General features: G+C 38.6%; 5 protein-coding genes across 6 annotated transcripts in view; 1 reads left to right on the forward strand and 4 right to left on the reverse strand.

Annotated features, from left to right (window-relative positions):
- Positions 1-408: 408 nt before the first annotated feature.
- On the reverse strand, positions 409-7834 carry LOC311289783 (solute carrier organic anion transporter family member 1C1-like). The gene is made up of 13 exons (XM_084408029.1): positions 7799-7834; positions 7477-7609; positions 6983-7089; positions 6739-6891; positions 6533-6631; positions 4139-4342; positions 3599-3763; positions 3311-3506; positions 2997-3162; positions 2724-2908; positions 2532-2596; positions 754-871; positions 409-679 (listed from the first exon to the last, which is right to left on the reverse strand). Exons 1-13 carry the CDS (start codon positions 7800-7802, stop codon positions 508-510), a joined length of 1767 nt encoding a protein of 588 aa, XP_084264155.1. The 5' UTR covers positions 7803-7834; the 3' UTR covers positions 409-507.
- Positions 7835-12090: 4256 nt separating this feature from the next.
- slco1e1 (solute carrier organic anion transporter family, member 1E1) lies at positions 12091-28966 on the reverse strand. 2 transcript variants are annotated; one of them, XM_084408314.1, is made up of 16 exons: positions 28902-28966; positions 28672-28752; positions 23236-23344; positions 22943-23084; positions 21436-21568; positions 21196-21323; positions 20497-20643; positions 18891-18989; positions 18571-18801; positions 18166-18330; positions 16867-17062; positions 16119-16284; positions 15787-15971; positions 12991-13055; positions 12709-12826; positions 12091-12516 (listed from the first exon to the last, which is right to left on the reverse strand). In XM_084408314.1, the coding sequence occupies exons 3-16, from the start codon at positions 23338-23340 to the stop codon at positions 12288-12290; spliced, it is 2109 nt and encodes a 702-aa protein (XP_084264440.1). In that variant the 5' UTR covers positions 23341-23344; positions 28672-28752; positions 28902-28966; the 3' UTR covers positions 12091-12287. The 2 variants fall into 2 exon arrangements, with proteins under 2 accessions (XP_084264440.1, XP_084264439.1); XM_084408313.1 differs by having other exon boundaries at positions 28672-28755; positions 28902-28945.
- A 5627-nt stretch (positions 28967-34593) lies between these two features.
- On the reverse strand, positions 34594-59004 carry slco1d1 (solute carrier organic anion transporter family, member 1D1). The gene is made up of 15 exons (XM_084408316.1): positions 58705-59004; positions 57312-57368; positions 51818-51959; positions 49660-49792; positions 49367-49491; positions 48708-48854; positions 48258-48356; positions 46990-47250; positions 46721-46885; positions 42738-42933; positions 42194-42359; positions 40238-40422; positions 39670-39734; positions 39465-39582; positions 34594-35443 (listed from the first exon to the last, which is right to left on the reverse strand). The coding sequence occupies exons 2-15, from the start codon at positions 57360-57362 to the stop codon at positions 35224-35226; spliced, it is 2073 nt and encodes a 690-aa protein (XP_084264442.1). The 5' UTR covers positions 57363-57368; positions 58705-59004; the 3' UTR covers positions 34594-35223.
- Positions 59005-62946: 3942 nt separating this feature from the next.
- On the reverse strand, positions 62947-94183 carry LOC311289784 (uncharacterized protein; the record flags this gene model as incomplete). The annotated part of the gene is made up of 36 exons (XM_084408030.1): positions 62947-63829; positions 64454-64562; positions 64733-64772; positions 64890-64997; positions 65137-65174; positions 65302-65452; positions 65558-65589; positions 66562-66671; positions 66901-66970; positions 69507-69685; positions 69821-70037; positions 70301-70487; positions 75545-75783; positions 75936-76145; positions 76340-76591; positions 76760-78504; positions 78618-78759; positions 79014-79124; positions 79243-79399; positions 79642-79884; positions 80183-80377; positions 80491-80589; positions 80878-81016; positions 82079-82233; positions 82344-82432; positions 82708-82748; positions 82835-83078; positions 84789-84921; positions 85013-85107; positions 85185-85328; positions 85455-85586; positions 92413-92476; positions 92641-92770; positions 93344-93569; positions 93942-93971; positions 94135-94183. 36 exons carry the CDS (start codon positions 94181-94183, stop codon positions 63667-63669), a joined length of 6468 nt encoding a protein of 2155 aa, XP_084264156.1. The 3' UTR covers positions 62947-63666.
- Positions 94184-105343: 11160 nt separating this feature from the next.
- slc2a13a (solute carrier family 2 member 13a) overlaps positions 105344-144179 on the forward strand; it is a 75930-nt gene continuing 37094 nt past the window's right edge. The window contains exons 1-3 of the mRNA XM_084406420.1: positions 105344-106012; positions 123921-124080; positions 125821-126029. Coding sequence (XP_084262546.1) covers positions 105478-106012; positions 123921-124080; positions 125821-126029 — 904 coding nt within the window. The 5' untranslated portion in view covers positions 105344-105477. The remainder of the gene's footprint in view (positions 106013-123920; positions 124081-125820; positions 126030-144179) is intronic.

The following is a 144179-nucleotide window of genomic DNA, read 5'->3' on the forward strand; positions in this document are numbered from 1 at the left end:
CTGTTGAACAAAACAGTATATGTTTCACACATGCATTTTTGATTCCAGAGTCCATGCCATGAAAGATGAGTTCAACAGCAAAGTTCAAGGTTAAAAACACAATACTTTAAAAACCTGATTTATGAATCAATGAAGCAAGGGTCACACACTGATCAAGCAAATTGATTATACCATTAAACATTTTTAACATTAATATTAAACAGTGTAACTCTGGTGACAAGTCTAAATTTTAAATCTAAACTTATATTTGTAACATTTATATTGTGAGGTTATATCTAACTTTTGCTAAATTTGCAAAACACTTTCTTAACACTGATAACAATAAAATAATTTATAATAATACCTTTTTAATATAAATTAATTAAATATAAATATAAATAAGGGAACAAAAGTTTCTCAGTCTCCTGGCCACAGAAATAATATGACCAAGGAACAAACTAAAATAAAACAAAGCACATAAAAAAAAAAACACACATAAACAAATGCAAAATAAAATAATGCAGAACATTATTTTAGAGTATTCTGCTGTTCTGGACCATACAGCATAGGCCCTTGCAGTTCTATGTCCTTGGACTTCCGTTTATCATTCTGTACTTTCCTGTTAATCTGTGTGATGGCCACCCATAACAGGATATATCCTAACAACCGGAGACAGTTGACCAGTCCCAGAAACAGGAACCTAATGAGGGTAACATTACATTTTAGCATGCATCAGTTGGGGCTACATAGAATACTCCTGCCAGATTTGCTCACCTAAAAGTCTCAGTGGCATACATTCTGCAAGCGCCTCTTCCACCACATTTCGTGTGACCCCATTTCAGACAGGTAGAGTCAATAAGAGCCCCAAAGTAAATGGGAGCAGGAATACCACCTTTAAAAGAGTGAAATTACATTAAAGGGTAACTAAACCCTAAACCAACTTTTTTTAGTTAATGATCTGTAAGAATGGGGCTTTATTAGTGCTGTTCATTGATTCGATTAACTTTTTTTACATTTGCATATAAAGTGTTTTAATTCTACAATATATGGTATAAAAACGTCTGAGTGCTGCCCTCTTCAGGTTGAACGGTGGCTACTGCAGTTGAATTTTCCTATTGGATGTTGCGGTACTGTGTGACGTAAGCGGTACTGCGTGACGTAAGCAGGTTCCAGCTCACCACGCCCTCCCTTGGTACGAGCTACCACGCCCTTCTTGGTACGAGCTACTACGAATAGTATTGCATCAGTTAGGATAGCTTCAAGTTAGTGTAGATTTATCTGTATTTAGTACAGTGGTCATTGTACTGCATAGCTTTCCAGCAGACTTGGGAATTAGGCACCAGTGGAGCTCAAGTGTGCAACTTGAATTTTACGTGGGATTGCTTCTGCAACGCATATGTATCTATGAACGCAATAGAGGTGGAAATGGGCTTCTCCACACAGCTCGCGCTGAAAAGCGACGCAGTGCCAAACGCTGCTCCTCCTGCATGGACTCCACCACCGCAGCGGCGTCTTGATGTGAGTGATCATTTATATAATCACAAAAATGGTTAGGCTAAAGTTAATCCTCTGGGGTCGACAAACGCGTCGGCGCATTTTGCTGGATTTTTTCACATAGCGGCAAAATATGAATATGCCTAAAGAGAGCGCGAGCTATTGACATCAACTCGATAAAACTCATCAGATGCATCATGTACTTTACGTCGTCTTGCGACCCTGTGAGTCACCATTTTAGAGTCTGACAGCAGCTGTCAATTAATCTGTCACTGCGGGTCTCAGGTGCCCCGCCCTCGTTTCATCCCCGTATATCCGCTGGGGTCTGCCCACTTTTCCAGCATTTTTCAAATATTGCCAGTGGGTGGAGTCAGGCTCTGACCAGGGGTTTAGTTACCCTTTAAAAACAATGCTGTGCCAGACCTTAAAGGGATAGTTCACTTTGAAATAAAATTTTGGTATGTTTTAGCTTACCTCAAGGGCATCCAAGATGTAGGTGTCTTTTTTTCCGGGGGGTATAGATGTATACACTAGATGTCGCCTTCTCTACTGCAGTTCATTGGAACGAAACCGTAGCCAAGGCGACATCTATGTATATATCTATACCCGCCCGCGCCGTCAGATCATTTGGACGTGTGCTGTGTTCAAGAGATAACAACGATATAAATACTGTTCGTTTTCTCACACAAACCGCTCGTTTCATGTCTTAGGCCATCAATGTGTACTTACGATGGGGAATTGTTTAATTTGGACGATGGGGAATTGTTTTAATTTGGACTCTGTGCTTGTGTTTTGAGACAATGACCATAGACCTGCATTATATGACTGACAGACAAGAACGGTTTGACCTAAAAATATCAAAATTGAAACTACTGCGGAAACAAAGACACCTACATCTTGGATGCCCTTGAGGTAAGCTAAAACATATCAAAAATTAATTTCAAAGTGAACTATCCCTTTAATGTGAATAACATCTGTAATTTAATTTAAATTATTGGGACACTTCTTCTAAGTAAACCAAAACATTACACAATCAGGCACTCCAAATGTGAACTTACCCAAAACTCTTAAAACGAACAGTAGCATGCCCATTGAGAGAGACTTCAGCTCAGGATCCACAATTCTGCAAGGATATATTAAACATTTAATACAAATTTCATCCATATAAATATGGTATATATACCATTGTGGAATAAAACAAAGTTGTGATTAATCACTGCAAGATATGTTGTAAAGTAATTAAACAGAACCTCAATGAGATGATGAAGAAGGGAACAGTGCCCAGACAGTACACAAAGAAGGCGAAAGACTGCAGCGCCAGATAGATGTAGAACATTATAGTACATCTGCTCTCTCGTGAACACTGTCCAAGCACTGCAGAGGAGTTCCCAGCACTCATTCCCCAGCTCTGGACACATGTACAGTGGTGGAATGTCTGACAAACACGCAAATGAAAAAAAGAAAAGAAACTCAAAAACATGTAATAATGAATTTGAGGTCAACAGTTTAAGATAGTTGTTCACCATATTCTGTCCTGTTCCACGAGTGGAACTGCAGCCTGCGTGACAAGGAGAGATGTAGGTCACTCCATTCTGTCCACACACTGGATCCCATTGGAAGTCAGGACACCCACAGTCGGCATTGCAAGAAGTGAGGACATCACTGCTTATAATCTGAACTTCTACAGATCTGCTACATAAACAATTGATTATATTATATTACATATTTACTGTATATGACCCTAGATAGGGCAAGCAGTTCGTTAAGGATAGATTGAATTGATGGATAATGTATAGTTTCCATGATGCAATAAGAGTGTGACTGGAGATGAAAGTACCCTTGATAGGGCACTGTGACCCCAGCGACATCTGTATTTTCACAGCTAAGAGCAAAGCAAGGTATGGTGAGAAACAATGCGGTAATTGCAGTGAAAAACGACATTCTTGCAGATCCCAGCAGATCCAGTTTAAACCTCTTCATTATCCACCCACTCAGGAATATACCCAGAGCCGCTGGTGGAATAGATGTCACTCCTACAGAAATATATAAGCACACTCAGTTTAAACAGCCAGCTAAAAAAAAAAAAAAATAATAATAAATAAAAAATAAACATGGCAGTTGTCACCTATGAGAAAGTTGGTCTTGGATGCACTTTGTCCAAACTGTTGTTCCAAATACTTTGGTGTATATGTTATTAATATGGCAAAGGCATTGAATGCCATTACATTGGAAACCAGGTACAGGAGATAGATCTTGTTGGTGAGCAGACGCTTCAGAGACGGCCCAAAATCTAGAAAACAAGCAAATAGGCATTTTTGAGAACAATCTCTTTTACTTATTTATTTATTTATTTATTTTTACATTGTCATAGTAGACCAAAATAACACGTTATAATTTATAATAATAAGCTCCATTAGTTTCCTGCAAACTTATATTTTTCCAAACCTGTATTACGGTGATCTGTGTTACATTGATTTTCTGGAGGATCTCCTGGCCACCTTTTCCATATTTATAATTAAAAGAAACTGACACTGTCAAACTCCATAATGACACACACACACACACACACACACACACACACACACACACACACACACACACACACACACACACACACACACACACACACACACACGCACGCATGCACTCTGTAAGGTTGCCATACCTTTAGCTATCTCTGTAATGCTGGGTGTGTGTTTATGTTGTTTTGAGGGGTTGTCCAGCTCATAGGTTTGGGGGTTTTCAGGTAAAGCTCTTGGCAGGAACCAGAGCGGGAAAGCAGCAAGTAGAGTCAACAGCCCAGAAACCACATAACCCAACCACCAGGCCCCAACCCAGCGAGAGTCCTGAGGGGTGATGGTCACACTCTCTGATAATGAGAAGAAAATATACAAATAAACAATCTATGTGTTAGAAAAATATATATGTGACACATCCACCGGGCTCTCCACATCATTTCACTATTTGCCCACTCCATATATTCTATCACACCTGCTATCAAGAACAGCATTTATACTCCACAGTCACTCAGTGTCTGATCTCTGATAAGAACAAATGGACTTCTCTGTTCTTAGTTAGTAGAGTTACTTACCTCTTGTCCATCTCAGCTTTCCTTCATCGAAATACTCCTTATCTTCATCTGTTCTCCATCTGTGTGGTTCCTATCTTACCTGTCCTGCAATCCCAACTGTTATCATCCTTACCTGTTCACTATCCATAAACAAAACAAAAAAAAGAAAAAAAAAAGACCCTGCACTTGGGTTCCCCATCAAACTGTGTGTGATGTCTACTTGAAAGAAGACCAGGCCTTTATTATGAACCCAGCGGGATCTTAACTTCTCCCAGAGGATAAGCTGATAACACTCCCTCCTTTATCTTAACCACAGAGAGCAACCAGATCTTTGTCCCTGCCTTCTTTGTTGTTGAGATCAACCATTCTTCTTTCCGTTCTGCCAGTGAGGTCTTCCCTGAGGAGTCTCATTTGAACCTTTTTTTTCTGGCCACAAAGATCAACCCGAATCCTCCTACTACTTCACAGCTCCTCCGTGGTATTTCCATCCATTAACTCCTCAGGGGTCCCTCCTTTCACTGGCTCCCTCTGGGTCACTCCTCGCTCCAGTTTTACCTTATTACTTCTGTCTATTGATTCTGCCAGGCTCCTATATCCTCCAGCATCACCATGTCCTCATGTTGAGCTCCCCTAAATCTGTTTAGTCCTGTGTTTCCCAAGGTACCAAAGTGGTCTGTTCTCTTGGTGACAGTAATGGAGGGTGTACTCAGTCTATCTAGAGCCTAAAGTCCACCTCAGTGGTCCAAGCTGCAGTGGTCCGAACCTTCCCCTGAAGCAGTGGCGATCCCTGTGGCACCACCCACACGGCCGGTTACCTATGGTGGGTTTCATTGTTCTGTCTGGTTCTCCTCGACTTTGACATGACTAAATTTGTCCTCGACTTTGACATGACTTACTAAATCTTCTTAAAGAGTTAGTACGCCCAAAAATGAAAATGATCTTATAATTTACTAACTCAACTCAAGCTATAGGTGTTTATGACTTTCTTCTTTATAAACTGTAATCTCTAGCTTCCGATAACAACAGTTCACGAGTCTAGTTCCGGCTGAAGAGTAAACTCTGACCCAACGTATGACGTAGGATTTAGTAGTATTGTAAGTGAGAATAGACACCTCTCGTGGTTCAAACAAATAGGCCTGGGCAACAAACTCAAGCTCCTAGACTTCCAATTCATGACCTGTGTTTTGTTTTACTCTATCCTCAGTGCTTCCGTGTTCGTCAATACGTCAAGCGTCGGGTCAGAATTCACTCTTACACCAGAACTAGACTCGTGGGCAGAAGCTAGTGATTGTAGTTTATAAAGTTATATGAAATATGGATTTTTATTTCCCCACAAAAAAGCATCGCTTTGCCTCAGAAGGCCTTTATTAACCCCCTGGAGCCATATGAATTACTTTTATGATGGATGGATGCGCTTTTTTTGGGCTTCAAAAACCAAGTTACCGTTCATCCCCATTATATTTTATTATAAAGCTTGTAAGAGCCAGATTATTTTTCAATATAACTCCGATTGTGTTTGACTGATAGAAAAAAGTCATATACACCTAGGATGGCTTGAGGGTGAGTAAATTATGGGATAGTTTTCATTTTTTGGGTGAATTAATCCTTTAAGTCTTTAAATCTAATCCATTGGCTCTTCTGTGGTCTTCTCCTCAGCCGGCTTTGCTGAGGCTTCATAGTTCTGCTCCACCATTGCGTTCAACTGTTCTGCCACGATGGTTCCAGTTCTGCCATGGTGGTCTTCTGCTCTGACAGTGCTTCTGTGGAAGTCCCCTGTTTTCCAGCTTGAGACCCTACGGACACTCTGACCCCACCCTGGGCCATTACCATATTCATATACAGTACCATGGTATTTGTCATGGTACTTCAAGGTACTTCAAAGAGGCAGTACTACCATGGTACAGATCAAAACAAACTAAGTAATACTGCACTTCCTTTTGGTACTTTCTTGTTAGTGACTTCTTATAAGTTATAACAATTTTAACTCACCTCTACTTATTAAGCCAATGTCCACGTAAATAATAGCACACAGAGATCCAAGCGAGTAACCGAAAATTGACCCGATGACTCCGAGTGTGTGCAGGCAACCTACAAAAAAAATAAAAAATGGACTAAGGGACAAGGTTACTTCAGTTTGAGAATAAAAAAACAAAACAAAAAAAAACACACACACACACACACAATCATTTTCTCACCAATGTAAAATGCAGAGTTTTCTGGGTGTGCATAATCATCTATGAAAGACATTCCCAAAGGACCGATGCTGGCTTCCCCAATGCCACGAATAATGTTTCCCAACAGCACAATCACCCATGTGGGAGAGCTTTCCTCTTCCCCTTTTTGGCATCCTGTACAACCCATATAGAGTGCTCTGTTGGGTATTTTACTGCAATTTACAATTAAAATATCCCACATGCTTCCACATATAACCATGCATACCGAACACAAGTTGTTGAACGGTATTCTGGGTGTCAGATGAGCATGTGGATCTCACTGTGAAATTATCAGCATCATTAGTGTGGGCGGCAGCTGTATCATACTTGTACCTGTCAGAAACAAACAGACACATAAATAGTAAATGCATTTAAAATACAGATCTTGAAGAATACTTATCGGTATGAGGTGGATCTTTATAAAATATTTTAGTATGGATATACTAATTATGTGATGGCCATCAATTCATTTATTCAATATTACATTTACATAATTGATAGATACAATGACTTGAAAACACATATTTTATAATCAACAAATCTCTTAAAATATCAGATAGGGAACATTTTACTTAATGCTTGGACTAAATACAAATTCATTACATTTGAACTTTTCATGAAAATGTTATAAAAGTGTATAAGAGTAAAATTCTAGGGATATTTTTTCTGTTCTTCATCACAGACACCCTCATCTGTCATTGACCCATGAACGTTACTCACCGGTCCATAATGAAGTGAGGTAAAGCCATTATCAGTGTCCCTACACCCATCAGCAGGACCCCTGCTCCAATGATCTTGGGCCTATGAAACTTAGCGCCAAAGTAGCTTACCACAGTGATGACCAACAGATTACCTGCAAGCAAATGTGACGTTATTTAACAAGTTCTTTGTTGTTTAATAGCATACCATCAATCAACTGTCCCATTTTTAAAGTATGAACGGAAATTCAGCCTCAGTGGTGTGACTCATTGCTATAAGTACTCATCTAATGGGTGAACCTCGGCCCTCATTTCTCAGTGCAGCTCGACACATCTCAACTCACCCATTTCAAAACTGCCATCGATGATACCAACAGTAGAACTTGGGATCTCAAACCGCCTCTCAATCTGAGTGATGGTGCTTTTGGTGTAAGACCCCGTCAGGGATTTGGAGAAATAACAGAAGGCAAGTACACCAATAAAGATCTTTCCGGTCACAAGGGTAGAAAAGAGATTAAGTCAGAGGTATAACAGCTATTATACACCACTATTAAAACAAATAATCAGCTAATAGTGGTTCTACACTTATTGCTCGGTTTAACATGCATATGGTCAAAGACAATGTCTCTTGCCTTTAGGCTTGGGGAGCAGCATTTGGCCTGTGATGTTTTCTTATTACTGTCTGAATACTCCATTGGTTTAGACTCAAAGAACCCCTCTGGGCTGCCCTCCTCTGTCATGATGAACAATGGGTTAGTGAAGAGATAAACAAAGTTGTGTTCATATATGGAAAAATGAAAAATGGAAAAAAACAATAAGTATAAAAATATTAATAAAATACAAAATAACATTATATAAAATTTTAAATAAAATTCTAATAATAAAATGTTGACAGGCTAAACTATTTTACCTTTCTTAAAAAATAGACAAAAAAAATACAGTTGAGAACCATTGCTTAACGTCATACGTTCGATCCTGATGTTACAGTTTCTTTTAAATATAAAAATGTGTAGGCTATCCATCCACTTCTGTCATGTCAGCGATGATCCAAGGCAAAATGCAATTTAATCAAATGCAAACATTAAAATATTATTCATTTACACTTTTGAAACACTCACATGTCTAGATGTGTCTTAGAGAGGAAGCAGTTGAATATGCAGTTGAAGTATGTCCAAAGCGGGATCTCTAAGAAAGTGTCTTTTATATTCACCTACAAGTCATTAGACAGTTCTATTAACCTTTAACTTGCACTGAGTGTTCCTTTAACCCAATTGTACAGGGTGGGCCATTTATATGGATACACCGTAATAACATGGGAATGGTTGGTGATATTAAAGTCCTGTTTGTGGCACATTAGTATATGTGAGGGGGCAAACTCCTCAAGATGGGTGGTGACCATGGTGGCCATTTAGAAGCCACAAACAGGACTTTAATATCACCAACCATTCCCATGTTATTACGGTGTATCCATATAAATGGCCCACCCTGTAGATCAATCAAAAACCATCACATTTACATGCTGTTACATTTATGTTCAGTTTGTTTTAGTTTTCATGGACATTTAGTTTGTTTTCATCAGTCACATGTTCTTTGTCTTTGTTTCCCGCCACTCATCTGTTTCCATGGACACTAACCACTCATCTCAGCTGCTGCTCATCATTTAGTTCGTCACCACTGTGTATTTAAATTCTTCCTTGTTCACTCTTCAGTTGTCGGTTATTATTTGTGTTAGTGCACACTGCTATGCCTGCTGCCTTCTAGTTTAATAAACCTTGTTGATATTTTATAATCCTGTCGTCCATCTTCATCTTCTCCAGACCCCGTGTGACACATACAGTAGGTTTTTAACAAGTTTACATGTTGAAGCCTTTTTGAAAGAGCAAAAATTCAACACTTTTCACCAAACTGAAATTGACTAAATGTCTATATTTGTGTTGCAAAAATAGGTTTTTGAGATGCATCGAAATGTACTTCTGAGACACTTTACATTCTTTGTATTGAGTAATAACAGAGAATGTCTAATATGGCGAGAAGTTTCACTCTCACTACACTTCCGGCTTCTGAACTGGTTGCAGTTCCACTCTGATTCCATATGAGGGCGCTCACAGGACGAGTGCAGAATGAATGGAGGTCAATGGCGGTATACCCCTCAAAATCCACTTTTCTCAGGATATAATTTTTTGTCTAGTAATTTGAATGTTGTATTCGAAAGGAGATGCAAAGAAATTACACATTGCTGGGTGTTAGATTTTTTAGAGTCACTTATTTGCTTTAAAAAAGTCTTTCAAAATGTCAATGACGTCAGAATGCTGACGTCATTAGCAGAATGCTAGCGTGTTATGGGCAACAACAACTCAACCTGTAAGAAATCAAAACGACATAAGTACTCGTTCATTCAACTTTCGACCTAAAACCCATGTTGAACTTGCAAAATCTACAATCACATCTGAGATTTCTCAACGGCAATCGGGTGAAAGAGACAAATTTAGCCGTCTAGCCCCATTGACTCCCATTCATTCTGCACTCATGGCGAGCGCCCCCAGTGGAAATCTGGTGGTACTACAACCAAAATTCGGTACAATAGGGCTTAATAGGGAGTGGACAGGCTCTCCGTAGACGGGCTCTGGTAATAACAACGTAATAAATGCAGCTTGACTACATTTATGCTGACTTACTGTTAGGATGCAAAATGCATTCTTAAGGGGAAAAAAGAAATATAAAATGTGCTCAAATGGAATGTTTAAATAGGCTACCAATTTATATACTACCAGATAGAATGTGAACCAAGTTAGAGGCCGTTTAGACGACACCATTTTACACTAAAAATAGAAACTTTTTTATACGTTTTGGCTGTTCATTTACACAACATTGGCATTTTGGGGGTCTGAAAATGCAAACTTTTGAAAACAGTGACATCATGCGCATGCGTAATACATGTTCTGTCTATAGGAGCATATTGTTTCTTTACAAAGGGACATCGCCAACTACTGGCCTGGCATGAATAATACAGCATTATTAGTCGTTTTCGTGGATCAGTGTGAATGGGGATTGTTTTGACAACGTTTTCGTCTGCACACGAAAAACGCAAAGGAAAAACTAAGTATGACTTTAATTTAGACATTATTCTTGTATTTTTATTTTATAGTATTATGGCAAAACATATAAAACACCATATATTTACAGAGAGAAAATTAACTTTAGACAGATATAAAAGTAATAATGAATTAAAGCAAGATGAGCCATTAACAGCATCAAAAACACACAATGACACCAACCACTCACTTTCTTACAAATAATTGCAGGTCGCAACAGGTTTGCAATGCTTCAACAGTTTTTCAGCTACTGGCAAACCCAGTGCCCTGTCAGACCGTTTTGGCGTCCTATACTCAATGTACCAGTTAGTCATTAGTAGGTACTCTTTGGCCATTTCATGACTTACTAATTGACAAGGGAACTATGACGTCTATGGTTGCCAACTTCAGCTAAGGAAAATAATGGACAATCTTCATTCTTTATTGGAACAGGAAGGCAGTTCCCAATCCTGGTCCTGTACATGTGATATGAACATTTTACATCTACATTACAACTGTATTCCATTATTGATATAATTAAAATAAAATGTCAGCTATCCGATATTCTGTGTTTTTTTTATTAAACACTAACTAAAACACTAAAACCAATTCTATTGCCAGTTGATGAGGTCAGATGACCTTTTGTGTTCCGTCACCAATACCATAAAAGGGCAGCTACATCATCACATCCCAAGTTTTCCGCTGAAGGAAGACGTGCAGGCATGCCTGGAGTATGACAAGACTCAGCGTCTCGCTCCATACTCAGGGAACCAGGGTTATATGCATAACTGAGATGTTCCCTTTCATAGGTAACTCAACGCTGCATCATGAGCTGATGCTAAGATGAACTGCATACCTACAGTACAACATGCCTGGCTAACAAAACTGTGAAATGGCAAGTTTAGCACAAGTTTTGTGAGCAAATGAATGAATCAACCCAGAAGGGCCTGGGATCGAATTCATATCTACAAAACCTGCCGCAGCACCAACAGCATATAAAGATAGCGCCTTATAAGAGGCTACACTACTGGTGGAGTTGGCCAATAACCAACAACAGAACCAACTTAAAGGGATAGTTCACCCAAAAATGAAAATTCTGTCATCATTTACTCACCCTCAAGTTGTTCCAAACCTGTATGAGTTTCTTTGTTCTGCTGAACACAAAGGAAGATATTTGGAAGAATGTTTGTGACCAAACAGATCTCGGTCCCCATTGACTACCATAGTATATTTTTTTCCTACTATGGTAGTCAATGGGGACCGAGATCTGTTGATTACAAACATTCTTCCAAATATCTTCCTTTGTGTTCAGCAGAACAAAGAAACTCATACAGGTTTGGAACAACTTGAGGGTGAGTAAATGATGACAGAATTTTCATTTTTGGGTGAACTATCCCTTTAAGGGTCAGAAATCAGAAAGGGTCAGGTCGGGGGAACTTGTTTTCCAACAAACGGAAGATTGGCAGAATGTTTGAGGAAACTGCTTAACCTGTACCATTAAACTGTACCATCCCAAGAAAAAGAAAAAAGAATATTATGTAAAATAATGTACGGAGCCACATATTAAAGAATGGAGATTTATTTTTTCAAATAGAGAGACAAACTTTGGATCATGAAACATATAGTACAGTGTTATGGAAAGTGACATATGGCCCGTGGTTCTGGTCACTGAATTTATTAGTAGTTCTCCACCCATTACCGTCTCAGCAATGTCTCCTGAATTCCCTGAAAGAGTTACATAGCGATGTTGCGGTGCTCATCGCTAGCCTTCAGTATTGGTTGCTTCTGTTTTTTCTGCGGTATCAGTTTTAGATCCATCATGGTGGCGCTTCTCTGGGGCCTGAAGTTCAGTTTCATGTTGTTTGCTGGCTGTTTGCTGTAATGCTTTGACCTCTTCTTTACTGAACTGCTTCCGCAGCAGCACGATGACAGCAATGATGAAGAAGTAGGAGCATCCCCTTAAACATGTGGTCAGGCTCAAGAAGATTACTCTGAAAACACGACACCAAGGTTTTTGCACAGACATCCAAGGTTTTCCAAATGTGAGCTTTAGGACTTTGTTTAGTAAATATCCAATATATCTAAATGGGCATTTAAAGACGTTATAATAAGCATCATATGCTTTTTCCCATATTTTATACTAATGAAGACAATGGCATATAATTACATACACAAATACACACCTGTACATATCTGAGTCGTACATACGACAGGCTCCTCGCCCCCCGCACTTCTTCATTCCCCATTTTAAACACGTTGAGTCAATGAGAGCTCCAAAATATATCGGAGCAGGAATACCACCTCCAGAAAAATATTAGACATTAATGCAGTTTGCACAAAACATAAAATGCATAAAAAATACAGTACAATATTGCCTACCTTATAAGTGTGTTTATACTTGTATGATTTCTCGCCTTAATAGCTAAAGTAACACTGAATAGCAATGAACTTAATATTAATTGTACCTAGAGTTCTCATCACAAGAGTTTGAATACCCAGTGCCAGTGACTTCAGCTCAGGGGTAATGCATCTAAAAACACATTATATACAGTAAATACATTACATACAGGAATGGAATTTTAATGCATGAATAGTTAAAATAAAATAAAAAATTACATTTAATCTGTAACACTTTAGTTTGGGGAACACATTCACTATTAAGTACAACTTTTGCCTCAATAAACTCCTAATTTACTGTTTATAAATAGTTAGTAAGGTAGTTGTTAAATGTAGGTATGGATTAAGGGATGTAGAATATGGTAATGGAGATTAAGGCATTAATATGTGCTTTATAAGTACTAATAAACAGCCAATATACTAGTAATATGCATCTAATAAGCAACTAATTAATAGTGAGATAATAAGCACACACACACACACAATAAATATTAAATACAATCCACCGGTTTCACAGACAAGGTTCAAGCCATATAGTCCCAGACTAAAACACATGTTTGAACTTTTAACAGAAAGCAACTTGCACTGAAATATCTTAATATATCACTGCCATTGTTTTGTCTGAAGATAAACGTCAGTAATATTTTTCTAAGGCACTTTTATAAAAGCTACTTAGATGTCCTAATTAAACTAGAGTCTAATCCTGGCATAATCTAAGCCCTGTCTGTGAAACCAAGCCTATATGTATTTATAATATTTTACAAAGTTTATAATTTATATATATATATATATATATATATATATTCATAAGTTTTCCCCTTTTGTATACTGTACATGGTAATGAAATTGAAAGACTAATGGCGCTTTTCCACTGCTCGGTTTGGCTCGGTACGGTTCGACTCGGCGCAGAACGGTTCGGCTCGCTTCGCTTTTCCACTGCGTGGTACGACTCGACTCGGTACGGCACGGTTCGGTTCGCTTTAGCTCGGTTGCTTTTCCACTGCAGTTAGTACCGCTTCAAAGTGGGTGGGACTGATCGTTATAGTTGCCGTCTCTACTGCCATGACATCATCATATTAAATGTGAATTTTTCATTCCGTGTTTCCCCATCCACTCCTCGGCAACCAACGAGAGGAACGTCTGCACCTCGTCCACTGACCACGATTCAGCCATTTCTTTTTTTGAAGTTTATACTCTTTTTTTGAAGCAAATACTTTTAAAACAGGTGTTACAGCGTTGGCTGTTGTCTACTGGCTATTTAAATCTAGCGGGTTTAGTGTCTCCTGTCGTAAATACAATGACGCTGGTAGTGATGATTCTGTCTGACCAATCAGTGATCTGCAGTGTTTTCACGTCACATTTTAGTATTGGTATGGTACGCTTGGAACCTCAACAGAGGTGGTACCATTTAAAGGGATACTCCACTTTTTTTTGGAAATAGGCTCATTTTACAACTCCCCCAGAGTTAAACAGTTGAGTTTTACCGTTTTCGAATCCATTCAGCCGAACTCCGGGTCTGGCGGTACCACTTTTAGCATAGCTTAGCATAGATCATTGAATCGGACAGGACCATTAGCATCTCTCTCAAAAAAAATGACCAAAGAGTTTCGATATTTTTCCTATTTAAAACTTGACTCTTCTGTAGTTACATCGTGTACTAAGACCGACTGAAAATGAAAAGTTGCGATTTTCTATCAAGAAACTTTGCTGCCGTACCATGGGTGCAGCAGGCGTAATGATATGACGCAGCGCCTGAAAATAGGTCTAATAGGTTAGACAAACTTAGTCCCGGTCACGTTGGAAGTTACTGAGCTGGGAACTATTTTCAGGCACTGCGTCATATCATTACGCCTGCTGGACTCATGGTACGGCAGCAAAGTTTCTTGATTATTACGCAGGAATGAGAGTATAGTTCCTAGCCATATCAGCCTAGAAAATTGCAACTTTTCATTTTCCGTCGGTCTTAGTACACGATGTAACTACAGAAGAGTCAAGTTTTAAATAGGAAAAATATCAAAACTCTTTGGTCATTTTTTTGAGAGAGATGCTAATGGTCTTGTCCGATTCAATGATCTATGCTAAGCTATGCTAAAAGTGGTACCGCCAGACCCGGAGTTCGGCTGAATGGATTCGAAAACGGTAAAACTAAACTGTTTAACTCGGGGGGAGTTGTAAAATGAGCCTATTTCCAAAAAAAGTGGAGTATCCCTTTAAAGCGAGCCGAAGCGAGCCGTACCGTACCGTACCATGCAGTGGAAATGCACCATAAGTGAGCCGTACCGAACCGAGCCGTACCGTACCATGCAGTGGAAAGGCACCAAAGCGTGCCGTACCGAACCGAGCCATATCGTACCATGCAGTGGAAAAGCGCCATAACATCTGTGTTCAGCTACATCTAATTGTTTTGATAGTATTTAAGTTTTTAGATTCGGAAAAATATTTCAATATGGGATTACTGTAGAAATGTAGCAAATTGCGGTCTTTTAAATTTTTGCACTATGTTAGATTTTGAACTTAAGCTAAACGGTTTTAAAAAGAGTATGTAAAAGTGCAAATTCTTCTGTAGGTTCGTCGAGTTTTGTTGGTGTTTGTGTCTAAGTGAGAAAATAATTCATGTAAATTGAAAGATGTTGTCATTGAATGAATTTGAAATGAATGAAAGCAATGATAAATGATCCACAGTTTAGCCCACATAAACTGCTGTTGTCCTCACTGTGAAGAGATTTGAAAAAGTGACCTAAGTATCAAGAAATGTGACCTAGCGATTGTAAAAAAAAAAAAAAAAAAAAACTGTAAAATTATTTCTACCACATTCTTGCCTTACCAGAGATCAATAATTAAATTCTATCCTGGTGGTAACTGACCGTATAGTGATCATGTATCCAGGAGTAGTGCCCAGAGAGCTAATGAAGGAGCTGAGGACAGTTACAGCCATGTAAGAGGTGAAACTCCGGGTACATGCTGGCCCACGGGGACACTGGCCCAGAGACACAGATCTGCTGCCCTCTACTGGTGAGGGGGTTAAGACACAGCTGCAGTTCTGGAAAACCTGTGGAAATCAAACGTAAAACGAGAAGAAAAAAAATACCATGTTTGTTCAAATTACAGTACGTAAACGAAGGCTTGCGATACTCCTTTGGTGCCTTGGATTTAGAAAAGAGTTTGAGAAAAATAGATCCAATTATACAAGAGATACCGTGTTTTTGCCTTGTCCAGTGGAGGCGGTGCATCCTGCCAAACAGGGCGACACGTATGTAATGCCACTGTCAGAGCACACAGGATCCCATTCAGACGTAGAGCAGGAACAGTTCTGGTTACACTGAGACATAAGGGAGCGCTCATCATAAGATGTATCAGGAGTCCTGGGGAGGAATTCTGAGATTGGTGGTTGTTTCCAGATTTGAAACACAGTGGCTATATATTCCGGCTGAGAGCCAATGTTCACTTATAACAGTGGTTCTCAATTGTGTTTTCAACCCATTGGCTGCATTCGAAATCGCTAAAAACATTATGAGACAAAATAAGTATGTCAGAATTATCTAAACTCATTGAAGAAAAAGTACCTGGATTACCTACATCTTCCGACGAGATTCTGAAGTGCGCATACGATGGACACTTTACTATCTCATGAGGCCACGGTAGATGATTTATGAATGGCAGTGATGCTGATGCTGGTAGGTTACATGATAATGAGAACATGAGGAATGTAGAATGTCCATATTACATTCATACATACTACAGTATATAGAACATTTAGACATTTAGTGGTCGTGAAGTAATTGCTTATTTCAAATAAGTACCTACTCAAGAGAGTATGCGATTTTGTTTCATCTATTGTCAAAGATTTGAACGTGAGGAAGTGAATTAGATTTGAGAGTGTATTCCTCCGGACCCCACACATTTTGAGAACCACTGACTTACAGAGGTATATACAAACATTTTACCCATCGTAGGACACAGTGAGCCCCGCCACAGGCAAATTGTCACACTTTGTGCCGAAATGGAGGAGGAGGAGAAGGAAGGCAGAGAAGGAGGTGATGAAGGAGAGCTGAGCCCCTGCCACAACGCTCAACTTGTATCTTTTCATTAACAAACCACCCAAAAATATTCCCACGGCAACCACAGGCAGGATCAGGACACCTGCGGGACATGACAGGTCTTTAGTTTCAATTAATGTCAGTGTGTGAGTTATGCTGTATGCTTGGGTTTCTTGGGTTCGGTCTGTCAGATGAATTTGCACCAAAATACTGTAACTGAATTTGACAAAAGATATGAGAAGTAGAAAAAATTATTAAAAGTTTTACTTCAAATTACATGTTAAATCATGTTTTAATAATCTTTTGTCATGCTTTAAGGAAGTACGCTTTGTTGATGTGTTGACAAACATACTAAAGCACATGTAAAGTACTTGATTTTTACTGTAGTGTGTTTTTCAATAGTGTACATTTAAAGTTAATTTATTATAAAATGTACTAAACTGCAAGTTTATCATTACAAACGGGTAATTACAAATATATTTAAACACATGACATACAAGTTTCATAAGACATGGCTATTAGTCTACCATAAATGCTTGTCAGTACATTTGACAGTACTTTAACCATATTTCAAAGACAACCAAAGTAATTATGAAATTACATATGAATATGTACTCAAGTCCTACTTAAGTGGGTCAAAAAGCACTCTAAAGTTCAGCTAACTGCATTTAATATCAATTAAATAAATGTAAATTGATTTGCAATTAACATTCAATTAATTTTTCAAAAACATTACATTCAGTTAAAAAGTTATAAGTACTCTTTTTTTAAAGTATGCTAAAGTGTACTTATTTCAAAATGAATGAAATATAAAAGATATACTGTACATAAAATTCCATAGATAAACTGGAATAACATTGAGAAAAATAACAATAAAGTTTGCATGTAAAATAATTGTTGCAAAAAGTCAGATTTGCCACTAAACTCTAGTATTTTATTCATTTGGTTTTTCTGCCAAAAAAAAAAAAAAAGAAGCTATTTGTATTATTATTATTAGTATTTTATTTTGGTATATAATTTATGTATTGTTTAATCTAAATCTACATTTATTATTGTATACATATATACAAATATTACATTGAAATACACATCTTAAATTTATATTTGGAATTCAAAATGGTAGAGGTTGTTCATAACCCCAATTAGGCACCAGACACTGAACAAAACAATCAACGGCCTGGACATTTACATGAAAAGACTTCTCACCAATAAGGAAGTTTGCTCTGGACGCAGACTGGCCAAACTGTTGCTCCATGTATTTGGCTTTGAAGGTGAGCAGTCCGATGAAAGAGTTGAACTTCAAAACAGTCCCACACAGCAACAGGAAGTATGCAGGAGTGCACAGTAGTCTTTTCAGGGAAGGCAAGAATCCTTAACATTTACAAATAGAATACAGAGAGTGAGATTTGCATAGATGTTAGCTTAACTTCATGTGATCATCTTTAAGACCTCTTTAAAAGGTACCTGTCTTACAAATTAGAGTGAACTCCTGGTGAAGTACTGCTTTTTTTAACATGAATTTATTAGTTTTAAAGGAGAGAAGGGAAAAGGAATAGAAAAACAAATAGTTCAAACAATACTGCATTTATTAAAATGGTGGAAGGAAGTTGCCTTTTGCAATGTCAGACAGGTTCATTGAGTTTGTGGTTGGGAGGACAGGTTGCTCTTTGTTTCCCTGATCCATGGTAGAGTTTTCCTTCCCTTCCTCTCCTTGTTTGGTTAAAGACCTGGGCAGGAACCAAAAAGGAATACCAGCAAGTAGTAAGATGGCAGATGACACGAAGAAGCCCAGCCACCAAGCGCCAACCCAGCGCGCATCCTGTGGAGTAATGGTCACGCTGTCTGCAGGAGAATGAGGGAACATATATGAATACACTATATGTGAAACTATACATACAGCACTGGTGACACTAATTAAACCGGATGCTTACCAACACTGACAAATCCAATATCCACATACAGTCTGGCACACATAGAGCCCAGTATGAATCCAAACATGGGACCCAGCAGCATAATGGTCTGAAGACATGCTAAAAATCAAAACAGTGTTTTTAACTGAACATTTCCAGAAAAGAATTAAATAAATATTGCGCTGAGTGTGCTCTTCCCTTGTGAAAAAGAAGTATACTTTAGCATACTTTAGCAGAATATACTTAAGTGTGAAGTAAATGTAATGTTTTCGGACACTTAATTGCATGTTAATTGCATTGAAATGAAAATGTATTATAGTTTAAATTTATAATAAATGTAGTTAGCTGAACTATACAGTACATGTAATTTCAAAATAATGACTTCTTTTGACTTTTAAATATGGTTAGATTTATGGAAAAGTATACTTTTTTACAGCACAACAAAATATTAAAACTTACTTTAAAGTAAATTTAAAGGGATAGTTCACTTTGAAATTAATTTTTGATATGTTTTAGCTTACCTCAAGGGCATCCAAGATGTAGGTGTCTTTGTTTCCGCAGTAGTTTCAATTTTGATATTTTTAGGTCAAACCGTTCTTGTCTGTCAGTCATATAATGCAGGTCGATGGTCACTGGCTCAAAACACAAGCACAGAGTCCAAATTAAAACAATTCCCCATCGTCCAAATTAAACAATTCCCCATCATAAGTACACATTGATGGCCTAAGACACGAAACGAGCGGTTTGTGTGAGAAAACGAACAGTATTTATATCGTTGTTATCTCTTGAACACAGCACACGTCCAAATGATCTGACGGCGCGGGCGGGTATAAAATATACATAGATGTCGCCTTGGCTACGGTTTCGTTCCAATGAACTGCAGTAGCGAAGGCGACATCTAGTGTATACATCTATACCCGCCCGCGCCGTCAGATCATTTGGACGTGTGCTGTGTTCAAGAGATAACAACGATATAAATACTGTTCGTTTTCTCACACAAACCGCTCGTTTTGTGTCTTAGGCCATCAATGTGTACTTATGATGGGGAATTGTTTAATTTGGACGATGGGGAATTGTTTTAATTTGGACTCTGTGCTTGTGTTTTGAGACAGTGACCATAGACCTGCATTAAATGACTGACAGACAAGGTCAAGGACTGACAGACGGTTTGACCTAAAAATATCAAAATTGAAACTACTGCGGAAACAAAGACACCTACATCTTGGATGCCCTTGAGGTAAGCTAAAACATACCAAAATTTTATTTCAAAGTGAACTATCCCTTTAAAAGATAACTTTCAATTTGACTATTGCATTTAAGTGTGTTAATAAAAGTGTACTCTCTTTATGTACACTTACAGCAAGTGGCCTTTTTATTTCAGTGCAGTTTTTGTAAATATACTTAAATATTTGAAGTGCACTACAAGTGCACATTCAATTAAATTAGGCACTATTATTTTTCACAAGGGTTTAAAAGCTCACAAACACAATATGTGTATGCGGATAACATAATCCATATATCGTTTTTTTGTTGTGCTAATGTAATTTATACTTCTATGCTGTAACACAATAGAGTTTCTGACCTCTAGTAAAAATAATAGTAAATAAAATCTCCAAATTTTACTTACAAATGTAAAATGCTGAGTTTTCTGCTTTTGCAAAGTCATCAATGTAAGATATGCCGAGCGGTGTGACTGGAGTTTCTCCGATTCCTCTGAGCGCATTACCCAAGAACACATAGATCCACATACTAGATCCAGGGTCCTTCACGCAGTCTATGGTTAAAATTGTAGAAATCATGTCCATGAAGTACTTAGAACTTTCAGTGTGTGTTTGTGATCATGGTCAACACTGTTTCAATAGATTTTTGAAAGAAATGTATAAGTTGACATTTTTTGAAGAAAATGTGGTGAGCAGTTTGACAATTGTTCAAATCCTGGAACCTAAGACGGGTTCTTATTTCTTTATGCTACGGGGCTGTTGAAAGCTTGATTCTGATTGGTTGATGCTGCTGGAAGTAGCGTTTAGATGAATATGTAAATATGTGCTGTATACCTTCCTCTAAATAACAAAATAAGTATACAACAAAAGTGGTGAGAGCTTATCATATGAGTCTAATCATAGCGATGTGGAAATATTTGCCCAATCTCATCTGGCACTCCAGTCAAGTCATGTCACTTGACTGTCACTTCGCTTTGGAAAGCTGTTTTAAACTCCGAAAACGAACTCCAAACTAATTTAATTTTATGTCGAAATGACGTCACACCAGTTCACTTGAAATATATCAGGACCTATATCAGGCTATGGGGTAAATGTAAAGCAGTTACCTGTTCCAATGTTATTAGAAGGCTTGATGTGTGCATTTGAATAATTGTTTGGAACCATGGGATACAGACAAGGAGATATACTGACAGTCTTGTTTAAAGAGCCTTGCGTTACAGAGTCATACTTGTACCTGTAGGAGTATTACCGACAGGGAGAAAGAAAGAAACATGAGAAACTTTATAAGAAATGATAAACTAAGCTAACTGTGTTTAGAAATAATATACATGTATGATTGAATTTACCGCCCCATGAAAAAGTGTGGCAGTCCAGTGAGAGCTGAGCCAATGGCCATGAGGAAACAACCCATTCCTATGAGCCGTGGCCTGTGCAGTCTCGCTCCAAAATGACTAACCGCTGCCAGAAAGAGCAGGTTACCTGCAGAAAAGCATCCAGAGAACAACCAGTTAATCAAGAAAATGAAAATACACAAAGCATTAAGCACACTAATTTTAGCATGATATGGACAATCCATGGTCCATTCACTGATCCTTGTATTGTGCAACCCAGGCTCATTGAATAAAGTGCCTGTGACAACGTTTCTGCAAAAATGACACTATGTTGCGTCTTGCACATTTTGTGACAATTTTATAGTGAAATGCCCACATAGTGGCGCTTAAAGCATGTTCAGTTTTATCCGAAACAGATGAACATGAAACTGACAACATTTTATTACGTTGGTTGTCATGTGTATCATGACAGTTTGGAAATGAAATGTCCAGTTAACGGTGCTAAAAAGTGTTAAAACCAACGAATGACCTACATTAAACCCTATACCCTAAATCGACCCAACATATAGCAAACGCAATATAACAACTGATTTGCTGAAGCAACTATGCCATTTTAGCTTGCTTTTACAAGTCTTTGAGCTCTTTTATCATGAAGTGCTATGCTGTACTAGCCTGACTACGCCAGACTTCGTACTTCCGCTCAATTTCATTTCGCTTCTGTACTCAGTCTGAGACCGCGTCATAGCTTTCCGTTTTACTCCGGCCTGAAAACAGCCGGCCAATCAACGAACAGAGGGCGGGCTGAGAGCCGTGACGTAGACGCTGATTGTACCGTGGATGCGTAGATTTACTTCACATAATCTGCAAAAGTCGTTCACAGCCATGTTCACTCCGGTATTTCGCTCGATGGTTTTGTTTTCGCATCATACATGTGTTTACAGTGGAAGTTAGATGCGGCTGAGCATGCGCATAACACACGCCATAACCAAACGTTATGTGATTGGCTTAAGGGTAACCAATGATTTTAAACTTCAGACTAGCGCCCCCAGGCGGTAAAGAAAAAGTTTTTCTATTACGGAACTCCAGACTCTCTCTACGAAGCAAAGCGAAGTAGCAGAGTCTGGTATTACCAGGCTAATGCTGTACCAGGTGAGCCTTGGAGTTTACAACATCAGAAAAGCTATACCTATGCAGATGGTTAAGTAATGCAAATGTATTACTTGTATTACTTTACAAATCATGCACTACGGTAAAAGTGTTTTAAGGTTATAACATAGTATATAATGTTTTAAATTTAAAAAACAATGTAGGTAGAGTCCTGGTTTTCCAATGAGCCTATGTTGGTAGTTTGGACAATATCTGGGGAAAAAAAGCCCTATTCAGATTTCTAGAATGTTTTACAACATTCCAAAATAAAATGTTAAAATACTTAAACCTTTTTTTATTATTATAATCACTAGTTATGTTTTTTGCAATTAATAGGCAATTTTTTGTTGAGCCATTGTGGGATCCTTATACAAACCCATTTCAAAACTTCCATCAACGAGGCCCACGGCAGAGCTGGAAAGGTCAAATCTCCTCTCAATCTGAGTGATAGCGCTTTTCATGTAGGTCCCACACAGAGATTTGGAGAAGTAGGCGAAGGAGAGGGCCACAATGAAAATCTTGAAGAAAAGTTACAATGGAAAGAGAACTGATTTATCAGACTTGTGATAAATACTAGACAGTAATTAAATGATCTTTATTCAAATTAAGAAAGATTCAAATGACCACATACAGATTTTTTTACACCCACACTCAGTAAAGTACAAGTACCTTTAGACTCGAGCAGCAGGAGTCTTTTGGGGCCTCTTTTTCTGGAATGCAAAGGTCTTGTTGGCTGGTCGGCTTTCCATTGTCCTCTGCAGTAGGCTCAGACATTTTGCTGTCATGATATTATCAAACAATTATATTTTAGTATTTTCGGTCAAGCTTCACCCCATTAGATTGTATTCTGACTTTTCTGCATTTCAGTTAATTTATTAATTAAATTTAAATGTATGCTTATTGTAACTTTCCCTTATTTCTCTGAGTTTAACAGTTGCTTTATAAATCCTTCTCCCTTTAATAATATTCACAGGGTAAATCCACAAGATTACAACCAGGTACATACAACCGCACATTGACATTCTGCTTGACGTACATTCACGTGTATAGACGAGACCGGACAAAGGTGAACTGAGCACACACAGTAGTCCATTACAGATTTGCGCAAAACTTTTAAGATATTTTCTAAATGTTGTTAAAAAACTTTTGCAAAATGACAGCGTTTCCAATAACCGATGTTATGCAACTAAAACATCATTAGTATCTGGTAATAATGACCGAAAACCAGTCAGTATCTGGTGTGACCACCATTTGCCTCACACAGTGCAACACATCTCCTTCGCATAGAGTTGTTGATTGTGGCCTGTGGAATGTTGGTCCACTCCTCTTCAATGGCTGTGCGAAGTTACTGGATATTGGCAGGACCTGGAACACGCTGTCGTATATGCCAATCCAGAGCATCCCAAACATACTCAGTGAGTGACATGTCCGGTGAATATGTTGGCCATGCAAGAACTGGGATGTTTTCAGCTTCCAGGAATTGTGTACAGATCCTTGCAACATGCTTGCATTATCATGCTGCAACATGAGGTGATGGTCGTGGATGAATGACACAACAATGGGCCTCAGGATCTCGTCACGGTATCTCTGTGCATTCAAAATGCCATCAATAAAATGCACCTGTGTTCGTTGTCCATAACATACGCCTGCCCATACCATAACCCCACCGCCACCATGGGCCACTCGATCCACAACGTTGACATCAGCAAACCGCTCGCCCACACGATGCCATACATGCTGTCTGCCATCTGCCCTGTACAGTGAAAACCGGGATTTATTCGTGAAGAGAACACCTCTCCAAAGTGCCAGGCGCCATCGAATGTGAGCATTTGTCCATAGTCGGTTACGATGACGAACTGCAGTCAGGTCGAGACCCCGATGAGGATGACAAGCATGCAGATGAGCTTCTCTGAGACGGTTTCTGACAGTTTGTGCCGAAATTCTTTGGTTATGCAAACCGATTGTTGCAGCAGCTGTCCGGGTGGCTGGTCTCAGACTATCTTGGAGGTGAAGATGCTGGATGTGGAGGTCCTGGGCTGGTGTGGTTACACGTGATCTGCGGTTGTAAGGCCGGTTGGATGTACTGCCAAATTCTCTGAAACGCCTTTGGAGACAGCTTATGGTAGAGAAATGAACATTCAATTCACGGGCAACAGCTCTGGTGGACATTCCTGCAGTCAGCATGCCAATTGCACGCTTCCTCAAAATTTGCGACATCTGTGGCATTGTGCTGTGTGATAAAACTGCACATTTTAGAGTGGCCTTTTATTGTGGCCAGCCTAAGGCACACCTGTGCAATAATCATGCTGTCTAATCAGCATCTTGATATGCCACACCTGTGAGGTGGATAAATTATCTCGGCAAAGGAGAAGTGCTCACTTACACAGATTTAGACAGATTTGTGAACAATATTTGAGAGATATAGGCCTTTTGTGAACATAGAAAAAGTCTTAGATCTTTGAGTTCAGCTCATGAAAAAATGGGGGCAAAAACAAAAGTGTTGCATTTATCATTTTGTTCAGTGTATATCCCAGCAAACCACACTAGCCATTATTTTTAATCGAAGGAGACGTAGGCATGTTATCCAAGTATTAATGGCAAGGAAAGCCCCTTATACTTGGGAGCGGCACATATGAAGTGTTTCTTCCTACTGTCTGCTTTAAGGTCTTGATAAATTGTGGCATTTCTTTGTTGTTTAGAATCCAGTATTCCTGTGATACTTTTGTCTTTTATGAGTTTAATAAAGAACTCTGCAGATGAATGGAGGAGGTTTCAGAGGAGGACGGGAATCTGGGGGAGGGATGGAATGAAAGGAGTTCCAGGGTGGTGCCGATGGTGGTGTAATCAAGGTGATGGCCTTGAGCATGAATGGCGCTCCAGGCTACAGCCAGGACGGCATCACACGGTGGCGTTACTGGATGGAGGAGACATGGTGGTGAAGGTCTCCACGCCACCCTGGGGATGAGTGGAGGTGACAGAGCTGATGGAGGTGGACAGACAGAGAGCCGAAGGAGTGGAGTGACACTGAAGGTCCCTGAGTCCATGACGAGCTGCAGAGACGACCCCCCGGGATGGAAACAAGGTACCGGAGGGCTGAGATGGAACTGGAATGACTGAGGGCTGAGGCATAGCTTGAGGGAGGGCAGAGCCAAATGGAGCAGTGGGGTGGAGGGACCGAGAAAAGCGAACTGCCCACAAGTCTGTGGCAAAATGATGGCGATGTCTGAGCTAGGTAGAGCCAATGGTCCGAGGGAGTCCAGCAGAGCTGAGAGCTCAATAGTTACTGTTGGAGTCAAGGGAGGAAGGAGAGAAGGCGGAGGAGTCAGGGAGATGGGCCGAGGTGGCACGCCGGGATCTGAGGCCGGAGGTGGAGGCATGGGATCTCCACGCCTAGGGGAAGCTGGCTCACAGCGGGCCCCAGGTGTGGCCGCGTCACTGAGAGGAGGCTGATGAGGAACTAAGAGGCTGATGGGAGACAGTGAGGGCTGGGTAGCAGGTGTGGCTGGGGACAGGAGAAGGGACTGAGGAGGAACAGATGAACTGGCAAAAAAACAAAACATTCTGGGCAAAAGTCTGGAGAGGAGGTGGGAGAGGGAGGCTGGGCCAGACCAGTGAGTCCAAAATAGAACAGACAGGCTTGGGAGAGATTAAAAGGGGAAGGGGTACTTCCTCTCCAAAATCAAAATAACTGTTCATAGTGCGGGCCAGAAACGCACTCTCTGTGGAGGGAGTATGGACGGAGATTCATTATCTCCTCACAAACTCCTTCAGATGATGCAGCCAGCTTGCAAACCTGGTCAGACACGCGAGGCGCCTAGCTCCGGCTCCGGGGGATGTTTAGCTCAGCCATTCCTTTAATCGCTGGCTTCTGCATCGTGGTCGAGGCAGGCTCTCTGTCTGCTGTGGACTCATGCTGCCACTCCTTGCCGGTGGCTCCTGGTTGGGCAATGGGAGTGGGGCTGGTGTCGTCGTCATAGGGTTCGACAGTGAAAGGTGATCCACATGATGCCGCACAGTGGCAGTTGTGGTCTAATGTTCGGACTTGTAGAGTCGGACTTGTAACCCGAAGGTCGCGGGTTCGCGTCTCAGTACTGGAAGGTAGGTGGGGGGAGTGAATGAACAGCGCACTCTTCCACTCTTATTACCCTCAACTAAGGTGCCCTTGAGCAAGACACCTAACCACCAATCGCTCCTCAGGCGCTGCAGCAATAATGGCTGCCCACTGCTCCGGATGTGTGTTCAAGGCTTTTGTTCAATACTCACTGCTCTGTGTGTGCACTTGGATGTGCACACACATGTGTGTGCACTTTAATTTTCTCTTTCCCTCGAAGTCCTTCCCTGGACAACTGTGCCTTAGTCGATGAAAGAAGTCGTACAAAGAAGAATGAACAAAGGCAGTTGTCCGGGAAGCTTGACTTATGTGCTAGGTCGAGGAATTCTGTCACATGTGCCTCGAGGGAGTGATTTCCCTGCTCAAGGCACAATAACAGGAACGAGGGAGAGTACATGGTGACGGGAAAAATAAACACGAAAACACTGACACAAAACAAAAACACACCGCAATCTCTATATTAACACTTTTGGGTCCAGTCTTCTTTCACGGCTGTGCTGCATACAAAGGCCTGAAGACGAAGATGAAAGGTTCAAATATTTAATAATATCCACAGGGTAAATCGACAAGATTACAAGCAGGTACACACAACCGCATGTTGACGTTCTGCTGACGCACATTCACGTGTATAGACGAGACTGGACAAATGTGAACTGAAAGGGTTAGTTCACCCAAAAATTTAAATTCTGTCAGTAATTACTCACCCTCATGTTGTTCCAACCCCGTAAGACTTTCGTTCATCTTCGGAACTTCGGTGGTGACGTACAACACAGAAGCGCTGCGCTGTTACACTATGTGAATTCACTCAGAGGACAGCACAGAAGAAAATGAATAGTTTAATGAAGTCGTTTTTTTGTTTGTTTGTTTTTTGCACAAAAAGTATTCTCGTTGCTTGATAAACTTATGATTGAGCCACTGTAGTCACTTGAACTATTTTAACGATGTCTCTACTAACTTTATTGGGCCGGCAAGTTTCGATCCCATAGAAGCCTATCGAGGAGTGATCCAGCTCTCAGATTTCATCAAAAATATCTTAATTTGTGTTCCGAAGATGAACGAAAGTCTTACAGGGTTGGAACAACATGAGGGTGAGTAATTACTGACAGAATTTTTGGGTGAACTAACCCTTGAAGACACAGGAATGAAGTACACAGACAAACGAGGTGTTTACAGGTGACACAGCTGATTGTGATAATGAATCAAATAACTATATTGACATTTAGTGACAGGAAACGTTGCAAACTGAGTCCATATGGTGATATTGTGACAGACATGTTTTTGGCAGTCTGGTGAGATATTCAAAAATGAACGCTGTTAGTATTAGAGATGCACTAATTTTATGTGCCAATGCTGATTACTATGCAAATATCAAACAACATCAGCTGACACTGATCATTTCTGCTTTATGAATCACTGAGAATTAATTACACAACATCAAAATAAATAAATAAAATATATATTTTTAATTATTTATTTTACATTTACAGTGCTTACCATTTAATTTTAATTAGAAAATGTAATAAACAAATCACAACTCTACTGTAATTTTCCAGAGACATTTTATTCAGCATGAGTTTGTTACTTTATTATTGAGGCATTTTTTCTGCCCCCTATTGGGCATAATTGGCCCTGCTCTTTAAAATAATTGACCAATGCCTAATTTTTGGCCTATACTATATGATTGGACAATACATTAGTGCATTGCTAGCTAATACAGTGAGTAATTAAAGGCTTATTTTAAGAAAGAAATGTGTAGGAGTTAAGATTCCGAGGAATTACTTACTAGCCTTTACCTAATTTCCTAAATCATTTGCATATTAATCTGAACATTTAATAAGATTCAAATAAATAATTATCACCATGTACATGAAAAGGAATTCCTCTATAACAAGAAGCTTCAAGTCAAATCCAAGTTTAATGGCCACTGTCTCACATTTCAAAACAGTTGAAACTTCATTCAAATGTAAAGGGAATTTAAAAAAATCATAACTCACCTTATATTTAAACTTTCAGAAAGACTAAAATATTCCAATCTTTGCAGCAGGCAAAGGTTAGCTTCTGTTCTATTGCCCCATCTTCTGAATAGTTGAAGGGGAAGACAAATACAAACATTTTAAATACAAATACAAATACTACCACTATTACTACTATTACTACTTCTACTACTAAAAATAATAAGAATAAATATATAAGAATAAAAAAAAAGAAACAAGGAAAAGCCAACCTCGTGAAACAGAGAAAGCCTTTTACTGTGTTTTTATGACTTACTCAGATAATCCTCTCAGAATTAGTTCGGTTTAAATCTCCCCTCCCAGTCAGAAACCCTTCAACCAGCCATTCATCTAAGGCAGAGAAAATTAAAGTTAGGGGGTTCTGAGAAAACAAAGGGACCAAAAGAAACAAATCATGTGCCAAAGTGTGCTGTACCTGACATGGGCAAAGGGAATATCCTCCCTCTTGGAGAGAAGACGTGTTTCTGGGTCTCTGCAAAAGCCTGTGGTTTCTTCTCAAAGCTCATCCACACAAAAGCTCAGCACATTTCTATTCCAACAACGTGCCAGCTCAAGAGACACCAACAGCTCAACACATGCTGCTAAAAGAGAGTGGTTTTGCTCCAAGAAAAACTCAGAACCTGATATTTTACAGCCTTTATTCTCATAACATGCATGTATTTATATTATAAGTTATTTTATTTAAATAGGGGACACCAGTGGAAGATTCATTTTAGTTTTTAGCTGCTTTAGATTTTCATCTGGATCAATTCAGGATTTGACATAAATTAAGATAATTCATTTTGTGTCTTCATTAAAAGGTTTTTAAGAATGGTTTAAACCAGCAGGTTGGCTAAACCCCACTGAGTGTGGTCAGGCCGTGGCCCTGCTGCAGTTGAGCTGGAGCCAAGGAAATGTGCTATTATGTTGCCTTCACGTGCTATCGGAAATGTCCTACTTCCCACTTCTGATGTCGTGATTACGAGCTCGTCACATTCAGGAACAGGAACCATGGAGGACACCAGATTAATTCTTGCCTAATTGGGAAAATCTTATTTAAAATGAGCCAAAATGATATTTTGTGTCCCATTTATTGACAACCATATACATTCATCATGGTAGTCAGCTTGCGAACAAATTCTGGAATTTCAGTCAAATGGCTATTTTAATACACTTCAGATGATTAATCATATGTATTGTAAATATGCACAACATTACCGACAAGACAAGATGATGTAGCGGTTGTGGAAAAACTAAGTGTACCAGTCACAGCAGCAATCGTTCTTCCTTCCGCCATGTTTAAAGTTTGTGACCTGCCCATCTCGGGAACTTACTTAGGTATCAAAATTAATGACCATAATAACCAAATGATATAAGAAGTCAATATAATTCATAAATGTATGCACACCAAAGCACCCATAAAAACACATTACAGAAAAAAAAAAAAAACTTTTCAGAATTCACAGTGTATAGTATGTGTAAAGTGCAACAGCAAAGAGCTTGTTTACATTTTAGACAAGTCAAGTTGCAATACTGAGCAGAACCACATGGAGGTTTCTTGATGCCAAAAAAAAAAAACCTAAGTCAACCATCTTGATCTGACTGCATACCTACTACAATACACAGATCTATTCAGAATTACAGCAACAAACACATGACAAATCATTATCCTGAATGTGTGTGGAAACAATGTAAATGCACTGAAATGTGTATAAATACAATGTGCGATCAGTGCGTCGACAGCACACATACACGGTTTGGTTGCGCATTAATATTACAGCCTTATACTTTCGCCTGGTTCTGCACCGCGAGGCTCTGCTTACTGTGCGCACACCTGCCAAAACAGACGAGGTGTTTATACTTGATGAGCTCGCCGTTGTACTATTCTTTGAAACGACAAAGAAGTACTCTGAGTACTTGTCCTCTTAAACTATCAGGAAGCAGTAAGGTACACAAGTGACGATGTTTGTTTTTATTACATCACCAAACCCACACTACAAATGAACCAAATAATCATGTAAAACCCTGTAAACCTTAGGATTATTACTTGTTACATTAGAACCAAATATGAGAACATATGTATAAAATTACCTAATTCTGGCATGAAACTCTAGATGGTGCAGGCTGATAGGTCTTAAACTCATTTGTAAAAAGTTTTGTTCTGTGTATCGTGTTGGATATGCTCTTTGTAATTATAATTTTTTTTCTCTCTCTTTAGGTCTCCTTACACAGAGTGACCAGGTGATTGTAATTTGACTAATTAACTGCTGTTAAAAATGAACCTGAGACGTTGTTTGTTACACACACCCTGACGAAGGCATGTAAAGCAGCAACGCGTAGGTGTACCTGTCACCAATTTGAACGTTTAAGCCATGAATAAAATAAAGGCTTTTAAACTTTTTTCAACATAATTCGAGTGCCTTGGAGTTCCTATGTTCTTAGAACAGACGCCTCCCTGTTGGGCTGGGTAGCAGTCTTAAGTGGTCGTCCAGCCTAAGGGATCTGGGGAGGAATCATCTTGATTGGCACATCAATTGCCTCGAATTGATGGCTGTATTTCTGGCCCTGAAGTACTTTCTCCAGCAGTTAAGGGGCTAACATGTCCTAGTGGGAGTCCTGGCCAAGGTTTGTCATCAAGGGTCCTTGTCTCTTACTGATAGCGCCTTGTTGGCTGAACAGAGTTTGGTTCTCGGGAATAATATCTCTCCTCGACGGCTTGCACTTGGCGATCCCGAACCGGAGGGACCTTCAGTCCCAAACGCAGGGGACAATATCCCCAGCCAGAGTTGTGGAACCTTCATGCTTGGCCGCAGAAGGGTACCAACTGAGGGACACTGGGTTTTCAGCTGATATCATAGAGACCATTCTCAGTGCTAAGGCTCCCTCCACTAGAGGATATTATGCCAATAATAAGGGTGTCTTTGAAAGGTGGTGCACTGCACGTAATGCAGATCCAGTTAACTGCCAGATTGCTTCAGTTCTGCACTTCCTGCAAAGAAAGAAATATATCAGCAGACACATGTCACTCTCAGGGTTTATGTGGCCTTTTAATCTTCTTGCCATGCCTTGATTGACGGGGTGCCACTTGAGAAACATCCTCTGCTTGCCCGCTTCGTTCATGGAGCCTGGTGGCTGAGGCCTCCTGTTAAAACTAAGATCCTTTCATGAGACTTAGCTATAGTCCTGGAGGGTTTGGTTGAGACCTGATAAACTTCTGACTTTTAAGATATTTTTTTCTTATGGCTATCACTTCATTAAAAAGAGTCTTGCATCCTCATTCTGACTACCCTAAGGTCCCCTTCTCGACCTTATATCCGGTCACTCTTGAGGCCTTCTGTCCTCCGCCGTTCACAACGGTGGGTCAGGAGAGACTTCACAGACTGTCCAGTCCGTGCTCTTCAGACCTACGTCCACTGCACTAGCCATTGGTGTAAGTCAGAGCAACTATTTGTTTGTCATGGAGGCCGTAACAGAGGCGGCCACCACAAAACAGACAATTTCACAGTGGGTGAGAGATGCTATTGCCCTTGCCTATGAGGCGTGCAGTCAAGCTTCGCCAGTAGGCATCAGGGCTCATTCTACTAGGGGTGTCACTTCTTCCCAAGCCTTGGCGGGGGGTGCTCCCCTACAGCATGTTTGTGATGCTGCAGGCTGGTCCTCTCCGCACACATTTATAAGATTCTACAGTTTGGATGTTCATGCCACTGCGGGCTCACACGTCCTTGAGTCGACATCACAAGCTCATGCCTGAGACCTTCTTGCGTTCTTGTGAGCACACACTACACAACCATAAGGGGTCCAGACACCTCCAAGCACGGCGGCGTGGGTATTCTCATTCCCAATGCGTCTCGGGTTACTTGACTGTAACTCTGAACGAGATGCTGCGCTGTATTGTCGTGCTGAAGATGTCCCAGGACTGCTCTTCAGACAAAATATCCTGTCGATGCTGCTGTGGCTCATCTACTTATAGCCTCGCGGCGCACATGCTCTCCGGTGACATCACCGCCCAAGGGTGTAAAAGTTTCGGGTCAATTTCATTGACGTGTTGCACACATATTCACAGCTGGTCACGTTAAAGAGGTTCCCGATGCGCTGATCAGAGCAGCATCTCATTCCGCTTTTTCAGGGAACCAGGGTTACAGTCAAGTAACCCGAGACGTTTTGTATTTATTATCTTTGAACTGACATTGTAATTGGCATGATACATTTACCTGCCATAATAAATTGTTACATTTGGATTTGCAGTATTCTGACTTACTCTGACAATATTTTCCCAAGTAGATTAAACGGATTCGTATGATTAGCGATGGACTAGATTCCAGTTTTGAGTGGAGCATAGGGAACACCAACTGTGATTTTAGAGTTCCGGCTAATATTTGGCACTAATTCAAGTGTACCTGGATTTGTAAAGACAAAAAGGGAACTTCCGTTTAGGACAGCAAAATGTTGCTCGACCAACCTAAATAGGGTGAGTCTTACCTCTGTTTAATGTACTGTTACTTTAGTTAAGTGTAGGTGGGAAACCATGGCATGACCAAACCAAAGCTACTATCAGAGAAAGTAATATTGGTCGACTTATATCTGTAGTAGTGGCCATGACCTCTGTCTGAAGAAAACGTTACTTTAATTCAAGTGTATACTGACCACAGGGAGCTAAGCGTGAATAGCCAATTACCTCTGTTTAGTGACCAAAACTGGCGAGTTAGTGATCACAAGACAGTAAACCTTCACCCACTTATCGGAAACTGTCATTGGACCGATTGGGCAGGCCTTACACACTGTAAAAAAAATATTGTTGGTTTAACTTAAAAAAGTAAGTTTAGTTCTTTGATATTAAACAATTGAGTTAATACAATGAAGGAGATTGGTTTAATCAATAGAAACTCAAAATATGATGTTATCTGAACCACATTAATTATCTAAGTTGATTTGACAAAAGATAAAAAGTTGTGATTACAAATAATGAAAATATTTTTTTTTACAGTGCATAAGAGGCATTCCCATAGCATCATCATTGGAAGCAGTGCCTTGTTCTCCTCTCAGGGAACCATGGTTACATGCATAACCTGAGTTTTTTTTATGGTTTTAGTTTTAGTTAACTATAATAACCCTGAGCAGCATGAGCCTGCAGTCATGCCAAGTCATTCAAGCAGCTTTGCTCTCATAAGTGAGGATTAAGATTTAACAGTGGATGCATTCCTGAACATAAATCACAGAAATGGGAATGTTTTTTTTGTTTGTTTGTCCATTTTATAAGCTTTATAAAAATATTTGTGTCTCCAAACATCACAATTTGTTTCCTATTTTGGAATGATTATTTATTAGTTGGAGGATTTGTTGAAGGATTATTTCTGAAAAGTAAAAATAAATAAATAATGATTTGCCATAGGTCATTCATTGAGTCCAGAAGATATGAGATTGGAATCGAAAACAAAATGTGGTGCCAGTTATGCTATTGATATGCTATATTTCCCCTGTCATTTCATTTAATTTCTGATCTTTTAGGACATCAAATATGGGTTTTTCAAATGGCAATTTTTAAAGTATTTAACTATTCATAAACTGTTAAATGTTGCATTTTTGCATAGTTAACCCTAACACCCTAACTGTGAATTATAATTTAAATAATAAGTTAAAATATGTTTTGTGCTAACCTTAAATATTTTTTATTTCCCCTGTAAAGATGTATTATAATGAGAGCTGGAAGTTGGCTTAATGAGACAAATATGTAAAACTGTAAACATAATGAAATATGGACAATAAAGGTTGTTTACTTATTTAAACCTGTGCAGAAAATGTCACTCACGTCAGATGTCATGTCATCTCTAATGTCACTCACTCAATGTCACACAATTTGATGTCTTTAAGACCAGATCATTATTTTAAAAATTGGATGTCACAGCATGACAGGGTTGAGAGCAGGGACACAGACAAATTCGTTTATTCTAAATGTAAAGGACTTACAAAGAAAGAATTTTAATATCATAAGCAATGTTGCAAAATGATCCATGTACATGGCATACTGTCCATTATTTACAGCTGCATACGTACAATTTTATTCCATCCAGAATTTTATATATATATATATAAAAATGACCAAATATGATGATGTGACCCAAATGTATATCATAATGACATGACAAGCAGCTCCTAAGAAACAGTGAGCTCACAATAACCTGACACTATAACAGTGATTCTACGTAACAATGTTCTGGTCTGAGGAAACACATTATCCATACATCCAGTAGGTATGTTTTCTTTGAGTACAATATATTACTTTCTAGCTTATAGTTGTTGGATTGGATACTGCTCGAATGTTGTTCTTTAAATGTGTGAATGATACAAATAAATGTATTAGATCCAGTAAAATATCTGAAAATGAAGGTGCAGTTGAACCTAATGTAGAAAGTCTGTAGATGAGTTCCCAAACAGCATTTAATACTCTTATCAATAAATGTACAAGTGGCAGTTGTAACTTCACAAACACTCTATTACTTTGGTGCAACACACACATTTGACTTTACAGTTGTATTGGAACTTGACATAGTAGTCTCTTCAGATAGTAGTCTCCTGGTCTGGATTTTCATTGCATTTTACAATAGCTGAAGGGGCATTCGTATTGCCATTAGAAACCCCACTGCCATCCTGTTCTGGAGCTTTTAACTGAGCCTTTAGTGCAAGCTTCTTCTCACGACGAGACAGTCTATTGTACATGATCCCCCACAACAGGTAGGATGAGGCATAAAGGCCATAAATAAGACCCAAGAAAGAATTTCTGTAGGGCAAAAAAAAAAGAGACCAGAATCTGTAGTTAGAAAATCTGCTGGTGCCTTGGTGCATTCATACCACCTTGTAAGATAGCACAGGGAGTGATCCGGGAAGTTAGTGAAGTTTTACACTTGTAAAAATCCTATTGTGTGGTCCTCGAGGGATTGCTGCTTCTGCTCTTTGAAAACACAGGAGATTTGGAGCTGGGCAGGGCCAGCGGAGGAGGAGGAGCCCGTTCAAAAGTTTGGGGTAAGTAAGATTAAAAAAGAATCCTTTGATTCATCAAGGATGCATGCAGTAAATTGTTCAAATGTGACAGTAAGGCATTTATAATGTTACAAAATATGGTAACACTTTATAATAAGTACAGTACAGGCCAACAATGTGGAAACATTACTATTTTTAAGGTTTTGAAAGAAGTTTCTTCTGCTCATCAAGCCTGCATTTATTTGATCAAAAATACAGAAAAAAAAAATGTAATATTGTGATATATTATTGCAATTTATAATAATTGGTTTTCAATTTATTATACTTTAAATTATCATTTATTTCTGTGATGCAAAGCTGAATTTTCAGGATCATTACTCCAGTCTATCACATGATCCTTTAGAAATCATTCTAATATGATGATTCATTATCAAAGTTGGAAACAGTTCTGCTGCCTAATATATTTGATGAATAAAAGGTTAAAAAGAACTGCATTATTCAAAATAAAATAAAAATTCTAATAATATACACCTTCTTTACTATCACTTTTTATCAATTTAACACATCCTTGCTGAATAAAAGTATTGATTTATTTCAAAAAAAGAAAGAAAAAAAAATGACTGACCCCAAATTACTGACCAGTAGTGTATATTGTTGTTACAAAAGATTTCTATTTTTAAAACATTTGCTTCTTTTTTTATTCATCAAAGTATCCTAAAAAAGTATCACAGGTTTTGAAAAAATATTAAGCAGCAGAACTGTTTCCACCTTTGATAATGAATCAGAATATTAGAATGATTTCTAAAGGATCATGTGAGTAATGATCCTGAAAATTCAGCTTTGCATCACAGAAATAAATGATCATTTAAAGTATAATAAATTGAAAACCAATTATTTTAAATTGTAATAATATTTCACAATATTACATTTCTTTTCTGTATTTTTGATCAAATAAATGCAGGCTTGATGAGCAGAAGAAACTTCTTTCGAAAACATTAAAAATAGCAATGTTTCCAAACTTTTGGCCTGTACTGTATATAGTAATAAAGTACTTACAAATCATTAATACTAATTCATATTTAATTTATTGTATTTACATTTTTTCATCTTCTTAATCTAAAGTGAGAACTATTTACAGTTAATTAGTTGTTAAAAACCCATAAAAACCCCACAATTTAACTCTTTACATATGAGCTAATTAAACAATATTAATTGCTAATAATAACTAAACAGAGTATAGGCCAAACAGGAACTAAGTCTATAATCATGACAACTATTTTGTATATAGCCTATTAATATATTAACAATGTAGAGACAACAATTAACTATGATTTGACTATAAACTAATAGTTTGAAAATTATTTGTAAGTACATTTATTTTATTACTGTACAGTTATTATAAAGTGTTACCAAAGTTACTTTAAATTTTAACACAATATAACTGTTTTTACTGTATTTCTGATCAAATGTAGCCTCGGTGAGCATAAGAGATGTTTTTCTTAATTATTCAAAGCTTTATATATAGACATCACTATCACATTAACATTTTATGACTGCAAACAAGTCAAGATGGTGGTAATATCATACACCTTTGGTGTTTTGCCACTTAAAAAGTTGTGACTATAAAATTCCATTTGGTAACATACAGTGGTGGTCAAAATTGATGGCACCCCTGATAAATATGATAAAAAATGGCTGTAAAAAATAAATCTGCATTGTTCATCCTTTTGATCTTTCATTCAAAAAATTCACAAAAATCTAACCTTTCATTGAAGTAAAATAATTGAAAGTGGGGGGGAAATCACATTATAAAATAAATGTTTTTCTCCAAAACATGCTGGCCATAATTATTGGCACCCTGTTATTAAATACTTTTTGCAACCTCCTTTTGCCAAGATAACAGATCTGAGTTTTCTTCTATAATGCCTGATGAGTTTGGAGAATAACTGACAAGAGATCAGAGACCATTCCTCCATACAGAATCTCTCCAGATCCTTCAGATTCACAAGTTCATGTTGATGCTTCTGCTCTTCAGTTCACTCATCAGGTCAGGGGACTGGGACGGTCATGGCAGAAGCTTCATTTTGTCCTCAGTTACCCATTTTTGTGTTGATTTTGATGTTTGTTTTGGACCGTTGTCCTGATGGAAGATCCAACCACGGCCCATTATAAGATTTCTAGCAGAGGCAGACAGGTTTTGATTTTTTATCTGTTGGTATTTGCTAGAATCCATAATACCATGTATCTGAACAAGATGTCCAGGACCTCCAGCAAATAAATAGGCCCACAACATATAAGATCCAGCAATATATATAACCGTAGGCATGGGGGACTCTTCATCCCTTTTTGCACCAAACACATCTGCTGGGTTTGCTGCCAAAAAGCCCTTTTATTTGTTTAATCTGACCACAGAATCCGGTCCCTTTTGAAGATCCAGTCGTGTCTGACAACTGAATATGCTGAAGTTTAGTTTTGGAGGAGCGAGGAGGATTTTTCTTGAAACCGTCCCAAACAACATGTGGTGATGTAGGGGTTGTTTGATAATTTTTTTTTAGGCTTTCTGACCCCCAAGACTCAAGTAATCTCTGCAATTCTCCATCTGTGATCCTTGGAGAGTCTTTGGCCACTCAAACTTTCCTCCTCACCATCCATTAAGACAATATAGACACACGTCCTCTTCCTGGAAGCTTCGTAACATCTTTAGTTGATTGGAACTTCTTAATTATTGCCCTAATGGTCAAAATGGGGATTTTCAATTCTTTAGATATTTTTTTACAGCCACTTTCTATTTTGTGAAGCTCAACAATCTTTTGCTGCACATCAGAACTATATTCTGTGGTTTTACTCATTGTGATGGATGATTAAGGGGATTTGGCCTTTGTGTTTCCTCATATTTAAACTCCTGTGAAACAAGAAGTCATAGCTGGACAGTTTCATGTTCCTAGTCACCCTGGTGTGCTAAAAAAGGTAAATATTAATGAGAATATACTTCAGAGATATTTTACTCATAAACAATTCTAGGGGTGCCAACAATTATGGCCAGCGTGTTTTGGAGAAAAACATTTATTTCATAATGTGATTTACCCCCCAATTTCAATTATATTACTTCAATGAAAGGTTAGATTTTTTGAATGAAAGATCAAAAGGATAATCAATGCAGATTTATTTTTTTACAGCCATTTTTTATCATATTTATCAGGGGTGCCATCAATTTTGACCACCACTGTACATGTTATTGGAAATAGACTTCAGATAACCTTTGCCATTTACCTTACTTCAAACACCAATAAATAAGATAAAGCTATTAATTAATTGTACTGTAATTGCCTACTAGCTGCAAACAAACGGTTCACATTCATGGCAAGTTCAGAAGGATCATAGGTTGTTTTCAAATGAATAAGAAGTGGCACTGTTCCACTGTTCCTGCTGTGCGGCAAATATTTCATGCTTGTCATGAAAGCTTTTCGTCAAATGAAATTTAAGGTCATATCATTTGTTTGTTAATGTTACAATGCTTTCACCTTTTCCAGTACTATTTGGAAAGATGACTACGATGACTGGTAGGCTAATTTCCCCAAAAGTGCAAAAACAGGGACTTGAAACTGTTTTTGCCAATGGCTGTGAGATTTGGGTCAAGTTATCTTTTTGTCTGACCAATGATACAAGGAGCGTTTTGAAAGCATATTAGCGAGAATTATGATATGTACAAGTTTGTTTCAAGGTGATAGTGGTGCAGAATTTTCACATTCACCCTAAAGGAAGACTTGGTTTAATTTGTATCTGTTCAACTTCTTAAAACAATGTAAGTTTCCAGTACTAACCTGAAGGCGCCTGTTTCGTAGATACGGCACGCTCCTTTCCCTCCACATTGTTTCGTGCCCCATTTCAGACAAGTCTTGTCAATCAAGGCTCCGAAATAAATTGGAGGGGGAATGCCACCTAGAAAAGTTTCTCAGATCAGCTGAAGATTCTTTATTTCTGCTGTTTTACAATCTTGCGTTAAGAACAAAAAAAAAATCCTCTTACCCAGTGTCCGAACAACCAAAGTATGCATACCAAGAGCAAAAGACTTCAGTTCTGGTTTTATGGATCTAGGAAAAGGTCAATCATGAGGACATTTATTAGCATTAAAAGAAATCTGTATTATCTGTATGTATGTATGTATGTATGGAAAGAACAGGGAGGAATATCTAACAGGGTGGGATAGGCTAAGATAAAATACAACTTGAAAAAGGTCAGTTTGCTATGATACACATTATGTATTTTCACCCAAGTTGGTGTTACTTCAATCTCGTTAGTCTACCTGTTAACCCTGTTATTCCTTTTCACAAGGGTTAACAGGTAGACTAACCTGTCATGCATTATAATAACTAAAATTGGGTTAAAACTCTTACAGGAATATACTTATGAAAAAGTTAGAACAATCAAATTAAAGGATTGCGTTTTGTAAGGTGACTTATTTTTGTCTTTGTGCCCTTTAATGAGGATGAAAAGGCACCACGAAGGACCCACATATTGCATTGTACAGTTTCCCTCAAATACATTCATGTCTCTCAAATGAGTGTGTTGTTGCACTGTTGGGAACATTTGTTACCTGAGCAGAATAATGTAACTTGGTGTTGCCCCACAAGCTGAGAGAAAGGCGCCAATGACTGATACCCCCATGTAGAACTTAAACATGTAGTCACAATCATTCTTTCGAGGACACTGGCCCAGCACCGCTGACATATTTGCATAGGGGAAAGACGACTCTCCAATGCAAGTGCAGTTGTGGAATACCTTTGAAAAGAATGAGACTATGTTAGCAAATGCAATACCAGCCAATGCAGTGGGGTCCAAATATGTAACACCAATTCTGGGACACTAATCAAATGTAAATAAACCATGTTCACTTGTTTGTACAAAAGATCAGCTTCCTCCACTGAGGCTCACAACTTGCTCTTTGGAACATTCTTACATCATGCTGGCATAACATGGATAATCAGGTTTACATAAACTTGGAGCGAGTTTAATTGCCAAATGGGGGACAAACTTAACCCTTTGGTATTGTTCAGTTGGGAGTCACACTTGTGTTGTTCATGGTCAAAAGTGACTGAACACCTGAAATGTAACTTTTTTTTTATTTTCAGTAAAATCTATATTTTTTCTCAATAATATTTATTTTGTATTTTGTATTTTGAGAGAGTTTCATTGTACTTAGTAATATTTATGCAATAATTATGATCATATTTTCCCCATTGAAAAAAAAAACTAATATTTTGTATTACTTTTCAATTAAAGCTATATTTCATGTTAAAATAGGCACAACTTTTAAAATCAAAATTTTTAAGGTATATTATTGCCATCTGGTGGGAGTAAAAAAAAAAGAAAAACGTATATAATGCAATGGTGTAACCACTAGATTCATATATGACTATAAAAAAGCATACAAATTCTCTAGTTGATTTTAGACATAAATACTTATTTTGATTATTTGATCTTCTGGTTGTGGATTTAGATATATATTCAGACATTCTTGAAGACATTCTTTTGAAATCTTGACGTGTCAGTTTTTAAATGAATTTTGCTAACCAGAGAAAGGCATTTTCTTACACATAACATCAAAATTCAATAGAAATGTAACAAAAATTTATAATATTTTTATTTTATTTTTTTTTATCAGAGCTTAATCAACCTGATTTTAACCTCTTATTTGAGTCTTCTGGTTGAATTTTGCCATATTGTAACAGCTACAGTGTCTATTTTTCTCTCTTGATATTTTAGGGTGTCACCCTTTCATTGTTTGTGCACTTTTTTTCTGCATTGTTGCTGATTTGTAGATTGTACACACAAAAAATTCTCTGTATTTTTGCCTATTTCCCATTCATTGTCTATGGCAAGTCATTTTTTACCGTGAACAACAAGAGTGTGATTATTCTTTTTTTACGACCATTAAGTGTTTTTGAATTGAAGCCCATGATTTTTATAAAAATTAAAAATTAAAAAAAGATTGTCGTCACATAGCAATTATTATTTTTTTGGTCTAAAATGACCGTACAACAACAGAGGGTTAATACCAAAACATTACAAATTTGCTAAATAGAATCAGTTTCACAAGTGGTCTTAGACTTTTGGACCCCATGGTCTAAAAATAAATGCAAATTTAGAAGTTCACAATATTTCGCAACTAGGTTTTAGTTTTAGTTAACTATAATGATCCTTGTTCATGGTCTATGATTCAATCAAATCATCATGGCTAAAATCTGTTTCACAAAGAAATGTATCACATGACAGCAGTTTCACGTCGTTTCTAATAGATTGTTTACTCAAATGTGTTATAGTACAGATGTTGTATACTATCACAATAACACCCCAGACAGCAACATAGTGTCGGACCAGATCCGGGTACATGTTGATTCAATGCGTACCAGATGTGGGCCGGATCTGGGCCGACACTATGTTGCTGTCTGGGACACACACAAATAAAATTGGTATAAAAGTATAGAGGTCTGTGGCCAAAACAGATTCAGCAACAGGCATGTAGTTATCTGGAAAAATGGGAATAGCTTACCATCTCCTTGCCAACCCCAGTAGAGGTTTGGCAGCCAGCGAGGCAGGGGGAGACATAGGTCACACCATTGCTGGCGCATATCGGATCCCAGTGCTTGAGAGAGCAGGAGCAACCAATGTTACACTGAGAGAGTAGTGTGTTCGTCTGGTAGGACACCTCTGGAGCCCTGTTAGAAATAAACAGAATAATAAAACCACTTAAAATTCAATATAGTTGTACTTATGGACTTAAAAATGATTCTCGGCTTACAAAAAACTGAATTATTGTTCAAAGGCCGCAAAGGCCTATTAAATGCCTCAAAAATGCATAGCAAATTTGTTTTCTTAACCTTATTTAAACTTTTGATTTGATCAGAGGATATTATAAATGAAATGGCACCAAAAGAAGTTAATGTCAAAATTACTGGAATCTGGGCCTCTGAGACCTAAATAGGACATGAGGGTTAAAAGACACCATTCATCAATTCCATTGACCACTCAAAGCTGCCACAGAAAAAGATGATCATCAACACAATGAACTGTAGGACTATTTCTGGAGTGTTTACCCTTGATATGACACTGTAAGTCCAGCCACTTGTGAGTTGTCACACTGCAGGAAATACTGAATGATCAGCGTAATGAAAGCCATAATAGAGGCACCGATGCAGATCTTGGCAGCTCCGAGAACATTCAGTTTGAACTTCTTCATTATAAACCCTCCAGTGATGATTCCAACGGCCACAGCTGGTAGATTCATAATGCCTGAAAAGATGATTTAAGATTGTTATACATGCATTTCAATTGAGTCCTCAAACTTATAACACAGTTCCTTTTCGAAAGGGAACTTGCACTGCGTCCTCTAGGGGCCGCTATGAGGAATGCCTGTGGCATGTCCAGTGTCTGAAGAATGAGTCTAAATACGTCAATGAACATGACATTGGCAGGCGACAGCCTATGACATCACCACTGGTATAAAAGGGCACTTGTGCAATACGTCATCCTCTTCTTGTCTTCAGGATCCATTCTGTTTGAGTGTGTGTCTAAACGAAGATGACCATGCTAAAGCTCTTTAGGAAGTGTGTACATCCGTGTCAGCGTTTCGATGACATACGATATATGCATTGTTTGCATGGGTGATTAGCATGCACGCTCAGTCCTCAAGAGGGCTGTTTGCTTGCATTGTGAGCGCTGCTCAATGAAGAAACCTGGGCTTACTAAGTAGCAGGCTCTCAGTGAGCCTCCTTAGTTACTGCATTCAGTTTCACCACATTCAGAGCTCTGCTCTCTTAAGTACAGTCAGGTAGTTAGGCTTTCTGTGAGCCTCCTTGACTGTTTATTTATGGAAGAAGTCTTTTGCTCCTCTCACTTGAGAGTCGTTAGGCTAAAGCTCTACCAGGCAGTAGTGCTGAGTTGTTAGGCTCTACCTGAGCCTCCTTGGTCACTGCCTTTACGTGGAGCGTTATCAGGTATCTTCTCACCATAGAGAGTCACTTTATAGAGGTCTCCGCTTCTCAGAGCTACGCCCATATAGCGATGTCAAGTGGTTAGGCTCTCTGTGAGCCTCCTTGTAGCAGTCGCGTGTGTAGGCCATAGTTAAAGGGATAGTTCACTTTGAAATAAATTTTTGATATGTTTTAGCTTACCTCAAGGGCATCCAAGATGTAGGTGTCTTTGTTTCCGCAGTAGTTTCAATTTTGATATTTTTAGGTCAAACCGTTCTTGTCTGTCAGTCAAATAATGCAGGTCTGTGGTCACTGTCTCAAAACACATGCACAGACAATTCCCCATCGTCCAAATGAAACAATTCCCCATCGTAAGTACACATTGATGGCCTAAGACACGAAACGAGCGGTTTGTGTGAGAAAACGAACAGTATTTATATCGTTTTTAGCTCTTGAAAACAGCACACGTCCAAATGATCTGACGGCGCGGGCGGGTATAGATGTATACATAGATGTCGCCTTGGCTACTGCAGTTCATTGGAACGAAACCGTAGCAAAGCGACATCTAGTGTATATATCTATGCGGGTATAGATGTATACACTAGATGTCGCCTTCGCTACTGCAGTTCATTGGAACGAAACCGTAGCCAAGGCGACATCTATGTTTATATCTATACCCGCCCGCGCCGTCAGATCATTTGGACGTATGCTGTTTTCAAGAGCTAAAAACGATATAAATACTGTTCGTTTTCTCACACAAACCGCTCGTTTCATGTCTTAGGCCATCAATGTGTACTTATGATGGGGAATTATTTCATTTGGACGATGGGGAATTGTTTTAATTTGGACTCTGTGCTTGTGTTTTGAGACAGTGACCATAGACCTGCATTATGACTAACAGACAAGAACGGTTTGACCTAAAAATATCAAAATTGAAACTACTGCGGAAACAAAGACACCTACATCTTGGATGCCCTTGAGGTAAGCTAAAACATATCAAAAATTAATTTCAAAGTGAACTATCCCTTTAAGCCTCCTTTCACTTTGGAGAGTCTTTATGCTGAGGCCTCCGCCCATGAGGCTCGACCAGGCAGTACTGCCTTTACATGGAGCATTATCAGGCCTCCTCTTGCTTTAGAGTCTCGCGTTATAGAGGTAGTTAGGCTCTCTGTGGGCAAGTAGTTAGGCTCTCTGTGAGCCTGCTTGTAAGCTGTCGTGGGTGTAGGATGTAGTTAGGCCTCCTCTCATTTTGGAGAGTCTTTATGCTGAGGCCCTTGCTCCTAGAGCTCAGCTAGCGGTAAGGTATTATGCTAGGTCGTTAGGCTCTCTTGGAGCCTCCTTGGCTACTGACCTCAGTGAGAGTCTTCATATTGAGGCCTCCACTCTGTGGAGCTTTGCAGGCCAGCTAGATTGAGTTTAGCTCTTTTGAGCTTTCACTGTACTGCCTTTGAGTATTGCTGACCTCCACTCTTAAGGGGTTGTCTGATAGAGGTTCTGGGTAACATACACATGACCCATCTTGGTCCCAGTTTTAACCCAGCCAACATTTGTATGTGGGGCCCATGTGGTTTTGAAATGGGCTGAAAAATGGGTTCTATATGGGATTGTCTGCGTCTTCCTTAATGGCCCCATGTTAACTGCCCAGATGGATTTCATGCAGGACTGCACTTGCTACTAGGTGGGACCCAAGTGGGCAACATGCACAAGACCCATCTCGGTCCCAGCTTGAACGAGACGCTGAGTCCTTTTGCCATGCTTTCGGTATTCCTGTAGATGTCTCCTTTAGATGAAAAGTGGATGATGTATTGCACAGGTGCCCTTTTTATACCAGTGGTGACTTCATAGGCTACTGCCTGCCAATTTCAAGTTCATTGTCATGTTTAGAGTCATACTTGAGACACCGGACATGCCGGAGACATTCCCCATAGCGACCCCTAGGGGAAGCAGCGTCTCATTCCCTTTTCTCAGGGAACCAGACGTTTTGTTTTATATATATATATACAGTACCAGTCAAAAGTTTGGAAACACTACTATTTTTAATGTTTTTGAAAGAAGTCTCTTATGCTCATCAAGCCTGCAGTTAAAAAAAAAAAACAAAACAAAAAAAAAAACAGTAATATTATGAAATATTATTACAATTTAAAATAATGGTTCTCTTTTTTAATATACTTTAAAATGTAATTTATTTTTGAGATGCAAAGCTGAATTTTCATCAGCAAGTACTCCAGTCTTTGGTGTCTTATGATCCTTCAGAAATCATTCTAATATGATGATTTGATACTCAGTTATTATCAATGATGGAAACAGTTGTGCTGTTTAATATATTTTTTTGGAATACTTTTTTCAGGATTCATTGATGAGTAAAACGATAACAGCATTTATTCATAAAAACAGCATTTATTCAAAATAAAAACATTTCTAACAATATAAATCGTTACCATCACCTTTTATCAATTTAACGCATTCTTGTTGAATTAAAGTACTAATTTCTTACAAATTATTAAAGTATATTGTTACAAAAGATTTCTATTCTAAATAAATACAGTTCTTTTTAACTTTTTATTCATCAAATAATCCTGAAAAAAGTATCTCAGGTTATAAAAAAATATTAAGCAGCACAACTGTTTCCAACATTGATCATAAATCAGCATATTAGAATGATTTATGAAGGATCATAAGACACCAAAGACTGGAGTACTTGCTGATGAAAATTCAGCTTTGCATCACAAAAATAAAGTACATTTTAAAGTATATTAAAAAAAGAGAACCATTATTTTAAATTGTAATAATATTTCATAATATTACTGTTTTTTTTTTTGTTTTTTGTTTTTTTTAACTGCAGGCTTGATGAGCATAAGAGACTTCTTTCAAAAGCATTAAAAATAGTAGTGTTTCCAAACTTTTGACTGGTACTGGTATATATATATATATATGATAGGGATGGATTATTGTTGATGTGTCAACATTAGCTAGTTTTTGTGAAAGTATTTTTCTTTTTTACATATAGATAAGAGGGACACAATTGGCCTCACTATGTGTTTTATATGGAAATTAATATTTAAGAGGCTTAAACAAAGTCAGTTAATGTAAAATAAATGTAAACCCACCTATCAAAAATATGGCCCTTGATGGTGATTGACCATAAGTTTGCTCCATGAACTTTGGTTTGAATGTGATCATTCCTATGAAACCATTGACTTGCACAAAAGCAGTGCCCAGGAGGAGCAGGTAAATCTGGTTGCTGAAGAGTTTCTTCAGTGCTGGCAGAAAATCTAAAAACATCAAGAAGCTTTACACAAGGGTCATGTATGCTCAATGTCTCAAAGATATCCTAGTAACAAACATATTGCAAAATATATTTTAATGAAATGCACACCTTTAGCCAGAGCTGCCATGGAAACCGGAGCAGGTTTGTTGGGAGGAGTACTGTGTTTGTTGTTGTCAGGAATGAAGCGGTCCTGCTCGCCCTCTAGAACATTCAACTTTTTCTCAGTTTCAGTCTCACCCTGCTTAAGAAGAGACTTGGGGAGGAACCAAAAGGGAATTCCAGCCAGTAGCATCACTACACCAGTTATCAAAAAACCCAGCCACCAGGCGCCAACCCAACGTGAGTCTTTGTGGTTGATGGTGATGATATCTTCAGGAAAAAAACAGACATGGACATTTTATTCAGTTTATAGTTTGAAATCCTAATGAACAGTATGACCGAAGACCCTTTATGTCAGAGGGTAACTAACTTAGTCAGCCAGTAAGTAATTATATAGAAGACTAGTTGAATTTTACTCATAACACACTGTGAATGTGTCACATATATGCATATCATAAAGTCATGTCATTCATTAACATCACATAAGAACACTGACTTCATGTATAATGCTGCATGCAGGGTTATGATCTGGAATCCTCTTGAGCAAACAGAGTGCTTTTTAAAGTTAACTGACCAAGTGACCTGACCAATCGACAAACGTTTACTTTTCACATTATTTGCATGCAACAAGCAACTATGACACAGTAAAACTGAAGGTACAAGTGCTAGTTTGTATGTCAAACGCCTTTCAGAAAGGTTGCTGGGAGTTTTTTTTAGAAATGTGCAGAAAATTATTATCATGTCAGTTTTGGTCAGTTAGATTTTTTTGCAGTGTCATAAATCATTTAAACATGATTAAAACATGTAAAATATTAAGGTGTTCATACTATACTGTACAAAGTAAAAATTGCCAATTGGGTAATAGAAATAAAAATAAAATAAATAAGATAAATAGATAAGTTTTAGCATGATTTTTTTGCACACAAACACATTTTAGGGATATTTTAATGAAAATAACATTATTATGTTATATTATATTATATTATATTATATTATATTATATTATATTATATTATATTATATTATATTTAAATAAAACATTTATTTTGATTTTTTTATTGACTAAAAATTTAATTTAATGAATAAAATATTTTTGTATATATATTTTCTTCCCATATTTTATAACCATGACAAGTTCTTAAATCACCAATTTGGCCTCGATATAGGCATATGTAAGATCAGTTTAGGTCAAAGAGCCATTATCAGTTCCAGTCTTTATTGGCTGAACAGGTGAATACCAGCATCTGATTGTTTACAGTTTGAAAGAGCAGTGTTACCTAAGTCTACTGCTCCGATGTCCACATAGAGCTTGGCACAGAAAGATCCTAACATGAATCCGAACATGGGCCCCATTATTCCCACCGTCTGTATGAGAGCTGAAGAAAACAAGACCTCAGTCAGAACAAAAATGCTGATTCACACTGACATCGTCTTAATCAGAGAAAGAGCAGGAGGGTGATGTTTATCACATGTCAGAAAATGTCGAGAACCCATTATATTTCACTCCCTCCCTCAACACCCCACCCCTATCCCCCCTCCAAATGAAATTTTTGCCTGACATTTTTATAACATTTCATAAATCAAGCACAGTACGCTATTAAAATAAGTTTCAATTGCGTAATTGAGTGAAATCTTATGGGGTTGCTTTGTAACTAGCAGGATGTTAATAGGCTTAAATGTATGACAGAATTGGCAATATAATACTCAAAACCGGCAATCAATCATACCCAGGTAAAAAGCAGTGTTTTCCTGCTTCGAAAAGTCATCTAGGTAAGACAACCCAAGCGGCATGACGGGTGTCTCCCCCACCCCACGAAGCATGTTCCCGAGAAAGACGCTGAGCCACATGGAGGAACTGGCTGCTTTCTCACACTCTGAAGGAACAAAAACACCACAAATGAACAACTACACACAAGACTGCTAACATACCTCAAAGCATCTCAATGAAAGATCAAAGTCTAAGTATCAATTACAAAAAAAGAAACGATAAATTTCAACATATTGGGCCTCCAACAGGTCAGAGTTCAGAAATACAAAAGCCAGATAAGAAATCTAGAGCGGTAGGTCAATGTTGGTAGTACATTCATATTACAAGCCAAACATGAAAACTGATTTTACAGCTCCACTTTCCCAACTTATGTCTGGTATCTTCTCAGAATAACTGTTCTTTCATAAGAATGTGGATGCCAGTATTACTGAAGGTTGAATGTCTGGCTCATATTTCTGTTTCTTAAATAAAATTTTACAATTTAATTTAATATAAATTATTCGATTTTATTGGATTTTTGGAAGAAGAAACTTAAGTGGAGAGGCTTGATCTTATCAATGAACTTTGTGAAGAAAGACCTATCAGCTTAATATCGCAGGACAAGCTCGAACAACTTACCTGCTTGAACTTCCATTGTGTGAATATCATTAGCTTGTGAATGACTTCTATTGGTTAAGCATGGTAGAATACTCTCTGTCCCATTGGAGGCAGAAAAATGTGTAATTGTTGTCTCGTATTTGTACCTGTGGAATATAAACACACGTTTGACACATATTACCAGTATTTACTTCAATACAGAAATGTGAACTTGCTGATACAAATACAGTAACCGAAGTGGGTTTAGTTCTATCTGCATTTCTAAAAACCCTGCATTGTCAAATGTTAAAATATGTTTATCCACGTAAACTTACAGTCCTTGGAATAAATGTGGTGCCGCGGTTATGAAGGATCCTATGGCCATGAGTAAACATCCAGCTGCTATCAGTCGTGGTCTATGTAGTTGAGCGCCAAAGTAACTCACGAAAGCTATTACAATCAGATTACCTGAAAAGAACAACAATTGGTTATCCTGTTAAAATCACAACTCATTTTATACTCCACAAGAGAGAAATATATTGCAAATTTACTCGCATTTACACAATAGACTTAAGTCCCCGATATATTTCGTTCTTCGCTTAGGGGTAAAACGAAGTTCGGAAAACGTGACCAACGATATACTGTTATCGAACATCTGACACCGCCCACATTGCTGAGAACGACGGTTGGATTAATCGGGTGCAGCGTTAGTTCGGACAAGCCACGCAGGCATAGGCCGCGATCAGCTGACGCGATCAGCTGTCAAATCGCTCCAACCACTACCATTTTCCTATTAGACCGGGAGGATATATATACGTGGCACTACTGCCCGGGAAACATGCTCAAACTGCTCGCAACCCTCCCGCCCTCCCACTATAAGTATACTATCAAGCATACTTCCATGCACCTTCTGGCTGTTCTCTTCTTTGTTTCAGATTACCAAGGCTTCCAAGTTCTAGCGTCACGGACATCATCGCCAAGAGACACTCATCCTCATAGCCAAGCTACAGTATAGACGTCCCGGAATTCACTGCTATGTCTACATGTTAAAACTGTTGCTTAAAGACATTACTAAACTGTTTTAAATCTGTACATCACTCAAGCTGATGGTTCTATGAGGGGTTAATGCTAAAGCTCTGTATGTCATTAATTATAGAGCAAGAACCCCCATAAGGAACCATACCGCCAAAGATAAATTGTGTTCAATAAACTCAAGTAACTTGCCAAAGTGGTCTCGTCTGAAATATGTAAATATGCTGCGCGCTTTCCTCTCAATAACAAAATAAACACAACACAATTGAGAAAACAGCGATCATTTGTTATTAGAAAAGCATCTGATCATAGCAGCAATATATTTGCACAAGCTCTGCAATTCAGCAGTCTAGTAAAGTCACGTCACGTTTATTTTATACAATACATTGGCTAAAATCAAGCAGTTTTGCCGTATTAAACATGAAAAACATTATCAGTACAACTTCCGGAGAAATGAACCAGAGAAGATTTCCATGTGAAAGAAGGCGGAGCCTATTATGCAATCGCCACGGACCAATGGTAGTACAAAGGCGTTTTAAGTCCAGCCAGAAGCGAACTCTTCCGGAAAGTTTGCTTTGGCAAGCTGTTTCAAACTCCCAAACCGAACTCCAAACAAAGTTAGTTTTGGTATAGTTTTGTTTCAAAATGACGTCACATCAGTTCATTCTTTGATTTCGCTTAAGTATACCGGGGTCTTAATGAAACAGTGTGGCACTAATACAATGTCCCTAAAAAGTATTTGGAGACTTAAGCCTCACTTAAAAATGTTTCAGTGTCACTGTATTAGATATTCATATTCAGAAATTCACTAAAACCACGTGGTTAAAAGTCTTGGAAAAGCTCTAACATCACTTGTTTACTTAAAATCAAACCAACTGGCATCTACCATTGCATTTAAGTGCCACTTAAGTGTCCATATACTTTTTGGGGCCAAACTACAGTAAATGCAATCCGATCTCATGAGAAAACGTAACTATTTGGTGGGGTGGTGATGATACAGTGATAAACAGGAAAGTAATGGTTCAATGATGCAAACAGAATTTAATTCTGCTGTAAAGCGGCTTTAAAAGACAATAGTAAACATAAACAGTCATTTTTCAGTTGAAATCAGTTCAGTGTTGATTCAGTTTACTTCAACATCTACGCAAAGTTGGAATGAGTAAATTATGGAATGAGTGCAAGCAGCTCTGGATAAAACAGTGATAAATTCGTATGAATTTGTACATTGTGATTTGTACGATTTTTATAAAACATAAGCATCAAGGTTCACCCCCAACCTCACAACCAAACCAATGGGGAGTAAGACGACTGTACGAAAACTCTCTAATTAATTCATACATATCAGTCACCAGTTCGCCAAAATAGTTATGAATTAACATGACAGTTTTTTTGTTATATGAAGGTATTTGTTTATAGCATTCTGCTACATAAAGGCCCAACATGTGTAATTTTGATTCTCACCAATTTCAAAACTTCCGTCAATGAATCCAATCAGCGAGCTGGGAATGTCAAAGCGTCTCTCAATCTGTGTGATGGAGCTCTTCATGTAGCTGCCCTGAAACGCTTTGGCAAAGAACACAAAGCACATGGCAGCCAAAAACATCTGAAAAAGAAAAACACAAGATTTTGTAGAAAACAAAAGTAAGCATAACAGTCCACCCTTAACCCTAACCTTAAAACTGACTGTATGTGGGGCAGTGAGCAGATGGTATATCAAATGAATGAGATTGTACCAGTTTGCCAAAACAGAATAAAAAAAGAATAAATTGTGCAAATTCTGAAAATTCTGATATATGTGCATTCAATAACATAATTGACATGGCAGTGACACATTACATATTGAGAGTTCACAGAAATTTAACCCACATGTTGATGACTAGTAAAAGTAGTTTCTGCAAATTGTAAGTTCATGTCGCACGAGTTAACCATTAAAAAGTGTATGTTGTAGTTTGGGTCAGAAGCCATGCCATTTATTTGTTTAACCAAAAGTAAGTACACTAATCATCAACTTCCACCAAAACTCTGTCTCTGCCCCAAACATTGACCTTCTAGAGGGACTAATTTCTTAGTTTAGTATTTCCTAGTAGAGTATTGCTTGGGAATGGAAAGTTTGAGTAACGTTTTAATTATTTTGCAATTTGGGTCTAAAAATGAATATTTTACTCACTCAGGTGTCTTTACAAACCTGTATGACTTTCTGACTTTCTTCTAAAAAACGTATTTAGTTATACTTTATTTGGTAACACTTTATTTTTACAGTGTCCTTGTTACATGTTACATGTAGTTATTGTAGTAATAACTATCTAACCAAACTCTCATCTTAACCCTAACCCTATAGTAAGAATATGTAGTTAATTTGTAGTACTCTGTCTGCACTTAAATGTATAATTACACTGTAATATTGACACCTTAAAATAAAGTGTAACACTTTATTTTAAGGTGTCCTTGTTAAACTGTAATTATACATGTAGGTATGTATTAATTATCTAGATGTACTTAGGGTTAGGATTAGGGTATGTTTTTAATTTTTGGTAACACTTTAAAATACGGATCCTTCGTTAATGAATAACTACACAGGAACAAATGAGTAACACAATGTTAACAATCTAGTAACTACAGTTAACTACGAATTAGTAAGTAATAGCACACAGATTTAAGTGGTAGTTCACTATTAACTAATCAATAACTACTATTTTTTAATACTTCACAGAGAACTACTGAATTTTTTACAGATTTAAGTGGTAGTTCACTAATAACTAATCAATAACTACAATTTTGTAATACTTCCCAGAGAAATAATGAAAAAAAAATCACAATTCATGCAAAACTTAATAACTAATGCAGGAAAAATTACTAGCACTAGATTAACATTACTGCTAGATACTGTACACTAATTATCAATATGTAGTAGCGTAGCAGACTTATGATTTGGGAAAGCTGTCAATAATTAGCCTATGCACTGCTGTCTTTTAGAGAACTATTCATAAACTAAATAATTTTTAAGAATTGTTTTTATAAATGCACTTGTCTGGAACACTTACTCTGTGGCCGACTTTTCGGCATTCCTCTGGACTGGCTTTGAATAACTAGACTCATCATGGTGAGTACTGGAACATACTGAGTCATCAGCCATCCAAATACCAGTTATTTTATTATTTAACCTACCTCTCAAAATTGTTTTTATGTATGTCTCTTTGTTCATATGTATATATATATATATATATATATATATATATATATATATATATATATATATATATATATATATGTGTGTGTGTGTGTATATATATATCCTGTGAATGATTAGATGATTCTACCCTTTCGGGTTGGCTCTTCATTAGTAACTACAGCATGGAATCATGATAACTAGTAATGACTCAAGTGTTACTACATACCTCTATAGGAACTACTAATTATTTGGATCCGTATTCTAAAGTGAAGATCATGTTAACTAACTAGTAATGACTCAAGTGTTACTACATACCCCTATTTGGATCCGTATTCTAAAGTGAAGATCATGTTAACTAACTAGTAATGACTCAAGTGTTACTACATACCTCTATAGGAACTACTAATTATTTGGATCTGTATTCTAAAGTGAAGATCATGTTAACTAACTAGTAATGACTCAAGTGTTACTACATACCCCTATTTGGATCCGTATTCTAAAGTGAAGATCATGTTAGTAATGACTCAAGTGTCTCAAATGACTCAAGCTTTAATAAAATAACTGGTATTTGGATGGCTGATGACTCAGTATGTTCCAGTACTCACCATGATGAGTCTAGTTATTCAAAGCCAGTCCAGAGGAATGCCGAAAAGTCGGCCACAGGGTAAGTGTTCCAGACAAGTGCATTTATAAAAACAATTCTTAAAAATTATTTAGTTTATGAATAGTTCTCTAAAAGACAGCAGTGCATAGGCTAATTATTGACAGCTTTCCCAAATCATAAGTCTGCTACGCTATTACATATTTATAATTAGTGTACAGTATCTAGCAGTAATGTTAATCTAGTGCTAGTAATTTGTCCTGCATTAGTTATTAATTAGTTTTGCATGAATTGTGATTTTTTTTCATTTTTTCTCTGGGAAGTATTGAAAAATAGTAGTTATTGATTAGTTATTAGTGAACTACCACTTAAATCTGTAAAAAAATTCAGTAGTTCTCTGTGAAGTATTAAAAAAATAGTAGTTATTGATTAGTTAATAGTGAACTACCACTTAAATCTGTGTGCTATTACTTACTAATTCGTTAATCAGAGTCACTTGTTAGTTAACTGTAGTTACTAGATTGTTAATATTGTGTTACTCATTTGTTCCTGTGTAGTTATTCATTAACGAAGGATCCGTATTTTAAAGTGTTACCTTTTTTGGACCTCATTGCATAGGAACCATCTTTTAAAATATCTTCTTTTGTTTTCCACAGAAGAAAGAAAGTCAAACAGATTTGGAATGATACAAAGGTGAGTAAATAATAGCAGAATTAGTATTTTGGGGTAAATGTGATGTCTCTGGATGTCCATTGACTGTTTTTGATGGTGATGAACTGAATTCAATACAGTGGCCATAAAAAGTGATTGCACATTGAAGCCTCACTTGCTTGTTGTAAACAAATGGTCATGTGATTTTTAGTCAAGTTAAGTAATCTTTATTTATATAGTGCTTCGTACAAAATGGATTGTTTCAAAGCAGCTTTACAGTGATAAGTGGAAAATAACGATTAAATGATGCAAACAGAATTTGATTCAGCTGTAAAGCAGCTCTTAAGGACAATAGTAAACGGTCATTATTCAGTTGAAATCAGTTCAGTGTTGATTCAGCTTATTTCATCAACTTTGTTAAGTTCATCAAATATGAGTACAATGAGCTCTGGAGAAAACACTAATGTCATCATGTCAGCTCAGTTCAGTTCTCATGCAATAGTGTCAGTGCATTATTAAGTGTCCCCAACTAAGCAAGCCAAAAGGCGACAGTGGCATCAGTGGATATATGAAGTCAGTTCAAGTCAGTCAAGTTCACACAGGTGTCTTAAAGGGATAGTTTAGGCACCTAAAAATAAAATATAAAATTTCAAGTTGTTCCAAATTTGTATGAGTTTCACAAAAGAAGATATTTTGAAGAATCTTGGTAACCAGACAGTTGATGGACCCCATTGACTTCCATAGTATTTATTTATTTTTTCCTATGAAGGCAATAACTATGGAAGCTTGTTTCCGCCAATGAATAATCAATTAATAATAATTGCGACTTTTTATCTCACAATTCTGACTTTTTTTCTCACAATTGCGATATATCAAGTCAGAATTGTGACTTTTTTCCTCACAATTGCGAGATATTAAGTCAGAATTGTGAGAAATAAAGTCGCAATTCTGAGAAATAAAGTCGCAATTGTGAGATATAAAGTCAGAATTGCGTGTTATAAAGTCGCAATTCTGGGAAATAAAGTCGCAATTGCAAGATATAAAGTCGCAATTCTGAGAAATAAAGTCGCAATTGGGAGATATAAAGTCAGAATTGCACGATATAAAGTCGCAATTGCGTGTTATAAAGTCAGAATTGTGAGATATAAACTATTCCGAGGTAAAAAAAAAGAAAGAAAAAAGTCCGTCTTTTTTTCCCCTTAGAATTGGACTTTATATCTCACAATTCTTACTTTATATCTCATAATTCTGAGAAAAGATGTCAGAATTGCGAGATATAAACTCGCAATTGTGTGTTATAATGTCAGATTTGCGTGATATAAAGTCGCAATTGCGAGAAAAAAAGTCTGAATTCTGACTTTATAACACGCAATTCTGACTTTATAACACGCAATTCTGACTTTATTTCACGCAATTCTGACTTTATATCTCGCAATTCTGAGAAATAAAGTCAGAATTGCGAGATGTAAACTCGCAATTGTGAGATAAAAAGTCGCAATTATCTTTTAAAATGTTTTATTTTGTGGCGGAAACAAGCTTCCATAAAGAACTGATAAGACTTTAAAATGTGTACCTTGAAATGCAATGTAAGTCGCTTTGGATAAAGGCGTCTGCCAAATGCATAAATGTAAATGTAAATGTAATGTAGGATAATGGCTACCGTCAACTGTCTGGTTACCAACATTCTTCAAAATATCTTATTTTGTGTTCAACAGAAGAGAGAAACTCATACAGGTTTGAAACAAAATGAGGGTGAGTAAATGATGATAAATGATGAATTAAAATTTTTGGGTGAACTATCCCTTTAACAGAACAACCAACCTGATCTCACGGCAATTCGTAACAATTCAACAAGGTGGCTAATTCGTACGAATTCATACGACCTCACTCGTACGAATTCGTACGATTTTTGCTAAATCGTACATATTTTACGAATTGCCCAATTCGTATGAATTCATACGAATGACCTACCCCTGACCCCGCCCCTAAACCTACCCATCACGTGGGTTTAGACAAATCGTACAAATTCGTACGAGGGAGGTCGTACGAATTCATACGAATTAGCCACCTTTTTATCACTCGTACGAATTTGTACGAATTGGTCGTGAGATAGTGTTGGAACAACCACAGGTTATTGAACATGGTCCACTTAAGGTTGAAAACCAGAAAGTGTCCAAATACTTTCTGTCAATATATATATGCAATTTTTTATAGTTTAATATGCAATTTTCACTAAATGCTATTTCATAGTTTTTTAAAGATTTGCTCGGAAAATGTGCTAATGCTATTTTTATTGTTCAAAAATTCCACTTGCTTGATTTTTTTTATTATTATAATTACTGCAAGTCTGTGTGTGACTTAAGTGTCCAAATTTCTTTTTTGGGGCTACTATAAAAAATCTCAGAAGACGAACTGAAGAAAGTCAATAGAAAGTAAACTGTTGATGGGATTAAATGGGCTGTTTCATGTCTTTGATCATAATGGGTCAATGTAATCAGGAAGTTCCAAAGCAGAAGAAAATGAATGAAAATTACCTTTAATTTGGAGCAGCATGGCTCTCGTGCCGTCTTCTGTTCCACGCTCATGATGCCCTGGAAGCAAACGATACGAATGAAAGATGACAGAAGAGTGCAGAGCGTGTTAACGCCAGGACCATTATGTCCAGCATCATGTTATTGTCGTGCAAACAGCATTTTTTTTTTTCAGGGTCCATTGTTCGGGGTAAGAAAACATCATCTGAAGGAAAAGACCCCTGAGGGTGGAGCTGAGTGGATTCAGAAATTGCACCACATTTCCTGCCAGAGGAAGGGTGTTTGAAAAAATCAAAGTTTTCAAGAATCATGGACAGCAGGACAAACTTTGTTGATGTTGGTTTGATGCTTAAGACAATGAAACGTGTTATGAGGAATTTTTTTTTTTTTAAATTTGCTTGACGCTGCAAGCAAAAAAAAGAAAGAAAAAAGGTATTAGTTAAGCTGACTAGTTGTCACAAGTGGTTGCAAATCTAAATTAGTATAAGGTTTAGAGTCAAAAGTCTAATAAATGCTCAGTTTATAGGTTTGCACTGTACATTCACCAATTTCATCCTCTAAACTTATATGCAAAGATATATTTCATACAATGTTCACCAAAACAATGGTCATTTTTGCATACCTTTTTGCAAACAGTTAAACTCTTTATTTATTTATTTTATGAAAATCATATAATAAGCTGTTTAATGGCAGATTGCTATTGAGACCCCTTATAGTGTGACAAGCTTTTATAGATGTGTTACAAAATTCACAGATTCACAAAACAAGTGGCAAACAGCTCTGGTCATACAGTGTGTATAATATAATAGAACAAAATGCATAATCACTTCAGATAAATTGGTAGCACTTTACAGTGAAGTATCATCTGTTAACATTATTTGTAATTTAGGTAACACTTTACAACCGTAATTTATTAATTGTATTAACATGAACAAACAATGAGCAGTTTTACAGTATTTATTCATCTTTGATAATGTTAGTTAATACATATACAGTCATTCATTGTTTGTTCATGTTAGTTCACCGTGCATTACTTCATGTAACAAATATAACTTTTGGTTTTAATGTACAGTAGTTCACATTTGAAGTGGAGCAAAACCTTTCATCAAAGTTACACATGAATTTTGAACAAAACCCGTTCTTGTCTTTTTTGATCCACTTGAAATGTTGACTACTGTATTAGTAAATGTTGAAATTAACATCAACTACTAAGATTAATAAATGCTGCAGTATTGTTCATTCTTAGTTCATGGTAACTAAAGTAGTTAAGTAATGAAACTTAATTGTAAAGTTACCGATATAAATCAGCTCTGCAAACAGGATATTCTTTTATAAACAACAAGAAATTGATCAGACTTATAGTAAAGACAGTAAGAGATACAGAGATCATATGTACCTGTGCTGTTGCCGGTGTCCCTCGGTGGACGGATAGAGGACTCTGACACTTTGCTCACAGGTAAGGCCTTGTCACGCAATGTTATAACATTTCATCTAATAAGTAACCAAACAATCATGTCCATTTGCTAATCCTGTCAACAGACCACTTCTCTACAAGTGAGAGGGGGCTGGGGTTTCTCAAGGGGGCACAGCAGACCAACGCTGTCTCATAACGCTTGGACAAACATAGATGGGACGCTTCAGTCTAAAGTCACTGTTGCTGGAAGTAGTGTGAGGCTTTCACTCAAATGCCTGTACTGTCAAATGACCCTTCACTTCAATTTAAATACTCTAAATGTCTGATAAGAATACTGCACGTCCAGAAGTCCATCAAAATATCAATATTTAATAATAATTATCATTATTATAAGAATAATAAAAACAGTATATTGATTATTATGTTAAAGTCATTATTATTATTATTATTAATGGAGTTTTTATAAGCAAAGTAGTTAATCAAAAAAAAAAATATTTGTATTAATCTCTCTGAGTATTTGGCGTAGTAATGGATATGACAATGTATATGTACAGTATTTGGTCTTGGTGGAATAAATACACTGCTATGCTGTTGCTGTTGTTTATCGCTGCTGCAGAGCAAGTACGGGACTTGCTACTGCCAATTCATACACCACACACTGCTGTGAGCAAGTAAGACATGCTGCTGCTGTACAGTATAGCGTACGTACATGAGTTACCCGTAGCAGATCTATACAGGTGGAGCTGGGGAAGGTGGAGGGTTTCTGAAACTGCTTCAACAAATTCTGACCAAGTATTTGAAGGTTGAGCTCATTGGCTACTGACACTGCAGGAACCAATCAGCTGTTCCCTATAGAGATGATGTAATTGCAAGCAGATTGAGTTAATCAGCCTGCGCCATCTAGAGTTTCATGACAGAACTTTGTATTATTTTAAAGGGGTCATATAATGGCACATGCACTTTTACAAGTTGATTGTACTGAAATGTGTGTTGGCAGTGCCTGTACACAACCATCAACCATCAGTGTTTTTTTTTTTATCTCCTTATATGTTTTCCCCCGTCTCAAATCAAGCCGTTCGATTTTGTGACGTCACAAAATCGACGCCCCTCCCACGATTGTTGATTGACAGCAGCGTTTCAACACAGACCCGCCCTCGCTCGTGAGCGAGCTGTCAATCATAGTCCGCGCGGACCGGCGCGGTCATTGTTGATACGCAGGAGCACTGTCTATGAGCAGAATGGCGTCTAAGCGATTGTGGTGTTCTGTTCTTGGGTGTAATAACGAACACAGCGGTCATTTTGATGTTCCTAAATCCGAACCGCTGAAGACGCAGTGGCTGAGTTTGTTTTCGAAGGGAATATTCCCCACGATCAACGTCAATGCTTTCATGTTTGCGCGAATCATTTCACACACCAGACTGCTTTACAAACGAGGTCAGTATAAAGCTGGTTTTGCTAAGAAGCTGCTCCTGAAAAAAGGATCGGTACCAACTATTCATGTTCCTGCTGCACCTCCAGAAGAAGAAGTGAGTGTAACGTTTTATTAACCTTTATATGAATATTTATATAAATCTTTGCAAATCGCTTGCTGCACGCTTCACGATGAATGCGGCTGTTTACACTGTTGTACATTACGGCATGTTTGCTATGTACAACATTCTCAATATAATTCATAATCCCATGTTTATAATGAACAATGCGTTATGGTTATTGTGTTATTTTTAAAAACGGTGTACGCACAGAACAGAGGGGCTCATTATCATTTAAAGACACATGCACTTAAACGGCGTGCTGAAAACAGAGCTGTTTTTGACCAGGTAAAATTAGTGTTTTCTTACAATACTAATGAGAATTTTTAATTAAAGTATATTACAAACTTTTCATTTAGACCCTAAAGAACCATATTAGCTTGTACAAAAATGGCATTATGACCCCTTTAACATGGAAAACAACAGCGGTTTTACTTAAAAATTGGAAAAGTTGTACGATTTTCTTGCTTTCACTGAAGCACACAAGATGCTCTTTGAAACATCGGATCATATTTTTTTTTTTATTGTGGTTCCTTTATGGTTCATAGCTGCTGCGGTCATTAAATAAAGGGGAAATATAATGCGAAATTCACTTTTATAAAGGTGTTTAAATGTGTGTCCACGGTGTGTGTAAACAACCAGCCTATAATGGTAAAAATCCACCCACTCCTTTTTATAATCCCCATAAATCATAAACAGTCAGGAGCAGTAAAAGTAGGGGGAAGCCTCGCCCATGACTGGTGATGGCGATTTGCCATATTGGCATAATTCTGCACTGAGTGAGCCGCAGCAGTCCGCCGTTTCCTCACTGTAGCAGTAGGAGATACAAAACGTTACAAATGTTCTGTTATTGGATGTACCAAGAAACATAAGAGTCTCCATAGACTCCCAATATCTGAGCCATTGAGGACACCATGGTTGAACTTTCATTTATTAAACTGTTATATATTTGCGCTATTCATTTTACGCCAGACTGCTTCACAAATGAGGGTCAGTTCAACGCTAGTCTAAGCCTTCGTTGGCTGAACGTCAGATGCATAGAACAGGTCTGTGTGGTCCATATAAGCTGCGCTGTATACCAAAGCCTTTCGTGGACTCGCTGATAAACGAAAATCACATTGTATTTGATAGAAAACTAACTAGACTAAATCAAGTGAAAAAAGTCATAACTGAAACTATTTTCATAGTATTTCATTTTCTCCATAAGGAAAATTTCTTTTTAGCGAAAACTTAAACTGCTAATGACAGACCTACTGTGAGCAGACCCACTGTAACTATCTGAGGCTGTTAATCGATTATCAGTGCATTTGTTAAAGTCATCAACTTATTTTTAAAGAATACTTATATTTTATTATACTATTTATATATATTTCACTTATTTTATTTTATTTATAACAGGCTACTAATATTTATTTTCATACTTATTTTTAATTAAACACTTCTGGCATACATTTAAATTGACACCTGCCATGGTGTTTCTTTTTCATCATCTCTTTTTTTTTTGATTTAGATGTGTCCTCAGCCAATGCCGTTCAAATGTGAAGCATCAATAAAAGGTCAAACATATTTGTGAATACTTTAGCTGTGTTGCTATGCATCAAGAGAGTAAGAAACTGAGCAGCTAACACTCTCTATAGTGAACGTGAACGTCATATCCGGTTAAAAAAGTCACCGTTCGCCACTGATATAGAACTCAAAATTGGAAACACTTCAGGAGTTTCAAAGTAGTTATCTGATTGGTTGAATTCTACAGGATTTCTGGGAGACGTGTGTGTTGCATTCTTTAATGGTCCGCCTAGAAACAAAGTCGCCATGATGCAAAACCCCCTTGTGGAAAAAGAAAGCCGACGTGTTTACAACTGTGACAATGAGTCCTTTTAGCATCAACTAAACGCTGTATCTTCAAAAGTATACTGTGAAGTTTGCAGCTCCATTGTTGCAGTTAACTTGCTCAACGATTATGAATTGATCATTTATCAGATGCACGCCGGTCTGTTATCGTAGGGACGTCGACTTAACATTTTCACGCCCCTAAATATGACGCGAAACAAAACGAACTGTGATTGGTTGCGTTACATGTCAATCAAACATCCTATTGGCCGGTCCTTGGCCAATTAAAGCTGCGATGGTGTCCAGATCTTCTGGCGTCAGTCTGAAGGTCTGGCTACGCATGACTAGTTCAACGCTTGATTTGAAGTTAAAGTTGTTTCTGAAAGATTTTTTAGATTAACATGACAGTACATGCTAGTCGAATTAAATGAGCTGAATCAACTTAACTCCACAACAACTACATAAATTTATCCACTAACCATTCAGAAATGTCCAGTTGCATTCTAAAAGTTGTAACTTCCTTCGGCTGCGTGAGATTCTCATGTTTTGTTGTTGCTGGAGTATCTGAAGCATGAGCTGAAAGGCTCCGCCCTCTTCTGAAAAGCCAATTTGCATTTAAAGGGACACGCACAAAAACAGTGTGTTTTTGCTCACACCCAAATAGGGGCAAATTTGACAAGCTATAATAAATTATCTTTGGGGTATCTGCAGCTGAAACATCACAGACACACTGGGGACACCAGAGACTTATATTACAATTTGTGAACAGGGGCAAAATAGGTCCTCTTTAAATAAAAATGGAGACATACCAAATACTAGAACTTTCTGAAATTCAGGTATGTTTATTAATTAAACTTTTATCACTTTTCACTCAAATATGTATGCTGATATTATAATGCTGATAATATAATTATAATTAAAACCATATTATTCACTTAGAAAAATGCAGTATGGAAGCTTTAGTGGGTTTTGGATCCCACTACATTTAAGATATCCTGTATATATATTGTTTTATAATAGGGAAATGTAAAAGCAAACACCCTATAAAAACAACAAGTTTCATATTAATTTATTATCTAATTAATGATTATTATGAATCTAGAAAGTGGATTACAAAAGCCTCTGAGGCCTTGACACCTGATATCAGGTTACAATCACAGGTTTGATTTGGTCATGAAATCACATTCAAAGTACAGATACATATAACCATGACATTATTCATTTGAGACATGGTCAGAAAACAGAACAGTTCAAATTAAAAGTTGTAATTGAAAACGCTGTAAAATATATAGCACATAATTGCAGTAGGTTAGGTAAACATTTTTGGGATTATTATTTATACAAGAAAAATGATTGATTTTGGAACAGCCTGCCAGACAGATGTTAGACAATCAATGAGGTTAAAGTTGATTACCTTGAGCATTTCAAACCATAACAAAAATTCAAATGACAGAAATATGTTTGGCTTGAAACTAAATCATCCCACACATCAGCAGCTAATTATTAATTGTGCATAAACAAAACCCAGGCCAAAGTTAATCACATGCAACTTTAACTAAGGTTTTCATTTGTATGTTAAGTTAACTTAACCTTCGGCCTTGCATTCACAGCCTGTGACATGTTTGTATGTGAAGTGGGTCAGGGAGCTTTTGCTGCAAGTCAGCGTTATATCTCTCATCACGTAACCTCTCTCCTTACAGCACTGGTGACTCTGTTCAAGCTGCAGCGTCCCGTTAGTATGACTCCAACTGCAAGAAAACACAACAAATAAGGATCTGAACCACGTGTAACCAGTCCTTCTCGAGGGATTCGAACTGGCATCTCTGGAATGGGATATATACTAACCCTAACCCTAACCCTAACCCTAACATACAGACACACAAAAAATCATGGTATCCATATTATAAACTTTGGGACCTGAGTTAAGCACACTTTCCTTAAGGGGGCCTTTAGTCCCATTGGACCCTATTATTTTTATTAGTAGTAGATTTTCTTTTTTCTATTTTCTATTTACCCTAAATTTTACACTGTGTATTTTCCAATTTTCCATAATTTTAGCACATTGTTTTGCACTATTGTTTTGTGCATACAGTAAACTACAGCTCTATAGGGGATCAATATGGGGATGTGGCTCAATATTTTTACATTCATTCATTCATTCATTCAAAAAAATGCCGCAAAATGACAAATGCTCTGATAATACCCTCTAGTGGCCATAGAGTTGTTTGTCAAGGAAATAATTAATGTTTGATAGATGTGTGCTATTTGCTTTTAGTTGCATATTATCTGTGCCTTTAGCACACAATACTACAACAGACCTTCACATGATCGTCCAGCGTATTTTTTTATGAAAGAGGCTTTGAAATACTTGCCTGTTGTGTGTCTTACACTGGCCATCACAAATGGGAAGCTCGACTTCCTGTGTGCAGTCAGCAATTGTTAGGTTCATTCTTGTCACTCTGGCAGCACATGTAACATTACCTGTGATACACAGAACAAAATTACAGTTAGCAACATACTAAAATCATGAGTAAAAAAAAAAAATTGTATAACCTTAAAATGTCAACTAAAATGGCCATTTAGCATCAAATAATAATTGTTTGATTGAATGGTACAGTTCCAGCAACAGTGAAACATTTGCGTAAACCTACATGAATAGCAGCAATGATGGTCATCCCACACTCGTAAATCCTGGAAACACACAAAAACATAATGCAGTGGTATTATAGAAGATTCAACCAGAAAAAAAAACATGCACATGTGCAACAAACTTGATTTTGTTTTGTAATGCTGATTACAGGTAATCACCTCGGCACAAGTTTGCAGTGGACACACGGTTTTCTCAACCTCAGTTCCTTTCGGACTACAGCTGAAAGATTCACACGGACTTGAAGGGTCTGTCCACCGCTCACCCACCTGAAGAAAAAACAAGAAGATTGTTAAATATGTTTTGTGCTAAATTTAGTTACAGAAAGGTCTTTTAAAGGGGCCTCTAAAACTTTACAAAACAGACAAAACTCCCATTGTGAGTAAATATGTGAACTATTTCCTTTACCTTGTAAGTCCTTCCATTGTACTCGCAATTCTTCTCAACTGTAAAAGCAAAGAAAACATACTCTGAATCTATTTTTGCAACAGTGATATAATCAATGAAAAAAGATATGTATTCCAAGCAACAGTGGCAGTCTACACTATGTGGTGCCAAAGATTGCCAAATTACCGCAGACGTGATTGTCACAGCAGTCAGAAACCAAGATGGAGAAGGCGCTGCATACTGGAGTAGGTCCGGGAGGTTTGGGTACGCACTCTTCAGTTTTAGTCTGGTTATTACATGTGCATATGTGACAGTTTGATTCCCATACTGCCCCCACCTAACAGACAGACAGACAAAGGATTACTGTTATGCTGTATTCACAATAAATATCTATGTATTGTTTAAAAGAAGCTTGTGGTTGCATTAATAATTGATCTCTTACCGGCATGGGCTCACCCAATGGCCCTTTACACTCTGAAAAATAAATATGTGTGAGATGCATGTATAAATGACCCATTCTAGAGAATATCTGATTATTTAGGAAAATTGGCGAAGTATTTTTGCAATGTCAGTTTTGATAACAAATGAGTTTAGCTTAATAGGAATGTTCTCATTAGGTCATGAACTGCTTTTAATTTTATAGTTGTTAATTGTACCAAAATAATTATTCTGTGTTGGAAATGTCACGGCCACTTTAATATATCAGTAATATTTAGTTGATCTTGGAATAACTATTGTTGAAAAATGTATTAAAATTCAAATAAAATAAAATAATTAATTGTCATTATTATTATCATCATCATCATCATCATCATCATCATCATCATCATCATCATCATCATCATCATCATTATTATCATTATTATGATTATTGTTATCCTAAAACTGTCCCGGTTTAAATGAAACAACAACAACAACAATAATAATAATAATAAAAATAATAATTGAAAATTATTATTACAATTAAATAAAATAATAAAATAATATTTTGATACAATATTTCATATTATTATTAAATGAAACAATCATAATAATAATAATATTAATAATATAGGCCTATGTTATAGCTTTAGATAAATCGGTTTTAGGATACTGAAAAAAAGAAATATTAAACAGAAAGATTGTAATATTTTGTAAGCACAAAAGTAATCTTAAATCATGCATAATAACTCATTAATATTTAGTTGATTTTGGAACTATTATTGTTGACGAATTACATATTATTAAAAATAAATAAATGTATTAAATAAATTATTAATTGTTATTAACAACAATCATGTTTACAATATCAGCAATGAATCGATTTGAGGATATGAATTGCTTGTATTATTTACATAAATTCATTGATTAAAAACAATATTACTTTAAATCTTGAGCTTTAAAATAATAACAGTCGTTTTGAAATATTTGGTTGAATCTGTCGTGTTGGTAAAGAAAGTCACTCACTAGTGCATTCAGACACACAGATTTGCTTGTGATCTTCTGCAAGCATTTGGTCATCGGGACAAAAGCAGCCTGATCTCAAACCAACCACAGACGTTGCAGGCACACGAACTCTGAGGAGACAATTACGAGTGATGGCCGTGAAGCTAAAGGTAGAAAATCACGAACATGCGATCCTATACCTTACCATTACGAATAAAAAAAACTCTTTAAGTGACTAATGGAAAAATCTAGACAAAGTAAAAGGTGGAACACTGGCATTTTTCCTTGAAACTCAATCTTTTAATTGAGAGGTGAAATATGAAGCACTGTGGGAGTCATTTAAAGTACAATCTTTCTCACCCGCCTCGACAGACATCATTCGGAGACTTGCGACACTCATCGTAAATCATTCCTTCAGGACATGCGATCTCTAAAATATAGTGGCACAGGCAAATGCATATTGTTATTGAGGACTGTTTCCCTTATATTTACTGAATAAGATCCATACTGGGTTGAAACTATTACACCAAAGATGTGCAGATGGTTTATTCTTTTATTTAGATTTTTCAATAAATGTTAAGCTAATGAACGTGGCTACATGCTAATGCAAACACAAACAGTATGTAAAAAGAGGATTTTCTTTCTTACAAGCTCAAAAACATGGACCTTATCATCAAAGTACATAAAGGTGCAGAGTATGAGTAATCAGATGTGTATGCAGTTAGTGGCCCTTTGTACGGGTACTAACCCAAGTGACCGAGTTCAATGCTCCCAATAATCCCAAGGGCAGTGTTTTCAACCTTTTTGACTCCAAAGCCCACCATTGTCCACAAAAATATTAAAAAGTCTGACACTACCAGTTTAAGAGTTCTTGAGGGTTCCCACTCTTTTTAACCAATACATTTGCATATCTTTTCAAGTCGTTGGTAATTTACTGGATCTAGAATGTGTCTAGAAATCACGTTTAAAATTAGACTACTATGGCCCGGTTTCACAGAAAAGGCTTAGATTAAGCCAGGATTAGGCTTTAGTTTTTTTTTTTTTTTTTTTTTTTTTAAAGCATTACTAGTGTGAATCTTGAGACTAAATAATGGCACTGACATATTTTGAGATATGTCAGTGCAAGTTGCTTTCAGTTAAATACAGCTTGTGTATAATACAGCGATAAATGCAATAATGCATTTTAGTCTGGGATTAGGCTTAAGCCTTGTCTGGGAAACCGGGGGTTTATGTGTTAAAATTTAAAAAGTTAAAAAGTTGTTGAGGGGGTGATTAAAAGAAAAATTCCTTGAATCTTAGTTGTTTTAGATTTTGTCTTAAGGTCCTTCCACACCGAGTCCGAAATTCTCGTCTGAAATTTTTGCACGTTAAAAAAATAAATACGACCTCATGTTGTGTCAATCACGTTTGACACACTGCCTTTCGTCTGTCATAAAAATAAAATCAGGGGTGCGTTTCCCAAAAGCATTGTTAGCCAACTATGTTCGCAAGTTCCGTCGTTATCAGCATAGTTCAACGAGTCAGTGTTTCCCGAAACCATCGTTCTAACGAACATTCGCAAACAGCATCGCAAAGTTATGTAGTTGGATCGACAGCTCTCGACCTGTGGTTAGAAGCATAGTTTCTAGTTTGCATGACATGTGGACTTATTAAATCCGTATCTTTAGCAAAATAAGCTGACATTACAATACCATTTCCTGTGTCTTTTATTTAGAATACATATAAATGTAATTTACGTCTTTTAGTTTGTCAAGAGATTTAAAGCACTGTTTTTGAAGAGTGTGCATGTGCGAACGTGCTCTACTATGTAAGAACGAGCCTATGATTGAATCTGGAAATAAAGCAAAATAACTGAGAAAAATGAGAAATAGTCCTCAGATGCCATGTCTGTAATTTATAGCAATACATCTTGCGTTAATTTGATCTCAAACAGATTCATTAAAAGAAGTTATTACTCCAACACGTGCGTGACGTCATAAACCAACGTGGTTGAACGACCACTTTGCACAATACGGTTTTGGGAAACAGTCGTGACTAGCTAGTTGATTTCTTCAACGATGCATCGTACTATGGTAGTTAAGTAGCGAGTTACGTCGTTGTTTGGGAAACGCACCCCAGATCGGGTTAAATGTTCTGCGGTTTTCGCATCCGTAGCAAGCATTTTGAGAGGTGTTTTGACAATTCAGAGCCATTGTACAAGCGAACGCCAAAATCCAGAACTGTTTAGGATCAATTGGTTCACGGAAATTGTTGGTCTTCTTTTTAATATGTGGCTCCAGTATCGCTAGCAAAACATCAAACTGAGCCACTAGCATCCTGATGTAAACTTTGAATCACTTGGGATAATCCTATAATATATATATAATATAATATAATATTATATATCAGGATAAATCCTTGATGAGGAGGTGGAACTGTACTTCCGCTATACGCAATCTCAGGATTGGATGGACCCAATGTTTCATCTTTCTTTTTCTCTTTTTAAGAAGAGAGAGGACAATAAAATCATCCTCACTGCGTGAAGACTCCATTCTGTATTGTTTTGCAAATTTTTTTTGCGACTCAGTATTCAAGGACCTTTACTTATTTTGAAGTCTTCTTGTTACCCCTTGTTGAGAACCACTGCATAACAGGACCCTTATTTATCAGTGTCCAAGAAAACTTTTAAATGGCAAATGCTCTTTGTATGGCTCAAATAATTACCTTCAAAGCTTAACCACAATTAAATGAAACACAATAAATGCTATAAAATATACCATAAACCCACCTATGAATTCCATAAATTCAATACTCAATGAAACTCAAAGGATTCATAAAGACTTGCAGGTCTCTAAAGTGATACGTAAAGGCTTAGGTTAGGTTTGAAGATGCTGACATGTTGATATTATATGTATCAGTGTCTAAACGTACACAAATATAAGTGTACTGCTACTTTCTGAAACTATAATTTCATTCTGTTCACTTACCACAGGAGCCATTGGTAAGGTCTCTCCAGTCCACACAAATACCAATCCTCTTGCACTCTGATGCTGCGTATTCCAGAGAGGAACAGGCATCAACACTGGTTTTGGATGAACAGTAGTCAAACTGGCAGTTCTTCTCCACAGACGTAAGATTGATCTTTTCACTGCACTCCGCAAACACCCTGAGTAAAAGGCAAAGATGTTAACAACACCAATTATATTCGCAATTAAAAAAATATACTGTATATTTACTTCCGAAACACTACTGTTATGATTATTGACCTCAGTTGATATAAAAATACCATACAGTGGCTTACTCATGGTGAAGTAGGTCACATATTGGAGGATTACAGGGAGGTTGGGGTGGGGGTGGAGGTGTAGGTATGGCAGGGAAACAAGGAACATTGATGGGTACAGATTTGCAATAGGGTTTCAGAGGGTCTTCTACGACCCAGTCATATGCAGTCTTATCACAGCAGTTGTCATCTTCAACTACTCCATTTCTTCGTATGCATGACTGACCACCACAAACACCTGAAAAGTCAAATGGAGAAAGTTTGCCCGGGGTTACAGCCATTATATACACTATTTATATATTTTTTAGTTCTATAGTCTGCGATATCTGTCATAGGAATCATATTGTATATCATGTATCAATTCCCAGACAGCAACATAGTGTCGGCCCAGATCCGGGCCACATCTAGGCCACATCTGGTACATGTGGATTCAACGCTGTCGTTCAATGTTAGTGTCTGGGTTACTTTTAATCGTACAATCAAATTATTGTAATTACTTACCACACTGTCCTATGGTGTTGTTTTGGAAGTGCTCTAATGCCAGGTTGATTAACAGATTGTTGAATGTCGAAAGAGAAACATAGGAACGGATAGGTTTGATGTAGATGTAGACCTGGCTATCACTGCTTTCAAACTTAAAGACCTGATTTTCATATGGTGGCTTTATGATTTCCTGGTTCAAAGTAGACTGAAAAAAAAGACAATCTGCTTATCATCCAAGTTAAAGTGAACTATAATCTCCAGTGATTCACAGAAATACAAATACCGGCAGAGAACTGTAGGCTGTGGCAAAAATCTGTTTTGTTGAGGAGAGGATGTGTCAGTTAAAGAATAATGGTGATTTTGGTATTGATAATAAAAGGTTTATTGACCAGCTTCTATACACAATTTGTATAGACTACTGTTGATTAAGAAAGCTTAAATATTATTTACAAAAAAACTGTTGCATTTAACAATTACATTTTCTGAAAGATGGTTTCCAAACTTTCAATAGCAACTTTAGTCCATCAGAAACAAAGAAACAAAAGCCTATTACAATTGCCTAATGTATTAAAAATGAGTTCCCTTTCGAAAGGGAACTCTACACTACGTCAGAATGACGCTATGGGGAACGCCTCAGGCGTGACAGGTGTCTGAAATAAATATCAACTCACGTCAATCATGTTGACCGGCGACAGCCTGTGCATCATCAGCTTGAATGATGAGCGCGCGACCTGGATGTATAAAGGGGAGCCTTGCACACATGACAACATCTTTTCGTCTTCAGGGACTGTTTGTCTGTTTTGAGAATATCGCTGAAGCGCGCTGGAGGCTCTTATAGAGCCTCTTGTGCAAACTGTGAGCGTTTTTCATTTAAAGATGCTCCGCTCTCGTCGGACCCTTTTCTCGAGGGAGGAGGGTTCAGCATCTGAGCCCCGTGGTGCACGCGATTTGTGAAACAATACTGTTTGGGTACGAGCCGTTCACAGCAGTTCCTGAGGGTGCTGACAGTGTTCATTAAGAAATATCTCGGCGCGCGTGAGAAAGAAAAAGTCCGTGCGCTGTCGGATGTTTCAACCTCGCGCCTGTTGACTTTCTTCTCGAGGGATGAAAGCCAAATATATTTTAACGACTCGTTCTCGCGCTTGCCGAGGCAGTGTGTAGATTACGAGAACGTATATTAAATATTAAAACAGTATTGTCTGGTGATTATGGCTGCATTTAATTCTATGAATTAAAATGATGGAATATTATCTGACTTTTAAGAAGTTAGATATTTAGTAATTCAGCCTATCATCCAGATCGCGTTATCCAGTGTTTTTGGCTGCATTTTAATTGAGGAATTAAAATGATGAGCAGCGAACAAAAAGAGCAGGTGTAATTCTGGTCTTTTTGTAAAATGTGAAATTAACATATTTCTGTTTCTTTTCAGACCATGTCTCCTGTTTTAGAGTCTGGGGCAAAATGTTTTGGGTAAGAAAATCTTGATTTACTTTTTCGATGGTCAGGTAGTAGGTCTTAACAGGCCTCCTTGACCATACAGTCCCCATTTTGCAACCGGGCAGCGCTTGGGCCTCCCTGAGGTGAGCTCCCAGGATTTGACTGTCAAGGAGTAATGTGGTTATCAGGTCATAGGCCTCACTAGGCCTTCCTGAAAATGAGCTCCCACATACTGTGGTTGAATATGAGCTCCCACATTCTGTGGTTATCAAGTTATAGGCCTCACCAGGCCTTCTTGAATATGGGCTCCCATATCAGGTCATAGGTTATCAGGTCATAGGCCTCACGAGGCCTTCCTGAGTATGAGCTCCCACATACTGTGGTTGAATATGAGCTCCCACACACTGTAGTCGCCAGGTTATAGGCCTCACCAGGCCTTCCTGGTTATGAGCCTCCATATGTCAGGTTACAGGCCTCACCGGCCTTCCTGAATGTGAGCTCCCACATACTGTGGTCACCAGGTTTCAGGCCTCATAGGCCTTCCTGAGTATGAGCTCCCACATGCTGTGGTCGCCAGGTTTCAGGCCTCTCTGCCTTCCTGAGTGTTAAGCTCCCACATTCAGTGGTCACCAGGCTTCAGGCCTCCTAGGCCTTCCTGGTTATGAGTTTTCACATGTCAGGTTACAGGCCTCACCAGGCCTTCCTGGATGTGAACTCCCACGCACTGTGGTCGCTAGGGTATAGGCCTCACTGGTTGTGAGCGTCCACATGTCAGGATGCATGCTGTGGTCGCCAGGTTAGAGGCCTCACCAGGCCTTCCTGGATTCAGAATGGATAAGTGCATGCACTTTCATTTCATGCACTTTCTAAAATCCATATTTATGGTAAGGGTTATGCGCTGTACGCTTCGTTCCCTTTTTTATGTGTGGTTCAGACTCCGGTTTTTCACCTTGGGTCCCACTCTAGATGCGTCTTCTGTCGCAATGTTTTACGACAGGCGCTTCCCTTTCAGGCTATCTCCCACATTCTGTGGTTACAGGCCTCATTAGGCCTTTCTGAAGGTAGCCCCACATTGTGTGGCTGTCAGGTTACAGGCCTCTCAGGCCTTCCTGAATACGAGCTCAGGCCTCACAGGCTTTCCTGAGTATGAGCTCCCACACGCTGAGGTCGCCAGGTTAGAGGCCTCACCAGGCCTTCCTGGATTCAGAACGGCTAAGTACACGCACTTTCGTTTCGTGTACTTTCTAAAATCCATATTTATGGTAAGGGTTATGCGCTGTCCGCTTCATTCCCTTTTTTACGTGGCTCAGACTCCGGTTCTTCACCTTGGGTCCCACTCTAGATGCGTCCTCTGTCGCAATGTTTTACGACAGGCGCTTTCCTTTCAGGCTATCTCCCACATTCTGTGGTTACAGGCCTCATTAGGCCTTTCTGAAGGTAGCCCCACATTGTGTGGCTGTCAGGTTACAGGCCTCTCCGGCCTTCCTGAATACGAGCTCCCACATACTGTGGTCGCCAGGTTAGAGGCCTTACCAGGCCTTCCTGGATTTGGACTGGCTAAGTACACGCACTTTCGTTTCGTGTACCTTCTAAAATCCATATTTATGGTAAGGGTTATGCGCTGTATGCTTCATTTCCTTTTTTATGTGGCTCAGACTCCGGTTTTTCACCTTGGGTCCCACTCTAGATGCGTCTTCTGTCGCAATGTTTTACGACAGGCGCTTCCCTTTCAGGCTATCTCCCACATTCTGTGGTTACAGGCCTCATTAGGCCTTTCTGAAGGTAGCCCCACATTGTGTGGCTGTCAGGTTACAGGCCTCTCCGGCCTTCCTGAATACGAGCTCCCACTTACTGTGGTCGCCAGGTCTCAGGCCTCACAGGCCTTCCTGAGTATGAGCTCCCACACGCTGTGGTCGCCAGGTTAGAGGCCTCATCAGGCCTTCCTGGATTCGGACTAGCATAAGTATACGCACTTTCGTTTCGTGTACTTTTTAAAAGGGTTATACGCTTCCGCTTCGTTCCCTTTATTACGTGGCTCAGACTCCGGTTCTTCACCTTGGGTCCCACTTTAGATGAGTCTTCTGTCGCAGTGTTTTACGACAGGCGCCTCCTTTTCAAGCTATCTCCCACATTTTGTGGTTACAGGCCTTGTTAGGCCTTTCTGAAGGTAGCCCCACATTGTGTGGCTGTCAGGTTACAGGCCTCTCCGGCCTTCCTGAGTATGAGTTCCCACAGGTTGTGGTCCCCAGGTTACAGGCCTCTCCGGCCTTCCTGAGTATGAGCTCCCACATACTGTGGTCGCCGGGTTACAGGCCTCACAGGCCTTCCTGAGTATGAGCTCCCACATGTGGTCGTCAGGTTACAGGCCTCACCGGCCTTCCTGAGTATGAGCTCCCACATACTGTGGTCGCCAGGTTACAGGCCTCATAGGCCTTCCTGAGTATGAGCTCCCACATACGGTGGTCGCCAGGTTTCAGGCCTCACAGGCCTTCCTGAGTATGAGCTCCCACATACTGTGGTCGTCAGGTTACAGGCCTCACCGGCCTTCCTGATATGAGCCCTCATGTTCTGGAGCTCCCCACATGAGGGGGTCATCAGGTTTTAGGTCTCAGTAGACCTTCCTGGTTTTGAACCCTCTCTTACTTCCCCAGTGTTCGGAGCGAGCACTGGGTAGACCCGGGGATTGAGTGAACGATTTCCGTCGTTTCTTGAGGTTGAGTCACACTCTCCGGGAGATCCCGTCTCTGTGATCCGGAACTGAATGGTTTCTGCCAGCTTTACAGGCCTTCAGTTTCTGGATGCCTTATCCAAGGCAACTTCCAGAGGCTCTGTCTCGGACAGACAGGCAATGGCCAGACTGTGTGTCTTAGTATAGATCACCAGGCCAGCCTGGTGGCATTTCAGGAGGCATGCTCCCCTGAATAGTGACTGGCTGGGAGTCCCTTGGGTCCCCTAGCCACACTCCCTAGAAGGGACCCCTTCTATTGGAAGTTGTGGTCCTAAGCCTTTGAGCTGGCCCAGAAATACCCCCCATTAACTATGTTCTGGCGGTTTCTTGGTTCATTAGCTCGGGCTATGACCGGTAGGGAGTGCTGTCACTGACAGCCCGATGTGACCTAAGGGTGAGTGGTTCCAGTGTTTCTGATTTACTGGTTCGGACAGTTGTCACTGCCTTTGGGCACGCACTCCCCTCAGCATGGTGGCGTTGGTATATCGTTCCCCATAGCGTCATTCTGACGTAGTGTAGAGTTCCCTTTCGAAAGGGAACGTCTCAGGTTACGACTGTAACCTATGTTCCCTGAGAACAGGGAACGAGACACTACGTCTTCCTGCCATGCCTCGGGGCCTGCCTGCAACAGTCCCTTCAGACGATAGGATGTTGTCATGTGTGCAAGGCTCCCCTTTATACATCCAGGTCGCGCGCTCATCATTCAAGCTGATGATGCACAGGCTGTCGCCGGTCAACATGATTGACGTGAGTTGATATTTATTTCAGACACCTGTCACGCCTGAGGCGTTCCCCATAGCGTCATTCTGACGTAGTGTCTCGTTCCCTGTTCTCAGGGAACATAGGTTACAGTCGTAACCTGAGACGTTTTCATGAGGACTGGCTAGATCAGTTTAAGTTTCTTTGTGGAATCATATTTTAAAATCTTTCACTTTGCTTTTTTTTTTCAAACTATCATTTTCGTAGTATTGGCTAGAGTAAGGTGAAATGTGGACCACACATTATACCTAGATTCAAATGTATGGCTCTGGGAGACTGATACATTAGAACATTAGAAGAATCACATATTTTTAAAGTTTTTATTATTATGAACTTACCTCCACTGTGAACTCCTCTGTTACCATAAGTGTGACAATGTCATTCCAGTACTTTAATGTGATGCCCCTAGAACAAGAATTATCAATTTCCTCTATACAGTAGTAGTTGTCTACAGTGATGCTTAATCTGTGTTGCAGTTCTTTCTCCTCTACTAGAGTGTAGGTGCAGTTGTCCATGAAGTCAAATGTAATGCCCTGGAAGGAAATGTAGTGAGGGTCTCCATAAATCTGACACTGGCCTGAAAAAGGAAACAGGAAAATACAATTACGATTGGTAAAATTAAAAAAACTCACTCTTATTGTTTTCCATTGGCTGGACAAATAGATAGCCCCACCACTAACTAATCCAACTGGATGAGTCAATGTTTATATGGCAGGTTGGTTTACTTACAGTCACACTTCATGCTCTCACAGCAAGTCTCTTTATCTGTAACCAAAGACATCTTGTCTCTAGGGCAATCCGTCCTGATTTTGGGTGTTGGGCAGGTTATGGATTTTACCTCAATCACTCCAGCCTTACAGTCTTTATCAGCACAATCCTCTCTCCAAGTTTCTCCACATGACCAGCTTTGATTTCGCCTCACATCTTTGCACTCGCACACTGATTCAAAAATTACATAAAAATAAGATCCCTTTAATCAACACATGTAGCACATATAATTGAGTTTGAGGACTGTATGGTGAACATACTGTAATTCACATGGATTTTAAATCTGAGAAATTGATCCATATGTAGTCGTAGGCCCTGGAGTTTGTGTTATAATGTAGAATTTTATTTCTGAGTAGTAGCTGTACCTGAAGTTGTGTGTTCAGTGGTAGGTATTGTAGTATTGGATACAGGCGTCATCGTTGAAGGTGTCATTGTTGAAGGGGTCACAGTTGAAGGGGTCATCATTGAAGGGGTCATCGTTGAAGGGGTCACCGTTGAAGGTATCACTGTTGATGGGGTCATCGTTGTCGGATTTATAGTCGAAGTGTGCTTTTCTTGATTTGAGGATGTATTTGAAATTGGAGTTTTGATAGTCGTGCCAGTGACTATTGTAAAATCTAGTGGGAATGAGAGAAAAAAGTCCACTAAAAACAATATACATTTGAATGCCATTTTTAAGAGTTTTTTCCAGTTAATCATCACATTACTGGCTTTATATTAAGAAACCTTTGTTTAAATGTTAATTATAGCACAAGTCAAGTGTATATTTGTAGTGGGATCCATACCAGTTGTGGTTACTGTTGACACTGGAGTTGAATATTTGACTGAGGTTGTAGCTTCAGTTGTTGGCTGAGTTGCGTTTGTGTATTCTGTTGGTATTGTGGTTGGTTGAGTGCTCTCACTTGTTATTGGTCGTGTTGTGGTTTTATATTCTGTTGTGCTCTCAGTTGTTGGTCGTTGTGTTGTGGTTGGTTCTTCCACTGGAGTTGTGTATGATTCCACTGTGCTCTCAGAAGTTGGTAGTTGTGTTGTGGTTGTGTACTCTGTTGTCTTCTTTGAAGTTTGTGGTTGTGTTGTGGTGGTGTCTTCCACTAAAGTTGTATGTGATTTTGTTGTGCTCTCAGTTGTTGGTAGTTGTGTTGTGCTCTGTGAAGTTGGTGGTTGTGTTGTTGTTGTTTCTTCCAAAGAAGTTGTATATTCTTCTGTTGTCGTCCTTGTGGTTGGTTTTTGTGTTGTATATTTTGTTGTTGGTCTTTGTGTTATGTATTCTGTTGTGCTCTGTGAAGTTGGTGACTGTGAGGTTGTAGTTGTTTCTTTCACTGGAGTTGTATATGCTTCTGTTACGTGCTCAGTTGTTGACTGTTCTTTTGTGGTTGTATATTTGGTTGTGCTCTCAGTTGGTGGTTGTTGTGCTGTGGTTGTTTCTTCCACTGGAGTTGTATATGATTCTGTTGTCCTCTTTGTTGTTGATAGTTGTGTTGTGTATTCTGATGTGCTCTGTGAAGTTTGTGGCTGTGTTGTTGTTCCTTCCACTGTAGTTGTATATGATTCTATTGTGGTCTCAGTTGTTGGTAGGTGTGTTGTGTATTCTGTTGTGCTCTCTGAAGTTAGTGGTTGTGTTGTGGTCGTGTCTTCCACTGTAGTTGTATATGATTCTGTTGTGCTCTCAGTTGTTGGTATTTGTGTTGTGTATTCTGTTGTGCTCTGTGAAGTTGGCGGCTGTGTTGTTGTTTCTTTCACTGGAGTTGTATATGATTCTTTTGTGCTCTCAGTTGTTGATGGATGTGTTGTGGTTGTGTATTCTGTTGTGCTCTCATTTGGTGGTAGCTGTGTTGTAGTTGTTTTTTCTACAGGAGTTGTATATGGGTCTGTTGTCCTCTTTGTTGTTGATAGTTGTGTTGTGTATTCTGATGTGCTCTGTGAAGTTTGTGGCTGTGTTGTGGTCGTGTCTTCCACTGTAGTTGTATATGATTCTGTTGTGCTCTCAGTTGTTGGTATTTGTGTTGTGTATTTTGTTGTGCTCTGTGAAGCTGGCGGCTGTGTTGTTGTTTCTTTCACCGGAGTTGTATGTGATTCTGTTGTGCTCTCAGTTGTTGATGGATGTGTTGTGGTTGTGTATTCTGTTGTGCTCTCATTTGGTGGTAGCTGTGTTGTAGTTGTTTTTTCTACAGGAGTTGTATATGGGTCTGTTGCCCTCTCAGTTGTTGATGTTTGCACTGTGTATTTGGTTGTTTTCCAAATCGTTGATGATTGTGTTGTGTATTTTGTTGTGCTTTGAGTTGTTGGTGATTGTGTTGTGTATTTTGTTGTGCTTTGAGTTGTTGGTGATTGTGTTGTGTATTTTGTTGTGCTTTGAGATGTTGGTGGTTGTGTTGTGTATTTTGTTGTGCTTTGAGATGTTGGTGGTTGTGTTGTGGTTATGTGGGTCATTGCAGTTGTAGATGGCTGAGCTGTTGATGTGTAAGAAATTGTAGTCGTAGTTGTAGCCGTAGTTGTTGGAATGCAGACGATTTGTCCAACAAAGCATTTACTAAGGAAAAAGAATATAAACTATAATTAATGTGAACGGTATATATAGTTATTTAAACCTTTGATCTAAAATGTCTATCCAGCATTAAAACAAGAGTCTACAAAATGGCTTACCAGCATTTATAGGGAGTGCACATTTCATCAGGAGGTGACAACACTCTGTTCATGATGTTACAAGTGCAGTTGTCCAAAGTGGTGCATTTACCTATGTTTTCATCATAATATGGGGTCTCCTCAGGGCATCTTGGATAGCAACCTGAAAGTTTCATGCAGTGCTTTATGAAAACCAAAGACATCCGGGACATTTAAACTGTTTTCATATTTCTAATTTCTAGCAGTACTGACCCAGACAGCAACATAGTGTCTGCCCAGATCCAGGCCACATCTGGTACTGTACATGTGGATTTAACGGGATTTAACCAGATGTGGGCCGGATCTGTGCCGACACTATGTTGCTGTCTGGGGATACATCTAGATCAAGAAGCAGGAACAGGAAGGAAAAAAAAATACCTTCAAGTTTTCCTGTAAAGCGTTTATTAGTGCCACAGGTCTTAACCTGGCCACAGGGATCGTAATGCCAGGTGCTTTGGCCCACGTCATTGTAATAGTCACAATACACCGCTGTGGAGATTAACAAACACTGTAATCACTTGACTAACTCAATAATAACCCAGGTATGTCTTTACCAGGAAATGCTCATTCTGGGATATTCTTAATAACAATAGAATACAATACATACGACACAAATCTGGGGATCTCCATTTGATGCAAACGTCCTTTGCACTACATGCCTCTGCGTAAGCTGAGACAGCAGTACAGAAGCCGAGAAACTTTCCTTCAAACTCACAAGAACAGGACTCCAAAACACAGGCCTGGTAATAAGGCTCTGGATCCACCTAGTAGTCATACGAATGCAACAATTATTGGCTGATTTCCTCATGGGGAAAAAAATCACTTACGAGCACATTGTGTACCTGACCCAACTATCAAACCCAGAAACCGTTTGATGAACTTGAACAAAAAGGTCGTTATTGGTTGATATATAAACAGTGATTTGTTGTTAATGAACCAAGATTAACTTCAAGCAACAAACATCAGAAACGACATTATTTAGTTGACTAACATCACTGCAAGGTACCTTCAGATGGCAATCTTTAAAGGTGTCCGATCTCAGGATCATACATCGCCGCTGAGCCCAGGCTGCACAGTAGGAGTGACGTTCACAGGGAAATATTTCATGGGTCACATCAGAGCATGGTGGATCTGCTCTCTTCCAACTATTCCCAAAGTCCAGAACACTGAAAACTTCGGAGGAGCTGCTCGTCAGAAGGTCGTTTGTCACCTTTCCATCAAAGTTTCCACAGAGTCCCAACACTCTGCCCTAATATTCCACAGTTAAAAGAGAATATTGCATGTCTTTACCGCTCAGTAGCAGATTTGATCCAGCAAAGCTTGCTGAAAGCTTCTGACTGAATGAATCGCACATTCATTCAAGCCCACAGGAGGACACCAATAACTGTACCAACTGCATGTAGGCGTAATTTAAAAAAATAAGCATCTTTCTGTTGTTTCTAGTGAATGCAGTGAGTAATGTCTTTGTACAGGAAACTTGCCCCTGATTAAGTCACAATGTGGGGACTGAATATGAAACTTAGACATAATTAAATGTGATTCCTTACTCTCCACTGAGGCTCTAGTTGGATGGTGACCCTGGTGTGTTTGTCCCAGATTACAGTGATGCCCAGTCCGGGAGTTGTGATGATGATGTAGAGGCCCACAGTGTGGATGGAATAAAGGGGCTCTGTCAACAATGCATTCCCTGCCTGAAGTTTCTCAGTTACCTTCATATCGCTCAACATCAGAGTCACTGTACCCTGTCAAACATTGAGCAAGCACAATTGCATCATGCATTACAATTTTTAATTGATAGAAAGTTGAAATATTGAAAACATCCAACAACAACTTATATTCACAGAAGATCATATACCAGGAGCTCCACTGAGATTGCGCGGGAACACGTCAAAGACTCGTCACAGCAAGGAACGCTCTCAGATTTAATTGCAAACTGTCCACTTGAACCTGCGTCCTTTTACAAGAAATATTAGAGGTTAAAACATGTTTGGCACGTGTTTGAGAATTTTACTAGTACGCTGTACAAACACTAATTAAAAGTCAGGAATATGTTGAGCAATATTCAATCATTTGGGCATTGGTTGTTTTTTATTCATATTTGACTGTCATTGTTTCATTTTTATTGATTTCCTAGCTGTTTGACAAAAGCAACTTCTGCCAAGTTTAAATTACTCTTACTGTATTATGTATCGAACTCCAAGGTTACCCCAAAAGGGTAATTTATCACATGGCAAACACTCACCTTCACTAGAGTGTACTGACAGTGGCCATCGAATTTGTACCATTTGGAGTCAAAGGTGTGGTAATGCCCATTCCCAAAAACCTCGCATACTCCTGAACATGCCTCATCAATACATGACCACTCACCACCTCTACATGTGCTGTGAGACACAAAATCATATAATTCAAATCCAGTGAACCCATGTTACCAATAAAAGGGTTTCTAATTAATTGTATTTTTATTGGGCAGGGTCTCTCAATTGTAATTGTTTTGGCTCAATCCCAATTCACCCCTTGCCCCTACCCCTCCGTTTTGCGCGTTCCTGTGAAGGGGTAGGGTTGTCTCGATTCTCTTTTGATTGGAGGGGTAGGGGTAAGGGGAAGGGCCAGATAGCCCTTGAAACAAAGATTTTTCGGGACCACACTTCAAACGACGGGGTATGAGAAATGTACCTGCATACACCGGCTACAGAGGCAACATGACTGCCAATAATCATTTTCTTTATGTCACATTCAATCTTGTGTTCATATTTACGGTCATGTTATTCAAATAAACGGTTGCAAAAAAATAGCTAAAATTCGTTAACAATATGACGCGTGTAAAAAGCAAAGGTTTGAAGCGAAGTTTGAAGCGAATGAGGCGAATTCGTGTGCGCCGCGCTAAACGCCTCATTCGCGCCGCAAGACCTCCAGACGCGCGTAAACGCGTCTTAACATTGAAATCACTCGTGCCAGACGCTCTATTCGCGTTTGGTGTGAACGCAGCATTAGGCGTCGAAGATATCGTCATCTCCGTTGTTTTCTGCGAACTTCAGAAGAAAAATGCAAAAAAATAGCTGTAACTCATGCAAGACTACAGCTGACGACGGCATCTTGGAAGTTTGTGATAAACATTGGCGCATCTCCTGTGACGTAGGCATTAGCAATGGCGTATAATGACGTGTAACGGTGTAGTAGTGGTGTCCCATTTCTTAGGGGAATATTTTCACCCCTACGCCTTGCCACTCTGTTTCAAGGGGCAAGGGTAAGGGGTAGGCGAAGGGTTAGGGGTAGGCGAAGGGGTATAACATAGAATTGGGATTGGGCCTTAATCTCAATTAATTTACATTCCCAGTCTGGGGAAAAGCATTCTGCAAAATATCTTGTACTACAAAAACAAAACCATATGGGTTTGGAACAATTATTCCTTTAAAGTATGTGAACCTAGAAGACAAGGCTCTTACCATATTTTACAGTTTGTCTCCACACTCTGCCCAGTTTCATACACCCTCCCACTGAATTCACAGGTGCAGTTTTCATGAGTCACACAACCACCGTTATGATCTTCAAAAAGTCCCCCAGGACAATAACAGCCACTGATACAGCTGTTATCATCAGTCTGTAAATATATAGCATCAATTTCACTCCGACTCTTGCAGAAAAGGAACACTTTAATACTTGCATATGGTAGGATGTCATAATGTCAAAAAAAAAAAAAAAAAAGCTCACTACGGGTTTGGTCAAGCTTTCACATGTCCTATGGCCAGTGTTCACGGGTATTTGTAAACAATCCACACAAATCTTTCCCACTGTGCAATCTAGAAGAAAAAAAGCATAGAACTTCATAGAAATCTTATATTAGTTGAAAATTCAAGGGTGGAGTTCACTAAGAAAGTAATCTTATGATTCAGAGTCCGTATGTAAAAAATCGGTGTTAAAAACCACTATGGAATTCCGCAGTGCCGCTTCAATTTAAATACAAATACTAAATGGAGTACCAAACCAGAACAGATAGCATCTGCTGTTTAGTGGATTATACCCTGAATGTAGTATTTTGTCAAATGTAAAAACTTGAGGAAACAAAAAAACTTACTGCAAAATTTGGGACAATGAAGTTGTCCATTTTCACACAAGCTGTAATAAAAGACAAACATTGTATACACAGATTCAGCTATAAATTGTACTCAAAGACATTGTTTGAGCCTTGTTTTTATCCTTACCATTGGCGTCCACCGATAACCACTGGGCCTGGAGGTGTGATGCCTCCTGGGTGGTGGCAGCTGCACTGTGAGCGAGGACTGCAGGTCAGTTGGTTGCTCAGGTGAGAGTCTGATGTGCATCCACACCCTTCCACAGGGTCGTCCACCACCTCACAGGTGGGATCAGGGCCCGAGAGGGAACGGCAGGTATGGTTACATGCCAAAGTGGCGTAAGTAAACCTCAGGTTGCCCATGCATGAAGGAACTGAAAAGCACAATGATAATTTGTAGAGTGGGTACTTAGCCATACATAGATGCTGACACATAATAATAATAAAAAGTTGTTTTCACATGGTGATGTAACCATAAGAACTTTTTGTAATCATGTTAGTAGATACATCAACAAAACATGAAATGTGTATATCACAAATGTTATTTTATTTTTTATTTAAAGGAGCCGTATGTAAGATTGTGGCCAAAACTGGTACTGCAATCACTTTCAAATTACTGTAGAGCGGTGTATCCCCTCCCCCTCCCCCCTGACTCGAGGTTGCCAGATAGGCTGCAGGATCCAGCACGAACTGTGGTATCCAGGATCCAGCAGCTGTGGTAACTAGAGCAGAGCTGGCAACCCGATGCCGAAACACTACTGACTTCGTGATTGGTAGATAGGTGGAGGGTGGCGCTTCAGGCCAAAACACAACATGACAACATCAACATCAGTTGAGGGCTGCAACTTCACTTTTTAAATGACAATATCCTGGCCGGACTACTGTTGTCAGTGATATAAGTATTTGAAATGAACATGATTTCTTAATGTGTACTGACATATCAGGGCCATTTTATGATTAACTGAAATACATTTCTTACATACAGCTCCTTTAAATAAGTCGAATAGTGGATAGTAGTGATGGGTGCTTTTTAAATGATGTTTTATTAACAAAGTTCGGGAGGAGCACGTTCAGATAATTATCACTAGTGAAGAGCACTCAGCAATCAACGATAAGAGGTGTATATATATTTAGCAGTCTCACCTCAATTCGTTGACAGTTTAGCAGCATCCCTCTACCACCCCTTCTCCACACTTCTAGTCCTAACCATTTACATACGGGGGGGAAGTACTCTGGGTTCGGGCCGAACTGCGAGCTCGGAGCCCTCCCCCCAGACAGCTCACCAAATACGCATTAAACTTTACTCCCTCTAATTGTATGTAAGTGTGAACTCGTGAAGCACTGCTTCGAAACCTTTGCGAATCATTTGTTTCGAACCAGTGATTCGAAGCGCGTATCAAACTGCCAAAGTCACGTGATTTCAGTAAACAAAGCTTTGTTACTTCATAACTGTTTTGAAAAGTTCCGAAATTCCAATAGTTCGCAGCTAGCAGGCATCGCCAGTGTGTCGCTTCTAAACAGTGAATCGTTTTGCAAAGCAATTGGTTAAGTTGTTTCAAAGAGTTGGAAAGCTTTGTTTCTACTAGTGGAAAGTAATTCCCAACATGTGTTTGTCGTAGTCAGGTTACAGCAAAGAGGAGTTGAGGCAGAATAGACTGCAAGAGACCAGCAACCAACATAACATAGTTGAGAACGGACCAAGAACAACTGAAAATGAGGGCTACTGTATATACACACACACAGGGACAAACTAGGAAGTAAACGAGACAATTGACAAGACACAGGTGTGACACATAAGGGCAAATAAAAAACCATAGCAACTAACTGAGGGCTCAACAGGGATGAAACCTTATGTTTCTAATTAAAACCCAATTAAAAACTAGTGCACAAGTTGCAACCTCCAATCATATACACTTTTTTCGAGAAGTTTGGGGAAAAGAGGCTGAAACTCAGAGACATTTCAACTTTGTTTAAATTTTTTTGAAAATAACAACTCTTTGCGACATGAAAACCTATACCTTTAAAAACAACAAACCTGAATGTCACCGTATTATTTTTGCACTGAATAAAAGCTTGTCACTCACTGCAGTTTGTTTCTGATCTCCAGTCCTCAACAGTGATCCCTTGAGTTGCACAGGCTTTTGCATAGTTTCCAAAGGAGACACACAAACATCCCTGTAATGCAGCCGAGCACTGACATGTTCTCTTTACACAAGCCTGAGAAGAATCGAACACAGATTAATAACAAGAAAACAACCATGAATTTCAAATGCATCAAATATGTTTATAGATAGGAATATATCTGTACCTCGACAAAGGGCGAAACATGTACATAATCGTGACACACAGCAAACACTCCTTCTGGATCTTTCAGTTGGTCACAGTTGTCCTCAGCAAATATCTCTGCAAATGGAATGAATATAAGTGGTCATCTTTAAAAATAACATTAATATTGTTAAGTAGTTAAGCAAAAACATCACCATTGTCAGTGTTGATGCATCCAGTAATTGGGGTACAACTGCCCATTGACCAGGACTGGGCAAAAAGCTGAGCCGAACTTTCTATGATGCCACTAAAAGTGGTGAAGTCATCGCTGGTGTCATTATTAAAAGTTCCACAGAGACCTATTATAATAAAAATAATAAAAAATAAATAAAACTTTCAAATTAGATTTTTTTGACCAAGATCAAATTTGACTCTATATATAATTATATTTTTCTGAAACTTGTTTGAATATGACTTATTCAAACCTTTGGTATTTTCGGTTGGTGGCAAATTCAAATATATTTGAATTTCTGGAGAGATTTGAACTTGCATTTTCAGGCCAAATGAAGTCTGAACTTGAATGAACATTGAAGACTGCCAAAAGACTGTGGTTGACTCTGAAACAAAACCCAATTACATATACAGTATAAGGAGAAAGTAATTTTTCAAAGCTTATGTTAATATTGCACATTTCGTCAAGCTTGTATATGAATATTTCAAACTCATGAATCTAAAACATCAAATTCCAAAAGAGCCTACCAGTCTGTGACAGGTCACTGATTTCAATATTGTTCATTTGTATGCTGTTTGTAGAGAAGGTATATCTTTCCTGGAATGAAAATAGCATTATTTATTTTATAAGAGCAGTGAATTTCATGATGAAGAATAATGTTTTTCCAATATGGCATTATGCAATTTTGAAAAAAATTTAACTACAGCCCACCCTACTGTACTGTAGTATATCTGCAGTGTTGAAATGCAAATAATAATCTCATTTTTATTGATAATTATTAAGTTACAATTAAATATTATACAAAAAAAGTTATGCAAATGTTAAAAAAGAAAGGAATGTAGATAAGGAAAACAGACAAACCTGGTTGATATTAAGATATGCCTTTTCTATGACAACAGTTTGGACAGAATACTGAATGCTCAATGTCCAGTTAAGCCCCTGGGTGACATACCAAATAGTATACATTTTAATATCAGTAAACCTCAAAATATCATATTTTAGTGAAATCTTTCCATTTCAGTTACCCTTGCAGCCACAAATGTGCATCTGTCAAGTAGAGAATACTGTTTGCCATCAAATGTAGTGATGAACTGGCCCTCAATAATACACTTGGTTGGACATGTGTTTGGAGAACATGCCCATTTGCCTCTAATGCAGGTACTAAGGGGATAAAAACAACAAAAAATGTCTCAAGCAGTTTTATTTTTTTTCTACAGAATATATTCAAATCCCACATTTTTTACTCACAAAGACTGTCTTTTAATAAACCTTGTTTATATTCTTAACAAATAATAATAATAATACTATTATCAGGTTAATGTTCTCTTTTCTGGACTAGTTTCTTTGGTAACACTTTAGAATACTGTTCCTTCATTAATGAATAACTACACAGGAACAAATGAGTAATGCACTATTAACATTGTAGTAACTACTATTACCTAACAAGAAACTCTGATTAACGAATTAGTAAGTCATAGCGTTCAGTCGAATGTGGTAGTTCACTATTAGCTAATCAGTAACTACTATTTTTCATACCTCACTGAAGACTATAAGAACTACTATATACAAGTTCATAATTAATATTAATAATGCATAATATATAATAAGGTAATGGTAACTCATTAATAATTAATCAAGTGTTACTACATCCTTCTAAAGGAACTAATAATCATTTGGATCAGTATTCTAAAGTGAAAACATGATAAATACCTAATATTGACAAAAGTCATTGTAAGTTTTAAGGCTTTTGTAAGGTTTTTGATAGTAATGACTCAAGTGTTACTACATCTTTCTAAAGGAACTACTAATTATTTGGATCAGTATTCTAAAGTGAAGATCATGGGAACACACTAGTAATGACTAAAGTGTTACCAAATCCATTGGAAGGAATTACTATTCAAAATCTTACACAAATCTCAAAAGCTTACAATGACTTCAGTCAATATTAGGTAGTTATCATGTTTTTCACTTTAGAATACTGATCCAAATAATTAGTAGTTCCTTTAGAATGATGTTGTAATACTTGAGTCATTACTAGTGGGTTACCATTACCTTTTATTATAAATTATGCATTATGTTAATTATGAACCTGTAGATAGTAGTTCTCTGGGAGGTATGAAAAAAATAGTAGTTACTGATTAGTTAATAATGAACTACTACATTCATCTGAGCGCTATTACTTACTAATTTGTTAATCAGAGTTTCTTGTTAGTTAATAGTAGTTACTAGAATGTTAATAATGCGTTACTCTATTGTTCCTGTGTAATTATTCATTAATGAAGGAACAGTATTCTAAAGTGTTACCGTTTCTTCTTCATTGTTTCCCTGTGTTTCTGTTCCTGTGCCCTATGTTCTCGCTTCTCATTTGTTGTCATTATTTCATTTGGTTTCCCTGATTATTGATTCCTGTCACCTCTCATCTAGTGTCCTTGTTAGCGCTGTAAATTTAATCCCTCAGTGTCAGTTAGCCTATATTGTCCTGTATTTTCTATGATGTTGCGTGCGTTAGTTTGCTCCTGGTATTTCTCATATACTTCTGGTTTAGGATTATCTTCTTTGCTTTGTTCAATAAACTACATTCCTCTTCCTTGCCTGCCCTGCACGTAACAGAATACAGGACGGACCAAGAGAAGATTTAAACATGGATCTGCCAGTTGTTCTCCTCCTCCTCACCCAGGATGATCAAGGACCACACTAGAGATTTTTTTGGACCTCACCTATCTTACTCACTTTTTCATTTCCCTCTATTTTCTTTGACTAGACTTAATTAGAACTTAAAAGAACGTGTTCCCCTGCCCGTTTATGGTATTTCGAGGGAGGTTTCAGGACTTTGTTAAGCTAGTGCTCTTGCAGAGTGGTTCCTCTTTCACCGTGGGTGAGGTGGAGGAGGACCATCTATGCCACTCGCATGCTATGGATCCCGAGCCTAAGCCCACCCCCACCTCAGACCCTGAGCCTGACCCCACGTCCCCCCCAAAAAATAGAGCCAGAGCCTAAGCTCGCAGAGGACCCTGTGTCAGTGGAGAGTTCGACCCTGGAGCCAGTGCCTGCAGCCATGTCCATCTGTGCTAGTAGAGCTTGACATCCTGGAGCTGATTCCCATTCATCACCCCAGGAGCTTTATTAATAACAGGAGCTTCAGTTTGCTCCTGTTATTTCTCCTATGTTTCTTGACATCCTGGAGCTGATTCCTATTCATCACCCCAGCCCTGAGGTTGAACTGTTCCTGACCAGTTCCCTGGGCCTTCCTCTTCCACTGGTCTTCCACTCACCATCTAGCATCCAAGTCTCCTGCATCTCCTCTGGTCCGGCCCAGCTCCAAGTGTCCTTCGTAGCTAATGATTTCACCTAGCGTCCCTCTCCCTTCTACCTATGACAGCCAGTTCCTTAGTCCTGCCTCTGCTGGCTCCTTTCAGTTCCTCTGTTTCTCTTCTGTTTGCTGCGCATATCCACCTCGGGTCTTCCGGTCACCAGCTCCACCTTTGTAAGTAGATCCCCTGGGCCCATAACTCCACCTCGCCCTGTTGACCAGTTGGCTCCTTGCCCCAACGGCTCCACTTGGGACCATCGTCCTCACGGCTTCACCGGGCTCCCTTGTCCCTTGTTCCGGCTCCACCTTGGTCAGTTGTCGTTCTGCCTGAGGCATGGACTTCCAGTCCTTTGGAGGTGCCATATCCCTCCACCCTTTCAGCTTTGTTGGGCTCTACCTTCCCTCCAGCTCCACCTTGGTCCTTGGTCTGCATCAGTCCACCACCCTGTAGGGTTGGGCGATGTCCCCTAAATTGGCAGTTGACGATGTTTACAGTAAAACATCGCGATGGACGATGATATCGTCGGGGGGGGGGGGGGGGGGTGCTACGGAATCGCGCTGACCATCACGAAGGGAGAGAGAGTACACTCCTACTGTGTTTACGCCACGGGAATACTCGGCTTGGCATTTTGAAATATTTATATGTTTATTTGGCCGTTTAGGCTCGCAACCGAAGACAAAGACTATATTCTTGTCCGTGTTGCGCTCGGAGCGCGCGCACAGCATCCTGTCAGTACAATTCAGTTCTCTTTCGCGACTTATCGCGCTTTTAATATTTCTTTTCAATATAAAGCACATCCTGCTCTTTTCTTTCTCATTCATTCATGTTTTATTATTAATAACTTTAAACAGAATCGTCAACTGAAATCTGCGCGGATTATCAACAATACGACACATTTTTAGGACATAAAGCATCTCTGCGGCAAAAGTAAAAGTACCAGCGGCCAGCGGGTGAAATGTTTCGAAATGTCTCTTTGAACAGTAAAGCACCCGTTTCAATAAAAGGATATATTAAAGTTTATATAGCCTACTTTTACATTTTCGGTGCTGTTCTAAAATGATTTTCGCCATCACTTTAAACAAGCAGCGGCTGCTTGAATCAAAGTACAGGAGCTGTTAAGGCCTCATTATACTTCTGCGTCGGACCTACGCCGGAGCCTATACGCCGTAGGCAACGTGTTGGTTTTAATTTATACTTCTGTGTCGTTGTCCGCGTTGACGCGTACCTAGGGAGCGTGTGAAACCCCGAGGGAGGGGTTCTGGCAGACCAATCACAGCGCTTGTGTCCGCGTAGAATTGACGCGTTGTTACATTTTTGGAGAGGTGCACGTCAGGGTACGCCGTAGGGTACGCGCGCTACACACAGCCTACGACGTAGCTACGGCGGCAGTTCGACGCAGAAGCATAAAACAGGCTTTAGGTTACCACAGAAACGTAAGCGGTTAGTTGATTGCTGTGGTGACTCGTGACACTCGCGAACAGCACTGAACACGCACGTCTTAATTTTTTTATCGTTCGTTGGTAAAGGGTGAGAGACCTTGCGAGCCACATGATTTTTGCCTAACCACTGGTATACACACGAACACGAACTGCCGTGAGACTGGGCTGGTCTGACAGGGTGGCTCACCATCGTGATGTCGGTCAGCCATCACGATGGACGATGATATCATCCATCGGCACAACCCTACCACCCTGACTCCAGCTCAGCCGCTGGTCCCCACTGCTCCACCTTGGCCTCCAGGACTTACGGTGACATCCGGTCTCTGTGTTTCCTCGGCTCCGCCTGGTTCTTCAGCTCTCCTGGCTCCATTGCTGGTGGTCGGACCTCTGACTCCAACCTGGCTCCTCCCTCAATTGGTTTCACCATGGACCCTCATCCTTGCTATACTCTGGGTTGTCAGCTATTTCCTCCATCTTTCATCTCCTCCATGGCTTCTCCCTTCACCCACTCACCCGTAGACTATTCCTCCCATTCCCCCATGAACTCTTCCTTCCCCAACTGATTTCCCCGACCACCACCACTACCAGAAGGGGGGGATGATGTCTGGTCTATGTTCTTTTTTATGGACTTTTAGTTTGTTTTTCATTGTTTCTCTGTGTTTCTGTTACTGTTCCCTTTGTTCCTGCTTTTAGTTTGTTGTCACTGATTTGGTCTCCCTCATTATTGATTCTTTTCACCCGTGTTCCATCTAGTTTCCTTGTTAGCTTTGCATATTTAAGCCCTCAGTTTCAGTTAGCCAATTGTTGGATGCACTGTACATAACAACTATTCCATATATATTATTTAAAAAAAAAAATACATAAATAGATTTTATATAACAAGAATTATCTAAAATATTGTTGCCAAATCATTAGTTATCCAGAATTAGAGGAAAAAATTCTAGTTCTCACCATGTCTGACACTTTGTTCTACGTTCCTGCCCTGGAGCATACGTTATCTTTGCATGTACACATGGACATTCTTCCACATTTATGGAATGGTAACCATCAGCATGATCATTCAGGACCTTTCCTGAAATTGCATAAGAAGAAATGTTTTGCAAATTATATTCAAATTAATAAAATAAAACTAGATTTTTTGCAACATCTGAAAAGTGACTAATGCAAACTAATGCTTAAGGTTACAGACTTGTTCTAAAAACAAAAAATAATAATAAAAAAAATCAATTAAATTAAAGTAAAATATCTGTGAAAACAAATTTCCTTTTTTAATGCTAATCAAGGACCAACCATTAGCTGGCAGGCAGGTGCTAGTCAATTCTGTGGTGTAATTCTGTGGGTTGCTGCAGGTTGGCGGGAAAGCGCTACCCATCTCCTTATAATACAGGTCTCCAGGACAAAGAGGTTGGGCTGCAAACAAGATGAATTCTTACTATTTTATATATATATATACAAAAATGAATATGATTACATTTCTCATTAAGTTGTAAAAACTGTGGTTCTTACAGCAGTTGCTTTTCGATCTCCATACTGTCAAAAGTGGATCGGAGCTCCTACACATAAGCGAGATCTCTTTAAAAAAGGAGCAGTTTGCTTCCTTATGCCACAAGCCATTCATATGTTTATTACATAGATCCAAGTATAGTTTACGTTGTTTGCCAAGACATTCCATAGCATGGGAAAAAACATCATTACAAACCTAAACAAAAAATACAGATATGGTTAGTAGGCAATCAGTGCATCAATGCAATACAGTACATCATGTAATCCTTTGCATATTTTACAAATATAAGGCAATGCATTATAGGATTATAAAGGATAACTTTTATAATTCATTTTATGTACAGGCTTCATTGAAAGAACAACACTGTAAACAGTTCTGGGTAGTAATTGATTATATGTAATCTGGATTACCTAATCAGATTTTAAAAATTAAATACTTGTAATTAGATTATATTACATTTTAAAATACTCATAATCATAATACAGTTACTTTTTATTGATTACATTATTTAATATTCACAAAATGGCAAAAAATGTAATAATATTTATTTTTCTTTATATATTTTTTTTTATCTATATGGTACAATATTATACTATTCAATCAATGGTTTAGACAAGTTAGATCAAAAGAAATAAAGTAAATTTTATTGCAGTCAGTTTATTTGCGACAGTATATTTTATGGTAAAGGGCTGGCAATTTAACCAGCTTTTTTTTTTTTTTACCTCAAATTTCATGTTATTTTTATCAGTTTACTGTTCATATTTGTTCAGCTGTGCAGAAACTCACATTGTTTTGCAGTGCAACAGAGTCTTGTGTCAGGCATTGCCAATCAGAGAGAACACTGTCAGATATCAGCTGCTGCATAGTTTCTATGAACAAAACCCCATCAAAAATTATTATATTATTATATCTTGACACTCGTTATTTAAACAGTACATATCAATTGAGCACACTTACCTGAGCTGTTCTTGTGCCCACAAAGTCCACTCATACTGTCCTCTAAAACCTGGTCCAGTTCCACCTATAAAAGATGTGCTCAAAGATTACATATAAAATATAGTACGGTCAGAGTTGTATATAGACGCGCAATAATGCAACAATCACATATTTTTGGTTCAATTATGTTTGTTAAATCAGTAAAGAATTTTGCAATCTTTCAGACCGTTGTCTTTAAAGGAAACTCACCCAGAGTGAACTGACGCCATTAGAGACACTGTACCAGGTGACAGACAATGGCAAAACTTTGCTTTGGAGCCTGGTATAGATTCCATAATGAAACACATACTGATAAGTGTGGTCGTATGGAAGGGGAATTCTGTGAAAAGATCAACAATTTTTATTTTATTTCATGTGTGCTTTTAAAAAAAACTGCCTTAATTATTTAAGTACAATCAACTTGGATGTTTGAGTCATTTCAACTTAAATTACATTAAAACAAGTTGAATCTTATATAACTTATAAAAAGAGTTAAAGCAATGTAAAAAACATATGTTGTCATAACATTACTTTTTTTTACAGTGTTGGATATACTAACAAAAACATTTGAATCAAGAAATACTTCTAAAAACGTGGCCCATATATTTTGGTATCTTGGATGATATAGTATTAATAAAAATGTAAATATGTTTTTGATTAATTTCATGTCAAGCTTTTATATATTCTAGCAATTTCTGTCGTCAAATATTTGATTTGCTAAATTAGAATCTAATATTTGCTATATGATTTATATTAGGAAAAAATATGAGATGAAACCAATAATAAATAGCACACACAGCAGCTTTTATAATTATATGCTAATTTCAATACAAGAAATTACAAGACAATTACAAGTAGTTCTATACAAATACAGAAATTGTATTCAACTAATCTAAATATAGAAATGCCAAACCTGCTGCCTTCCACTGTAACAGTGTTATTGTAAATGAGAGTCGTGATTTTATTGACAATGATCTCCACTCTGTCCATCAGGCCGTTCGATCCACGCTGGACGATGATATGACAGTTCACTCCAGCATGAGTGAACCGTGTGAGCGTTACAGGACATGTGGACTTCAGATGAAATGCGGTTTTGTTGAAGGTATAAAAGACGCCGCTGCCGTACGTCTTACACACATCTAAAAAAAAAAAAGAAACCAAAACAAATAGGACCAAAGTAGACATAACAGCTCATTACTGAAATGTATGTATTTATTGTGACAAATGGTTTGTCTCATACACTGTATAAAATTTCTAACCTCCCCAACTCAAAATTTTCTAAATTTTTCAATTGGCGCAGGTGAAATTCTGTAAATTATCAAATTAAATTTACAGAATTTCACTTGGGCCAACTGAACAATTTAGATGTGATCAGTCACTAGAAAATTTTGACATTGAATTTTGTAACAAAACCAAGTCTATTTTTTTCTCTCACTATAATACTAACACATTTATAATTGGACATGTACCCAAGCATGTATTAAAGTAGATAAAATGCAATACTTTCTTACTTTGAGCTGCAAACCCTGAGTAGATGTGGCCTGCAAATTAAATCAGAAAAAAGTTTAAATTCCAAAAGTTTTTGAAATAAATGTTCAAATAAAAACAATTAACTAGATTAATCTTTAGTCAATATAGCAAATTGCTTACACGCTTTAATAAATTAAACTATATAAATAATTGAAGTAATCAAAATGAACCAACCTGAGAATACAACAATTATTCCTAAAAATATTGCCTGTTGCAGAGCCATGCTATCTGATAAATGTCTGCTCACTGGTGCATCAGGACTACAGAAATGGGTCTTGAAGCCCTTTTATGATGAGATCCACTTCACCAATTTGAATAGCATGAGGAAATAGCCACTAGATTAAACATTGACTATATGCACATGAACTAATAAGGGGGTATGGAACACAAGAGCAAACAAAGAGCTTTTCATATGTTCTCATTAGACAACTGGAGAAAATCCAAAGATTACTGTGCAAATCTCTTTATTTGACACTGCTTTGTTGTTTACCTGTAATGGCACGCAGGTCGTTCTCTATTTGACATAGTTCCTGGTTCTGCTCTGTGAACAGGTGGATTTGATTACAGGAACTTAGCTTGCTGATGGGAATAAGATCCCATAACTCAATCACGGAAAATGCTAATCTTTGTTTTTTTTTCTTTAAATGTGCATTTAAAGAACATACGCAACTCTAATCCCAAACATTCCAAAAGGGGAATTTTTGCAGCGATGCCATGGAAGAAGCATTTTTGATTCAGTGAACAGGTCTTAAAATAACCTTTTTTTCTCTCTCTCTCTGTGAGAATAACATATTAATAATCTAAAGAACCCTTTTCCACTATGAAGAACCTTTTGTGCACTGGATGTTAAAGCTTCTTCGATGTCAACGAAAAACCTATGCATTTACTTTCTAACATCCTCAAACTTTAAAATGATTCAAGAAAACCAAAACAAAGGTTGCATTGTAAATCTTGTGCAATTACAGACATAATTTATGACCTGTTACCAAGAAAATCTTACAATCAATTTACTTGATTCTCTTTTCATTTCTTTATTTCCTTTACCTCCTGAATAGGTAAATTATTACATCCTTCTGCTCCAGGATAAAAATTCATGCCAATAACCAGAGAGGATCCTTATGGCAACTATTAATTTGTGATAGATGGTTAATATTAGATAAATATTAGCTAAAACAAATAAAGCTGGTTAAGGATATCCTTTAGAAGTCTTCAAAACACCATTCACCATGGCACTATGTTAAAGCTAGACATATATTAATGGGTTTATTTTATTTTATTTTACTTTTAAACTATTTTAAACTACATTTTCTTGAGTCTTGTTTAATTATTAGTATATGCAATGTAAAAAAATATATAACATGTCTAAGCTGTAAATCAAAACAAATACTGGGTACTTTACAATATTATCTCATATGTTAACATTAGTTAATGTGTTCATTAGCATGAACTAACAATGAGCAATATATTACAAAATGTATTCATCTTTGTTAACATTAGTTAATAAAAAATATAAATATTAATTGTTTGTCATGTTACTTCACAGTGCATTACCTAATGTTAACACATATAACTTTTGATTTTAAGAATGTATTAGTAAATGTTGATACTAACATTAACTCATTTTATTAAATGCTGTAGATGTATTAGTGAAACCTTATTGTAAAGTGTTACCGATTACTGAAATACAAGATAATGCTATTTCAGCCTTTCCACTTATTTCATGTTTAATTCAGTGTTACTTCCTGTCTCTTTGTAATTATTTGTGGAATTTAGCAATTTCTTCAAAGTCTTACACCATTTTTTTCAGTGTACATGCGGTTTTTATTAAGTTGTGAAACTGTGAATAAATGGTGACCACACAAATAATCGACAATATATAACTTTATATACCTTTAATACATAATTTGGTTGCACTTTATTTTACAGTACATGCACGTACGTATACTTACAGTGTACATACCAAAGAAAATACTGGGTAATTAAAGGTATCTACATGGGTTAAGGTTAGGTTTAGGGGTAGGTTCAGGGTCAGTACCTTATTACCCAATTATTGTCATTACTATACGTATGTGGCTACATGGGGAACAGGACTGTAAAATAAAGTGCTACCCATAACTTTTTTACCTTTATTCTTGAAAAAAAAAAACATACCTATATTATGTTAACTACCATTGAACACTAAAGCAACTGCTAAACCTGTGAAAAATGTTGCCTCACAATAATCAACAGTTGAGAGCATGTTTTATAAGTGCCATTTACAAGGTATATTCTGTCCAACAGGTGGCAGTATGTCTGTTTGTCTGGCGTTGTTGTACGTTCAATCTATCACTCTTATTTTGTACTCTTATGGTAAACGGAGATAGAGATTAAGAAGGTCTCCAAAAAATCAACCCACAAAGCTGAATCCAAATGCAAAAAGTAATGTTTTCATGCCCATTGGAGATGAAATTACTTGTTTTTCAGAATGTAGGCTAATCATCAACAATCACTCCATCAGCTCAAGTAGTGTCCAAGCATATCCGTGTTCTCAGTGAAATGGTGCTGATTTACCTATAATCAATTCCTATAATCTAAATAACCACACTCATGGACATACTCATCCCAGATTAGCACTCTTATCGGGAGAAGTCGGTAACCTAGGTGACTGTTTGAAAACATGAAGGGTAGAATACTGAACACTCACTAAGGCTTCTGGTGGAAAACTGCTGAACAATGATAAAGAAAAACAATGAATGTCCTAAACATATATCAGCAAGATTAGAAGCAACATTTTTGGAGATTCTTCTGTTTTCTTGTCATGAATATTGACCTTTTTTTTGGCAAAATATCAAAAGGTTTGTTCGACTTGAATCAGCAATGCTCAGACCGATCGGTGCATGACGTCAAAGTACCGCGAGAGCGATTAGAGAGTAGATGGAGCCGTCTGCTCCTTAATCGCTCTCGCGGTATTTTGATGTCATACACCGACCGGCCTGAGCAGCGCCCCTTCAAGTCGAACAAATCTGTCCTGCGTCTGACTTGTTGCCTCGCTAATAAGAATGGAAGCTTTTTGCCATTTATAGCGCCACCTTTGGTCCGATCGGCATGAAACTCGGCATGCTTCTTCGCCATGTTATGACACATATGCTCATCAATGTTGGTGAAGTTCTGAGTTTTCATTTGGGATTTATAGGCTTTTCAGTGTATTTTGCCACGCCCCTTTTCTAAATGACCCTGTTACAGCCACCCAAATGCAAAAGTTCAACTTTTTTCCAATAATTATTGATCTAGAGAGTCCAGAGAATTGTCCTAGACTGATCTGGTTTCGATCGGGCGAAAAACCAGGGACTAGTTTGCAAAAGTAGGTTTTGGACAAAATGCGACATAGCAGTAAGTTTTTCCTGCCTAAATCGAATTTGGAGATAGCCATTTTGTCCGCCTTGAGCCAGGGATCACAGTGGTGTAAGACACTTGAGTCTAGGTCAAACTTCCTACGAGTTATGATCAATTTTGTACTTTTGGTTGCTGTAGCGCCACCTATGGGCCAATCGGGGTCAAATTGGGGGCCTACCATCTGGCCAGGTTTCACGTCTCTAGGCCTTACGGTTTGGCCTGCACAATGTGTTTTACGAATCCTTACAATTACAATAGGGTTTCAGCATTTCATGCGTGAACCCCTAATTACATTTATATAGCGCTTTTCTCGGCACTCAAAGCACTTTACATAGAAGGGGGAATCTCCTCAACCACCACCAATGTGCTACCCTGGTAATCCAGAGTTCTCGCGAGAGCACAAGTTGAATTTGCTCAGCGAGTTACTCTGGTGTCGAGTAATGATGCTCATTAAACATGCCCCTCGATCTGAGCTGCACCAATCACATCGGGTTATCTGATATAGGCGGGCCAGAGGAGAGCCAGAGGCGAGATGACGACAGCGCTGTGACGTCGAAGTCATTAGTAAACATTGCAAGATGGCTATGGATGAACACCATTTGTTTGAAACGGCTTTGGCCATTACAATGAAAGATTTAGGCTTTTTCTCTAAAAGAGGAACAGAAGACGACGCTCAAATCGTTCCTTTGCCAGAAGGGCGTTTTTGCTGTTTTGCCGACCAGATACGGTAAGAGTCTAATCTACCAGTTAGCTCCACTAGTAGCTAAGCGATAACTTGTTGTGATTGGTCGTAGTGTTATCCAATTGCGTGCAGTGAGATTTTCAAATGCACGCTTGGTGCCGCCCCTCGAGCTGGCCGATTTTCATTAGTCGACGCCAGACCATTAATCTTTCAGATTTAGGTCTGGATTTCCAGGCTACCAATGTGCAGCATCCACCTGGATGATGCGACGGCAGACATATTGCGCCAGAATGCCCACCACACACCAGCTTATTGGTGGAGACGTATAGCGTCTGAGGTGTATAGCGTAACGGTTTAATGATCTACAGCAAAATAGAGAGAGCTTTAATGGTAACTTTAATACTACATAGTGATTTCTTGCTAGAAATAATATAAAAAATGTGGAAAACATTGGTCAAAAATGCCATCTTTATTTTTTTTGTTCAACTGTCACAGAATTGAACGCACTGGATTGTGGGATATCAAAGGCAGTGAAGGATGCATCTATGCTGCCTTCAGAAATCGATCAGATGAAGGTATTTCAGTAGAGAGGAAGTGAAGCTAACAGTGGATTCAGACGTGCCTTGATACCTTTGTGCCCTGGAATGCTTCCATCAAAGGAAGGATTTTTACACTTTTAGACGCAGGCATGAAACATAAAGTATATCAGAGTGAAACGGCTTCTCGAACAAGAAAACATGTAAGGCAGGACTTGAGTTTGTCCATCTATTAGATGGTTGAGGTTTGCTACTGCTGTATCTATCACCTTAATGCAGTGCTTACAAAAATTAGCTTCACATAGGCTTTTATTTTTAAACCAGCTGTCTGACGGGCCTATTCACCTACATCAAAAGAAAAATGTGGTTGAATTAACTGATTGCGCAGCTAAAACTGATCTTGTCCCAGTTGAATGCCACTAATACGACATTAAGAAGGAAGAGAAGATGAAAGGCAGAGACTCTCAACCTCATAATAAAATATTTTGTAAAGAGACGGATTAACCATTCTTTACCAATACAAGCTCAAGAATGTGTGTATGAATACTATAATCAAATAATAAACTATCAGCAAATACTGATATGCCATTATCAACAATTCTGTGTATGAAGTCATTAAGAGGCATTTCTGTGGTATGAAACCACTCAAGTCATTGATTCAGTGGACCAAACAGTATCTTTCAGAGATTGTAGCATCTGATGTCTGCTATTCCCCACTGTACTTAAATCAATACGAATAACAACATTAATTAGCACTTCAGTTGATCAAACAGATTTGATCAACAGCTCCACTCAGAAATATTCCATTTCCTGCTCAACGCTCTTTAGCGAGAGGAATCAGAGCATTCAACCTGCTCTTAAAACCTTCACTTCCATTAACAAGAGAAAACTCATGCTTTGACTTTCAAAAATACCCAAACCAATCTCATAAGACCATGTCAGACAATTTTGCAAGGTGACGATTTTATATGAATTCGTAGACTATGAACTTAAACCTAACCCTCAGTTGGGGCGTGAGCTGATCTTACAGAGATTCACCTTATCCAATTATCCAACAGTTCACCAAAACTCTCTCCTGGCCCTCTTGGAGTGACACAAATTGACATCAAATTTTGTAACATGGACCAGAATGTATATTGCTAGAATGTATATGTACCGTATACAATAAAAAGAAAAAATAATAATGAAAGAATAAATGAATGAATGAATTAATTAATTAATTAATTTATATATATAATATACATCCATTTGTATTGCACATCACGCCAGGCTCTCCCTCACTCATCCGATGGTCACATTTGCCTGAGTAGTGATTACGGACTACATTTCCCATGATCCTCACTGGCGTACCACATACACCTGACAGTCATCAGCGCTCATCACCAGCACTATAAGTAAAGCACACACAATCTCAGTCAGTAGGCGTGTTTCCATTACAGATTTGTGCAAAACTTTTGCGATTTTTTTCTAAATGTCGGCAAAAAACTATTGCGACATGACGGCGTTTCCATTAACCGATGTTATGCGACTAAAACTTAATTTTTCCTCTCGCGATAAGTAAAATCATTCCAAAAACCATGGCGACGGACGTTGGTAGGTTTATGCATAGATATCATATAAAGGCTAGATGTCTTAAGGCGGAGTCACTTCCGGCATCACCGGCGGCCATCTTACCACAGGGCTCTGTGAATTAAGGTAAGTGAGCAGCACGCACACAAATGCTCTTATCTCGGTGAAATCTTGACGGATTTACAAACGGTTTGGTTTCTTACAAACGTCATTACCGTGGCTATAATTCTTTCATATGGAAGTCCATTTGTATAATTATTCATATGTATGCAGTTTCATAGCTACATCTCTGACATTAATAACAAACCAAACCGTTTGAAAATCGGTAGAAAATTTAGCAAGTTATGGTTATTTAAAAGTACATGCACCATGTTACAAATGAGTGAGCACCCTGTGGTAAGATGGCCGCCATGTGCGGACGTCGACCTCCATTGGCCAGCAGCGCGGACGAGACATCTAGCCTTTATTATGATATCTATGGATTTATGTACTATATCCCAGAGCCGTTGCTATATCCCAGCCACTGCACTAGCCATTATTATTAATCGAAGGAGATGTGTGTTTTCAAAGCATTAATGGTAAGGAACGACCCTTATTATACTTGTGAGCGGCACATATGAGGTGTTTCTGGGTGTTTCTCCCGCATATCTGCTTCGAGGTCTTGATTGTGGCATTTATTTGAGGTTTAGAATCCATTATTCCTGTAATTCTTTTGTCTAATATGAATTTAATAAAGAACTCTCGTATTCTGTCCAAACATAGCGCGTCATCTGCGTCAGGTGACCTGTAAATGCGCAAAAACTGTTTCCATTGCAGTTTTGTGAAATATTTATTTTTCAAATTGCCTGAAAAAGCAAATTTTTTTGCGATACGTGTTTCCATTGGGCGTATTTTCAATTCTCAATTTCAATTTGCGCAATTTGTAGGGTAATGGAAACGCGGCTACTGTCTGGCCTTGTCTGATGCTACAGACTACTTCCCAGCTACTTCCCAGCTACTTCCCAGCTACATGATCCGGTTTGCCACAATTGCTAATCCTGTTACCTCTTCCATGTCTATCTCCAGTCTTCTCAGTCATCCCCAGACCTGCAAGTACTCTAAGTTGTTCTCCAGTCATCCCTTGTCTCAGCGTGTTCTGTGTGTGTGTGTGTGTGTGTGTGTGTGTGTGTGTGTGTGTGTGTGTGTGTGTGTGTGTGTGTGTGTGTGTGTGTGTGTGTGTGTGTGTGTGTGTGTGTGTGTGTGTGTGTGTGTGTGTGTGTGTGTGTGTGTGTGTGTGTGTGTGTGTGTGTGTGTGTGTGTGTGTGTGTGTGTGTGTGTGTGTGTGTGTGTGTGTGTGTGTGTGTGTGTGTGTGTGTGTGTGTGTGTGTGTGTGTGTGTGTGTGTGTGTGTGTGTGTGTGTGTGTGTGTGTGTGTGTGTGTGTGTGTGTGTGTGTGTGTGTGTGTGTGTGTGTGTGTGTGTGTGTGTGTGTGTGTGTGTGTGTGTGTGTGTGTGTGTGTGTGTGTGTGTGTGTGTGTGTGTGTGTGTGTGTGTGTGTGTGTGTGTGTGTGTGTGTGTGTGTGTGTGTGTGTGTGTGTGTGTGTGTGTGTGTGTGTGTGTGTGTGTGTGTGTGTGTGTGTGTGTGTGTGTGTGTGTGTGTGTGTGTGTGTGTGTGTGTGTGTGTGTGTGTGTGTGTGTGTGTGTGTGTGTGTGTGTGTGTGTGTGTGTGTGTGTGTGTGTGTGTGTGTGTGTGTGTGTGTGTGTGTGTGTGTGTGTGTGTGTGTGTGTGTGTGTGTGTGTGTGTGTGTGTGTGTGTGTGTGTGTGTGTGTGTGTGTGTGTGTGTGTGTGTGTGTGTGTGTGTGTGTGTGTGTGTGTGTGTGTGTGTGTGTGTGTGTGTGTGTGTGTGTGTGTGTGTGTGTGTGTGTGTGTGTGTGTGTGTGTGTGTGTGTGTGTGTGTGTGTGTGTGTGTGTGTGTGTGTGTGTGTGTGTGTGTGTGTGTGTGTGTGTGTGTGTGTGTGTGTGTGTGTGTGTGTGTGTGTGTGTGTGTGTGTGTGTGTGTGTGTGTGTGTGTGTGTGTGTGTGTGTGTGTGTGTGTGTGTGTGTGTGTGTGTGTGTGTGTGTGTGTGTGTGTGTGTGTGTGTGTGTGTGTGTGTGTGTGTGTGTGTGTGTGTGTGTGTGTGTGTGTGTGTGTGTGTGTGTGTGTGTGTGTGTGTGTGTGTGTGTGTGTGTGTGTGTGTGTGTGTGTGTGTGTGTGTGTGTGTGTGTGTGTGTGTGTGTGTGTGTGTGTGTGTGTGTGTGTGTGTGTGTGTGTGTGTGCGTGTGCTCATCCAAATCTGTAAGCAAAGGCTCACAGTTAACCATAAACCTATATTCTCCCCATCTACGATCTCAAGCATCACACCTTACCTGTTTACTGATTTGGTTCTTGCCCAAAACTGTTGATCAACGGCTTGTTTGAGTTTTAGCTACCTTGGTTATTTCAGTCTGAGTCTGTAGGCCTACGTGACACACATAAACAATCTAATAAAGTTTATGAAATGCATATTTGTCAGGAATAAATTTAATTTCTGCAGTCAAAAAATAAAAACATGGAATACTATTTACATGTATTTGGTTTTAATTGAATAATCATATTTTCAAAATGCATTTATTCAATTGCTTAGAATCCGCATAAATATGTTCATTATGAAACAATTAAATTTATTCAGTTCAAAAGTATGAACATGCTTAAAAGTTAAAATGTATGAGATTGAGAGATTGTACGAAATTCCATTTATTCATGATAAATATATAAACCTGGTTATTGTGTATTTAAAACATTCAGTTTATAAGTAGGCTACTATTTACAGAAATATTACCAGTTTCATTTAAGGCTGACAAATATGCATCACATTGTTTATTAGTTTATTTTAACACTGTTTTACAAATATATAATGTGTAAATATTATTAGTTCGCTTGCGTACTTACAGTTCAGTGTGTTAGGCTATATACTCAATAGTTTTGTTTTTTTTATTCAATATGTCTATTTTTTGTATAAAGTTATCTGCAAACAATGTGATGGTAATTTTGCGCATAGCTGTAATGCAAAATTAAATTCTGTTTTATTTATTTTTTCAACAGCACTCAATTTAGTTCAGCTTGAGAATAAAACTAAATATGGGGGAGAATAAAACTAAATATAAACAAAATTATGTTTTGTTGTAAAACTTGTTGGATCTTAACTACGTTGGATCATATGTTGTGCTTAACTTCATTAAATTCCTCTTCCTGTAATTTCAATGTAATTTCAATTAAATTCTCTGCGGGACATGGCCAGTTCAAAAAATTCCAACCATGATTTGAAAGGGAGACAAAAATGTTACATTCTGCCTTTTCCCAATCAAGTTATCTACTATATGCATTCTGAAATGTTTAATTAATAAAGTGTTTAAATAAGACAAATCTATTTAAGATCGCAACTGTTTCTCAAAAAAATCTATTAAATGGAGACCAAATGGAGACGTATACTTAATAGATGGTTAATAGATTTTTCTCCTGAGAAAAAAGACCCCAGTAATATCACATGTGCTTCCTCTGCTCAGATATGACAAAAGCCCTACAAAAGTTGCACATCTTAATATAACACATTTCTCATCAAAACACTTCCAAGACCAAATTATCTCAGTAATGAACCATGTTCATTGAATATCTGATCTAATCTAATCATTGTCTAATTTCTGTCCATTTGTGTTTCCAAAGAATTTCAGGAGATCTAAATGAGACATAAAGGAGAATGGATTTCCTGATCTATGAAAGAGTAACCTCTGATCAATACCGTTTTCCCATAGGAACTGCTAAGATGCACCATTACAGCTTAATGTCAGTTTTATCACGTTTAATGCGGACAGACCCTGTTGTCCACAGAGTTGTGCAGTGAAACTGAAGCAGGTTTTTTGGCAAAATGTACAGCTGAGTTTGCTGAGAGTCTCAGCTGGTTTGCAATGAACAAATCAAACAAAAGTAATTTAAATAGCTTGACACAATAAATGTTTCAAGTTTCCCAAATTCAAATGAAAACGCAACTTTTAATGACTTCTGCAGTCTTAAAATTATTCAACCCCTTGAATAAATCCCTCACAAATGCACAAATCAGCAAAACAGGTGTTGTCTCAAGCACACCTGATGCAACTCATCAAGGGCTTCATTAGTTGCACCAGGTGTGCTTGAGCTAGAACACATGAAATGTCTGAAGTGGCTAGGTTTGTTGAGGATCAAGTTTGACTGCATGTTAGAAACATGGCTAAATCAAAAGAATGGCCCAAAATGTTAAGAGAAGATATCGTCGCCCTTCACAAACAAGGAACAGGATATAAAAAGATAGCGAAGGTACTAAATGTTCATAGAGACACTGTTGGAAGCATAGTTTGCCAGTTCATAGTTAACGGAACAGTGGTTCCACTACCTGGACGGGGCAGAAAAAGTAAGCTATCACCGGCTGCGACCAGATTTCTGAGAAGGCAAACGGAAAGCAAGATGGATTTATTGAAGTATCAGGAAATCCTAGTAACTTCTACGGAAGACTGTATTCTCGTAATTTTGACTTTATTCTCAAAATATTACAACTTTTCTCATAATGTTTTAACTTTAATCTCATAATGTTTTAACTTTAATCTCAAAATATTTCGACTATGCTCAAAAAGATACGACTTTATTCTCGTAATTTTAGAGAAATTTTGTTTTGTTTTTTTACGTTGCGGTTCAGTGTTTTCATGAAATTAGCATATTTTGACGTTATATATATATATAAAATGTGATATAATAATTATATATATATATATATATATATATATATATATATATATTATGTAGATATAATAATTGTAGATACAAGTTCACATGTTAATTAATACTTTAATGAGAGACAAGAAAACATACTGCTAATAAATATATTTGGCTTACTTGGCTTATAGGCTCGAACAAGACACTTGACCAGACCAGAAATAACCCCCAGACTTCTTAAATTATTTATTTAGTATTTTCAAGTTCGCTTTTTATAGTGTCTGCATTTTTTAACGTGTTTTGAGGTTACTGTTTACAAAAAGAAGCTCTTTGGCCAATGGATGTATTTCCCTGCACATGTGTTGGTGTGTAGCTCTTTGACGCCATGCGCACGTCACGATGACGCTGAGCTCTACCTTTCCCTTCACTCTCACCACTGTCTGATCCTTCAGACTTCACGCACAGAGCCGTGACACAACTTTCAGGATTCAGCCTAGACAGACCATTCATAAAACCCCATCAACAACACAACAGCAAGTCAAGCTGGACTCATATCAGCCCACTTCTCCAGTTCATCCTCTTTGACTTACTGTGCGCATTTTTTATTGCGGTTTTTCACTTATGTCCCGCAAATCCAGCGATGACTATAATCTGCGTAGTATGAGCAATCTGATGGGCGAGAGGAGGAAGAGAGCGGCGGATGATGGAGAGCGGAGTCTCATCAAGGCTCCGTCCAGCGCGAGCCTCAACAGCGCCGGTCCCTCAGCAGCGTCTCCTGCGCCCGCGGACCTGGAGCGCGCGGCGCGCAAACAGTTCCAACAGGATGTCACGCCGGGTTTCGTCTACGTGCTGGCCGCCTTCTCCGCTATCGGCGGCTTTCTGTTCGGCTATGACACCGGGGTGGTGTCCGGAGCGATGCTTCTGCTCAAGAGGGACATGAATATAACTGCCCTGTGGCAGGAGCTGCTGGTGTCCGGTACTGTTGCCGCGGCGGCGGTGTCCGCGCTGCTCGGCGGGTGTCTCAACGGGTTGTTCGGGCGGCGGATGTGCATCCTCACGGCTAGCTTTGCCTTCGCCATCGGGGGGATAGTGATGGGATCTGCTCCTAATAAGGAGGCACTGCTGGTTGGACGACTCATAGTGGGACTTGGGCTTGGTAAGTGAGACACACCTGACCGATGGTGATGCATTCAGTGTGCTCTTGTCATCAGAAAAGTTACTATGAGGTTGTTTTGTGTCTTACTTTTGTATTGTATTTCAATCTTCAGTTGATTTGTGGATAACACTTTACAATAAGGTTTCATTTGTAAGCAAATGTTACAATAGTTAACATGAACTAACAATGAACAGAACTTCTACAGCATTTATAAATCTCATCCTTTACTAATATCAAATGTTGCCTATATGTTAACATCATCAATGCACTGTGAACTTAACTAACATAGTTATTAACTAGCATTAACAGACGTTAATAAATGCTGTAAAAATATATTCATTGTTAGTTCATGTTACTTGAGACCTATTGTGAAGTGTTTACTGTAATTTAAATGTTAAAATGTAATGATTATATCAAACAGATATAAATGTTTAAGGTGATGTAGTTACTGTTACTACATGTATTTACTATATGAATAAGTAAATGATGCATAATTATAAGGAACTAACCATGAATCAAAAACCTAACCCTAACAGTAACTCTATATTAAGTACATGTAGTTAATTAATATTACTCAGTACTTATTTGAGTAAGTGCAATATAACAACGTCAACTTAAAATAAAGTGTAACCAAAATTACTACATTGTAAAAAAGTGGTCAATATGCAGTTTTTAAAGAGCTATTTCTACCTAAGCTCTTAAATAGCCTAAACGTATGTTTATCTTTATGTAGTCAGGTTGATTCAGTCTTATTAAATAACATTTTGGACTTAACCAAATAAATAACTTTCTGCATTTTTTTTTGTTTGTTTGTTTGCTTTAAATAAACAGCATTTTTAGAAATCAGCGACATTGTGTTTTGCAAATGGACAGTACAGTGTTAGCTCTTCTCAAACTCATTTCATACGGTTTATTTTGAAAGTGTAGTCTGGTAATTTCATCCCTGTGGACTGTGGAAAATAAACACCTTTCTCAATAGTTTATGTAATGTATGTCTACCAACAGTGTTCAACGGTCTATAAACAAGCATCACAGGAGCACTTTTTGTATTTATTTTGGTATTCATTTGCTTATTAACTTAAACAAATTGTTTGTACTTTGTACCATGCTTTTTCTTTTCTTAAAACATCATACGTCTCAAAAAAGGGCCAAGCCAAGAATGGCCAAATATTTAGTGGTCTTTTATTGGTTTTAACCATTTTGATATTAAATCACTGGTCAGGAAATAAGCAAGAATTGCACAAATGCAAATTAACTTAGCACTGAATAGCCTTCCCAATCTTGCAGACAGCTTTTTACAGGAAGACGAGTCTGTGATGTTCCACTCAATGTTGATGGCTTCAAACAGTTCATGAGTTGAAAAATGTGTCCTAATATGAGACCGAATATGGTTTTAAATCTGGACTGTGTCCAAGGCCAAAGCATGAGCCTGATGGACTTGTGCTCAAGTCACTTCTTGGTTGAATTTGTGGGAAGCAAGCCATTCTGCAATATTCTCCTTTACTCCGAAGCATTAAATGACTTTTCACAGTGAAGCAGCTCACTAATACACGCAGCTAAAAAGGCTCCACACACAATGACACAGTCTCTTCCTCCATGCGTCACTGGTAGAGATGCATTTGTTATTATACTTCTCATATTTTTGAGGACACCGCTCTGGAGCATCACCATGCAACTCGTGTTTCATTGTGATTCATCACTCCAGACAGATCTTTCCATATTCTGCCAAAAAACTTCAGAATCAGAATCAGAATCAGAATCAGAAAGAGCTTTATTGCCAAGTGTGCTTGCACCCACAAGGAATTTTTCTTGGTACTGAAGCTTCCAGTGCACATATACAAATACAAATACAACAAGAACATAGTAATACAAATTCTAAGAATGAAAATATATAAAAAATAAATAAAAATAGTATAAAAGTAAAAAAGTAGGGTCACAGTTGGGTTTAGTCTGAATAAACATTTACAGATTATGAACATATTTACAGTATTTTGAGTAGTATGAATAATATAAATATCACCTGAATTAGAGAATATTACACTAGACAGTGGGAGTCTAGCGCATGTTACAGATTATAAACATATTTACAGTATTTTGAGTAGTATGAATAATATAGATATAAATATCACCTGAGTTTATTGCACTAGACAGTGGGAGTATTGCACTTACAGGCATATGCTTTGGGGGGCATGTTAAGTGTTCAGAAGGGAAATGGCCTGTGGAAAGAAACTGTTCCTGTGCCTGGAAGTTCTTGTGGCCAGTGATCTGTGTCGCCGTCCTGATGGTAACAGTTCAAACAGGGGGTGTCCAGGGTGAGTGGAGTCTGTGATGATTTTACCTGCTCTCTTCCTCACTCTGGAAGAGTACAGGTCCTGGAAGGTTGGCAGGGGGGCACCAATAATCCTCTCTGCAGTCCGGACTGTCCGTTGTAGTCTCCTGATGTCCGATTTGGTAGCTGAACCAAACCAGACAGTGATGGAAGTGCTTAAGACAGACTCAATGACGGCTGAGTAGAACTGGATCAGCAGCTCCTGTGGCAGATTGAACTTCTTCAGCTGGCGAAGGAAGTACAGTCTCTGCTGGGCCTTTTTCACAATGGAGTCAATGTGATTTGCCCACTTCAGGTCCTGGGAGATGGTAGAGCCCAGGAACCTGAATGACTCCACTGCTTCCACAGTGCTGTTCATGATGGTGAGAGGGGGGATTGCTGGGGTGTTTCTCCTGAAGTCCACGATCATCTCCACTGTTTTGAGCGTGTTCAGCTCAAGGTTGTTATAACTGCACCAGACAGCCAGCTGTTCAACCCCCAGTCTGTAAGCAGACTCGTCACCATTTTGGATGAGACCGATGACAGTGGTGTCGTCTGCAAATTTCAGGAGCTTGACAGAGGGGTCTTTAGAAGTGCAGTCATTAGTGTACAGGGAGAAGAGCAGTGGGGAGAGAACGCACCCTTGGGGGGCGCCAGTGCTGATGGTGAGGGTCCTGGATGTGAGTTTCCCCAGTCTCAATAGCTGCTGCCGGTCCGTCAGGAAGCTGGAGATCCACTGACAGATTGTGGATGGCATGGAGAGCTGAGTCAGTTTGGCTGTGAGAAGATCAGGGATGATGGTATTGAAGGCCGAACTGAAGTCCACAAATAGGATCCGTGCATAAGTCCCAGGTCTGTCAAGATGTTGCAGGATATAGTGCAGTCCCATGTTGACTGCATCATCCACAGACCTGTTTGCTCTGTAAGCAAACTGAAGGGGATCCATCAGGGGTCCGGTGATGTCCTTCAGATAGGCCAACACCAGTCTTTCAAACGACTTCATGACCACAGACGTGAGAGCGACAGGTCTGTAGTCATTAAGTCCAGTGATTTTAGTTTTTTTGGGAACCGGAATGATAGTGGAGCGTTTGAAGCAGCAGGGAACTTCACACTGCTCCAATGATCTGTTGAAGATCTGCGTGAAGACTGGGGCCAGTTGGTCAGCACAGGCTTTTAGACAAGCAGATGAGATGCCGTCTGGGCCTGAAGCTTTCCTAGTCTTCTGTTTTTTGAAGACTCTGCTCACGTCCTCCACACAGACCTTAAGCTCAGGTTGGATGGCAGAAGGGGGGAGGAGAGGGGTTGCAGGAGGTGATGGTGGATGTGTGAAGTGCACATCAGGGCGGGTGTGAGGTGTGAGTCTGGGCTTCTCAAACCTGCAATAGAATGCATTGAGAGTGTCAGCCAGTTGTTGATTCTCCACAGATGGGGGGGATGGTGATTTGTAGTTGGTGATGTTCCTCAGGCCTCTCCAGACTGATGCCGGGTCGTTGGCTGAAAACTGGTTTTTCAGCTTTTCAGAGTAGCTTCTTTTAGCAACTCTGATCTCCTTTGTCAGTTTGTTTCTGGCCTGGTTATACAAGATTTTATCCCCACTTCTGTAAGCATCCTCTTTGGCATGACGAAGCTGTTTGAGTTTCCCAGTGAACCATGGTTTATCATTAGTGAATGATAAGAATGTCCTGGTAGGAATGCATGTATCCTCACAGAAACTGATATATGATGTTACAGTATCTGTGAGCTCATCCAGATCGGTGGCTGCAGCTTCAAAAACAGTCCAATCAGTGCAATCGAAGCAGGCCTGTAGATCCTGCTCTGCTTCGTTGGTCCATCTTTTTACAGTCCTTAATACAGGTTTAGCTGATTTCAGTTTCTGCCTGTAGGTCGGTATAAGATGAACCAAACAGTGATCAGAGAGCCCCAAAGCTGCCCGTGGGACGGAGTGATACGCATTCTTTATCGTGGTGTAACAGTGGTCCAATATATTACTGTCTCTGGTAGGACATGTAACATGCTGTCTGTATTTTGGCAGTTCACGGGAGAGATTTGCTTTGTTAAAATCCCCAAGAATGATTAAAAGAGAGTCTGGGTACCTTTGTTCCATTTCAGCTATATGTTCAGCCAGCTGTTGTAGCGCCGCGCTCACACACGCGTCTGGAGGAATGTAAACATTCGCGAGAATGAATGAGGAAAACTCCCGCGGCGAGTAGAAAGGTTTACAGTTTATGAAATGCGCCTCTAAATTAGGAGAGCACATCTTCTTCAGTGTTGTTACATCTGAACACCAACTTCCGTTAATGTAGAAACACTACATGTTCTCAATTTACCAATCAGCACAAACACTTAATTATTGTGATCTTCCTTTCTACTCTATACATTTTCTTTCCTACACCCCATGACGCTTTGTGCAAACTATGGGAGTAACTTCCGTTAAAAACAATCAGTGAAAGGTTCGCTCTATGAATGCAATAATAAGCATTTTCAAAAACTGGGTACAATGAGATGACATTATTATACTCAGCCTTCAACCATCGAACATTAAAATGATATAAAAAGTGTAAAAGCATTAACAAATTACTACCACTGTAGTAATATGTATGTCTGCAATATTGAGTTAACTAATGTTGAGTTAATCAAAAATGTTCTGGAACACTGAGTGAAAATATGTGATTTACGTCATATTGACAGACAATAAATATTGTATTTACCTGCTTTAGAAACGTTCCAGTAAACACTGCTTATAGGGATAAGTAGTGAAAACGGGGAGATAATTACATTTTAAAGCATCTGTGTGAAACAAACCTGGATAGAGACATGAGGAGATTCATAGTGCATTCCAGTGAATTATTCATGGAATATACCATAAATTCAGTCAGGAGACAACAAATGCATAGTATGTTGTCTTTTTTCATACTGTTACAGCGGAATGCTAAGACAAAAATGAAAACAATCAGGAGGAAAAGAACGCAGCGACTAAAAAGAGCTCTTGACATAGATATTCTCGTTATACCACCTCACATAAAAATACCAAGCGTTACGTTATTCTCTTTCAGTCTAGACAAGTTAACGTGAAAATTTTACAGGATTATTTGTAGCGCAACCTTATGAATTGAAATGATTTGTTGCATTATTTTCTGAGTGGAACCTTCCCAAACCGGAAGTGCCTAAAATGTAGTAGGCTCATTAGGAAAAAGTGGATTGGAGTTTTTGTTTTTCGTCTTTTTGTTGTCATGTGGCCTTGTTGTGAATGACCTTTTTTGGATACCTTTGTTCTCTTGCCTCTTTGTAATGAGATGAATAAGAGTGTGTTTCTTTCACGTGTCCTTTGTGTCCATTGCTCTATTCAGCGAGTCCTTCCAGCTTAGTAAGAAAACACTTAAGCACCGGGACAGTTCTCTTATGTATTTAGACGACCCGGGATGTGGCCAGTAACATGTCATCTCACAATGGAAGAAATCATGCTAGACCGCCATTAAGTTTAGCCCCTTCCTCACCCATGGCCACTCCAGCCTGTTATTCTAGCTCTCCTAACCATTGCAACTGATTCCTTCTGCAATGTTCCTTAAGCTTCGAGATGCAGCCCAACCACTTCCCAACTGGCTAAGGTGGCATATATCATCTCTGCTCTGCCCGGCAAAGCAGTGGGGGTTGAGGGCGGTCCAGTTCTCCAGTCCTCTTTTATCCAACAATTCTGGGAGGTGTCGAGCAACCAATGCGGTACTTACATGCCGGTGAGTAGTTATTGTGTCTGAGACACTGAACCTTATTCGTGGTGGAATATGCACTGTGCTTCTTCACCCTTGTAATGTCTAGCAGTTGGAATGAGCCAGCCCTCCTCACCACGTATCATCAGGAGCTAATTCCTGCTTTACAGATCCAGCTCGCATAGTGAATAGTTTTCGTTTCAGAAGTCTGCGCTTCAGATGCTTTTCCTGGAGGAGACAATGCAGATTAGTTCCACCTGGCTGACTGTGGAAGTGCAAAGGAGTAGACAGGATGAACACCATTCATTCACTCTACCATCCATACCTCACACTTCACATTGAGATTAACAATACTGTTCTATCCATACTCCTGCCCTCATATACTCCAGCGCAGCAGGGACCTTCATAGCCCAATCACTCCTCTCTACATTTAAAATTCAACTGACAAAATTCAGCTCCTTCATCAGAAATCCATTGGTTCCAGATTCAATACCCAACAGGATCACTCACCCTCCAACCCAGGGACCTCCACAGATAAACACTCTTAGGATTGTTAATTACACAGAAGATGTTGCACTGGGACTGCCATGGCTCATTCATCACAATCTGACTCTTTCTTTGGTCCACTTGAGATGTGAGCAATGTTTTAAAGGTTGCCTGTCCATTCTTGTTTGTCCCACCACCATTGAGAGTCCCTTGATCCTTATAGCATTGACATTCCCCCTAAGAATCAAGCCTTCCTTGAAGTGTTCAGTCCACTCCAAACTGGATCTGCAGAGCGCCTATAACCTCATTCGAAAGAGATGAGATTACTTTACACCTCAAAGTCGAGAAGTGCCAGTTCAACTTTAACTGTCCATTTCCTGGGATATGTCATATTGTTTTAAGCAAAGTGCAAGCTATCACATCCTGGCCTCAACCTTCCACCAAGGAGTAACAATGCTTCCTCAGCTTTACCAACATTTAAAGGCTGTTCATTTGTAATTTCAGCTCTCAACAGGGTCCCCATCCTCTATCAACTTGATCCAGAGCTCCTCTTTATCGTGGAAGATGACGTATCTGTTGCCGGGGTTGATGCTTTCTTTCTATTTTTTTGTGCTGTTCTCTTCAAATATTGTCCACAGAGGTCCAGAATTATGATCTAGATAACTGGAAGCTGCTGGCTATCAAGATGGTTTTATAGGAATGGTGGCACTGGTTTGAGGGCCCTAGCATCTCTTTCAAGTCATCGCAGACCAAGACAAGCTTGAATACCTCTGTTCCACCAAGAGACTGAATCCATGCCATGCTCCCTGGGTACCCTTCTTCAGACCAAACCTACATACCCAATTGCTCATAACTGCAAGAACCACTTTATCGTGCTCTCCTGGATTGGCCACGCAGGAGTCACAGAGGTGTTGGCACTGACCCAGAAGATACTGGTGGCTCCATCTCCTACACAACATAACTATATTCTCACATTGTTCCCACATTGAGTCTCCAAGGTTCCAACTATTTTTTAATGATGGATTTTCATAGCTTGAAATTAAAAGTTTGGGACATGGGTAAAACAACAAAATCTTTACACAAAAGGCAACTTGAAAAGTAACAAAAATAAATGAAGATTCGTGGGTTGAATGCTGTTTTTATGATAACATCCGGCTATGCAGAAAGCAAATATCAACTCAAACCGCAACAAAATCTGACATTAACATCTATGCATGTGTGTGTGTGTGTATGTTGACTGTATATTTTTTGGACTATTAAATATCTGTCAGACCTTTTTTTGAATAGTGTTTCATTAAATGCACACAGTGGGCTTATTTCAAATGTGTCCAATGTGGATGATTGTTCTAAAAGATTGTACACTGTCTTTTTAATTGCTTTGCTTAAAGGATACCGAATGAGTCATAGTGTGTGTAAGATCACAAGCTTTGATAACATTTCATGCAGCGCTTCATTGAAAATTCGGAACTATTTTTAACTCAGGCAATTAGTACAGAGTCATAAGGATTCACATGATTTGACTGGGTGAAGACTGACAGAGCTCCACAAGCTCAAGTGGTATTTTTCATTAATGATTCCAAGGTTGGTTCCAAGAATGACCTGAATATCCCACGAGCATTTGGAAAGAGCAATTTAGCCTGATGCTTATTGTCTAGGATTACACACTGTCATTAGGGAAGATTGGTGTTTTCTCAATCCTTATAATGCCTGGCTGAGTAATGCCATTTTGATTGCTCAAATCCAGATAATTGCCATTCGAACATTATACTGTGGACCACGATCCATATATTTATAATTTTAAAGTGTAAGTTGCAGGTTAACCACCACAGCCAATTAATGTGTAAATTAAAGTGCTCTATATGTATATATTTAATTATTTCTGTCTTAAAATGCGTTAAAATAACATTTATTGGGGTTTCTTCAAAGGTAGCGTGTTTTTTCAGTTACTGGGTGATGGCGTCATAAGAGGAACTCGCAACCCATACTCTGCTAGATTCTTACTGTATTATGGCTATTTGGAGAACGACTGAGGATGTGGGAAACCATCAAATTCTTTATAGACCACAGCCCTAGAATTTTTAACCGGTCAGGCGTGAGAGAGGGGAGCCATGGCACTCAAAGAGTTATTAATGCTTGGTGTGAGGAGAATTAGTGGAGGGCTGGCCAGGTGTCCTGGTGAGTAACGTTAGCTATGTTAGAGCTAGTCTAGCCTGGTGCAAACTTAACCCGGATAATATAACGGAACAAGCAAGTCTTTTCAAAATATTGCCGTCATGTAGAATAGCAAGGAGGGACAACGACTGAAGACATTATTTACTTACAGTAAGTCAGTCCAAACCAGAGCTGTAGAGATGCACACACTGCACAGGCACCAATCGCTAGTCTCATCGACGCCTCAAACGTCAAGTAATACCCTTCCTCAATCCACGCGTTATCAATTTCTCACGATTTAATTAGCGATGTTTATTGTCAGAAAAGAAAAAGATCGATGTCCCCATCACTGTGGTTGTGTGGGCGAATCAGCAGTGGAGAGTATGTGCTGCCGTGAGGTGAACGCGTTTTGGAGTTTAGTGGAACAGCTCGACCTGCGACCGGCTGATCTGATGTGCCTGAACCCGTTTGTTTTGCGAATAGCTTATTCTCATTTCAGGCAGGATCACGGTCCCCTTGAAGTCAGCACACAAGAGTATGTTTACAATGGAGTTATTTTATCCATAATTTTTTTGATCAAATAAAACATACAACCAACTTTTCTGAAGTTATGTAAGGCATCTATAGCTGCTAGCGTACGGTAACTCTACTAGTGAGTTCCTCTTATGACGTCACGCCCCATCTAGTGGAAGGGAGCGGGAGCGGTTAAAACCACTGTTGAAAGTGCCAACTTTTCATATTATATCAGCATTTTGGTATAAAAAACAATGGTGGGCGGTTCTTATCTTTATGTTTAATAAACACATTGCATTACTTCGTGAAAAATTTAACCTGCAACTTACACTTTAAAGGTAGGCTACTATTACTTCAAGTAATACACACACAATACACATTGGGGCGGTGGGGTTGGCGTGTTGTACTTGGGGTGCCTCTTTTTCCAGTAATCAAACCATCCATCCGGAACCATCTGTCGCTTCACTTCCATTCATGAATCCTCTCCCGTGGCCTCATAGGATAGTAAAGTGTCCATCGAATGTGGACTTCAGAATCTCGGCAGAAGTAGTAGGTCATCCAGCAACTTTCCGGCTAATGTTTTTTGAAAACTATGTATTCGGACATACTACTCTTTTGGCATACTTTTTTCCGCATGCTATATAGTATGGAAGTATTTGATTTCGGACACTAAGTGTGAGTTTTTGTGTAGGTATCTTTGTATTCATGAAGTATTTTTTATTTATTTTTCTAGTACTATTTGACTTATAAAAACATTGTCTTGTGACTTTTCTGAAAGGTCATTGATCTGATAATTAACCACTGACTTCTGGTTTAAGTGATCGAGCCCAATTACTTCCAGGCTGACCTTTGTGAAAACACAAAACTACTATGGAGCAAAAGGGTCAGTTAAACCATCAAATGAATGACCTTTTCCTCAGCTTATTATTATGTTTATTTAGCAGAGCTATGATAGCAAAGTATGTGTTTACACTACTGTATATGAGTCATATCATTAATGCAGTGTTCAGAAAGTCAGTCTCAATAGATTTGGGCAATTCCTCACCCTAACAATCCTTCAAACCGGGCGCAGATCTTTGTGCTAATCACAGATGGTGTAAAGTAGAAGTTAATTTGGCTTGGCAATGTCTGAGCCAATGGTGTGATCAGAGAAGTAGCTAAGCTGTTTTGACAATCGTCTGCTGTCTCCATGACTCCTCCACCGTTGTGGAGCGAAAGGCCATTAAAGCGATGGCCTCTCACGTTGAGTGTCTGGGGTAGGCCGTTGAATGAAGTGGGTGTGTTTTTGCTTTAAGACACTCACTGTTGCTAATAATAAGAGACAGCTACAGCTTCAGTGTAGAGTCTCACACTAATGAGTCCACTCTCTTGTTTAGCAGCTAAACCTAAGCAAAAGCATCTACAGTTTTTTTTAGTGGACGTAAACAAGACACAAAAACAACATAGATTGTCTCCACTTCCTCTGACTGACTGTTACATCATTAGGGTAGAGCTTCAATATTGTTATTGTGATGTATTGTACTCAGGAAATCTGATTTTGAATAATGATATCAGTGGATTGATACTTGCTAAGTATTCCCTAGCACATTTAAACAGATTTACTGATGGCCATTAATGTTGAAATAAAACACTCACACTTTAACTCTCATGCAATATCAATAACATTGCAAATTGCGATTAAAATTGTTTGTGTTTTCAGTACACATGGATGTTCTAAAGTGAAGTGAGCTGCCTCGCTGTCTACATACTTCTGAAGCAGCTTCCTAACCAAGACAAAACCTCACAAGTGACTAATGATGCTCTACTTCAGGATATAAACTTTGTTACCGGCAGCATAGTAATAACTCTCTGCAAGATTGAGTTAGCTGCTAAGCTTACCATAAGAAAAGCTCGAAAATAGATAGGACACACTTTTTTTTGTGAAATTGGTTTATTTAAATGAGCTGGAACAATTGTTTTTAAATTTCTTAGTACTGACCTTATTTATCATTTGTTTCTAAGCATTTGGGTCTGCTCCGCAAAGTATGTGATTCTGACTTAAACTTCTACTAATGTATTTGATGCAGTCTTTATGTCTGTAACGTTTCCTGTTTTTTGGGCCTGTTATATGGCTCGGTTCCTATAGCCTAGTGAGTTAACTATGTACACTGACCTCCTCTAATATTGGCACGCTTGGTAAATATGAGCAAAAGCGACTGTGAAAAGAGCCAATCCCAGAATGCACTGCACAACAAGCTCAGTAAACAATACATCCAAGATGGCGGATGAAGTGAGAGAAATGTTGATTATTCATTTAAAACTGAAAAATATAAGTAAAAATAGTTCTGTATCCCATATTTGTGTGAGCTATGTATGCTTATGCTTAGAGTTATGCTGTGAGAGTATTGAATTGGTTGATTAGCAACATGCTAACATCAGAATCTGCTGGAATCAATTGTTAGTCTAGTGTCCTTTGTAGACTGCTATTTGTACGATGCAGGTTCCATTTAGTATCATGGGAAAAACATGGCTGTGGCGACATTTCTGCAAAACAAATGTATTTTGATTTATTTATTGCGACAATCTCAAAGTGAAATATCGATTTACTTTTATCCAACAGATGACGTGAATATAGTAACGTTTTAGGATGTTGGCAGCAGTTAGGTAATTAAATGTCTTGTGAGTGACACTAAAAGTTAATACTCTATCGTGTTCGGAAATAGCGTTCCATCTACATTAAACCCTACCATAATCCCAGTTAACTAAAGGAAACATGAGATTTAAGCCATTTACTGAAGTAGAAATTAGCTAAAATGCTATGATTGCAAGTCTTTAAGCTCTTTTATTGTGCAATGCTGTACCAGGTAAGCTACCGAACAAGTTTAGTAGTTTATGTAGTATTTTACAAATCATGCACCATGATAAAAGCGTTTTGAAGTCATAACATAGTATTATGCAAGAAACCATGTAATCATAATTTGTGTGAATAGAAATAAAAGTTGCTGGTGATTTAAGCTGTAAAATGTATGTATAGGCACATCTTTCCAGTGAGAAGGTTGGTTAGGATGCATCCATAGAAGGTAGCTGCTTTTTCAGATTAGGTTTTGGAACATACCCTTTGAGACAACTGGGCGAGTCGTGGTTTCCATGGATATGCAAATGATTTGATGGTTTGCCCCTCAATGGCACGTATGAAAAATATCATGCTCCACACCGTCATCTTAGTCATTTTGAATGATCCTTCCATGTGGCATAATATCGCTCTTCCCACATGTATACAAAATGAAGGATTGTCTGTGAATAAGCATTGTTGGATAACCTGCATCAAACTACGTGAGAGGAGAATACATCCTTCACTCATGTGAAGTCAGTGTCTTTCAAAACGTAAATAAGATGCCAATAACAGCTGTCTTCTCACAGTATTGATTAACCTCCTTGTGAGGGAAGCAGCGAGGCGTTCCCATGGCAACAGGTGCGTTGTCTGCCGGGCACCGAGAGCGACAGTGAACTGGGGCTATTAATAGACTTCATAGCGAGGGGTTATGTCGTAGACCTTGTCAGATTAATGTGGGCATGCATGGACTTTTTGTTTGTTCTCCTGTGTAAATATCATGTGAACACTGGTCCTGCCACACCCCATCACACTTCAATTTCCTCCCCATCCCAGTCTGTTGGAAGCAAATTCACATTTTATGGTGTCCCTGCGATTCCAGAAATCACTTGCTTGTTGAAAATTTGCATAATGTGACACATCTGTGATGTAATTGGTGGGAATGAGAAGGATGTGGCCTGGCTGTGTCATCTCTCGAGCCCCATGCGATTGGCAGGGAACACGGGCACACAAAGCATATTGTTGCGTGGTCCTTTGTAGATCTGAGAGACAATGCCAGTGTAATAAGGCTTTCAGTGTTTGGGGATTTATTATGTGGTGCATGTCTGCAGTACTAGATTCGGATTCGAACAGCATTACTGGCATGCATAAACTCACTTTCACATGTTAAATAAAATAACCTTTTGTTTATTTATTTATAATATATTTTTTTTCTACTTACATATATATTTTTTTACACTACTATACTTTAATGAAAATGTTCACCCATGCCATGCCATTCCAAATCCATATTATTATTTAGGGGTGTAACGATACATCGATATGGATCGATGCATCGATATAACGTCTAACGATACGATGCATCGATTCCACACTTAAAATATCGATATAGCCTACACCTTTATTTTGACGCTCTCCAGTCTCCACATTCTCACGTAACATCCTTCCGCCAAAGCGCACATTTTCGTTTACTCACCAACCGCCTGCCGGTGTGTAACGTTAATCTCCTCATCTGAACTAGACGCCTGACAAGACTGACTAAACCCTAAACAAGTTTTTTTCACAAAAGTCGGTATTGTCCGCTGTCAAGGCATCGCGAGTTAATGTTTTACAGCAGAAAGCACTCGCACCCTTGTTGGTGAACACAACACGATAAGTCCATTTTAGCGACTCAGCGCGCAGTATTCAGGTCAGATGTCACTTTGAAAAGATGCGCTGGCTAAGAGGAGTTTCGTCAAAGCGGACTAAAAGTGATCGAGGATGGATAATTTCAATAAACTTGTGATATCTTCTTCAGGGCGTAAAAGGAAAATAAAACCTGAAACATTTTCACGGAACCTTACTAAAGCAGCTCGTTTAGTGGTGAGGGAAATTTAAAGCTCTCTGTACTGCGTGTACGTTATCGTTATCACAACAACAAAGTTTGTTAGGCGTCTATGTCAGCTGAGGAGATTAACGTTATGAAGATTAACCGAGTGTTGTATTATTTATCATAGCAATTACTTGGTTTTGTTTGACTCAGAAAGATGAAATGTGAATGTATCTGCTCTGCTAAAAAAAAAAAAAAAAAAAAAAAAAAAACTTTGAACATATTAAAGCATACTTTCAATTAACTTTAATTTTGTAATTTACCTGTATTTAAGTTATTATTATTATAATTATTATTATTATTATTATTATTATTATTAATCAAAACAACCCAGCTGCAGTTTGATTGATATTACTTGGATGCACAATAATAATAAAAAACATGATTTATGAAAATGAACAAGAACGTTCATGTTATATATTTTGACTGCATTTGTGAGAAAACATAACTGGTTGTGTGAACATAATATCTAAATATCGATTAATCGATCGATATAGCCCTGAATCGAATCGTATCGTGGAATTTTTTGAAGTATCGGAAAATATCGTATCGCTGGCTGAGAGAATCGATATTGTATCGTATCGTGATGAACTGTCCGATTTACACCCCTATTATTATTATTACTGGTTGTGGAACACGATATGAAAATTAAGCTTTTCCCTATTATGGTTGAATCACATAAGCTACACCAGTTATTTTGCCAAGAGATCTCTTATTTATTATTTATATATCTTGTGTCAGACAAAATCACTGAAATGAATTAGTTAGGAATATACTGGCTATTTGGGCTGGGTAAAAAATATTGATTTCGCGATTTTAATCGATTCTCATTTTTACGAACCGATATCGATTCTTAAATCCCAAGAATCAATTAGGCTAGTCATCCTGTTTTCAGTTGATTAATGGATGGAACATTGTAGCGCACATCCAATAAATCGCAATAACCTTTGTGCTTTGTTACTACTGATATGAAACAAAGTTTCCATTTTCTTACAAAATTCAAAAACATAAATACCGTTGTGGCGCTTTGGCGTGAGATTGCTCTGGCGCAGCGCATATGATCTTCTCTTTCGCCTTAATAATACCAGTTACAGCGCAAAATAAACATGAATGAGCATCTGAAAGTGGGTTAAAAGATCCATATCATGTCACATGAAATCGCTCAATCAGTAGCTGCGTTTACATGGACACAATCGGAATGAAATCAATCCGACTGATGAATCCGAACAAGGTGTTTACATGAATGATAAATAAAGTAATCGGGTTGATGCGCGCGTTTATGTGTCACAAGTTTCAAATCGGATCTGATGTTTTATGCGCACACTGCACGAATATACAGAGTTTCCCGCTTTTTCGCGCATAAATATTCTCCTCTATTGGATCTTTATTTGTTTTAAACAGCAGACGTAATATTAATTCGTCTCTGGTCATAATTTAGAGCATATTAACCGTTTTGCCGTGCTGCTTACTGATCACGCAGTAAAAATGCCCCTCCCCGCGGCCAAAACCAGACGTCTGTGGATGAGAATCCAAAACAAGGACTGGTGGGACGTTGTCCTGCTTCACTTCACAGACGCGCGAGTGAAATGAGAATTTTAGAATGACGGGAAACTTATTAATATGACACTTTATTCAACAGGAAGAGCTCGTTCCGCGCGTCATACGTCATTACGCTATTTAACGTCATTGCACATGCGCAGTCCTTTCAGTTTCGGTTTTCAATCCGATCAAGTGTTTACATGTTCTCTCGATCGGATTACAAAAGGGATAAACCACCCCTTTCAATCCGATCGAAATTTCATTCGGATCGAGCTCAATCGGATCAATTAAGGTGTTTACATGAAGGTTTTTTGTCCGATTGAGCCGTAAATCCGATTATAAGTGTCCATATAAACGCAGCTAGTGATTCAACCGTGGAAAGACGTCAGTAAAACAGCTTGTAAACAACGTCATGTAACGCCACATTTACCTCAGAAAAACCATATCCAGTGACCATAAACTCGTTAGTCAGCTAGAAAAATTAACTCTAGAGAGGATCATTTTGCTAAATATATGCACCACTTTACATATTCATATATGTTCTTCAATATTTATTGCATGTTTAAATAAATCTGTCAAGTTTTTATGGCAGCCACCATTTAAATGTTTATATTTCATATAATTTTATTATTATAAAAATAAATAAGTGTAATTAAAGTGTTTTTATCTGATTAACAAATCAGTTAATTTTTACCTTCAATAATAGTAGGCCAATGAAGCCTAGTAGGCTACAACTGACTCCCATAGTTTACAGCATTAGTTAAGAGATTTGTTTTCCTTGAGAAAATTTGCCATGTATTGTACCTGATATCCAAAATAATCAATATTGAATCGAATCGAATCAGAATCGAAATCGAATTGAATTGAATTGCAAGCTGTGTCAATGGATTTGTGTCAATGAAAGTGAATGGAGCTTGGCCTGTCAACCTCAAAAATGATAAAGATTAACTCTAGAATATATAGTGTACAAATAATATGGGATAATATGTACAAAAAAATATATAATATGGTGATTTTTAGGGATGCATGATATATCGGCTACCATATCGGTATCGTCCGATATATATTTATTTGAAATGTTATCGCTATGTTAAAGCCGATCAATAATGAATTATTTCCTTCAGCTGAGACACTTCAGATGCGCACTGTTCGCCATGATTGTTTTGAATTGCTTGAAATATGATAGGAATCACTTCATAACAGGAAAATACAGTTAAATGCAATATGTAGCGCAAGTCTGTCATGAAGGCTAAATCGTTATAATTGTGTGCCTGGGACATGGATTTTAATAGTGAGACTTTTGTTTTTGTAATCAGGCTCTCAAAAATTATATACAAACTTGGATTTAGATTTATCAGCCAATATATCAACTGGTTATCAACTTGCAAATATAAAGAATTATCGGTTATCGATATCAGCCAAAATTTTCATATTGGTGCACCCCTAGTGCTTTTTGGAGCTCAACAGCCCCAATCCCCGTTCACTTTCATTATGGAGAAGAGAAGACAGTAGTTTCTTCAACTTTTCCCCTTTTGTGTTCCATAGAAGAAAGAAAGTCATATGAGTTTGTAGCAAGAGGTTGAGTGAAGGATTGAATTTTCATTTTGGGGTGACTCATTCCCAAGCATTTGTGCTTTGGGCACTATACTTTCTAACCACAGGATAGATTTCGAAAGCAAACCTTTGTAATAAAAGACAAAAGGGTGCAGGAAATTCATTTTCTGTTGTGCTTATCCATGTTTTTGACTTCTTCCATCCATTACATACAGCATACTCTAATGTTGAAATTATTTTCTATGTAATACTATGTACAACGGGGCTTAAGAAAACTGCTTAAAAATTAATATAGATTTACAGTAGTGACAATAAATTATATTTTATTATATGATATGATTAATATCATATTTTTAAATATGATGGATTCTTTATAAATATGGTGATTATCTCTAAGGTGGATGCCCAAGTTATGTTATTTACCATCTGAATCTAACCATGTCATGTCAACAAATGGAAAAGTCAGCCAGCTGTTTATCGTCATGTTAATTATTGTGATTTTCGCCCCAACAGCATTTGTTACTTAAACCTACAACATAAAAAAAAACAAAAAAAAACATCAATTAGATCAAATTAGCACAGAATCAACGTCGAGGATCAGCCAAATTTCCACGTGCATCTTGAAAAGTTGAATGTTTTGGAAAGTTTTGTGCCATATAGTGATTTAGAGGAAAATGAAATCAAAGGCGCCTCAGTGTTAGCCATGTTGTACCCTTTATAATAACTCTTTATCATGTCAATAGAGGCACTACAATTTCATTATCTTTAATTGATATTTCAAAACTGTTACTGTTCATGTCCACCACCATCATCCCCCCATCATCCGCACAAAAAAAAAAACAGCTGGAACAACTTACTGCACTGTAATGTCTTCTAATTAGTTTCACATCTGTGGAATGTGAGCAGCTAATGGAAAGATGCCAAACCAAATGGGAAATAGCCTATATTTGACTGCTATATATACATCCGTCCAGGTATTGGGTCCATGACCATTCCTGTGTACATCGCTGAAACATCGCCACCCCACCTGAGAGGACGCCTGGTCACCATCAACACACTGTTCATCACAGCGGGCCAATTCATAGCCAGCCTTATCGATGGGGCCTTCAGCTACATGCAACATGGAGGCTGGAGGTAGGAGCATCAAGTCTTTGGGGTTTTAATGGCAGAATTTGTATTGAATCTAGAATTTGTCTTGTTTCTTTGCTGTGGTGTCAAATTCGGAACAATGCAATGACCTAATTTTTTTCAGTTTTGAGAGTTAGTATTGAATGATTATGATGTTCACAATATACAGCGCCATGGCAGAATAAATGACTGAGATGTGAGCTTGAAGTCTGAACTGAGTGTGATGAGAGAATGAATTCACTGTGTGGATTTGTCTACCTCTGTGTGATGTGAAAGTCAACTCTACTGGAAAGAATCGTCCTGTAGGGCAGATCCTGTAAATCATTTCATTCTCACTCTCTGTAGCTTGTCATAATAAACCCTCAAAACAAAACAAAATAAATGTTACACCAGCAAATACCCCCCTCACCATGTGTAGCTGTTGCTCTGGGAAAGAAAATGTAAAAAAATGTGTACTTGATGGAAATGTTGCCATGTATTTACTTTTATCTTCCCCAGCATCAAAACCACAAATCGCTCTATGTAAATGAGAGGATTACTGAATAACCAACTCATTCTCATGATAATTGGCAGTAAATAATGATTCAAAGGATGGTTAGGTTCATACAAAAAGTTATGACTGTTTTTGCTTAATTTATTTTATTACAGCCATTAGGTTTGATGTTTAGATTGCATGGTTAGGTTTAGTATGATATACAAACTATTCCCTTATGATGAGTTCTCTTGTGGAAGTTATGACAGGTTGGCTTAACTGGCAAATATTTCTGGTAAAAATCAAAAATGTGATTAATTTTCTCAGAAATATTAAGCACAAGCCTATCTGTTTGTCTCCACACTCTGTACAAATTTTATTTTAGTCTAAGATTTTAGTCAAATATGGGTAACACTTTACAATAAGGGTTCTTTTGTTAACATTAGTTACAGTACATTAGTTAATTTGAACTAACAATGAACAATACAGAATTTATTAATCTTAGTTCAAGTTAATTTCAACATTTACTAGTATGATGCATCAAAATGTGCATCGATTAACGGTAATTAATGCACTGTGAACTGACATGCGTGAACATTTTAGAGTTAAGGTTATGTATTTCTCATTGTTAGTTCATGTTAACTACTGTTTACAAATGACTCATTGTGAAGTGTTAAATATGAGAATATACATTAGGTCTATATATATAGGCCTAATGTATGAAATCTGGTCATATAATATGTACAAGTATGTATTTATTCTTAAAACAAGAAAACACAATTTCTAGTTACACTTTAGCCGTTCTATTAACTATAAGTAACTTTTCAACCTTATGTTAAAGAACCAACTCTGAACTATTAGAAACTACATATCAACTAACTCTCATTAGACTATTAGTAGACTGTTAGGTTAGGGTTGGTAGAATAAGTTGACATTTACTTGCAAAGTTGCTTATAGTCAGTAGATTGTCTGTTTGGGGAGCATCAAAATAAAGAGTTGACATGTAGTTGTAAATTTGCTTATAATTAGTAAAATGTCTAAAGTGGATTTGTCAAAGGAATGCTTTTTTTTTGTTGTTGTTCACACCATTAAGCCTATACCATTAACGTCATGTTCTGTTCACATCAGATGTAGTTTTAAAAATAAACTAGCAACAAAGCGTAGGCACCATGTATCTTTCAGCAGCTGAGGATAAGTGACTATGAGACAGAAACAAAGATTTCTTCATCAATTAATGACTTTTTTCATTTTTTTTTTTTTTTTCATTTGTGTAGGTATATGCTGGGTCTGTCAGTGGTCCCTGCATTGTTGCAGTTCCTAGGGTTCCTCTTCCTACCAGAGAGTCCTCGCTGGCTCATCCAGAAAGGTCTTACCCAAAAGGCCCGGCGCGTGCTCAGCCAAATCCGTGGCAACCAGAACATTGACGAGGAGTATGATACTATCAAAAGCAGCATTGAAGAGGAGGAAAAGGACTGTGGAGGAGGTGAGAAAATATAGTCTTGCAAACACTCACAGATGCAAGTAGCTCAAAGAAACACAAATATAGTCTCAGTTCACTGGTTTCATTAAATGAAATACTCAAGTGCACAAGAGAACACCATGTGGATATTGGCAAACTTAAGAAGCTTTCACGTTTTCACAGATTTGCTGCATAAATGAGCCCGGAAGTCATTCGTTTTAAATGGGAATTGGTGAATTGAGATGAAATGAGTATCGGACACTGCTACAAATGCGGCAATCTTGCGGTGACCAATAGGGATGGTCAGTAAGTCTAGAACTAGAACTAGTCATTAGACTGATTCAGACCGATTACTAATGAGTTGAGTCTTTTTAACCAATTAATTTAAAAATAACTAACCCATAAGACCTATTTAAGTATTTTGCAGTAGCACTGTACATTCAGTAGTGACGCAGTCCCAGAATTCTGCTACAGCAAGGTGTCTAATTCTACTCCTGGAGGTCCACTTTCCTGCAGAATTTAGCTATGCTTAACACACCTGGAAGTTTCTGGTGATCCTGAAGACCTTGATTAGTTCAGGTGGTTCAGATGTATTTAGTTGGGGCCAGAGCTGGGAGGTGTGCTGGAAGGTGGCCCTCCAAAAGAAGAGTTGGACACTCCTGTGTTACCGAGTATTTTGGTAAAATGTTCCAAGTACAATGGTCAAAGAATGCCAATCAAGGGCAGTTACCGGATCTATGATTTATGTCTGATACAGTGGGATATAGCAGTTAAGTAGGAACACCTACTAGCAACAAACAGTACACAATCTTGGCAACCTCAGTATAATTACATTTTTATCCTTATGAAAGCACCAAGAACAACAAATCAAAGTAATCGAAGTTGTGGCAGCAAGTCTCACAGAATCAGAAAACCTTGGGAAATGTCAAGAGTCAAGGGACAAGAGGATATTGGAAAGTGGATTGGTTCTGTCCTTAATTACCTCTGATTCAGAGGTCACTAACTACTGGCTGAAGAGGATTTTACATCCCACTTTTCTCTGCAGAAATGAAGGTGAAGGAGCCCTTTAGAGTTTTCAAGCTCTATCCAGAACAACAGTCCTAATGTGGCACATTCGAAAATGCCTTTTTGCTCATTTACACATTTACATCCGCTACAGTCCTGGAGGTAACCTGGTGGAGATTAATGGAAATGAAAGGGGAACAAATGTTTCTTAATGCCGAACAGTACATGCAGGGCACACCAGCAATAAAAAACCCAAAGGCTCCACAGGTGTTCATGAACCAAAATTCATTTGAGTCAACCTATAATAGTCAAATGCAATGGAAGGCAACATTACCAGCAATTCAACGGCACAGCAGGGCAGAAACAACTACTGAATAGCACATGTACTTGAACAGCATGTTTCACCCAAGCAAATATAATTCGGCCATAGATGGAGCCAATTACTAACAATGGGAAGTCACCCACCCCCTAACCAGCCCTTACACAACCTCGTTTACTAACCAATCACATGTCAGTCATAGTCTCCCAGGCCTTATTGCCACTTTAGAACATCTAAATATGATTGACACTTTGCTATGGGACAGGTTTCTGACCTCAGACAAGTCAATAGCCGCGTTTCCACTGTCGGGCCAGGGCCGGGCCAGGGCTTTAAACGGGCCGTGCCGGGCTAATAGCCTCGGGCCAATAGCACCGGGCATGCGTTTCCACTGTCGGGCCAGGAGCTCCCCACCGCTTCACTAAAACACGCCCGTAACACGCCTCTCTGGGACAACGTCACACTAACCCATCATTTCACCAACAAATGGAAGTTTTATCAGAAAACTAATCAGAAATCACTGGAAACAGCGTTGAAAACAAACACGATAAAAGCGGCCGTTTGCTAGCTTTTTTGTTTGTTTATTTAGCAGCTAGCTGCTACTTGAATATTTAAAACCCAAGCATCGATGTTTTACCACAGGTTTACAATAAAAAGTGATACATTGATCATAATGAATTAATTTATGTAAAAATTATGTAAAAATTGCACATTAGTCACGCAGAAATAAATTACCGTTAACGTTAGGTCTATTTCACAAAAGAAAGAGGACACACTTACTTTTTCAGTCGCGTCTGTTTCTTTATCTGGTAACTTAGTTACAGGACATATTTACATCACATTTAGAAAAAATTATAATTTCTACAAATATATGCCATACGACCTGAGGAGCTTTAACACTCTCTCGACTCCCATACAGATATTTTCAGTCAGAGAAAGAGGAAGCTCCCGAAAAAAAAAGTTACTTTATTTTTTGATAGTCCGGTTTAAAGAGACGAGACGTAGGCTATGACAGATAAAATAAAAACATGACTGTGATAGCCTTTAAGATTGGTCTGATTTCTTCAAGCGTTCGCTATGTTGTTTTTTTTACTATGCGTATCTTCAAGCGTTTACTATGTTTACTATGGTAACGGCTAGCGCGCATAGTCTTTTGCATCACAAACAGAAGGCATTCAAACATGAACGCGAAATTAAATTATTTAAACAAACATTAAATTATTTCATTTTTAAGTCTTAAATGCTGACAGAATCATCCGGCGCTGCCGTCTCCCAACGGTAAACTCCTCCTCTGTTGGTAACCACTCCTCTAGCCCGAGCTGGCCCGCTTTGGCCCAAGGTATTCGACGGGCCAGAAATCCTGGCCGTTGGCCCCGAGTAAGCCCCGATCAAGCCCCGGAAGTGACAGTGGAAACGCGACTGGCCCTGGCACGCACTAGCACAGCCCGGCCCTGGCCCGACAGTGGAAACGCGGCTATTGTGAAACCAAGCTGAAGACCCTATGGACATTATGGTGATTACACCTTTGACAGAAACACATATATTTTCTAGTTCTGTAGCTGTGATAGTGATGATCTCATGCTTTCATCACTCAAATGTGAAAGGTCACTGTTCATGGGTTTCAAATGGGCAAATGTCAATTACTGTGACAGTAGGTAGTAGTTACAGGAGCTGAAGTGAAGCAATTGCAGTGATTGTTCTTAAGGGGTGTTTGGAGCAGAGGTCACGTTAAATGAAAAATCATTGACATCTGAAGGCCGTCCGTCATTTTGACAGATTACACTGAGGGTGATCTATTGCGGTGTTTCTCAACTGGTGGGTCGCGGAATGTGTAGTCAAGGAAACAACAACAAACGTAATTTTAAGTTTTTCTGATACAAATACAATACTTTTATTTTGAAAGACGTGCGTGAAAGCTAAAGCTTGTCAACAGCTTTAGCTTTCATGCACATCTTTCAAAATAAAAGTACAAATAAAATCTTCTGTCAGATCCGGTTTTAAGTTAGCCTGGCTAACGTCAGACCAAGTCTCATTTGAGACTTGGTCTGGGAACCACGTGTTCATTTTCTCGTATTTGAGGCGTGGTTTACGAATGCCCAGAGCCGTTTATTGGGCGCTATGAATGTCTATCAAATGCGCCTGTTCGTAGCTCATAACCAATCGCTTCAATTATACCAGATGACGTATGTAGAGTGACAGAAATTCAACGAGGAAAAAGACGATGGGTCAAAGATTTATTTGTGCACGATGGCGTTTAGCGAATATTACCGTTTGTGCAAGATAAACATGAGGGTAGAAGGTAACGTCGAGTCTGATGCCATGTTGGATTCATAGATATAAACAAACTGCTTCGGTGTCGTCATCGTCTTGCTGCTCCCTCCCCGTTCTGTGATTGGTTCCCTTTTTCATGGGAAAATCTGGTCCATGGTGTCCAGACTGCCTAGCAGCGTGAATAAAATCGCGCTGCGAGCAAGGCAGTATGGGGAAACCCAGGCTAGTTTTAAGTTGTAGTTTTGCCTGAAAACACCGCTTTGTCAATATTCAGTATCTGCTGTCAGATGAGATGTTGTCAGGCTATATGTCAGTGTCATTACTGTAATGTTATTTTCGTAACTTGTTAGGAAATAAAGTCTCTCACTTCAGAAAAACTAACTTTTCTGTCCTGTCAGTTGTTATACTGTGCTTGCAGCGGAACACACTGTAAATCACTTTATTATTGATAAAGCGGAAAAGAAACTACGAGCATGCAACATTGTTGTCAATTAGTAAGTCTATTAGTTTGGAGAGACAGTCGTTTGCAGAAACCACAAGTCATTAATTTACTTGTAGAATTGGCTAATTTTTGTAAGTAACAAGAGTAAGAGTTCAATCAAAGTCCCAAAGTCAGTTCATGCTGTGGCCACATTTGCATGCTCTATTTAAAAATCCAGCATTTCTGGTCACCAGCATAAGGTATGTTTTGCAAGCTGGGACCAGCATGGGATGCTGGTTGCTGGTCCTCAGCATGGGAAGCGGGAGTGCTGGTGGTCCAGCTACACCAGCTCATTCTTGCTTGAGAACAGCATGCTGATCCACCAGCTAGACCAGCACTATACCACCAGCATAAACCAGCCTGGACTAACATGGAATTCATGCATGTTTCAACAGGGATCGACAGGGAGTGTGTGTCCAAAGGGCATGTTTCAGTACACTGACTGTTTCTATGGGAACAGGAGCTTCTAACAGCAGTTGCAGTGACGTGATGACTTTACCAATTAGTGGTTGGATCTTTAATTTAGAGGGCGGGATTTAATTCTCTCGTTAAACCAAGCACCATCTTGGTATATATTCCTTGGTTCAACAAAGAGTTTAGATGCAAAAGCCTCTAAACGCAATCTCCGTCAAAAATTCGATAATGATATTGAGCGAATGCTCTCCTCACATACTATACGTTCATCAAATACTTTAGTTTAAAATCCGCTAAAGTCTGGTTCGTTGGCAGAAACCGCTAAACGCCACATCCCTTTGTCAGCAAAAGCCTCCAAGTCCACAGAGGATCCAATCAGAAGATATGCATCTAATCATTTGATTTCAAGATGGATGACGGCGTGCGTATGAGCCGGCTTTCAATTGCAGAGCTGCACGTTTTTATCATGTTTTGTCCATCGTTACAGTGGCAATGACAGGATTTTGCGAGTAGCAAGTAAACACAACCGTGTTCCTTGTGCTGCTGTAAAACTGACGTGGAAACGGATGTGGAAGTCACTTGCATCACAGCTCCCCCTACTGTTTGGATTAGTTTCTTCATTGTTACATTTTGAATTCTGCTTTCATCATTTGCAATCTTTACAGTTGCATTTTTAGTAATTTTGTAACTATGTCTTGTTGTCCAAAGAGGTGGTCGTAGAGTTTTTTGTAAAAAAAAAAAAAAAAAACGTGCACATGGACTTACCTGGTTTTGCAGCAAAATTCAATCAAATTTGTTAAATACCAATTAATTGACTAAAGTGAAATTTTTGAAAATAAGCCATTTCAATAACTGACTAATAACTTTTCCATTGCCATTAAAGTGAAATTACTGAACCTAAAAATAGGAGCCTGGTAAAAAAAAACCACTCCCGCCTCCCATGCTGGGGACCAGCAAACTAACATACCTTATGCCTGTTAATCCCACAATCCTCTGCACAAGCCTGCCACTCAACTCCCACAGAGAATAAAGCGGAAAAAAACGGACAGTAACAGTGATATCAGTGGTAACAGTTCACATGCACCACATAATTTCAGTGGTGACAAAGATTTTGAAGAGAATATAATTATATTTGCATTGCAATCATGACGCATTGTCCTACTGTGCGGATTGGATGTTGTTCTGTTTTTGTTTGTCGTCTTGTTTGTTTTGATTGTTCCTGATGTGAAACACCTCAGCACTAATAGAAAAGGAAACGGTAGATGTGGAGAGGATCAAGGGAAATGTAATGAGAAATCGTCTAAATGAGGTGACACTGTTAAATCCGCCATTTGGTATCGCAAAGACAGAGACAGCTAAAATGAAACATCACACATCAAGCGAGAGAAGTGAATCAGCGAGAGGAATGATAAATGTAAGACCTTTTAAAACAGTTTCCTTAGCCTTTTTTATAAAATCATATTGATTTGTAAGGATACAATTAAGCAATATTACACTCACACTTGTGTTGTTATAGGCTACTGAATATTAGGGGCTTGTCATGTAGAGTGTTGTCGAGAGGCTTAGGAAGGCTCAGTACAAAGCAGTGGTTTTCAAAATGCCAGTTGTGGTTTATTTTAGAAGCAGCATTTCTTAATGTGCAGTCCACAAAGTACAAAAAATATATAATTTTTTTTTTTTTAAATAACAACTTAATGCAACAGATACTGGTGCAAAAAAAAAAAAAAAAAAAGCTGTGTGCAGCAAAACTGGCACTGAACAATGCCTAGTGGCACATCTACAAAATATCAATATGTCTCACCTCAGACAGGTTCAAACGTTTGCACAGTATATACAAGAGGCAACCTCTCAAACATGCTCAGACAATGGTTTAAATATATAGGTTTCCCGCCAAACACTAGTGGGACGAACCATTGTCACGGGGTGGAACCTTTCCCCGTGACACTCAACACTCAATTACACAGCAAACCATTGGCACCTAAATAATCAAGAACTCATTTCTGACATGCAATAATCATAATACAAACATACATAACATACAAACACACATTCAAACATTTAACACCTCATTGCTCTTATGTCTCTTTCCCTCTTAACAAAATGGTACTTTCTGGCTAGCACTAGTGATGATGTCATTAACCTAGTTCATCATCACAGGGCTGTTTACACGACACCATTTTCAACAAAAAACGTAAAACTTTTTATGCGTTTTGGCCGTTCGTTTACATGACAATGGCATTTTGGGTGCCTGAAGACGCACACTTTTAAAACCGGGTTTCAAAGTGCAAAACAGTCTAAACAACAAAAATACTAATCTCTGTAGACGATGACGTCATGCACATGCGTATTACGTGTTCAGTCTATAGTGTTTTATCGCCATCTAATGGCCTGGCAGCAGAATACAGCGTTTTTAGTCGTTTTCGCTGATCCGTGTGTCGTCTGTGCGCGGAAAACTCAAGGAAAAACTTTCAGTTTTAAGCATTTCGTTGTCGTGTAAATGTACCCTAATGCTGCGTTCACACCAAACGCGAATAGCGCGTCAAATTCGCGCCTGCCGCGTCTAGTTATACGCTTGACCACTTTGTGTTAATTCGCGCGTCAAGAGCGAAATTGACGCGGGTAAAATCAAAAGTTTGAAATGAAATTTACGCGCGTCACGCGCGTCAGAGGCGAAATCCGGAGGCGAAAGTTTCGAAACCTGTTGGTGGCCATCTTTTTTAGATGTTTATCGAGCATTAGCAGTAGCATTAATCGAGAGAGTCACCGCTCGTATATGCTCTGGAGAGCAGAAACAGCTGCGTAGGGGACATCGTGGCTGTACTCGGGCCCACCAGACCCTCCGGAGGGTTTCAGGAGTTTCACAATTTGCTCCAGGAGGTAGGTTTGGTGGACCCAACGGTGAGGACGCTGACGAGGACAGCGTAGGCCGTATAAGCCTCGGCCTCGAGTGGTCGCTGCATGACGAGCCCGCGCTGTACAGCCCGGCGCGAGGTTCACCCTCGCCCGCACCTAATCTGTCATTTATTTTTGTTTTGATAATAAATGGAGCCAGCCTCCAAAAGTGAAACCTGTCCTGTGATTTGTAAAAAAAAAGTTTTTATACACTAAATTGTGTTTGTTGTCTTTACATTAGATTAATAAAGTTTCATATAATCTAGAATAGATATGGAATAAATAGCATTCAATAAAAAATGAGTATCTCTCATATTGAAATCGAGTTTTTATGTGAAAGATTTGCTTTGTTGTGCATTTTAGTCATATTACAAAATAATTTATTGAGGCCAAACATAAAATAACATTATAAACTGTCAGTTCACCACGTGACAGCAGCAAGCAGGCTCCTGATTGGTTAACGCGGCGCGAATTGACGCAGAAGTTCAGATTTTCCAACTCGGGCGGCAGACGCGAATTCGCGTCAAACGCGTGAATGCACAAAAAGCACTAATAAAATCATTCGTGCGTAACGCGCTTAATGCGCCAGACGTTCAATTCGCGCCATTCACGCGAACGAGGCGAATTCGCGTCTACCGCGCCACGCTAAACGCCTCATTCGCGCCGCAGGAATTTTTTACGCGCGTAACGCGTCTTTGCATTGACTTAACATTGAAATCACTCGCGCCTGGCGCGCTATTCGCGTCCGGTGTGAACGCACCATTAGCCTGGCCATGCTAAAGCTCCAATTTGGCTTACTGGGAAAATGTGACTATGATAACATTACTGCAAAATGATTTTATGAAGTTGCTTCTTGCACATTTTGTGACGTGGTAAAGTAAAAAACGTGTTCAGTTTTATCTGAAACATAGGAACGCAAAGTTTTATGATGTATTTGTTGTACGTAGCGACTCTGAGGCTAAAAGGCTAATGCTCAATCATGTTTGAAAATAACGAACCACCTATACCTAACCGATAGTGATTACAAATACAAACATGAGCAAAAATGCATTTTCTGAAGAAACCATGCCATTTTAGCTTGCTTTGACAAGTCTTTGTCTTGACACGTTTCACAGGACTCAAATGGGGCGGCTAAGCGCAGATTTTCATCAGAATCGATCACTTTGCGATAAAAGCATGAAATTTGGTATGAAGGCTCACAAAGGGGGTCTGATCAGATTTAGGACTGTAGGTGCTCAAAATTTGGCCCCTGGGGGCCATGTCGGCCATTTTTCAAAATGGCCGCCAAATATAAAATGAATTAAAAGCTGTCAGAAACATAAAATGCAATAACACATTTCACCATAAATACATGTAAATATGAGCACACTTTCACATAGAAGGTCTTTAAACTTTAAAATATAAGATATGTTGTAAAAAAAAAAATTGAAAATGGCCGCCAAATATGGATTTCATAATGTCATAATGGATAGACGACAGAAATTTACAATTAAAAAAGTTGCACATTTGATCATTAATCAATCTAATTCATTTTTAAACAAAAAGGAAAAGAGGTTATGATATCTATCAGAAATGTACTTTTTAAATGTATATTTAAATATTTAATATTAAATTGTGTGCATATACTAATACGCATCATTTTTACTTGGTAGTTTGTCAGTGACTCCTCCTTATTCAGTCAGTAGGTTTCATCTTGTGGTGGCCACAGTTGAATATTATTCTCTTTAAAATCTAGGGAACTGGTGGGATGTTTTACTCTTGACTACAAGTGAGATAAAGGCAAAGTCAGTTGAATGTGTTTCTCACTGTTACTCAGTAAAAATAGTGTAGGCTAATACTGCAAGTAAGCGAACATAAACTCAGACAGGCAAATATAACATAAAATAGATTTTAGTCTGCAGGAATTTAGAGTTAGGATTCTGTGAAATTAAGTAGGTGTACATTTCCACAGAATTTCATTTAGGCTGGTTATCTAAACTAGCTGCAATTCATCCTACTGTATTTATTTCATTGTAACTCTGTGCCCTTGTACGGCTAGTTTATAAAGCTAATCTCAGTCAATTCTTTGCTCTCCAAATGCTCTCACCTTGACTAGAAATATTAATTGTAAGAACTGTTGAGTCCTGCTGGATTATTTGCAAGTGGTTTAGTATAGGCCTACACATCACATTGTAGACCGAGTTTTCCTCACAAGAAAAACGTAAATTAGCACGATTAGCATGATTACCACAATTACAATCGATTTAATCTTTTTTGTGCCAGTTAAGTGAAATAGAGTAGCCAATATTTGAGAGGCGGTATTAACATTAAGTGACATGGCATCTGACGCACAGAAGCCAATGGCACATGTCACTATGCGCATTGGCACATCCGGTGGCACATCCGGTCTTCATTGGCATGTGCCAGTGGATAGTGGCATGTGTCACTGACATTATTGGCATGTGCCACTGACATCGCGACACACGGACACTGACATGACACCTCACTGACACCGAGTCGCGGAACATGTCACCGTGTTGCGACACCTCCAGTAGTGACTGACAGATTAATCGAACACCTGTAGCAATAGCCTAATTTTGTGATATTTAAAATATCAATTAAACGAATTAAAGTGCATTAATATTTTAATAAACGTGTTATTTGTGTCACGTCTGTATTTGATTGGTATGTGTCACTGAATGTTTTGTAATACGAGTGCTACTTTATGTTGTTTATCTCGCAAAGTCACAAACTGCCCATTCTAGGAAAGACACGAAATAAATCTATCATGGGTCACTACGAATAACGTATTAACAGTCGCGTCCGTTACTGTAAACCTTTATTTTTGCGTGATGCTGCACAGACACACGCCAGTAGGTGTCAGAATAAGTGAGTGTAACACTGGCCAGCGCAAGATTCTCATCTATTCAAAGCTCAACTGCTGAAGAGTTGAACTACTGGTTCTTTGTTCTGTTCCTTGTTATGTAGGCCTACATAAAAAAAAAAAAAAAGGCGCCTACGGTCCTAAATCTGATCAGACCCCCTTTGTGAGCCTTCCTACCAAATTTGATGCTTTTATCGCAAAGTGATCGATTTTTGCGCTTAACCGCCCTACTATAGGGCAAGTACAATGAGATGAGCTTCTGATCAAGTTTACAATGGCAGAAAGGCCATACTTATGAAGCTGTTAATGCGAAAATCTAAATATATGAGAATACAAATCATGCACTATGGTAAAAGTGTTTTGAGGTCATAACATAGTATTTTGAAAGGAACCGCATGAAAATAAGTTTTTATTAATCGATAATCTGCCCCTTTATCATAATGTGTGTGAACAGAAATACAATTTGTAAGTGTTTTACTGGTTTTTCATTTCAACTGGAAACTGCAGTGAACTGTATGAATAGGCACATTTTTGGGAGTTTTGCAAAAATGTAGGTAGAGGCATGCTTCTTCAATGAGTAAGATATATAGGCAGAATTAACGACACCCTGAATGAATAATTCAGAGATTTCATGAAACTCTTATGGAGCTCATGCCTCTAGGAAATTTGGTTAGATATATACATGGAAATACATGTTCAGCAGCACATATTAAATTTGAACAAATTAATTAATGATAATGTGATGTGTAGATGTGTTTTTGTCTTGATTTGTACAACTGTACATCTTGTACAGTGTGCTTTTATGCACGGTGTTACACCTTTTTAACACCTTGCAACTAAACGTCTGCTTTCATCTCCAGACTTCATTACCCTCTAAGTGGCAAGATTTGCAAGTCTTATTTATAACATGACAAATTGAATATTACAATGCTGAAGGTGTTGTCTTTTACTTCAGTAGTCAGAGTTGAAAAAAAGCAAAATGTATGTATATATATATATATATATATATATATATATATATTTTTTTTTTTTTTTTTTTTTTTTTCTGAAAGTAATGAGAATTTCCAGTGCATTGTGCAGTCTAATTTCACATTTAGACTGAAATTATCTAAATTGAACTGTATATTTAAAATATTATTATTTTAAATATACAGAATTCAATAATATTTTCACTCTATTTGCATAATTTTACTAAATTCCCCCACATATTACATGTCTCGTATTTCATCTTAAACATGCTCTTTTCAGACACTGTTGTCTCTTTGGTAAGTAAACTTAACTTACATAATAATAATAATAAGAAGAAGAAGAAGAAGAAGAAGAAGAGGTTAGTGTGGTGGAAATGACCTCCAGTCTATTTTTCTGAAAGACTGATATAAATTTTCACAAAATAAGTATTGAAATGACCTATTTTTATACATAAAAGACACAAGTAAATGAAAAAAAATAATAATAATTGTAGACTGAATAAAATATATTTCACATAGTTAGCTATAAACATCTTAATAGTTCAGCATGATTCTCTTCAAAATGTTCCTCCCTCATTAAAATAGTTGACCTGAATGAGAAAACTGAAGGTATGTTTAAATTACAACGATGTACTAAAAACTGAAAAGTTTGCATTTTTTTTGCGTACTGGCTGCAACCTTGTCAAAATAATCCCTGTTCACACGGATCTGCGAAAACAACTATGTTAGTCATGCCAGGCCAGTAGGTGGCGATGTCACTTTGTAATGAAACATACGCGCCTATAGACTGAATACGTAATATGCGTGCGCTACGCAAGACGTCACTGTTATTAAAAATTCACATTTTTGTAGTTTACATGGAGACGATAACAGTATCATTTTCAGAAACTTGCACCTTGAAACACGTTTTCAAAAGATTGCGTTTTCAGGCCCCGAAAACGCTATTGACGTCTAAATGACCATCCAAAAGCTATAAAAAAAAAACGTTTTTAGTTGAAAATTGTGTCATGTAAACTAATGTCAACTATAGCGCCCCTTGTGGCAATACTGAGAATGCAACATGTACTTCCAGTGGATTGTAAACAGCAAATTCCGTATTGTCACATTTCATAATTCTTGCTTGTGCAACTAAAAGTGTTTTCATTCATGTACTAGCCTAGTTTTCAGGCCTATGGTCAAAATAGCTCTTTTTTAAGTGTGCAAAAAGCCTTTCAGACAAATTTTCTGTAAATGCATGGCTCATTTCTGTTTATTTTGTGTATGGGTGTATTAAACTGTATGTGTGTTTGTTCTGATACAATCATAGTGATCGTATCATAGAGCGAGGCATTGAAAATAACCTATATTATCCTTTGATAAAGCATAATGTGAGAAGATTGGATCTCAGGCTTTTAGTGCATAATATTAACAAGACCAGAGAGCATTAGAACATAATGATCTATTCAGGAGTTCTGTGATGTTTGCCATGTTATGTTCATTCAACATACAGTCTGTAGCTTTTATAATATAATGCTCCCAGTTAAAATATACAGCTAATCTTCTGCAACCTTTGTGTAGATGTTTCCCAAATGAGCAGGAACAGAGACTACAGGTATGACAAATCGTGCTGAAATCTCTTATCTGCCACGTCTAACTGGACACACAAACATACACACACACACACACAGCAGGCGAAAACTGTCACAATGATGATGTCTTACAATATGAGATGTGCTTCTCATTGCAAATTCTGCCATTTTGGTGACATTTATGAGGATTGTGGGAAGCAGAATAGAACAGTCGCTTAGAACAATGTCCCAGAAATCTTGAATAATTTGAGCTTTTTCAAGCACGCTCAATAGAAGAGAGGCTTTTCATGCATTTTCATACAGTTCACACATAATAGCTGATGATGTTATTAGAAAGCTCTGTGGATTTGGACTCTTGGTCTGAAAAGAGCTCTAGGAAGTGAAATGTTAGTGAATCCATGCTGATAAAAGTGCGAGAAAACATTGAAATATTGTTTAGATTAGGAAAATATGCCCCAGATACTGTATTTTAAACCCCATGAAATGATTTGAATGCAATTTTGTTATTTCTAAATCATTTGATTTGATTGTGTCTTTAAGACTATGTGAACTAGGATTGTAAGTAGTATAGTAATCATACAAACGCCTTAAATTATTGAAATTCAGTTTCGTCAGCTTTAGTCATTTTTAAATGTTTTTGGGTGATCTCAGTGAAATAATCTTTTTAAAAAAGCAGCTGGTGTCTCGCTCTAAAATGAAAGCCCTATTTATGATGTGCTTTTGTGTAAATCGTGTTTCCAATGACAACAGCACTGAGATCAGGTGATATTCAGCGGCCCTGGTATCTGTCTCAAGAGGGTAAATGGGAGCGAGTTTAAGCCAGGGGAGACAGACAGTTGTGTAAAGTGTATTTGTCCCTTATGTTCTCCTGTCATCTGTGAAAACATCATTTTCCATCATTCTGTGGGATATTGTCAGGCAGGAATGTGCTGTTCACCTATTGCTTTACACAATATCAAACCACTGAAAGAAATTGGCATTTTGTTCTTCTCTTGCCCTTAAACGTTTGACTTTGAGGAGATGGAATGTCCTTTATGATTGTATATGATTGTAAAGCGCTTTGGATACAGTAGTACTTAGTAAAGCACTGGATAAAATGCCTCATTCATTCATTCTTTAAACCTTTTTAGGAGTAAATATCTTTTAGATTGCTTTGTCATCTCTCTAGATTATTATTATTATTATTATGACATGTGTACTTGATCTTGTTTAGGTGTGTCTGTGTCTTCATAAATCATTTCATTAAAGGAATATTTGTATTCAGATTTGATTTTGTCTTCGAGTATTGATTGGATTGTAGGAAGTTGGGCGTTGCTAACTAAATGGAGGCAGATCTAAATGTCAGTTTGCAGTCAGCTGTGAAGGATATTTAGTCCAACCCTCGGCCGAGGCGCACGTCATGAAGAGAACAGACATCGTTTTGAGGGGAAGGGGAAGGGGAGGTTAACATTTTTGATGAAAGATTACAAGTATATGATTTATTTATTTTTTTTTAAATGATGTGCACGGATAAATATGTTATGTCTATTTCTGGGTTTGTGTTTTGTTTGAGTTGTTAGCCTGTTAGTTTTGCGCTGTTCCAAGTTTACTTCATGTGTCTCACTGGTGTGTAGTTAATTAACTTGTTTTTTTCCCTAGTAATTACCATCACTCACAATGTAAAACTTCCCTCCATCACACATTATACCAAAATCCACTTAAAGTTTGAATTCAGGACATGTGATAAATGTTTTACAGAATTTCTGAATTGCTAAAATTTCTCGAAAACCATCACCCACTTTGTCAAAACCTTAAACACAAAACCAAATCTTCAAACTATATTCAGAGAACTGACACTTCTGGCAAAATCAAACAATTGCCTCAAAACCATTTTATCTGTGCTCAAAATCAAATATATTGTAACAAAGTAAACAAATGTTGTAATTATGTAAAAAAAAGTATAGTAATCACAGTTTACAGTAGTAAGGTGAATATATTGTAAACTGTATGTACTGCAAGTGTAGGATTGTACTGAATCTTGTATAGTATTGAATGTCTATACAATATTACATACTATATATAAGTGAATGTCTATACAATCACCTAAATATGTATACTGTATGAAGCTTTAGAGATTGTTTTATGCTAGTAATCTGCTGTCACAATGTCAACTGTTTTAACATTGGGTGGTCATGTCTCTAACTTCACGGCATATCTGTAATTAAAGAGAGATGGAAAAAGTGTAAAAGAACAAGAGAGAACCTCTATTCTCCTGTAGGATTCTTCTTGGCATATTAATATTAAATGAAAGTCAGAGAAGCTTGATCATATTCCAGGCTGCTGCAGTTTTCAGCAAACCTCTTCCGAATTTTACCAATAAAGAGTCTTGCATGTACTAAACACCTCATCAACTTTGCACACACACACACACACACACACACACACACACACACACACACACACACACACACACACACACACACACACACATACACACACACACACACACACACTAACACACACACAGACACAGACATAGAAACACACACACACACACACACACGCACACACACACACACAGACACACATAGACGCACATTCAGTGTCTGCTCTCGTCTCTACCATCGTTTGGCTCATGACTTACTTGAAGTATACACACCTCTGTGTCCAATTCACCAGTCTGTTCAAGTGAGAGAAATTCACCAGTCTGTTCCTGTGAGAGAAATTCACCAGTCTGTTCCTGTGAGAGAAATTCACCAATCTGCTTCAGTGAGAGAAATTCCCCAGTCTGTTCCAGTGAGTCATCTTCCCCAGTCTGTTCCACTGGGAGAAACTCCCCAGTCTGTTCCAATGAGTCATCTCCCCCAGTCTGTTCCAGTGAGAGATATTCCTGAGTCTGTTCCCATGAGAGAAATTCCAGAGTCCGCTTCAGTTCCAGAGTCCAGTCACAAGCCTCTTTCAACCTCAGAGTTCAGTCCTGAGCCTCCTACAGAGTCTGAGCCGAGTCCAAGGACTACTAAAGCCTCAGCACCTCATTTAACCTCAACTCAGAGGAAGCAGAGGAAGAAACAGCCCTCTGCCAGTCTTGCCCCTGACCACTGCCCAGTGTCTGTTCCAGCCCCTGACCACAACCCAGTGTCTGCTCCAGCCCCTGAACACATCCCAGTGTTGGCTCCAGCCCCTGACTTTAGTCTAGTGATGGCTCCAGCGCCTGAGCACAGCACAGAGATGGCTCCAGTCCCTGAGTTCAACTCAGTTTTCAGTCACGAGTCCGCTCCAGCCCCAGAATTCAGTAATGAGTCAGCTCCAGCCTCAGAGTTCTGTATCGAGCCCATTCCGGCTCCAGAATCTACATTGGAGCCCACTCTAACCCCTGAATCAGCATCAGAGCCCACTCGTACCTGCGAGTTTCCTCTAAATTTACCTCCAGTCATTGAGTCCGTACTAGAATTCTCCCCCCAGACCAAGAGTCCACTCCAGAGTACAGTCCGGTGAAGGCTCTAGCCCCTGACCAGAGTCTGGTGAAGGCTCCATCCCTGGGCCCCCTCTGGTCCCAGAGCTCATCCTAGTTCCTGCTCTACCGCCAGAATCCTCAGCCAACATAGCCATCATGCCAGAACCCAGCCAGATACTTCCAAGCCCAGAGGATTCAGAGACCAATGATTGTTCTCCCTGTGACGGCAATGGCCATAATGTGTGTTTGGGCCGCACACTGCTCTCCCACCCATAACGGAAGTGGAGGTATTCATCCCAGAATTTCATAATTGCCCAGAGACGACCCGGGAGGTCGTTCCCCAGTCTTCTGTCTATCCAGATGCGATCATGAAGGTAGTTTCCCAGTCTTCCGTCTGTCTAGATACGACCACGGTACGACCATTCCCGAGTTCCCTGTTTTCCTGGAGACTGGATTTCCTGGATGACCCAAGAGGGTCATCCCTGAATTTTCTCTCTGCCCTAATATGACTAAGAAGGTTGTTCCCGAATTTCCTGTTTGCCTTAGTGTCAAGGCCACAGAGGCCAATCCTTCATTGTCCCCTGAGCTACCTGCACCACCAGTGCCAACCTGGCCAGCACCAGGACCAGGATTTTTGTTTTATTCAATAAACTACTGACAACATTTCTACCAAATTCCAAATAAAAATATTGTCATTTAGAGCATTTATTTACAGAAAACGACAACTGGTCAAAATAACAAAAAAAGATGCAATAATGTCAGACCTCATGACCTTACTCCAGTCCTCTACAGTCCAATCCTTATGGTCTTTTACAAACCTCAGCTTGGCTCTTCTTTGCTTGTCATTGATGAAGGGCTTTTTTCTAGCTTTGCACGACTTCAGCCCTGCCCCTAGGAGCCTGTCTTCCATTCCTGCCGTTTGCCAATCTTTTTGTAGGTGACTTGATGTCATCCTACGGTTGTTGAGTGACTCTGGGTTCGGGCGAAAATTCTGAGCCAGGAGCCTTCCCCCGGACAGCACGCCAAATATGCATAATCTTTACTCTGTTTAATTGATGCAAGTGTGAATTCGTGAAGCTCTAGAATGAGGCGGTCTAGTAAGAGTGCATGGCTACATCACACATTTGCCCGCCCTCACGGTCACTGCACAAAAGTAATATTACAATTTTATTTTGGGAAAAATACTTTGTATTGCAAATCTTTATATCAACTGGCTTTTTATGGCAGCTGTCTCCGGTCTCCCAGTGGCTTACATTATTGTCAGTTTATTGTTAGTGATTAATTTCCTGCAAAATTAAAGATAGTTTATATGCTTTCATGTCCGAAAACATAATTTTTTGTCTTACATTTCATAATAAACTCAGACAAGCTCAGTACAGACTCATTTTCTGTCCGTTTATTTTCGTGAATTGGAATGTGTGCAAAGGATTGTGGGTGATTTAAGGTCGCGAAGGATACGTCCGATGCATCCTTCAAAACAGGCCGAATGAAGGACACGAAACGAAGGCTGCCTTCCAAGGATCCTTCAAATTGAGATGGCCTTCAGTGACATTTGATGACGTGGCAGCCGAAATATGCAGCCTTAGTAGGATGCAGCCTTCCGTTTGAGAAACACCCATAGTCTGGTCTCATCTCTACCAAGACTGCTATCGTTTGGCTTATGACTTACCTGAAGTATACTCACCTCTGTGTCCAGTTTCTCGTTCCTGTCTCTTCTTCAGTCTCTTCCTGAGTTGCTGCGTGGATTACCTCGCGGATTTCTCCTCAGTGACTGTTAACGTGTGTGTGTGTGGATCCTCACCGGCCTGTTCCCCATCTATGTTCACCGTCATTGCATCATGTTGCTTTCACTCTGCCATAATCTCCTTATAAATCAATAAAGAGTTGTATTATTGATACTCACCAATCTCTCCAGTCTGTTTTCTCTGACAATATGATACATGTTCGACAGTTTGATTGAAGA

The sequence above is a fragment of the Rutilus rutilus genome (assembly GCF_951802725.1).
Source record: "Rutilus rutilus genome assembly, chromosome: 4".
Taxonomy (NCBI): Eukaryota; Metazoa; Chordata; class Actinopteri; order Cypriniformes; family Leuciscidae; genus Rutilus; species Rutilus rutilus.

Bases quoted from the DNA above. Each gene is read 5' to 3' on its own strand.
- LOC311289783 (XM_084408029.1), bottom strand. The intron at 3,163-3,310 runs GTACTTTCATCT...TTTATGTAGCAG, and splicing joins GTCACAGTGCCCTATCAAGG to ATCTGTAGAAGTTCAGATTA. The intron at 680-753 runs GTGAGCAAATCT...TACCCTCATTAG, and splicing joins TATGCCACTGAGACTTTTAG to GTTCCTGTTTCTGGGACTGG.
- slco1e1 (XM_084408314.1), bottom strand. From the start codon at position 23,340: ATGTCTGAGCCTACTGCAGAGGACAATGGAAAGCCGACCAGCCAACAA. The intron at 18,802-18,890 runs GTAAGCATCCGG...ATTCTCCTGCAG, and splicing joins TATTGGATTTGTCAGTGTTG to ACAGCGTGACCATTACTCCA. The intron at 18,331-18,570 runs GCAACTTCCTTC...GTAAATGTTAAG, and splicing joins CCTGTCTGACATTGCAAAAG to GATTCTTGCCTTCCCTGAAA.
- slco1d1 (XM_084408316.1), bottom strand. From the start codon at position 57,362: ATGAGCGTGGAACAGAAGACGGCACGAGAGCCATGCTGCTCCAAATTA. The intron at 49,793-51,817 runs GTGAGAATCAAA...TGTTCTTTTCAG, and splicing joins TGACGGAAGTTTTGAAATTG to GTAATCTGATTGTAATAGCT. The intron at 48,357-48,707 runs GTATGATTGATT...TGTTTTCTTCAG, and splicing joins AAACACTGCTTTTTACCTGG to CTCTCATACAGACGGTGGGA.